Source organism: Pristiophorus japonicus, chromosome 17, assembly GCF_044704955.1.
Source record: "Pristiophorus japonicus isolate sPriJap1 chromosome 17, sPriJap1.hap1, whole genome shotgun sequence".
In the NCBI taxonomy this organism is placed as follows: domain Eukaryota; kingdom Metazoa; phylum Chordata; class Chondrichthyes; family Pristiophoridae; genus Pristiophorus; species Pristiophorus japonicus.
This window is the reverse complement of record NC_091993.1, coordinates 125289242-125433420: the sequence shown is the minus strand read 5'-3', so window position 1 is coordinate 125433420 and position 144179 is coordinate 125289242. Positions and strand designations below refer to the sequence as shown.

Below are 144179 nucleotides of genomic sequence, written 5' to 3'. Positions count from 1 at the left end.
TCACGGAGAGAAACATTCCAACACATTTAATCAGCATCTGAGCCAAGGAATAAATAATGCTTACATTTCTATAGCGCCTTTCACCACCTCAGGACGTCCCAGAACACTTGCCGGCCAAGTAAGTACTTTTGAAGCACTGTTATAATGTAGGGAAACGCGGCAGCCAATTTGCACACAGCAAAATCCCACGCACAGCTTAGCGATAAATGATAAGGAACTTGGGTACAAAAAAAATCCAGGCTGACACTCCCAGTGCAGTGCTGAGGGAGTGCTGCACTGTCAGAGGGGCTGTCTTTCGGATGAGACATTAAACCGAGGCCCCATCTGCCCTCTCAGGTGGACGTAAAAGATCCCATGGCACTATTTCGAAGAAGAGCAGGGAAGTACTCCCCGGTGTCCTGGGGCCAATATTTATCCCTCAATCAACATCACTAAAACAGATTATCTGGTCATTATCACATTGCTGGTTGTGGGAGCTTGCTGTGCAGCAAAATGGCTGCTGCGTTTCCCTGCATTACAACAGTGACTACACTTCAAAAAGCATTTAATTGGCTGTAAAGCGCTTTGTGACATCCTGAGGTGTTGTGAAAGGCGCTATATAAATGCAAGTCTTTTTTGTACGAGTTCCATGACGTTTCTGGTCATTTCACGTACAATGGGTGTGGATAAGAAAGACTTGCATTTATATACGCATTTCACAACCTCAGGATGTCCCAAAACGCTTTACAGCGAATGAAGTACTTTGTTTTTAAAGTGTAGTCACTGTTGTCATGTGGGAAACGCAGCAGCCAATTTGCACAGCACGATCCCACAAACAACAATGTGATAATGATTATCTGTTTTAGTGATATTGATTGAGCGATAAATATTGGCCAGATCACCGGGGATAACTCTCCGAAATAGTGCCATGGGATCTTTTAGTCCACCTGAGAGAGCAGACGGGATCTCGGTTTAACGTCTCGTGCAAAAGACGGCACCTCTGACAGTGTAGCGCTCCCGGCCTGGATTTTTGAGTTCACGCCTGCTGGAGTAGGACTCGAATCCACAACCGTCTGACTCAGAGGTGAGAGTGCTACCCACTGAGCCACAGCTAACACCCTTTAGCAATATGTCAAATTCCAATCTTCCTTTATACATTTTTAACAAACAGTTAAAAGAAATGATCTGAGAGATTGATTCGGAAGAGTTTTATAGAATACAGACAACGTTGTTTTCTGAGTCAATACATTACAAGCCTGTAATGTATTTGCTTCATGGGTTCTTTGCTTAAGAATTCATTGCAACACATTGCTATTAAGAACTAGTTGGTTTATTAGCAAAGGTTTAACAATCACCAGTTCATCCACCAGGCTCACAACCGCCTGCCCCATCGTGGATCCCCCGAACCCAACTGGCTGGGGTTTTATTGAGTCTTGTGAACATCACATGACTGGCTAAGCCACTCCCAACTCAACAGCTCTGCAACTATTTTGGTATAACTTTAAATCAAGTGCCCCTTTTTTAAGGTCACCAAAACCCACAATTTAACAATTAAACATTAAAGGGAACCGTGTCAAATCAAATTAAAATTATGTTCCCTCTTGAAATGATGCACTCCAGTCCCTCCGGCGTCCACCTCTCACCGCGTGCCAGTGGACACCGTGTTCCATCTCCAGGGATACCGTGGCTCAAACGTAACCGTGGAAGAGAGGCAGGCAGTCGGGCTGAACAACCGCCCGCTGCCTGGACCGGCTGATGGCCCCCTTGGCCATGCCCAGGAGCAGTCCTACGAGGAGGCCTTCCGACCTGCCCGCTCCCCTCCGCACAAAGATCAGGAGCGTGGGACTGAGGTGCAACCAGAATTTGAGGAGCAGCCCCTTCAAATAATGAAAGAGGGGCTGCAACCTCTCACATTCAACATAAACATGGAACACGGACTCCTCCAGACCGCAGAAGTTGCAACAGCCCTACAGACCTGTGAGCATGCGCACAGGTACATACATTACAAAGCCCGATTAGAAAAGGTGCAATACGGAGCTCATTTGTCCATAATCTACTAGATCGACAAGTCAGCAACATGAAGGGAGGAGAAAAATAAGTTGTTAAGCAATAACATCATGTTGAATGACAAAAACAGTCAAAATCGAAGTTGATTGATTGGAGAGCATCAAACTATTTAGAGAGATGAAAGAAGATTCAACTTGGATCAATTTTGAGGGAAAAGTAAATATATCTCACGATTGATCTGGCGGTATGAAACTGGACCATCGATGGATTGTTCTTTGCCAATGAAGAACAGAAGGGGCGAGGGCCGTGGTTCCAAGATGCCCAGTCAGGGAATGCTGAACATTAAAGCTAGAAACAGGAAGCATAAAACAAAGACAGAGGCCGCTACTCAAGGGAGTGTTGTGACCAATAAGCTAACCTGCAAGTAGGAACACACATAGAACACAGGAGACCCAGAGGAAGTATGGGAAGACTCTGTAGCCAATGCAAAGAAACATAGAAGCAGGAGTTGGCCATTCGGTCCTTCGAGGCTGCTCGAACATTCAATGGCTGATCATCGACCTCAACTCCACCTTCCTGCACTATCCCCATATCCCTTGAGTACCTTAATATCCAAAAATCTATTGCTTTCTAAACTCAACGAATGAGCATCCACAGCCGTCTGGGGTAGAGAATTCCAAAGGTTCACCACCCTCTCTCTGGGTGAAGAAATCAGTCCTTAATGGCCAACCCCTTATTCTGAGACAGTGACCCCGTGATCCAGACTCTTTGAGATGTTTTGCTGCATCAGTGGTTGTCAATCTTTTTCTGTCAGCCCCTCGATCCTGTTCCACTTTTCAGTTGGATCTTGGCCGATCTGTATCTCAACTCCGTTGACCCGACTTTGCTCCATAACCCTTGATACACTTACCATACAATAATCCATCCACCTTAGTCTTCAAAGCTCCAATTGACTCCCAGCACCCACAGCTTCTTGAGGGAGAGAATTCCAGACTTCCCCAGCCCTTTTGGGAAAAAGTGCTTCCCAATTTCACTCTTGAAATGCCTAGCTCTAATTTTAAGGTGCTGTCCCAAAATAGCAAAGGTTTTGTAAACGTTTTCAGATAAAGGACGATTGAGGAGGCAACTGGGTCACTCAGAAATGAGCATGGTGTGATTGTCAGGCAGATAAGGAAATGAAAGAATTGCTGAATGAATTCTTTGCTTCAGTATTTACAGATGAGCGTGAACAAAGTCTTCAAAGACTTGAGGATGAGGAAATAGAAGTGCAACCAACAGGTATACGCATCCGGGAAGGCGGCGAACATTCAGCGGCAGTACGCGGAAGCCAAGTACAAACAGCGGAAGGAGTGTACAACAAACCAAGCAGCCCACCCACCCGTCCCTTGAACCACCGTCTGCCCCAACTGTGACAGAGTCTGTGGATCCCGCATTGGTCGCATCAGTCACCTTCGCACTCATATCAGTGTGGAAGCAACGTACGCTCGACCCCAGGGGACTGCCTAAGAAGAAGATGCGTATTAATCAGGAAAATGTTCTCGGGGACCGAATGTGCTCCAGATTTATAAGCACCCAAGACCAGATGCTCATCGTCATCTTCATCATCACAGGCAGTCCCTCGGAACATCTTCATCATCACAGGCAGTCCCTCGGAACATCTTCATCATCACAGGCAGTCCCTCGGAACATCTTCATCATCACAGGCAGTCTCTCGGAACATCTTCATCATCACAGGCAGTCCCTCGGAACATCTTCATCATCACAGGCAGTCCCTCGGAACATCTTCATCATCACAGGCAGTCCCTCGGAACATCTTCATCATCACAGGCAGTCCCTCGGAACATCTTCATCATCACAGGCAGTCCCTCGGAACATCTTCATCATCATAGGCAGTCCCTCGGAATCGAGGAAGACTTGCTTCCACTCTTAGCATGAGTTCTTAGGTGGCTGAACAGTCCAATATGAGAACCACAGTCTCTGTCACAGGTGGGACAGACAGTGGTTGAAGGAAAGGGTGGGTGGTGAGTCTGGTTTGCCGCACGCTCCTTCCGCTGCCTGCGCTTGATTTCTGCATGCTCTCGGCGACGAGACTCGAGGTGCTCAGCGCCCTCCCGGATGCACTTCCTCCACTTAGGGCGGTCTTTGACCAGGGACTCCCAGGTGTCGGTGGGGATGTTGCACTTTTTCAGGGAGGCTTTGAGGGTGTCCTTGTAACGTTTCCGCTGCCCACCTTTGGCTCGTTTGCCCGTGGACGAGTTCTGAGTAGAGCGCTTGCTTTGGGAGTCTCGTGTCTGGCATGCAAACGATGTGGCCCGCCCAGCGAAGCTGATCAAGTGTGGTCAGAGCTTCAATGTTTTAATCGTGGTTTGTCATAATTCATTAGAAACAGGAGCTGTGTTAGGAAACTAAAGGAAATGTTAGGGGGAAAGGGATGAGCTGGACAACAAGTAGCGAGTTAGCTTTTTGCCAGTAACAGGAGAATTACTAGAGATACCGGTGCTAAAGCGTTACATTCGAGGCTAGGTTGCACAGACTAGGCTTGTATTCCCTTGAGTATAGAAGATTAAGAGGTCATCTAATTGAGGTGTTGTTAGGGTAGGTAGGGAGAAACTATTCCCTCTGGCGAGGGGAGTCCAGAATAAGGAGGCATATCGTTAAAATTAGAGCCAGGCCGTTCAGGGGTGATGTCTGGAAGCACTTCTTCACACAAAGGGCGATGGAAATCTGTAACTCTCTCTCCCAAAAAAACTGTTGAGGCCAGGGGTCAATTGGAGCTTTCAAGACTGAGATAGATAGGTTTTTATTCGGCAAGGGTACTTAGGGTTACGGAACCACGGCGGGTTGATGGAGTTAAGATACAGATCAGCCAAATTATCGAATTGAATGGCGGAACAGGCTCGAGTGGCTGAATGGCCTCTTCCTGCTCCTAATGTTTCTAAATAAGTGGCAGATGCAGTTTAATGCAGGAACATGTTAGTGTGAGGAGAAGGAATAAAGATTGCAAATAGACATCTGGGTATACCTCGCCAGGCAGCGGGTGAGAACAGGATGTAGATGTACAGACACTGAAAACAGAAGCGGCTGGAGAGATAAAGAAAACACGTTAAAAAGAGAAATAGGATTTTATAGCGTTCATACGAAGAGAAGGGAAATCAAGGGGTATGGAGATAGGGTGTGAAAGTGGAGTTGAGGTCGAAGATCAGCCATGACCTTATTGAATGGCGGAGCAGGCTCGAGGGGCCATATGGCCGACTCCTGCTCCTATTTCTTATGTTCTTATAAAATTGAATAGCAAAGCAGACAGGTCATAATGACCCTTTACAAAAACACAGTTAGGTCACATCTGGCGTATTGTGAGCAGTTTTGGGTCCCTCACTATAGAAAGGATAGAACATGGTTCCAGGGATGAGGGACTTCAGTGACGTGGATAGACTGGAGAAGCTGGGGTTGTTCTCCTTGGAGCAGAGAAGGCTGAGAGGTGATTTGATCGAGGTGTTCAAAATCATGATGTATCTGGACAGAGTAGATAGAGAGAGACTGTTCCCATTGGTGGAAGGGCCGAGGACCAGAGGACACAGATTTAAGGCGACTGGCAGAAAAACCAAAGGCGACATGAGGAAAAACATTTTGACGCAGCGAGTGGTTAGGATCTGGAATGCGCTGCCTGAGAGGGTGGTGGAGGCAGACTCAATCGTGGCTTTCGAAAGGGAATTGGATAAGAACATAAGAACATAAGAAATAGGAGCAGGAGTAGGCCATAAGGCCCGTCGAGCCTGCTCCGCCATTTAATAAGATCATGGCTGATTTAATCATGGACTCAGCTCCACTTCCCCGCCCGCTCCCCATAACCCCTCATCCCTTATGGCTAAAGGGATCAAGGGGTTTGGAGAGAAAGCAGGAAAGGGGTACCGAGGTGAATGATCAGCCATGATCTTATTGAATGGCGGTGCAGGCTCGAAGGGCCGAATGGCCTACTCCTGCACCTATTTTCTATGTTTCTATGTTTCTATCTTCCCATCGCTCAAGAAACTATCTATTTCGTTCTTAAATTTATTTAATGACCCAGCTTCCACAGCTCTCTGAGGCAGCAAATTCCACAGATTCACAAACCTCTGAGAGAAGAAATTTCTCCTCATTTCAGTTCTAAATGGGCGGCCCCTTATTCTAAGATCATGCCCTCTAGTTCTAGTCTCCCCCACCAGTGGCAACATCCTCCCTGCATCCACCTTGTCAAGCCCCCCTCATAATCTTATATGTTTCTATAAGATCACCTCTATTCTTCTGAATTCCAATGAGTAGAGGTCCAACCTACTCAACCTTTCCTCATAAGTCAACCCCCTCATCCCCTGGATCAACCTAGTGAACCTTCTCTGAAATGCCTCCAAAGCAAGTATATCCTTTCGTAAATATGGAAACCAAAACTGCACGCAGTACTCCAGGTGTGGCCTCACCAATACCCTGTACAGCTGTAACAAGACTTTCCTGCTTTTATACTCCATCCCCTTTGCAATAAAGGCCAAGATTCAGTTGGCCTTCCTGATCACTTGCTGTACCTGCATACTATCCTTTTGTGTTTCATGCACAAGTACCCCCAGGTCCCACTGTACTGCAGCACTTTGGAATCTTTCTTCATTTAAATAATAACTTGCTCTTTGATTTTTTCTGCCAAAGTGCATGACCTCACACTTTCCAACATTATACTCCATCTGCCAAATTCTTGCCCACTCACTCAGCCTGTCTATGTCCTCCTCCTGCAGTCTCTTTATGTCCTCCTCACACATTGCCCTTCCTCCCATCTTTGTATCGTCAGCAAACCTGGCTACGTTACACTCAGTCCCTTCTTCTAAGTCGTTAATATAGATTGTAAATAGTTGGGGTCCCAGCACTGATCCCTGCGGCACCCCATTCGTTACTGATTTCCAACCAGAGAATGAACCATTTATCCCGACTCTCTGTTTTCTGTTTGTTAGCCAATCCTCTATCCACCCCGTGAACTTTTATCTTGTGCAGTAACCTTTTGTGTGGCACGTTGTCAAATGTCTTCTGGAAGTCCAAATACACCACATCTACTGGTTCCCCTTTATCTACCCTGTTCATTATATCCTCAAAGAATTCCAGCAAATTTGTCAAACATGACTTCCCCTTCATAAATCCATGCTGACTTTGCCTGACCAAATTTTGCTTTTCCAAATGTCCTGTTACTGCTTAAAGGCTCCAACATTTTCCCAACCACAGATGATAGGCTAACTGGTCTATAAGTACCTGAAGAAAAAGGCATTTGCAGGACTACGGGGAAAGGGCGGGGGAGTGGGACTGGCTGAGGTGCTCTTGCAGAGAGCGGCACAGGCTCGACGGGCCGAATGGCCTCCTTCTGTGCTGTAACCGTTCTGTGATTCTGTATCCCTGGAGAGATCGAGGGCACCAGACATTTATCAGGATGTTACCGGGTATCAGGAGGGGTCAAATCCCCGAGGAAAGGCTAGAGCAACTATTCCCTCAAAATGAGAAGGCGGGGGTGGGGGGCTGGGGTTAGGGGGGGTGAATTAGATAGAGGTGTTCACAATAATACTAGTCATACACAAGCTAAATGTAGATGGAGCAGCAAGGACAAGAGGCTGTGACTTCGCGATAATCAGCGGATTAGGAGAGACCTTTTCACGCAAAGGGTTAGTGAAATGCGGAAAGCTCTGTCATAAATTGAGGAGTCACTGATTAGAGGATTGAAAAGCAAGTCCTGGATAATTATTTAAAGAAGAATATGTAAGAATCTGGGGAGAAAACAGGACAATGGGACCGTGTTAAATTAGCCCCCCCAACTCCTCCGAGAGAGGCTGACATTTGACGCAGTCAAGAGGGGCTGAATGGCCTCCTCCTGTTGTAAAGATTTGTAAGATTCTTCAAGCTTCATGCAGAAAAAACATTTCAAATGTGTTTCTTTGTGCCAAGTTGTGTGGCCGTTTGTCAAAAAAGTAATTTTTCGAACTGTGGAATTTTCAGGAGATACTGAGTGTCCATTAGCCTGTTCCATGAGACTCATTGAGATTGAATTTACTGCTGTCCCGCTGTGAGGGGAGGTTTTTCACGGGCCGGGGGGAGGAAGCTTCTACATCAATTAACAGGCTGAGGCCTCCCCACTGGGGCACAGTTCATATCCAAGCCGTCTTTAGTATTTATCGCATAAAAATGATTAGGAACAAGAAAGAGACCATTGGGCCCAACAAGGCCATCCCTATTTTTTTGATGGATGTGCATCAGCAGACACTTCTCCCTCTGTTAAACCTCACACAGAGATCTCTGAAGCTTACACATCCCCATAAATCTGGTCACTCGGGCAGCTGCAGCATTTCCTGGTGTTTGATTTGTCTGTCTCGGTCCTAAGCTCTGGAATTCCCGGTCTAAACCTCTCCACCTCTCTCTCTCCCCTCCTTCAAGACGCACCTCAAAACCTACCTCTCTGACCGAGCTTTTGGTCGCATGTCCTGATAGCTGCTTAGCTGGCTCGGTGTCAAATCTTGCTTGATATTTGCTCCTGTGAAGCGACCTTGCGACCTTTTAGCTACCGCAAAGGCGCTACAGAAATGCAATATTATTGTTCGGTCTACACGTTTACACACACACACACACAATATACAGCACAGAAACAGGCCATTCGGCCCAACTAGTCTGTGTTTGGTGAGGTGGGGATATTGTGTACGTAACCAGGCAGTTCCGCATTGGCAAAACCGGGCAGTCTACGCTCTTGTGTAATTGCGGCGGAGGTTTGGCGGTGGAGCGGCGAGAGATCGTGGCGGAGATGCGGCAAATGTTTGTGGCGGAGGAGCGGTGAGAGATTGTGGCGGAGGTGCGGTGAATGAGGGTACGGGGCCCAGGAGAGGCGAGGGCCCAGGGGCAGCACGGGCCCAGCCCACACTGCGATATGTGTGTGCGCTCGGTCCGTGCAGCAGAGCTGGTCTCCACTCGTCGTGGGTAACCCTTGCCACTGGACCAAGGCCTAGCTCTGTCAAGCCCGTGTGGTGGCTGGTGTGTAACGGTCACCACACGTTAAAAAAATCCACCCACAGGCACCTTCCACCCTCTCAATTGGAGTTCAGGACCTGGAACATCGGGTTCCTTCATTGAAACACCTGTGAACACGTGGAAGCAAGTCATCCTCATTCGAGGGACCGCCTATGATGGTAATCCGAAAAATGCATTCCCCTCCTTGTCTCTTGTTCCAGGACTAGGTTGGCTAATTACAGTTCGCCCAAATACACCAGTAACTACACCCAGAGGCTGGCAGCAAGATATTTAGTGAATAATTTGCTGTGCACACCATTTGTTTCCCCCCGTTGCTCCGAAGCATGTACTGGAGAATTTTACATGCTTCAGTTTGATTGCAAATGAAGATTTTCGGGTTTTGGAAATGTAAATCGTTTTATACTGTCGCTGGGTATTTATTTGGGGGGGAGGGGGGAGCGCTCTGTGCAGTTCAGCAGATTGCATTTGATTCCACGAGTCATGAAGTGGACGACGCAAAAGGAGGTCCTGTAACTGACAACCGTTTGTGCAAAGTGTTTCGGATCGAATGGAACGGGTTACGAGATTCTCACATGGTGGAGATATTCGCTTCAAACTTTCAGGCTTGTGCACGTTTGCTACTTTGGGATTTTCTTACAGTCCCACTCCTGCAATAATCTCCCGATGGAATGTTTTATTTTCCTTCTCTCTGCCTTGTTTGCGTTGATCGCAGTGAGGAATGTCAGCGGTGGGAGGGAGGGAGGGAGGGGTGAGGATGGGAAACGGAGGGGCGGGGGGGCTGGTGGGAGGAGGGGAGCTGGGAAATGGAAAATTTTCCGCTTTGCAAACGTCTGTGAACCCGGCGCTCTTCCCCCAGCTCCCCCCCGGCATGTCTCAGAGGTCAAGACGCAGGCAAGAGCTCGGATTGGTCGGCCTGCCCTGCGATGCTGTACGGCGATGTGCACAGACAGGAGAAGCATCTATTGGGCAACAGCTGAGGCCAGGGGGGGCCGTCTGGGGAGTGCGTCTGGCCTGCTCTGGTTGGCTCCAGCCATCACCGTCTGGCTACAGAGTCTACTTGTTCAGTCACATCCACCAGGGCTCCAATTAATGTTGACCCAAGCTGCTGGGTGTACTATGGCGCCTTCTGTGTGTTTTTATAGAGGGATAATCTTTATTCCAGATCGCACACAACACACTGCACTGCAACAACGAAAGGAGTTCTTCTGCATCACCAACTGGCAATAGAATCAGCTGCTGAGCAGCTGTGAGCTTTCTCCTGCCAATGGTCTCACAGTTCCGAACTCCATTCTCGGGCGAGTGATCCCGACGGCAACACGATGACCCCTTTCCCATTCCCCCATTGCTGCCACCTTCACAGCCCGTGTAGGATTGGCAACCTGGAGCACTTTGTGTGTGGTCTCCCCTGGATGGAGACCAGGGGGCGCCTCCTCAAAGTTGGGTGTAGACTTGGAGGTCTCATGGCAAAGCAAGAAGGAAAGAAATATGTGAATTTACATAGTGCCTTTCATGACCACAAGATGTCCCGAAGCGCTTTACAGCCACTGAAGTTCTTTGGGAGTGTCGTCACTGTTGTAATGTGGGAAACGCGGCAGTCACTTTGTGCACGGCAAGCTCCCACAAACAGCAATGTGATGATGACCAGATCATCTGGTTTTTTTTGTTATGTTGAATGAGGGATAAATATTAGCTCGGGCACCAGGGAGAACTCCCCTGCTCTTCTTCGAAATAGTGCCGCAGGATCATTTATGCCCACCCGAGAGATGACGGGGCCTCAGTTTCATCCAAAAGTCTTGACCACCTGCTTCCCAGCACCCCACCTAGGCTCTCCTGTCATTGGTTGCTTGGCACCCACCAATCTCAGCGCCAGTTGGAACGTTAACAGATTCTTGGTTACCCGATTGGAGATGTGGGACTGTCAGTTCAACATCTGCAATAACAGTTCAAGGAAAAAAAACACCATCATATTTGAATGCTCCTGTGATTTTTCGCCAGGCTTACTTTCAGCACTGCCCAGGAGAGTCACCTTTAATTCTTGGAACAAGAAAGGCTTGCATTTATATAGCGCCTTTCATGACCACTGGACGTCTCAAAACACTTTACAGCCGATGAAGCACTTTTTGGAGTGCAGTCACTGTGGTCATGTAGGAAAGGCGGCAACCAATTTGCACACAGCAAGCTCCCACACACAGCAATGTGATAATAACCAGATAATCTGTTTTTATTATGTTGATTGAGGGATAAATATTGGCCCAGGACACCGGGGAGAACTCCCCCTGCTCTTCTTCGGAATAGTGTCATGGGATCTTTTACATCCGCCTGAGAGAGTAGTCGGGGCCTCGGTTTAAGATCTCATCTAAAAGACAGCACCTTCGACAGAGCAGTACTCCCTCAGCACTGCCCCTCCGACAGTGCAGCACTCCCTCAGCACTGCCCCTCCGACAGTGCAGCACTCCCTCAGCACTGCCCCTCCGACAGTGCAGCACTCCCTCAGCACTGCCCCTCCGACAGTGCAGCACTCCCCCTCCGACAGTGCAGCACTCCCTCAGCACTGCACTGGAGTGTCAGCCGAGATTTTTGTGCTCAAGTCCCTGGAGTAGGATTTGAACCCACGACCATCCGATTACAGAGGTGAATGTGCTGCCCACTGAGCCACAGCTGACACTTGACACATTTAAGTTATATATAGTACTATAATTTAGATGGGAACGGAGTCCGTGATTACTAATCCTTTTGAAAAGGGGTCCTTCAACCAATAAAGTTTGAGAACCACTGGTCTAACCAACTAGGCCCTCCAGTGCTATTGGTCAGTGAGAAATTCGAAAATGATTAACAGAACCAACAAAGCTGAGAGAGAATGAAAATCAGATGGATTTGCTTGTGCGCCGTGAGCAAGCTGTCATTGTGTTGTGTTACATAACATAAGAACATAAGAAATAGGAGCAGGAGTAGGTCATACGGCCCCTCGAGCCTGCTCCGCCATTTAATAAGATCATGGCTGATCCGATCATGGACTCAGTTCCACTTCCCCGCCCGCTCCCCATAACCCCTTATTTCCTTATCGGTTAAGAAACTATCTCTGTCTTAAATTTATTCAATGTCCCAGCCTCCACAGCTCTCTGAGGCAGCGAATTGCACAGATTTACAACCCTCTGAGAGAAGAAATTCCTCCTCATCTCAGTTGGGGACTGAGGCAAAGTGTGAGGGAGAGCAGTTTGGGGTACAGGGTTGGGGTTGTCATGGTAGCACAGGGATGACGTGCTCCATTTAACGCCCTGAGCTGGAGCGGAGAGACTGGAAACTCTGGGATTGTTCTCCTTCGAGCAAAGAAGGCTCAGGAGAGACCTAACGGAGGTGTTGAAAATGATCAGGGGTTTTGTTAGAGTGAATAAGGAGAAAATGTTTCCTCTGGCGGAAGGGTCGGTAACCAAAGGCCACAGATTTGAAATAATTGGCAAAAGAGCCAGAGGCGAGATGATGATAAATTTCTGCACACAGAAATTGCAGAATTCGTTACAGCCCGTTTTGAGCCGGTTTCACCGCCTGGGCGCTAACTTTAGCACTGGGCGATTTTTACCGCCTCCAACCGGGATATTCACTATTAGTGCCTCAAGAGGGCAGTGGAGCAGTATGGGAAGCGTTCCACGCTACTCTTAGGGCGCTACGGGGCGGGAGTGGTGCGGGAATAATGAAGGTCTGCCGCTAGGTAACCGGCATCCCAGCGCCTAACAGGGGAGGTCAGCTGGACCACCCGAGAAATGAGAGAGGGTTGAAGGGAGCATTGGAAAAATCAGCAGCCGTATGTCCGACCTCACAAAATCATCATCATCATAGGCAGTCCCTCGGAATCGAGGAAGACTTGCTTCCACTCTTAAAATGAGCTCTCAGGTGACTGAACAGTCCAATACGGGAATTACAGGTGGGACAGACAGTCGTTGAGGGAAAGGGAGGGTGGGACTGGTTTGCCGCACGCTCCTTCCGCTGCCTGCGCTTGATTTCTGCATGCTCTCGGCGACGAGACTCGAGGTGCTCAGCGCCCTCCCGGATGCACTTCCTCCACTTAGGGCGGTTTTGGGCCAGGAACTCCCAGGTGTCGGTGGGAATGTTGCATTTTATCAGGGAGGCTTTGAGGGTGTCCTTGAAACGTTTCCTCTGCCCGCCTGGGGCTCTCTGGCCGTGAAGGAGTTCTGAGTAGAGCGCTTGCTTTGGGAGTCTGGTGTCAGGCATGCGGACAACGTGGCCTGCCCTGTCGAGTGTGGTCAGTGCTCCGATGCTGGGGATGTTGGCCTGGTCGAGGACGCTAACGTTGGTGCGTCTGTCCGCTCAGGGGATTTGTAGGATCTTGCGCAGACAGCGTTGGTGGTATTTCTCCAGCGACTTGCGGTGTCTGCTAAAATCACAGCGCTGTTAAAGGTTTTACACTGAACACCCGCCTGCTCCGGCTATATGACATTGCCCCGGGAGCTCGCACGGAATGCCTGCTCTCCCTGTCGGTGATGGCATCGGGCACCATGCCAGGCGGAAGGAGCAAAGTTCGGGATTGCGGTACTAATGTGGCATTGCACGCTCATGACGTCACCAAGTAGGCGGGGCTAGAGTGCGCAGCGCCACGGCGAAAGCACCAATGACGTTAGCTGGAGGCACTGACAGCGCAGCGCTCGGGTAGTAAGCGTGTAGCGGCCGGCTAGTGTATCTCTGGGCGCTAACAGATGGCACGAAGCAAACACATTTTTAGCCCAGAGAGTTCTTAAGATCTTGAGCGCACGAACTTAAAGAATGGTGCAATCAGATTCCACAGGAATTTTCAAAAGGCAATTGGACATGTACTTGAAGAGGAATAAAATGCAGGGTCCTGGGGAAAGAGCTGGCAACGTGCAGGGTCCATCGGTCTTGATACTTAAGGTAGACTTATGGACACAAACCTGTGTATGTAATGGAACAACACCACCAGTAACCATAGCCCACGGACCCGGGGACTAGGTTGATGCTGTGAAGTATGAGACAGGAATGTCTTTAGATTGTGGGAGGGAGATGGGGAGCTTGACTGGTTCAAGATTTCGGGAGGGAATGAACTCCGGGATTCTTCAGGAATGAAAAATTAATCTCCAGCACACCGGTGCGAGCCACCCAAGGAGAAACGTGTTAGGAGTATTAAAAATATCTGTTTTCTTTTCCATTTTCTTTGAACACTTTCATTTATTATTGTGTCAGCTGTGGCTCAGTGGGTAGCACACTCGTCTCTGAGTTGTGGAAGTCATGGGTTCAAGTCCCACTCCAGGGACTTGAGCACATAATCTAAGCTGACACTCCAGTGCAGTACTGAGGGAGCGCCGCACTGTCGGAGGGGCAGTACTGAGGGAGCTCTGCACTGTCGGAAGGGCAGTACTGAGGGAGCTCTGCACTGTCGGAGGGGCAGTACTGAGGGAGCGCCGCACTGTCGGAGGGGCAGTACTGAGGGAGCACCGCACTGTCGGAGGGGCAGTGCTGAGGGAGCGCTGCACTGTCGGAGGGGCAGTACTGAGGGAGTGCTGCACTGTCGGAAGGGCAGTACTGAGGGAGCGCTGCACTGTCGGAGGGGCAGTACTGAGTGAGCACCGCACTGTCGGAGGTGTTGTCTTTCAGATGAGGCCCTATCTGCTCTCTCAGGTGGGCATAAAAAATCCCATGGCACTATTTTGAAGAAGAGCAGGGGAGGTGTCCTGGGGCCAATATTTATCCCTCAATCAACATCACTAAAACAGATCATCTGGGTCATTATCACATTGCTGTGTGTGGGAGCTTGCTGTGCGCAAGTTGGCTGCCACGTTTCCCACATTACAGCAGTGACTACACTCCACCAAATACTTCATTGGCTGTAAAGTGCTTTGAGACGTCCGGTGGTCATAAAAGGTGCTATATAAATGCAAGTCTTTCTCTTATTAATTATAAAAATATTGGGTGTGGGAATTGCTGCAATGACTAATGGTCCAGAATCATCCAGTTGGTAGTGCAGAGTCTCTTCACTTGCCGAGGGAAGGCGCTAAGCCCTGAGGGTGGACATGTCGCGTGACCAATGGCGGGACCAAGGGGGCAGTGGTGGTCAGATGGCAAAACCGCCTGGAATGCTTGCAACCAGAGTTGGCAACCCAAACCAGATTTGGAGAGGATATGAGGAGCCTTGGTTTGAACATGGTGAGAGGTCGGGAAGGGAGACATCATTTCAAATAAAAAGTTTTGCATTTATATAGCACCTGTCACAACCTCAGGACGTCCAAAAGCAATTTACAGCCAGTGAAGTACTTTTTGGAGTTAGTCACTATTACACTGTAGGAAACACGGCAGCCAATTTGCACACAGCAAATAACGACCAGATCATCTGTTTTTGTGATGTTGATTGAGGGATAAATATTGGCCTCAGGACACCAGGTAACTCTCCTGTCTCTTCTCCGAAATAATACCATGGGATCTTTTACACCCAACCTAAGAGAGCAGGCAGGGGCCTCAGTTTAACGTCACATCCGAAAGATGGCACCTCCGGCAGTGCGGCACTCCCTCAGCACTGCACTGGGAGTGTCAGCCTGGATTTTGTGCTCAAGTCCCTGGAGTGGGACTTGCACCCACAACCTTCTGACTCAGAGGGGAGACTGTGCTGCACACTGAGACACAATCACACTTCAGTTAAAGCTGCCTGCTCCACAGGCATGATAAATATCCAGTATCCGGGCCTGTGGTGGGTGATCAAAAAACAGCTGATCATCGAATCATAGAATGCTGCAGCACAGAAGGAGGCCATTCGGACCATCGAGCCTGAGCCGACTCTGTGACAGAGCGATCCAATCAGTCCCACTCCCCCCTCGCTCTTTCCCCACAGCTCTGCAAATTGCCCCCCCCCCCCCCTTACCCTCAGCACTTCAAGTATTTATCTAATTCCCTTTTTGAAAGTTACTATTGAATCTGCTTACAGATCACAGCAAGTGGCTGGTGGAATAAGCTGAGGGGGGTTCGGACAATCTGTGTTTATGTTTGCTTTTGCCCTGGCTGAAAACTAAACCTGGGAGAGAGAATGCAATTAATGGATTTCTGGCAGGTAGATGGCGGGGGGGTGGGGGGGAAGGCGGACGCAGCAGGGGATCCGGTTTCAACCCCCCCTGGTGGGCATGGTCATCAGCGGAGACCTGCCTCGCCAGCAGTAAGGGTCTGCTCACTTATCATCATTAACTCGCTGCCTGCCAGCCATTTACTGCCCTGTTTACAAGTGGACGGGGCATGGAGAAATGCTTTAAAACAGAACGGGTTACCTTTGTGCCTCTGGGTGATCACACACACGCACGCACTTTTTTTTAATTGAAAACACTTTTGTTCTCCAGGCAAGGCATGCAATGAGTTCTGCTGCTGACATCTCACGTCGAGCCCCCCCCTCCCCGCTCCCGCCCCTCCCCAGATGTCCTCTGGCAGAAATACTGAACAGATTTCGGCACAAGTTGATGAATGAAGGCCCCCTCTTTCACAAACCCAGTCATCAATCTTTATCTGAGGGGTGATTGCCTGAAGCCTTCTCTTTCAGTAAATGATGAGCTGAGGGAACGTTATAAAGGCATTGGGTTGCACTTTTTTCTCTCTTTCTCCTTCAGGTTTCATGCCGCGTTTCTCCATTCCTCTCTCGAAGGGGTTGTCTCCTGCTGGTCAGGTTTATTGGTATCGGCTCCCCTCCAGTACCCAACACACATTGGCCTGTTGGACCATGTGTGAAACCCACTCGCTGACCACCATTGGCTCCCGGTCCGGCAACACCTTGATTTTAAAATTCTCATCCTTGCGTTCAAATCCCCCCCATTGCCTTGCCCCTGTAACCTCCGACCCTCCAAGATCGCTCCAATCCTGGCCTCTTGCGCAGCCGTGCCTTTAGCTGCCTGGGCCCTAGCTCTGGAACTCCCTCCATAAACCTCTCTACCTCTCTCGCCCGCCTCCTTTAAGACGCTCCATCTGCTCTTCCGATGCTGCCCTACAACCCTCCGAGATCTCTGCGCTCCTCCAATTCTGGCCTCTTGTGCAACCCCCATTCTAATCACCACCATTGGCAGCCTTGCATTCAACTGCCCAGGTCCTAAGCTCTGGAATTCCCTCCCTAAACCCCTCCGTCTCTCTCGCCTCTTTTAAGGCACTCCTTAAAACCCACCTCTTTGACCAAGCTTTTGGCCACCATTCCTTGTATGGCTTGGTGTCAGATATTGTTTGATAATCGCTCCTATGAAGCACCTTGAGATGATTTACGACATTAACTGCCTCTCAATTAGAGTCCAGCCTGTATCTCACTCCCTGTTACTCTGTACATAAGCCATGTGAACCCCTGGATTAGATTATGATCCATTTGTATGCTGTTTATGCCTGCTCCAATCTTTCTGCATGGATGCCACCCCTCTTAGTTGAAAGTTACTTAATTTAGATTATCTACTAATTCAATTTTGTCGTACAAATTCCCACTTAATTCAGATTATTTGGTAATTCAAACTTTCTGGCAAAACAAATGACTTTGAATGATCAAGAGTTGACCAGTCCAGATGCTGTGCTGACAATGTGACTCTGGCTGCACACTGCCACTGATTTTGCTCGTATGATAAGAGAAGTACTGATTTCTTTGCTTATTCCAGGTGCCATCCTCCATTGGCTTTCCCGACCACCAACACCCCCATTCAGTGTGTCAGCTGTGGTTCAGTGGGCAGCACCCTCGCCTCTGGGTCAGAATGTTGTGGGCTGACACTATAGTGCAGTGCTGAGGGAGTGCTGCACTGTCGAAGGTGCCGTCTTTCAGCTGAGATGTTAAACTGCTCTCTCAGGTGGTGTAAAAGATCCCATGGCATTATTTGGAAGAAGAATTATCCCTGCTGTCCAGGCCAATATTTATCCCTCAACCAACATAACAAAAAAACAGATTATCTGGTCATGATCACATTGTTGTTTGTGGGGTGAAGTGTTTATATAACGGGGTTATGTATTGCGGTGACACTGTTTATTTACAATGTTCTGTGTTGAGGTGAAGCTCTTTACATAAGGGTTTTTTAGAGGTAGGTGGCTCTCTATTGGTGTTGTCTACAATGGGTCTCTGCTTTTGGGGGGAGCTGTTTATATAAAGGGTTCTGGAAGGTCGTGGGTTCAAAGTCCCACTCCAGGGGCTTGAGCACAAAAATCTAGGCTGACCCTCCCAGTGCAGTGCTGAGGGAGCGCTGCTCTGTCGGAGGTGCCGTCTTTTGGTTGAGACATTAAACCAAGGCCCCGTCTTCCCTCTCGGGTGGATGTAAAAGATCCCACGGCACTACATCAAAGAGCAGGGGAGTTAGAACATAAGAACATAAGAAATAAGAGCAGGAGTCGGCCATTTGGCCCCTCGAGCCTGCTCCACCATTCAATAAGATCATGGCTGATCTGATCATGGACTCAGCTCCACTTCCCCGCCCGCTCCCCATAACCCTTTACTCCCTTATCGCTCAAAAATCTGTCTATCTCCTCCTTAAATACATTCAATGACCCAGCCTCCACAGCTCTCTGGGGCAGAGAATTCCACAGATTTACAACCCTCTGAGAGAAGAAATTTCTCCTCATCTCAGTTTTAAACGGGAGGCCCCTTATTCTAAGCCGATGTCCCCTAGTTTTAATTTCCCCTATGAATGGAAATATCCTCTCTGCATCCACCTTGTTGAGCCTCCTCATTATCTTATAAGTTTCATTAAGATCACCTCTCATTCTTCTGAACGCCAATGTGTATAGGCCCAACCTACTCAACCTATCCTCATAAGTCAACCCACTCATCTCCGGAATCAACCTCGTGAACCTTCTCTGAACAGCCTCCAATGTAAGTATATCCTTCCTTAAATACGGAGACCAAAACTGTACGCAGTACTCCAGGTGTGGCCTCACCAATACCCTGTACAGTTGTAGCAGGACTTCTCTGCTTTTATACTTATCCCCCTTGCAATAAAGGCCAACATTCCATTTGCCTTCCTGATCACTTGCTGTACCTGCATACTCTGTACTGCAGCACTTTACCATTTTTCTCCATAAATTATAATTTTCTTTTCTATTATTTCTACCAAAGTGGATAACCTCACATTTTTCCACATTGTACTCCATCTGCCAGATGTTTATCCACTCATTTAGCCTGTCTATATCCCTTTGCAGATTCTTTGTGTACTTATCACAGTTCGGTTTCCCACCCATCTTTGTATCATCAGCAAACTAGGCTACATTACACCTAAGAACTCATGTTAAGAGTGGAAGCAAATCTTCCTTGATTCCGAGGGACTGCCTATGATGATGATGGTGACACTTGGTCCCTTCATCCAAGTCATTAATATAAAGTTCTCTCTGGTGTCCTGGGGCCAATATTTATCCCTCAACCAACATCACCAAAACAGATTATCTGGTCATCATCACATTGCTGTTTGTGGGAGCATGCTGTGTGCAAATTGGCTGCCGCGTTTCCCACATTACAACACAGTGACGACACTCCAAAAGTACTTCATTTGGGAATTCCTGAGGTCGTGAAAGGCGCTATATAAATGCAAGTCTTTCTTTCATTCTAAAATCGTCAACCATCCATGGCCCTCGCCCCTCCCTATCTCTGAAACCTCCTCCAGCTCTACAACCCTCCGAGATGTCTGCGCTCCTCCAATTCTGAGCATCTCTGATTGTAATCGCTCAACCATTGGTGGCCGTGCCTTCTGTTGCCTGGGCCCCAAGCTCTGGAACTCCCTCCCTAAACCTCTCCGCCTCTCTCTCCTCTTTCAAGACGCTCCTTAAAACCGACCTCTTTGACCAAGCTTTTGGTCACCTGCGCTAATATCTCCTACCTGGCTTGGTGTCAAATTCTTGTCTGACAACACTCCTGTGAAGCACCTTGGGACGTTTTATTGCGTTAAGTAATCACAACATATAATTACAAATTGTTGGTGAGCTGAATTTATCTTTTCCTGGTTCACGTTTCCTGATATTCTGATTCCAGGTACAGTGCACCGAGATTACTGGGATCTGTGGAATAACAGCCCTCCAGCCCCAGCTCCAGCTCCCCCACCAACAGCAGAAACTTGCGTTTATATAGCTCCTTTAGTGCAGTAAAACGGCCCAAGCTCGCCAAGCCAGCTCCTTGCATCACATAAAATCTCCATGGTCATAAACTCCTCCTGACGTATCGCGGCTCTGGAGCGCAGTGAGTACTCTCAGGAAAAACTGCCGAGAAGGGGAAGGTCGGTGAGATTTTTCTTCGGTCCTCGTGAGTATTCTGGTGAGGGTCTAGAATTGTCAATCGCTCATTACAATCTGTATTATTCAACGTTTAACATTTATCCAGGAGCACCTCACCTGCAATATGGTATTTTGTAAACTGCGTCTGTACTTCTAACATTCAAACCCTTTTTATCACCAGCCGTTAATCCAGCTCCCACTTAAAGAAAGACTTGCATTTATACAGCGCCTTTCACGACCAACAGACGCCCCAAATGAAGTACTTTTGGCGTGCAGTCACTGTTGTAATGTTGGGAACGTGGCAGCCAATTTGCGCACAGCAAGCTCCCACACACAGCAATGTGATAATGACCAGATAATCTATTTTAGTGATGTTGATTGAGGGATAAATATTGGCCAGGACACCGGGGATAACTCCCCTGCTCTTCTTCAAAATAGTGCCATGGGATCTTTTACATCCACCTGAGAGAGCAGACGGGGCCTTAGTTTGATGTCTCGTCTGAAAGACAGCACCTTTGACAGTGCAGCACTCCCGCAGTAATACACTGGGAGCATCAGTCTAGATTTTTGTGCTTAAGTCTCTGGAGTGGGATTTGAAACCACAACCTTCGGATTCTGAGGCGAGAGTGCTACCCACTGAGCCACGGTTTACACTGTGACGCTGTTCCAATAAACCCCGCCAACGCAGTCCAACATTCATTTGGTCTTGGTGTGAGTCCGTTCATTTAATGGTGAGATAAACATTCTCCTGATCCGCATTTTTAAAAATACCTGACCAGGTACCCTGACAATCGGACGTCTATCTGTACTTGGAACTGTTTAATATCTGCTCTGTAGATATGATGGAAGCTTTCAGTTGTGTTAAAGCCCTTTATACAGTTCTTCTTATCTCCAGTTGCGATGACATTAATCGGTCGGATAGCTAAGCTAGATGCTGCTCTTTTGTTGACCTGCCGCACCACAAGCTTTTCTGAGAGAGGAGTGGATCGTCTGTCCTGGGAGCCTGGTTCCCCTCCCACAGGTATGGGTGATGAAACCGGCCAAGTAGAACAACCCCAACGATGGACCTCACTCAATGCTGGGTCTTGTATTTGAGAACACAAGGTGTTGGTTTCGATTGAAGCGCTATGTCCTGTCCAATTAAAGTGCTTGGTGGGTGTTTGGAATTAGAAATGCAGTTAGGCGTGAGGATGTTACGGCGGAGAGGCTGATGTGATCAGGCCTGCTGCTGCTGCTTGTGGTGCAACGGACATCTGATATCCAGGATGTTAATTCTGGAGTCACTCTGGACTGGTTCAGGTACTGCAGCCTCGCCTAAAGTGACGACTAGTTAGATGGTCATTTCCCATCTCCTCCCTCCCCATCTCCTCCCTCCCCATCTCCTCCCTCCCCATCTCCTCCCTCCCCATCTCCTCATTTCCCCACCTCCTCCCTCCCCATCTCCTCCCTCCCCATCTCCTCCCTCCCCATCTCCTCCCTCCCCATCTCCTCCCTCCCCATCTCCTCCCTTCCCATCTCCTCCCTCCCCATCTCCTCCCTCCCCATCTCCTCCCTCCCCATCTCCTCCCTCCCCATCTCCTCCCTCCCCATCTCCTCATTTCCCCACCTCCTCCCTTCCCATCTCCTCATTTCCCATCTTGCCATTCCCCATGCCGGCCCCACTATGAGCGGAGCAACACTCCCAATCAACATTAGCTTTGCCTGCAACATCAAATTAAGCCTTGAAAGATCTCATTTTAATAACGAATGGCCTTCTCTGGAATGTAACTTAAACAGGAGCTGCCATCGCAGATTGGAGATGGTCAGTAGATGGGCTGAAAGGCTTCCTTATCTCTACTTACCTATGTGATAAATCTGGTTTCAGTTCATTGGGACGTACTTTTCATAGGAGACTTTTTAAAAATATGAGCTTTTGTTAAAGGAAACAGTTAAATAAATGGGAGAATTCTAGGGGTATGTGGTTATGTTACGGCACCAGTAACTAGAGGGCTGGACAAATAATCCAGAGACCATCAGGCTAAAATCCTCCCATTTAAATTCAATTTAAAAAAAAATTGTCATAAAAATCCAAGTGGTTCATTAAAGTTCTTTAGGGAAAGAAAGCTGCCATCTTTACCTGGTCTGGCCTATATGTGACTCCAGTCTTGGACAGCACCTCCAAAACCTCCGATCTCTACCACCTAGAAGGACAAGGGCAGCAGGTGCATGGGAACACCACCACCTCCAAGTTCCCCTCCCAGTCACACACCATCCTGACTGGGAAATATATCGGCCGTTCCTTCATCGTCGCTGGGTCACAATCCTGGAACTCCCTCCCTAACAGCACTGTGGGAGCACCTTCTCCACACGGACTGCAGCGGTTCAAGAAGGCGGCTCACCACCACCTTCTCAAGGGGCAATTAGGGATGGGCAATAAATGCCGGGCTTAACCCTTAACCTGCCAAAGGAAAGCTTGGGTACTGAGGCCAGTGGAAAAACTTTGGGGCACTAATTTTTAAACGTTTGAAATGTTAGCTCCAGGCGCTAACGATTTGAAACTTTTAAAATATTCGCCATTTGCGCTCCAAGAAGGAAGTGCTCCACTCGCCAGCAGGGGGCGGCGGGGGTTGGGGGCGGAGACTTTAGCAGCGCGGCACACTGGGACATGCAGCGCTGCCGTGTTCAATGGCCCCTTCCCTCCGTTAAAGGGAAGGGCCATCGCTGTCGGCCCAGCAAGTTAAAAAAAAAGACCAACTCGACCACCGAGGCAGTGATGGTCCCGACACGATTAGCTCAGTGCTCGAGCAGAGCGCCAGGCTGAACGATCGCGGGTTCCACAGCAACAACAAAGGTAAGTTTTTTTTTTTAAACTGACCTCGGCCACCTCGCCTTTAACCGTCGCCCAATCCGCGCCTCCTTTAACTGTTGGTGTTTGCGCCCGGCGCTGCTGCCAGAAGCGGAAGTGAATTTCGGGTCCGGGACGCTAACGTGGCGATGACGTCACAATCTCCGGGCGCAGGAGATCGGGGCGTAACGCCTTAGCGCCGTCGCTAAACTCCCGCCCAATATGACGGGAGTCGATGTCAGCGCCACACCCGGGCGCTAAGCCATTTACGCCTCATTAGCAGCCCCAACGGGAAGCGTAAAGGCATCCAATTTCTCCCCCGAAGTATCAGAAATTGTGATGAAAGGATAAGGACATTTAAAAAAAAAAAGAGGAAAAAGATAAGAGTCTATAAAGTTTCTCTCTGTTAGGGACCTAAATATCTGGGCCATTATTGTTTGTAGATTATCTTCCCCTGTGCTCGCTAGACTGACCATTAGTGAATACCCGCAATTCAGTCATTTGAAGTGTTTCAGGACTAAAGCTTTGAGCTGCCGATAGCGCAATACCTGATAGAGACAGTGTTGCCACAAGGGGTAGCAGAACCCAGAACGCAGATGATACAAGACATCTGTGAAAAAATATTTCATGGAATGACGAGACAACCAGACTCAACATCCTGAGGCCTGGCTTGAGGCGGGCGGGGGAGATCTAATGGATGAAGATAAACCTGGTTGAGGGGGCAGGAAGTGTTTACAGATGAGGAAGACAACTTTTCAGTCACCACAATCCCCATCTCTGCTCAGAGGTTGATGGAGGGAGGAATTTACCCCGAGGCAGCAGAGAATGGAAGGCCCGATACGCGCTAGGTGGTCGTAAACAATGCAAATACCTCCTCGCTGTGACCCCACCACCAACAGGCAATCCCTCAGCAATGACTGAGTATGCCCATAGGCTCCGTCTATCTCCAGCTGGATACCAGTCACATCAGCCAGCTTCTATCACCCTGTTCAGATTGAGTCTGTGCTACACTGTTCACTCGTGCAACACAGAATTACAGAAGAAACCATCATCCCTTTGCCAGCCGTGGCTCAGTGGGCAGCACACTCACCTCAGAGTCAGAAGGTTGTGGGTTCTAGTCCCACTCCAGAGACTTGAGCACACAACCTAGGCTGGCACTCCCAGTGCAGTGCTGAGGGAGCACCGTGCTGTCGGAGAGTCAGTACTGAGGGAGCGCCGCACTGTCGGAGGGGCAGTGCTGAGGGAGCGCCGCACTGTCGGAGGGGCAGTGCTGAGGGAGCGCCGCAGTGTCGGAGGGGTGGTACTGAGGGAGTGCCGCAGTGTCGGAGGGGCGGTACTGAGGGAGTGCCGCACTGTTGGAGAGTCAGTACCGAGGGAGCGCCGTACTGTCGGAGAGTCAGTGCTGAGGAAGTGCCACACTGTCAGAGGGGCAGTACTGAGGGAGTGCCGCACTGTTGGAGAGTCAGTACCGAGGGAGCGCCGTACTGTCGGAGAGTCAGTACTGAGGGAGCACCGCAATGTCGGAGGGGCGGCACTGAGGGGGGAGCGTTGCATTGTCGGAGGTGCTGTCTTTTGAATGAGACGTTAAACCGAGGCCCCGTCTGCTCTCTCGGGTGGCCATCAAAAAACCCACAGCACTATTTCGAAGAAGAGCAGGGGAGTGATCCCCGGTGTCCTGGGGCCAATATTTATCCCTCAACCAACATAACAAAAACAGATTATCTGGACATTATCACAATGCTGTTTGTGGGAGCTTGCTGTGCGCAAATTGGATGCTGTGTTTCCCACATTACAACAGTGACTACACTCCAAAAGTACTTCATTCACTGTGAAGCACTTTGTGACGTCCGGTGGTTGTGAAAGGTGCTGTATAAATGCAAGTCTTTCTTTTTATTGTCATTTCATCTCTCCTGCCCTCCACCCTATCACAGACCTTCCCTTTTGTTCTTTCATTCCCTCCCCCTTTCCCTGCCCCAACACTTGCTTAAACCCTGTTACATCTCCAACCGTTTCCGGTTCTGACGACCTCAAACGTTCGCTCTGTTTCTCTCCCCACAGATGCTGAGAGTTTACAGCATTTTTCTGTTTTTATTATAGAACTGAGAGGCCATTTGGCCCAACTGATCCATGCCAGCGTTTATATTCCACATGGGCCTCCTCCCACTCTCATTACCTCTTACCGCCCACTCAGTATCCCCCTATTCCCTAATCGCTCATGAATACATCTATGCCTCTCCTTAACTGCATCAACGCTCTCTGTGGTAGCAAGTTCCTCATTCTCACCACTCTCTGTGTAAAGAAGTTCCTCCTAAATTCCCCCTTTATTTGATCAGTCAGCAACTATCTTATATTTATGCCCCCTTGTTCTGGAGCAGCCTCAAGTGGAAACAATTCCTGCACATCTGCCCTATTGAACTCCTTCATAATTTTTAACTCCTTTATTAGGTCAACTCTCAATCTTCCACCTGCTCAACCTTTCCTGATATTTGCACCCTCTCAATTCTAGTACTTAAAGACATAAGAATTAGGAGCAGGAGTCGGCCATTCGGCCCCTCGAGCCTGCTCCGCCATTCAATGAGATCATGGCTGATCTTCGACCTCAACTCCACTTTCCCGCCCGATCCCCATAATCCCTCGATTCCCTTAATATCCAAAAATCTATCGATCTCAGCCTCGAATATACTCAAAGACTGAGCCTCCACTGTCCTCTGAGGCAGAGAATTCCAAAGATTCACCACCCTCTGAGTGAAGAAATTCCTCCTCATCTCAGTCTTAAATGGCCGACCCCTTATCCTGAGACTGTGACCCCTGGTTCTAGACTCCCCAGCCCGGGGGAAACATCCTCCCTGCATCTAGCCTGTGAAGCCCTGTAAGAATTTTGTATGTTTCAATGAGATCACCTCTCATTCTTCTAAACTCTAGAGAATATAGGCCTAGTCTACTCAATTTCTCTTCATAGGACAATCCCCCCATCCCAGGAATCAGTCTGGTGAACCTTCGTTGCACTCTCTCAATGGCAAGTGTATTCTTCCTTAGGTAAGGATACCAAAACTGTACACAATACTCCAGGTGTGGTCTCACCAGGGCCCGCTATAATTGCAGTCAGACATTTTTACTCTTATACTCAAATCCTTTTGTAATAAAGGCCAACATACCATTTGCTTTCTTAATTGCTTGCTGTAGTAACATCTTTGTAAATATTTTATGCATTTTGTCCAGTGTTTGCCTATCATTTTTGTTGTAGTATGGAGACAAATTATGGTACAAGGGATCATAGTGATGTGGATACTGTAATTTCTCTCTGGAACCGAGGTTGCAACCCAGCGTTGAATGTTGGGATGGAGTCTCTTTTGTCTGCTGGCTGTAGAGTCGTCCATGAGATGAGTTTGGGGAAGTCTGAGTTAGTGGCGAGAAGCCGACAAAGAAAAACTGTTAGCTTGGCTCAGTGGCAGTGAGAAGATTGTGGGTACAAAATCCGGGTTAGCTTTCAGTGCAGTACTAAATGAGTGCCGCACTGTCGGAGGGACAGTACTGAGGGAGTGCAGCACTGTCGGAGGGGCAGTACTGAGGGAGTGCCGCACTGTCAGAGGGGCAGTACTGAGGGAGTGCAGCACTGTCGGAGGGGCAGTACTGAGGGAGTGCCGTACTGTCGGAGGGGCAATACTGAGGGAGTGCAGCACTGTCGGAGGGGCAGTACTGACGGAGTGCCGCACTGTCAGAGGGGGAGTACTAAGGGAGTGGGGCAATTCTGAGGGGGTGCCGCACTGTCGGAGGGGAAATGCTGAGGGACTGCTGCACTGTTGGAGGTGCTATCTGTCCCTCTGACAGTACAGCGCTCCTTCAGTACTACACTGGCAGTGTCACCCTAGATTTTTGTACTCAAGTCTCTGGACTGGGACATGAACCCACAATGTTGCAGAACCCCTTTATATACACACTGCACCCCGATATAGAACCCTTTATATACACACTGCACCCCGATATAGAACCCTTTATATACACACTGCACCCCGATATAGAACCCTTTATATACACACTGCACCCCGATATAGAACCCTTTATATACACACTGCACCCCGATATAGAACCCTTTATATAAAGAGCTTCATCCAAAAGCAGAGACCCATTGTAGACAGCTCCGTCCCAGTAGAGAGTCACTTATATTAACAACTCTACCTCGAAAAACCCTTATGTAAAAAGCTTCACCTCAACACAGAAGACTGTAAATAAACAGCGTCATCGCATTACGTAACCCCGTTATATAAACATCTTTACCCATTCAGAACCCCTTAAATAAACAGCATCACCCCAACACAGACCCCTCGAGGTATCCATGCCATCCTGACAAAGATCCCAGGATATAAACAGCAACACCCCAATACGGAACCCCTTATATAACAGCACAAATAAAAGGAAAAAAAGCTGGATACACAGCATTGTGAAGCTTCTACAGAAAATGCTGTCAACGGGAACAGGCGAGTCAGTAAACTGGACGATGAGACGAGTTAATGTTACTAACAGGGCCGTTTACCAGAACTACTTCTTCATGTGTGAACCTGGGTGTTGGGTGTCAGTACGTCAGTCAGCAAAATACTGCGGATGCTGGAATCCAAAATAAAAACAGAAATCGCTGGAAATCTCAGCGGGTCAGGCAGCATCTGTGGAGAGAGAAACCGAGTTAACTTTTCGGGTCTGTGACCCTTCGACCTGAAACGTTAACTCTGTTTCTCTACACATCATCATAGGCAGTCCCTCGAAATCGAGGAAGACTTGCTTCCACTCTAAAAGTGAGTTCTCAGGTGACTGAACAGTCCAATACGGGAATTACAGTCTCTGTCACAGGTGGGGCAGTCATTGAGGGAAAGGGTGGGTGGGACTGGTTTGCCGCACACTCCTTCCGCTGCCCGCGCTTGTTTTCTGCACGCTCTCGGCGACAAGACTCGAGGTGCTCAGCGCCCTCCTGAACATTCTGACGAAGGGTCGCCGACCTGAAACGTGAACTCTGTTTCTCTCCGCAGATGCTGCCTGATCCTCTCCTCTCCTTCCATGTGCAGAGTCCGGCAGCAGTCACTGGAGAGGAATCGGGCGCACACTAACCCTGGCTGGGTTTCCCCCTCTCTAATCCGGGGGCGCTGAGCTCAATTGTAGCACCATCTTGGCTGAGGGTCAGCTAACTCCGCGCAGACCAGGGACTGAAGCTGGGGCTGTAGGCGATCGGATTCAGTGCCATACCAGTCACAGCCACAGGGGTGGGCCATTTGGCCCTCTCAGGCCTGTTGCACCATTCTATGGCTGGCCTGTACCTCAACTCCATTGACCCACCATTGCTCCATATCCCTCGATACCCTTACTGATCTCAGGCGTGAAAATTTCAATTGACCCCCACCGCCCCAGCAGAGTTCCTACTAAGGTGCACCTATACGCAGTGGTCTGAGCGATCCCATGCAGACCGCTCACTGGCTTTAAAGACATCTTCCTGCAATTATAACGGGCCTTGGTGAGACCGCACCTGGAGTATTGTGTACAGTTTTGGTCTCCTTACCCAAGGAAGGATGCACTTGACATACTTGCAACTTGCTATACAAATACGTTATTGTTGTTGTTGAAGGTTTACCAGACTGATTCCTGGGAGGGGGGGATTGTCCTATGAGGAGAGATTGAGTAGACTAGGCCTACATTCTCTAGCGTTTAGAAGAATTCTTACAGGCTTGATAGGGTAGATGCAGGGAAGATGTTTCCCCCGGGCTGGGGAGTCTAGAACCAGGGGTCACAGTCTCAGAATAAGGGGTTGGCCATTTAGGACTGAGATGAGGAGAAACCTCTTCACTCAGAGGGTGGTGAATCTTTGGAATTCTCTACCCCAGGGGGCTGTGGAGGCTCAGCAAAAAAAAGGGAGGCACTGTGGCATAGTGGTTATGTTAATCCAGAGGCCCGGATTAATGATCCAGAGACATGAGTTCAAATCCCACCATGGCAGCTGGGGAATTTAAATTCAGTTAAGTAAATATTATCTGGAATAAAACGCTCGTACAGTTGGACCTCTCTGGTCCGGCACCCTTGGGACCTGACCGGTGCTGGACCAGAGAATTTCCCACACCATGGGAGGTCAACTGGTGACAACGTGTTCTGCGCGGGGACAGAGAGAGCTGAGCCGCAAGATGCCGGGCCCTGAGACTCCAACCGGGCGCTGAGCTGCGGCGGGCAAAGAGCGGTGGCGGGGAAAAGAGAGAGAGCGCCTGGAGTCAGGCCCAGCTTCGGCGCCTCAGTCAGTCAGTCAGTCAGCCGCCTGCCCTTCCCTTTCCTTGCCTGGCCCGCTTGCCTCAATCAACAACGGGGGAAGCCACCCATGCCTGACCAGGGATGTTTCCGGACTAAAGAATCCCGGATTGGAGAGGTACAAACTGTATCAGTAAAGTTGACCATGAAACTACCGGTTTGTTGTAAAAACTCATCTGCTTCACTAATGTTCTTCAGAGAATGGCAATCTGCTGGCCTGGCCTATATGTGACTCCAGACCCACAGCAATGTGGTTGATTCTTAATTGCCTCACAAACCACTCAGTTGCAGAAGGCGGCTCACCACCACCTTCTTGAGGGCAATTCGGGATGGGCAATAAATGCCGGCCTTGCCAGCGACGCCCACATCCAGTGAACGAATAACTAAAAATAACAAATTTGAATGGGCCGCGCATTGGGGAAGGCAGTGTGGCTGATGGGGGGACATGGTCCCCCGAGCTTCCACAACTATTTGGGGCGTGGGATGGAGAGATTCCCAGATTTCCATTAACCCTTGGTGTGAAAAGGTGCACCCTGATTGCGTTGGTTAACGGCCTGGCTCTAACTCTAAGACTGTGCTCCCTCCTTGCTCTTCCGACTGGGCGACCACGGGGGACGGAACCTGGAACACACAGCACATGATCTTTTGTTTCTCCTTTTTAATTAGAAAAAAGTTTGTCTGTGAAATTACAAACCAAGTACTGGGGTGGGCTGCCATCAAACTACAGTACAGTGTATAATGCATCGTTTTTGCATCAGCTTATGACTGCAGGAACAGCACTTGAAGACTGCCAAACATTAACATACCGATAGCAGTGTAAGAATTATTACAATATTTAAAAAAAAAACATTCTTAAACCATTTTTAAAAAAAAGTACAGGTGAGTTGCACTATTGAAATAAGCAGCAGCAAACCAGAGCTCCAACATATTCCCTAAAGTCTTCACAGACATTCTGTTACGGTTTGAAGGCTCTTGACGTGGATTTAACTCAACGGATAGATTAGTCATAGCCGGACAAGTCTCTCTCACTCTCCCTCTCTCTTTCTCTTTCTCTCTCTCTCTCTTGCTCTCACACTCTCCGCTATCCTCTCGTAGCTAATGTCCATAGTGCAGGTTGTCTTGTTAATAACAGATTTACACAACAAGCCTTCAGAAAGTGCAGGCCCTTGTTTCCCTGTCACAGAATGCAGCTCCACGTCCGTTGTGAATGGTCGCCAGGAGCAGTCAGCAGCTTTTCCACGGATTAATAAGGCATTGACGTACCAATACAAAATAAAAAGAGTAAATAACAGACTGGAGAAATTAGTCACATGCAGCTTGTGCCACAGGAAGGTCCTCGTCACTTGACAACTAGAGAAGCTGTGGGCTTCACGTTAAAAAAAGTCCCTTGCTCGAATGGGCAGCCGGACTGTGCCATTCGGAAAAACAAAATAACAATTGCAAACGGTAAGGTTCAGGGTTTACGCTTTATATTGCAATTCCCCCTTATCGATAAGGAATATGCGATGATTTACTGAGCATGGCCAGTCGCTCACCATGGTCCCCTGGGAGGTGCGGTGCACTCTTGAGTGCTTCGCAGGGTATTAATTAAAAAAGAAAAGCCATGCAGCTAAACTACAGCTCCCCCAAAAAAAAAACGCCACGCGCCTTCACGCACAATTCCCCGGGTCGAGGCGACGGCGCAGGCTGGGGATCATGTCTGGTCGAGCCAGTCGGCGTGCTTGGGAGCCTTGCAGGTGTGGAAGTCGATCGTCTCTGGGCACTCCCGGCACCTGACGGCGCAGCACCAGTGGAACTTGCACTCGCATTTGGTCACCCGGGCCACTCGGGTGGTGTCATAGCCTCGCCCGCAGCACATCACTTCGCACCCATCCGTGCCCCGTGACGACTTGTTGCACATTCTGCCCGCGGTGCCCAGCGATCCTGCAAGAGAGAGAGAGAGAGAGAAAAAAAACAAAGAATGAATTGTTGGGGAGCGGACGTGTCAAAGGATGTTGAGGTGCATCGACTTTTGGAGTGTAGTCACTGTTGTAACGCAGGAGACGCGGCATCTTTCGGGGCGAAGGAGCGGCGAGAGTTCGTGGAGGGACGCGAGTTCGGGGCCCACCAGAGCCGAGGGCCCAGGGGCAGCACGGGCCCAGCCCACACTGTGCGATATGTGCGCACACTAGGTCCATGCAGCAGAGCTGGTCTCCAGTCGTCCTGGTTAACCCTTGCCCCTGGACCAAGACCTCGCTCTGTCAAGCCCCGTGTGGTGGCTGGTGTGCAACGGTCACCCCACGTTAAAAAAATCCACCCACAGGCATCTTCCACCCTTCAACATGTAGTTCGGGATCTGGAATATCAGGTCCCTCATTGAAACACCTGTGAACTCATCCTTTTTTGGCCTGGAAACAAGTCATCCTCGTTTCGAGGGACTGCCTGTGATGTAGGAAACGCGGCATACAATTTGTACACAGCAAGCTCCCACAAACAGTAACTATAGAAGAAACATATACAGTGCAGAAGGAAGCCATTTCGGCCCATCGTATCCACGTCGGCCAACAAAGAGCCACACGGCCCTCGGTCAGCAGCCCTGAAGGTTACATATAAACCTATGAACAATGAACAATGGCGGAAAGGTAAAGAGCACCCGCCCAACCAATCCGCCCCACACAACTGCGACACCCCTTACACTGAAATATTCTATACTCCACCCCAACCGGAGCCATGTGATCTCCTGGGAGAGGCAAAAACCAGATAAAAACCCAGGCCAATTGGGGAAAAAATCTGGCAAAGTTCCTCTCCGACCCATCCAGGCGATCAAAACTAGTCCAGGAGATCACCCAGGCCATATTCGATTCCCTGCAGTACTTTCCATCGTATCTGCGCCGGCCAACAAGAGGTTATCCAGTCTAATCCCAATTACAAGCTCTAGGTCCGTAACCCTTCAGGTTACGGCACTTTAAGTGCCCATCCAACCATCTTTTAAATATGGTGAGGGTTTCTGCATCCACCACCAACCAGGTAGTGAGTTCCAGACCCCCACAACTCTCTGTGTGAAGAACCCCCCCGTCCCCTTTAAATCCCCTCTGAATCTTCCACCAACCACCTTAAAACTATGCCCCTTTGTAATAGACCCCTCCACCAATGGAAATAGGCCCTTTGAGGGACCTGGATATAGTGCTATCCACTATATCCAGGCCCCTCAAAATTTTGTACACCTCAATGAGGTCTCCTCTCAACCTCCTCTGTTCCAATGATAACAAACCCAGCCTATCCAATCTGTCCTCATAGCTAAGATTCTCATTCCAGACAGCATTCTCGTAAATCTCCTCTGCATCCTCTCTAGTTCAATCATGTCCTTCCTATAATACGGTGACCAGAACTGCACGCAGTACTCCAGCTGTGGCCTAACCAGAGCATTATAAAACTTAAGCATAACCTCCCCCCTGCTCTTTTATTCTATGCCTTGGCCAATAAAGGCAAGCATTCCGTATGCCTTCTTAACCACCTTATCCACCTGGCCTGCTACTTTCAGGGATCTGTGGACAAGCTCTCCAAGGTCCCTTTGTTCATCTACACTATTAAGTGGCCTAACGCTTAATGTATATACCCTTTCCTTATTAGCCCTCCCAAAGTGCATCACCTCACACTTCTCCAAATTAAATTCCATTTGCCACTGCTCTGCCCACCTGACCAGTAGATTGATATCCTCCTGCAGCCCGTGACTTTCCTCTTCATTATCAACCACACAGTAATGTGATAATGATTTTTACTGATATAGGCTGAGAGATAAATATTGCCCAGGACACCGAAAGAATGAAAAACTTGCATTTATATAGCGCCTTTCACGACCACTGGATGTCTCAAAGCGCATTACAGCTAATGACATACTTTTGGAGTGTAGTCACTGTTGTAATGTGGGAAACTGAGGAGAACACCCCTGCTCTTCTTCAAAAGCTGTTCACCTGAGAGCTGTGGCTCAGTGGGCAGCACTCTCACCTCTGAGTCAGAAGGTTGTGGGTTCAAGTCCCACTCCAGAGACCTGAGTGGAAAAGTCTAGGCTGACACTCCAGTGCAGTGCTGTGGGAATGCTGCACTGTTGGAGGTGCTCTCATTCAGATGAGACCTTAACCCAAGGCCCTGTCTGCTCCCTTTGGTGAACAAAAAAGATCCTGTGGCACTATTTCAAAAAAGAGCAGTGGAGGATGCCTGGCCAATATTTATCCCTCAATCAACATCACAAAAACAGATTATCTGGTCTTTAACACAATGTGGTTTGTGGGAGCTTGCTGTGCGCAAATTGGCTGCCACATTACAACAGTGACTACACTCCAAAAGCATTTCAGTGTTTGTAAAGCACTTGGAGATGTCTGGTGGTTGTAAAAGGCACTATATAAATGCAAGTCTTTCTTTCTTTCTTTCAGATGGGACCTTGAATTTACGTCTCATGCAAAAGACGGCACCTCCAGACAGTGCAGCACTCTCTCAGTACTGCACTGGGTCTTGAATTTGTGTTCAGGTTGCTGGAGTGGGACCTGAATCTGACTCAGAGATGAGAGTGCTACCCACTGAGCCACAGCCGACTGGAGAATGCAAAGCTTACTAAACTGGGACATTGATTTGAGGTGTCCATGGTTTATATACTGTACGGTATAGAGATGGAACGTCTAGAGATGGAAGGACAAAGTTTCTGTGGAATACGAGCGCTCCTTTTCCATTCGAACCATGGGAGTGTCAGGCTGAATAATAGATTGTTAAACAATTTCCTGGTATTTAAATGTAATCAGAACATTAAAACGTGAACCGTAAGCGTGACCCCCCGAGCTTGTCACTTTAATTCACCTCTCCACTCCCACTTGGAGCTCTCCGTCCTCGGCCTCCTACACTGTTCCAACGAAGCCCAACGCAAGCTCGAGGAACAGCACCTCATCTTTCGTTTAGGCACTTTACAGCCTTCTGGACTCAACATCGAGTTCAACAATTTCAGACCATAACATCTGCCCATATTTTTTCCCACGGCAACTGTTGATTATTCTGCCATTCCCATTTACACCCTCTCTAGACCCATCTTCTGTTTCTTCACTTGTCCCATTGCCATCTCCATTTGCCTCACACCATCATCCCTTTTCTCTCTAATCTCTCCTGCCTTCCACCCTATCACAGACCTTCCCTTTTGTTCTTTCCTCCCTCCCCCCTTTCCCTGCCCCGACACTCGCTTAAAACCTGTTACATCTCTAACTTTTTCCATTTCTGACGAAGGGTCATCGACCTGAAACATTAACTCTGTTTCTCTCTCGACAGATGCTGCCTGACCCGCTGAGTATTTCCAGCGTTTTCAGTTTTTATTAAAATGTAAGAAATGGCAAGGATCAGAAAAAGCTATCTGGCTCATCAAAATTCATCCCTCTAATTCTTTGATTACAGCACCCAGCTCCATTCAAAACATCCTTCATGTATTTGTATCCTGACTATCAGATTATTTTAAATCTGTCTTTTGGATGAGACATTAAACCGAGGCCCCGTCTTCTCTCTTAGGTAAAAGATCCCACAGCACAATTTCAAAGAAGAGCAGGGGAGTTCTGCTTGATGTCCTGTGTCTCTCAACCTACATCAGTAAAAATCATTATCACATTGCTGTTTGTGGGAGCTTGCTGTGCGCAAATTGTTTGCTGCGTTTCCTACATTACAACAGTGACTCTCGGTCCTAAATGGCTTACCCTTTATCCTTAGACTGTGACCCCTGGTTCTGGACTTCCCCAGCATCAGGAACATTCTTCCTACCTCTAACCTGTCCAATCCCGTCAGAATTTTATATGTTTCTATGAGATCCCCTCTCATTCTTCTAAATTCTAGTGAATATAAGCCCAGTCGAGCCAGTCTCTCCTCATATGTCAGTCCTGCCATCCTGGGAATCAGTCTGGTGAACCTTCGCTGCACTCCCTCAATAGCAAGAACGTCCTTTCTCAGATTAGGAGACCAAAACGGAACACAATATTCAAGGTGAGGCCTCACCAAGGCCCTGTACAACTGTAGTAAGACTTCCCTGCTCCTATATTCAAATCCCCTCGCTATGAAGGCCAACATGCCATTTGCCTTCTTCACCGCCTGCTGTACCTGTAGATACAGAGAAACTATTTCCTCTGGTGGAGTGGGCGGGGGGGCGGGGGGGGATGCAGAACAAGAGGGCATAACCTTGGTCATTCAAGGGTGGAATCAGGAAGCACCTTTTCACACAAAGGCTGGTGGAAATCTTGGATTCTCTCCCCAAAAAGGCTGTGGATGCTGAGGGTCAATTGGACCTTTCAAGACCGAGGTCAATAGGTGTTTGGGTGTTTGTTAGATAAAGGTTTCAAGAGATATGGTTCAAAGGCAGGTAAATCAGCCATAATCTGATTGAATGGTGGACCAGGCTCAAGGGGCTGAATGGCCTCCTCCTATTCCACATGATATATGTTCCATATGACATCACTCTGTCTATTTTAACAGAGGCACAAATTTAAGTTGTATAAGACTAGATCGAGGTTAGACATCAGGAGATGGGTTCTTTTCCCAGAGAACAGTAAACCTCTGGAACAAGCTGTCATTTCATGTGATGGATGCAGACTCATAGAAACATAGAAAATAGGTGCAGGAGTAGGCCATTCGGCCCTTCGAGCCTGCACCACCATTCAATAAGATCATGGCTGATCATTCCCTCAGTACCCCTTTCCTGCTTTCTCTCAAAACCCTTGATCTCTTTAGCCGTAAGGACCATATCTAACTCCCTCTTGAATATATCCAATGAACTGGCATCAACAACTCTCTGTGGTAGAGAATTCCACAGGTTAACAACTCTCTGAGTGAAGAAATTTCTCCTCATCTCAGTCCTAAATGGCTTACCCCTTATCCTTAGACTATGTCCCCTGGTTCTGGACTTCCCCAACATCGAGAACATTCTTCCTGCATCTAACCTGTCCAGTCCCGTCAGAATTTTATATGTTTCTATGAGATCCCCTCTCAACCTTCTAAACTCCAGTGAATACAGGCCCAGTCGATTCAGTCTCTCGCTGAATTCCTTCAAACGAAAGCTGGATTTGATTCTGGCTGTGGCGGAGATGAACTCTTACATAAGGTAGGTACTGCCGGGAATTTAATGGCCAGAGTGATCTCCTGGAGTAGTTTCGGTCGCCTAGATGAATCGGAGAGGAATTTCCCAGATTTTATTTTTCCCAAATTGGTCTCCGTTTTTTAATGTTTTTTCCCCCCTCTCCCAGGCGATCACATAGTTTGGGGTAGGGTGAAGTGTATATGTTGTGGTACGCAAGGTATCGCACTTGTGTGGGACAGGTCTTTACCTGTCCGTCATTGTTCGTATGTTATTGCCTGCGTTACAGAGGACTGATATATGAACAAGTTGAGAAATATTCCACCAGCAGTCAATTCTAGAACCAAGAAAAGAACCCAAAACAGCTAATTTCTTTCCATCCATCAATCCTACCTACTCACCATTATCTTCATCTAATTGACTCTTGAATCAAATTGTCCTAACTCGCACCAAGTCCCGCTCACCCATTCCTCATCATAGGCAGTCCCTCGAATCGAGGATGACTTGCTTCCACGTCAAAAAGTTCACAGGTCAAGGAAGGACCTAAAATTCCAGGTCCTGAACTACATGTTGAAGGGCGGAAGATGCCTGTGCGTGGATTTTGTTAACGTGTGGTGACCGCTGCACACCAGCCACCCATTACCCTGTGCTCGCTGACCTACATTCTTGTTTACAAATTCCTCCATGGCCTCACCCCTCCCAATTCTCTGTAATCTCAACCCTCTCGAGATCTCTGCGCTCCTCTAATTCTGCCCTCTTGAGCATCCATGATATTAATCGCGCAACCATTGGTGTCTGTGCTTTTCGTTGCCTGGGCCCCAAGCTCTGGAACTCCCTCCCTAAACCTCTCCGCCTCTCAACCTCTCTTTCCTCCATCAAGCCGTTCCTTAAAACCAACTCTTTGACCAAGCTTTTGGTCACATGTCGTAATTTCTTCTTATGTGGCTCGGTGTCAAATTTATTTGTTTTGTTTTTCTAACACTCCCGTGAAGCGCCTTGGGACGTTTTGCGACGTTAAAGGCGCTATATAAATGCAAGTTGTTGTTGTTGAATGCAAAACTAGAGAACACAAGATCAAAACTGAGAAGAATGAAGGACGAGTACAAATTGGATTATTGTTTCTCCTCCACAGGATGATGTTGTGTTGAGCTGGTTAAATATCTGATTGGAAATGGGATCTAGGTTATAGGGATAGTTGCTGGCTGAGGTGCTCAATCCACATACTGTGCAAGGGTTCCACCTTATTACTGAAATCGTGAGCATCTCGGCCAAGGAACGCAACCGGCTTGGGTTGGACAATTGAGATTCTGAGGTGGGATAAATATTCTGCAGCTGGCGAAATCGAATCGTCAGAAAATCATGGAGGGGGCGTAAATCATAAAATCATAGAAATTTACAGCATGGAAGGAGGCCATTTGGCCCATCGTGTCCGCGCCGGCCAACCAAGAGCTACCCAGCCTAATCCCACTTTCCAGCTTTCAAGTGCACATCCAAGTACTTTTTAAAAGTGGTGAGGGTTTCTGCCTCTACCACCCTTTCAGGCCGTGAGTTCCAGACCCCCACCACCCTCTGGGTGAAAATATTTCCCCTCATATCTCCTCTAAACCTTCGACCAATTACTTTAAATCTATGCCCCCTGGTTCTTGACCCCTCTGCTAAGGGAAATAGGTCCTTCCTAGCCACTCTATCTAGGCCCCTCATAATTTTATACACTTCAATAAGGTCTCCCCTCAGTCTCCTCTGTTCCAAGGAAAACAACCCCAGCCTATCCAATCTTTCCTCATCACTAAAATTCTCCCGTCCCGGCAACGTCCTCGTAAATCTCCTCTGTATCCTCTCTAGTGCAATCACACCTTTCCTGTAATGTGGTGACCAGAACTGCACACAGTTCTCCAGCTGCGGCCTAACTAGTGTTTTATACAGTTTAAGCATAACCTCCCTGCTCTTGTATTCTATGCCTCGGCTAATAAAGGCAAGCATTCCGTTTACCTTCTTAACCACTTTATCCACCTGGTAAAACGGGTTACCGACTCGCACTTGGCTGTTTCACCCTCCGCCCCATAACCTATTTCACCTTCTGACAAATCTGAGCAGAGTCCTTGATAGTGCAGATGGCACAGGGTCTCGAAGGGTCTTTGATGGGAGTCATGGCTCTTGTCTCGGAACATACTTCACTTTTTTCAATATCCTCATTTTCTGAAGGTTCATTTCCCAAGTAGAAACAAACATGTGTTAAAGTTTAAACATTAAAGAATGTCAACATCTGGAGCGGACTGCTTTTTCTGTGTGATGTAAAATCTTTGATCTAACAACTTGGAGTGAGCGGCTGTCATTGTACGGGCTGCTCGTTGGAAGGTGCATTAGACGGTAGACCCTGATGGGACTGGCTGATATGCCAGACCCTCCTCAACGTGGTCCTGTCAACATCACGAGTTCAATTCTTGCTTTTGTGCCAATTTATCATAAGGACCAGTAAATTACGCAGGTTACACACCAGAAGCAGTGCACTGTACTGACCAAGATAGATGTGTACTGGTCACAATAATGCCAGCAAAAGCCCCTCCAAGGCGCGGTGCAGATATACTGATCTAGGGGGATAGATATACTGACCTTTACAAAAGGAGGCAGACAAAAATCAGGAAACTATAGACTAGTTAGCTTAACATCTGTCATTGGGAAAATGCTGGAAGTTAAGGAAGCAGTAGCGGGACATTTGGAAAAGCATAATTCAATCAAGCAGAGTCAGCATGGTTTTAGGAAAGGGAAATCATGTTTGACAAATTTTCTGGAGTTCTTTGAGGATGTAACGAGCAGGGTGGATAAGGGGGAACCAGTGGATGTGGTATATTTTGTTTTCCAGAAGGCATTCGATAAGATGGCACATAAAAGATTACTGCACAAGATAAAAGTTCATGGGGCTGGGGGTAATATTTAAGGAAGGATAGAGCATTGGCTCACTAACAGAAAACAGAGTCGGGATAAATGGGTCATTTTCTGGTTGGCAAACGGTGACTAGTGGGGTGCCACAGGGATCGGTGCTGGGGCCTCAACTATTTACAATCTATATTAATGACTTGGATGAAGGGACCGAGTGTATTGTAGCCAAGTTTGCTGATGATACAAAGATGGGTGGGAAAGCAAATTGTGAGGAGGACACAAAAAATCTACAAAGTGATATAGACAGGCTAAGTGAGTGGGCAAACATTTGGCAGATGGCGTATAATGTGGGAAATGTGAGATTATCCACTTTGGCAGAAAAAATAGAAAAGCAAATGATTATTTAAATGGAGAAAAATTGCAAAGTGCTGCAGTACAGAGGGACCTGGGGGTCCTTGTTCATGAAACACAAAAAGTTAGTATGCAGGTACAGCAAGTGATCAGGAAGGCAAATGGAATGTTGGCCTTTATTGCAAGGGGGATTGAGTATAAAAGCAGAGAAGTCCTGCTACAACTGTACAGAGTATTGGTGAGGCCACACCTGGAGTACTGCATACAATTTTGTCTCCGTATTTAAGGAAGGATATACTTGCATTGGAGGCTGTTCAGAGAAGGTTCACTCGGTTGATTCCGGAGATGAAAGGTTTGACTTATGAAGATAGGTTGAGTAGGTTGGGCCTATACTCATTGGAGTTCAGAAGAATGAGAGGTGATCTTATCAAAACATGTAAGATAATGAGGGGGCTCGACAAGGTGGATACAGAGATGATGATTCCGCTCATAGGGGAAACTAAAACTCGGGGACATGGGGCTAGACTTTCCACTTTTTTAGCATCAACACTGCCACTTAACATCCATTTTAACACTGAGATGAGGCATAACGCCCAGATATCACCATTTAGCAACAACATAGAAACTAACGCCCATGTATCGCTCACTTATTGCCCAGCGTTACTTTCGGCATGTAATTAACGCCGAGAATTAATAATACAGCCCGCTCACTTTTTCTTGCCATAAAGATCAGAATGGGCGAAACTAACGGCCATAATATCACTGACCGTTACTTTCGGCACCTCGGCCACATATTGCCGAAAATATCGCTCGTCGATAAACCCGCTGAAAAAAAGTTGCTCTCACCTGAATGAAACCCAATGGTATGTAAATCGGAGGTTGGTTCATATAAACGGCCGCTTCAATTTCTGGGGAGTTTTGATGTATTGTGGAGTTCTTTTAAGGTGATTTGAACATCTGAACAAACATCTTATCATAGTGTGGACGATTTAAATTTATTTTAGGTGTTTTATTAGGTAAATTTATTGTGTGAACAATAGGTATAGTACTGATTGTTATTGAGGTGGCAGACTGCTGAGGAGGACGAGAACTTACACCTCACGCGCTTACAGGGAGAAGCGGCCTTATCTGAGACAATGCGCAACAAGGTTATGTGAAATAAAAAACATTTAATGGGAACATTTGTATAAAATCATAATAGTAACTGTGAAAAACACCCCACCCCACCCCACAACAAATTGATAACATTTATATCATTTCAAACAAAACGTCATAATCATAGAACACAAATGCAAAAAAACAAGGTTACCCCCCCCCCCCACTCCCCCAAAATAGCAACCACAACATAACAATACTGTGACCAATACAACTCCTGCGGCCATGCACCTCACTTTCCTTCCCCCCCCCCCACCCCTTTGCTTCTCCTCCCCACCTCTACCCCTTCCCCTTCCCCTTCCCCTCCCGACTCCAAGCTGCCGTGCCGAGGAGCTCCACAGACGCTGCTTCATTGGTGGGGATGACGGCAGATCCGCTGGTTGGACGGATACCGGAGAGGGCAGTCCCGAGGAGGGAACGTCGTCTGAGCCAGAAGCAAGACCTTCCTCCTGGCTCGCATGAGTCGTTGCCAATGGGGGTGCAGCACCTTGGGGTGCAGTGCCGCGCTCCGGGACCACTGGGAGCCCTCTGCCATCAGTGTTCCTGGCTATCACCTCCAGAGCCTCTGCCATCCGCGGCATGTACTTGGTCATGGTGGCGGACATGCTGGCCAGCTGTTGGGATACCCCCCCCCCATTGTCTGGAGGATATGCTGACCTATTTCAACACTCGTCCTGGACAAGTGTACCATGTCCCCGCTCAGATCTGCCGCTCGTGGAGCAGTCCTGCTGCGTCGAACCAACCTCCGCGGGGTCGGCGCCGTCATGGAGACACTTGGGGTGCCCTGCGGCAAGGTGCTTGGGCCCGCTACCTCCACGGTGGAGGAGGGCATGGCCGCAGGAGCACTAGATGTCATCAGTGTCGCATAGATTATGGAGCTTGTTGATGTCGGCACTGTCATGCGTGGAGAAGGCACCCTGCTGTTCCACGGGCGAGATTCGGGGCTCTTCAGCACCAGATTGACGATCGTCCAACGACTCCGGCCCCAGACTCACAGCTTCTTGGCTCGGTGGTGTTGAATGGGGCCCTGCTGCTGGCTGAGCTACAAAACATAAATGAGGCTATTAGAGGAGAAGAGGGTGCTAGGGTCACAAGGTGATTCAAACGCTACACACAGCATATGCACGACAAAAGCACTAGCGCTATCAAAATCATCACAGACATCACATTTCATGACCGTGATCAAATTCTGCATTACAATGATTTTCATGAGGCCACCATTATTTAGGTGATACTTTTATCAATCATCTTATCATATATGATTGTTCGGATATGAGTGGATGTGACATCTATTGACTTAGCATCACGCAACGGTGTATACTTTACTCACGTAGCATCAAATCAGAGTCTGCTGCTGCTTGCGTGGCCGAGGGTGGCTTTTCACTCGTGTTAGCACCCACTCCTCGATGTCGGTGAGCTCAATGATGACTAGTGGCCCCCCACCCGTTCGCCCTGCTCGGTCCTATTCTTCGAAAGCTTCTTCTGTAAAAGGTAACACCAGCACGACATGGCATAAGATCATTGTGTGAGATCATTGCTAGGTACTGTCACAGAGACAATACAACACATAACCAACAGATGTAATCATGATTATTATGAAAATTATCATTCTTTACCTAAAGACGTACACCGTCAACGCAGGCTTTGAGTAAATCATTCCCGGTATAAAGTGCAAGACATCACATCTGATTTTAATCACTCATTACACTTAAAATTCAAATTATATAAATATATAAGTACATGTAAATAAATGTAATACTTACTCTGGTGGATCCGACAAGGTCATTCCAGCATTTGCGGCACTTGCTCACGCACCTCGTTCATCGCCAACGAGACCGCCTCGGCTATGTCGGCCCAAATCTTCTGGTAAACCTTTGGGGTGGGCTTCCCACACCCACCTTGGGTCAATTGACCCCAGCGTGACTCCACCTCCTGCAGGAGGGAGGCATTTGCCCCGTCGGAGAATCTCCGAGCTCGTTTTCTTCCTCCTGCTAATTCCTCTCCCACTTCACTGCTTTTGCCAGCGTCCTGAGCCTCCACAGCATACTGTATCGCCTCCTCCATCCCTTCCATTTTAATCATATTTTTTTTCCCCAAAGCTCCGTGCAAACAACGTTATTTATGCACTCAATTATTTTTGCTGCAGTTAAATCTGCCTCCTACCTACTACAGCCAAACAACCACACAACACACCCACACACGCTTTCAGTTCCTCTCTGCTCCCTCTCTCTCTCTCTCTCTCCTGCGCATGTATTGATGACCCCTGACCTCTTGAAACGCAGGAAACGACCATTGCCATGGCATTGCTATGGACGCTGATATTTTACGGCAGAAGGGCAAAACTTTTACCGCTAATGGCCATTTCACATCGCTCGCGGTAACGCCCATTTTATAAAGTAGAAAGTTGGGGTTTTGAAAATGGGCGATAATCCGTCGATCTCAAAACCCATAATAAACGGAAATAACGCCCATTTTTGGGCGATCTGCACAATAATGGAAAGTCTAGCCCATGGTCTCAGAATAAGGGGCCGCCCATTTAAAACTGAGATGAGGAGGAATTTCTTCTCTCAGCGGGTTGTAAATCTGTGGAATTTTCTGCAGATTGGGTCATTGAATATATTTAAGGCGGAGATAGACAGATTTATGAGCGATAAAGGAATACCGGGCTATGGAGAGCGGGCAGGGACGTGGAGCTGAGTCTATGATCAGATCAGCCATGATATTAAATGGCGGAGCAGGCTCGAGGGGCCAAATGGCCGACCCTGCTCCTATTTCTTATGTTCTTATGTTCTTATCTAGGGACAGATACTCTGATCTAGGGAGAGATACACTGATCTAGGGAGAGATACACTGATCTAGGGAGAGATACACTGATCTAGGGACAGATACACTGATCTAGAGACAGATACACTGATCTAGGGAGAGATACACTGATCTAGGGAGAGATACACTGATCTAGGGAGAGATACACTGATCTAGGGACAGATACACTGATCTAGAGACAGATACACTGATCTAGGGACAGATACTCCGATCTAAGGACAGATACACTGATCTAGAGGAGATACACTGATCTAGGGTCAGATACACTGATCTAGAGGAGATACACTGATCTAGGGACAGATACACTGATCTAGAGACAGATACACTGATCTAGGGACAGATGCACTGATCTAGAGACAGATACACTGATCTAGAGACAGATAGAGACATGTGGAGGCAGAAGATGTTGGTAAGGTTCTTAACGAATACTTTGCATCTGTTTTCACAAAGGAAAGGAGCAATGCAGATACTGCTATCGAGGAGGAGTGTGATATTCTGGATGAAATAAATATAGTGAGAGAGGAAGTATTAAGGGGTTTAGCAGCTTTGAAAGTAGATAAGTCCCCAGGCCCAGATGAAATGCATCCCAGGTTGTTGAGCGAAGTAAAAGAGGAAATAGCAGAGGCCTTGACCATCATTTTCCAGTCCTCTTTGGATTTGGGCATGGTGCCGGAGGATTGGAGGACTGCAAATGTAGTACCCTTGTTTAAGAAGGGAGAAAGAGATAGGTTGAGTAATTACAGGCCTGTCAGCCTAACCTCAGTGGTGGGAAAATTATTGGAAAAAATCCTGAAACACAGGATAAATCTACATTTGGAAAGGCAAGGACTAATTAGAAACAGTCAGCACGGATTTGTTAAGGGAAGATCGTGTTTGACTAACCTGATTGAATTTTTTGAAGAGGTAACAAAGAGGGCCGATGAGGGTAGTGCATACGATGTAGTGTATATGGACTTTAGCAAAGCTTTTGATGAGGTCCCACATGGTAGACTGGTCAGAAAGGTTAAAGTCTGTGGGATCCAGCGCAAAGTGGCAAGTTGGATCCAAAATTGGCTTGGAGGTAGGAAGCAAAGGATAATGGTTAATGGTGTTTTTGTGACTGGAAGGATGTTTCCAGTGGGGTTCCACAGGGCTCAGTACTGGGTCCCTTGTTTTTTGTGGTATATATCAATGATTTAGATTTGAATATAGGGAGATGATTAAGAAGTTGGCAGACGACACTTGGCTGTGTGATTGATAATGAAGAGGAAAGTCATGGGCTGCAGGAGGATATCAATCCACTGGTCAGGTAGGCAGAGCGGTGGCAAATGGAATTTAATTCAGAGAGGGATGAGGTAATGCACTTTGGGTCGGGCGAATAAGGAAAGGGTATACACATTAAGCGGTAGGCCATTTAGAAGTATAGATGAACAAAAGGATCTTGGAGTGCTTGTCCACAGATCCCTGAAAGTACCAGGCCAGGTGGATAAGGTGGTTAAGAAGGCATACGGAATGCTTGCCTTTATTGGCCAAGGCATAGAATATAAGAGCAGGGAGATTATGCTTAAATTATATAATACTTTGGTTAGGCCACAGCTGGAGTACTGCGTGCAGTTCTGGTCACCGTATTATAGGAAGAATGTGATTGCACTAGAGAGGGTACAGAGGAGATTTACTCGGATGCTGCCTGGAACGGAGAATCTTAGTTATGTGGACAGATTGGATAGGCTGGGTTTGTTCTCATTGGAACAGAGGAGGTTGAGAGGAGACCTCATTGAGGTGCACAAAACTTTGAAAGGCCTGGACATAGTGGATAGCAAGGTCCTATTTCCATTGGTGCAGGGGTCAATTACAAGAGGGCATAATTTTAAGGTGGTTGGTGGAAGGTTTAGAGGGGATTTGAAGGGGGGGGGGTTCTTTACGCAGAGGGTTGTGGGGGTCTCGAACTCGCTGCCTATAAGAGTGGTGGATGCAGAAACCCTCACCACTTTTAAGAGATGGTTGGATGGGCACTTAAAGTGCCGTAACCTGCAGAGTTACGGACCTAGAGCTGGTAATTGGGATTAGACTGGATAAACTTTTGTTGGACGGAGCAGATATAATGGTAAGTACAGCAGGGAATTGCATACAGCCAGGGTGATCTCCTGGACTAAATTCGATCACTTGGATGGGTCGGAGAGGAATTTTCCCAGATTAATTTTCCCTAAATTGGCTTGGGTTTTTATCTGGTTTTTGCCTCTCCCAGGAGATCACATGGCTCCGGTTGGAGTGGAGTGTAGAATGTTTCGGTGTAAGGGGTGTCACAGTTGTGTGGGGCGGACTGGTTGGACTGGGTGCTCTTTACCTTTCCGCCATTGTTCATTGTTCATAGGTTTATATGTAGCCTTCAGGGCTGCTGACTGAGGGCCGTGTGGCTCTTTGTCGGCCGGCGCGGAAACGATGGGCCGAAATAGCCTCCTTCTGCGCTATAAATTTCGATGTTTCTATACACTGATCAAGAGAAAGATAAACTGATCAAGGGGGAGATACTCAGTTATAGGGACAGATACACTGATTTAGGGGAACAGAAACATTGATCTCGGGAAGATACACTAATCTAGGGACAGGTATGCTGATCTAGAGACAGATACATTGATCTAGGGACAGATACACTGATCTAGGGACAGATACACTGATCTAGGGACAGGTACACTGATCTAGAGACAGATACACTGATCGAGGGACAGATACACTGATCAAGGGTCAGATACACTGATCGAGGGACAGATACACTGATCTAGGGACTGGTACACTGATCTAGAGACAGATACACTGATCTAGGGACAGATACACTGATCTAGGGACAGGTACACTGATCTAGGGACAGATACACTGATCTAGGGACAGATACACTGATCTAGAGACAGAAACACTGATCTAGAGACAAATATACTGATCTAGACAGATACACTGATCGAGGATACATACACTGATCGAGGGACAGATACACTAATATAGGGGCAGATACATTGATCTAGGGACAGGTACACTGATCTAGAGACAGATACACTGATCTAGGGACAGATACACTGATCTAGAGACAGATACACTGATCTAGGGACAGATACACTGATCGAGAGGAGATACACTGATCTAGAGACAGAAACACTGATCTAGAGACAGAAACACTGATCCAGAGACAGATATACTGATCTAGGGACAGATACACTGATCTAGAGACAGAAACACTTATCTAGAGACAGATACACTGATCTAGGGACAGATACACTGATCTAGAGACAGATACACTGATCTAGAGTCACTGATCTAGGAACAGATACACTGATCTAGGATAGATACACTGATCTAGGGTCAGATACACTGATCGAGGGACAGATACACTGATCTAGGGACAGGTACACTGATCTAGAGACAGATACACTGATCGAGGGACAGATACACTGATCAAGGATCAGATACACTGATCGAGGGACAGATACACTGATCTAGGGACAGGTACACTGATCTAGAGACAGATACACTGATCTAGGGACAGATACACTGATCTAGGGACAGGTACACTGATCTAGGGACAGATACACTGATCTAGGGACAGATACACTGATCTAGAGGCAGAAACACTGATCTAGAGACAGATACACTGATCTAGGGACAGATACACTGATCTAGAGGAGATACACTGATCTCGGGACAGATACACTGATCTAGAGACAGATACACTGATCTAGGGACAGATACAATGATCGAGAGGAGATACACTGATCTAGAGACAGAAACACTGATCTAGAGACAGAAACACTGATTCAGAGACAGATACACTGATCTAGGGACAGATACACTGATCTAGAGACAGAAACACTTATCTAGAGACAGATACACTGATCTAGGGACAGATACACTGATCTAGGGACAGATACACTGATCTAGAGTGACTGATCTAGGGACAGATACACTGATCTAGGATAGATACACTGATCTAGGGTCAGATACACTGATCGAGGGACAGATACACTAATATAGGGGCAGATACATTGATCTAGGGACAGGTACACTGATCTAGAGACAGATACACTGATCTAGGGACAGATACACTGATCTAGAGACAGATACACTGATCTAGGGACAGATACACTGATCGAGAGGAGATGCACTGATCTAGAGATAGAAATACTGATCTAGAGACAGAAACACTGATCCAGAGACAGATACACTGATCTAGGGACAGATACACTGATCTAGAGACAGAAACACTTATCTAGAGACAGATACACTGATCTAGGGACAGATACACTGATCTAGGGACAGATACACTGATCTAGAGTCACTGATCTAGGGACAGATACACTGATCTAGGATAGATACACTGATCTAGGGTCAGATACACTGATCGAGGGACAGATACACTGATCTAGGGACAGGTACACTGATCTAGAGACAGATACACTGATCGAGGGACAGATACACTGATCAAGGGTCAGATACACTGATCGAGGGACAGATACACTGATCTAGGGACAGGTACACTGATCTAGGGACAGATACACTGATCTAGGGACAGATACACTGATCTAGGGACAGGTACACTGATCTAGGGACAGATACACTGATCTAGAGACAGAAACACTGATCTAGAGACAAATATACTGATCTAGACAGATACACTGATCGAGGATACATACACTGATCGAGGGACAGATACACTAATATAGGGGCAGATACATTGATCTAGGGACAGGTACACTGATCTAGAGACAGATACACTGATCTAGGGACAGATACACTGATCTAGAGACAGATACACTGATCTAGGGACAGATACACTGATCGAGAGGAGATACACTGATCTAGAGACAGAAACACTGATCTAGAGACAGAAACACTGATCCAGAGACAGATATACTGATCTAGGGACAGATACACTGATCTAGAGACAGAAACACTTATCTAGAGACAGATACACTGATCTAGGGACAGATACACTGATCTAGGGACAGATACACTGATCTAGAGTCACTGATCTAGGGACAGATACACTGATCTAGGATAGATACATTGATCTAGGGTCAGATACACTGATCGAGGGACAGATACACTGATCTAGGGACAGGTACACTGATCTAGAGACAGATACACTGATCGAGGGACAGATACACTGATCAAGGATCAGATACACTGATCTAGGGACAGATACACTGATCTAGGGACAGGTACACTGATCTAGAGACAGATACACTGATCTAGGGACAGATACACTGATCTAGGGACAGGTACACTGATCTAGGGACGGATACACTGATCTAGGGACAGATACACTGATCTAGAGACAGAAACACTGATCTAGAGACAGATACACTGATCTCGGGACAGATACACTGATCTAGAGGAGATTCACTGATGAAGAGACAGATACACTGATCTAGAGACAGATACTCTGATCTAGAGACAGATACACTGATTTAGGGACAGATACACTGATCTAGAGACAGATACACTGATCGAGGGACAGATACACTGATCAAGGATCAGATACACTGATCTAGGGACAGATACACTGATCTAGGGACAGGTACACTGATCTAGAGACAGATACACTGATCTAGGGACAGATACACTGATCTAGGGACAGGTACACTGATCTAGGGACGGATACACTGATCTAGGGACAGATACACTGATCTAGAGACAGAAACACTGATCTAGAGACAGATACACTGATCTCGGGACAGATACACTGATCTAGAGGAGATACACTGATCTAGAGACAGATACACTGATCTAGAGACAGATACACTGATCTAGGGGCAGATGCACTAACCTAGGGACAGATACACTGATGAAGAGACAGATACACTGATCTAGAGACAGATACACTGATCCAGGGACAGATACACTGATCTAGAGGAGATACACTGATCTCGGGACAGATACACTGATCTCGGGACATTTACGCTGATCGAAGGTCAGATACTCTGATCTAGAGACAGATACACTGATTTAGGGACAGATACACTGATCTAGGGACAGATATACTGATCTAGGGACATATACACTGATCCAGGGACAGATACACTGATCTAGGGACAGATACACTGATCTAGGGACAGATACTCTGATCTAGAGACAGACACACTGATCTAGGGACAGACACACTGATCTAGGGACAGATACACTGATCTAGGGTAAGATTCACTGATCTAGAGACAGATACACTGATCGAGGGACAGATACACTGATCTAGAGACAGATACACTGATCCAGGGACAGATACACTGATCTAGGGACAGATACACTGATCTAGGGACAGATACACTGATCTAGAGTCAGACACACTGATCTAGAGAAAGACACACTGATCTAGGGACAGATACACTGATCTAGGGTAAGACTCACTGATCTAGAGACAGATACACTGATCGAGGGACAGATACACTGATCTAGAGACAGATACACTGATCCAGGGACAGATACACTGATCTAGGGACAGATACACTGATCTAGGGACAGATACACTTGTCACGAGACAGATACACTAATCTAGGGACAAGTACACTGATCTCGAGACAGATACACTGATCTAGAGACAGACACACTGATCTAGGGGCAGATACACTGATCTCGAGACAGATACACTGATCTAGCGGCAGATACACTGACGTAGAGACAGATACACTGATCTAGAGACAGATACACTGATCGAGGGACAGATACACTGATCTCGGGACAGATACACTGATCTAGAGACAGATACACTGATCTAGAGACAGATACACTGATCTAGAGACAGATACGCTAATCTAGGGACAGATACACTGATCTAGGGACCGATACACTGATCTTAGGACAGATACACTGATCTCGAGACAGATACACTGATCTAGGGACAGATACACAGATCTCGTGACAGATACACTGATCTCAAGACAGGTACATAGAAACATAGAAAATAGGTGCAAGAGTAGGCCATTCGGCCCTTCTAGCCTGCACCACCATTCAATGAGTTCATGGCTGAACATGCAACTTCAGTACCCCATTCCTGCTTTCTTGCCATACCCCTTGATCCCCCTAGTAGTAAGGACTACATCTAACTCCTTTTTGACTATATTTAGTGAATTGGCCTCAACAACTTTCTGTGGTAGAGAATTCCACAGGTTCACCACTCTCTGGGTGAAGAAGTTTCTCCTCATCTCGGTCCTAAATGGCATACCCTTTATCCTTAGATTGTGACCCCTGGTTCTGGACTTCCCCAACATTGGGAACATTCTTCCTGCATCCAACCTGTCCAAACCCGTCAGAATTTTAAACGTTTCTATGAGGTCCCCTCTCATTCTTCTGAACTCCAGTGAATACAAGCCCAGTTGATTTAGTCTTTCTTGATAGGTCAGTCCCGCCATCCCGTGAATCAGTCTGGTGAACCTTCGCTGCACTCCCTCAATAACAAGAATGTACTTCCTCAGGTTAGGAGACCAAAACTGTACACAATACTCCAGGTGTGGCCTCACCAAGGCCCTGTACAACTGTAGCAACACCTCCCTGCCCCTGTACTCAAATCCCCTCTCTATGAAGGCCAACATGCCATTTGCTTTCTTAACCGCCTGCTGTACCTGCATGCCAACCTTCAATGACTGATGTACCATGACACCCAGGTCTCGTTGCACCTCCCCTTTTCCTAATCTGTCACCATTCAGATAATAGTCTGTCTCTCTGTTTTTACCACCAAAGTGGACAACCTCACATTTATCCACATTATACTTCATCTGCCATGCATTTGCCCACTCACCTAACCTATCCAAGTCACTCTGCAGCCTCATAGCATCCTCCTCGCAGCTCACACTGCCACCCAACTTAGTGTCATCCGCAAATTTGGAGATACTACATTTAATCCCCTCGTCTAAATCATTAATGTACTGTGTAGACAGCTGGGGCCCCAGCACAGAACCTTGCGGTACCCCACTACTCACCGCCTGCCATTCTGAAAAGTACCCATTTACTCCTACTCTTTGCTTCCTGTCTGACAACCAGTTCTCAATCCATGTCAGCACACTACCCCCAATCCCATGTGCTTTAACTTTGCACATTAATCTCTTGTGTGGAACCTTGTCGAAAGCCTTCTGAAAGTCCAAATATACCACATCAACTGGTTCTCCCTTGTCTACTCTACTGGAAACATCCTCAAAAAATTCCAGAAGATTTGTCAAGCATGATTTCCCTTTCACAAATCCATGCTGACTTGGACCTATCATGTCACCTCTTTCCAAATGCGCTGCTATGACATCCTTAATAATTGATTCCATCATTTTACCCACTACTGAGGTCAGGCTGACCGGTCTATAATTCCCTGTTTTCTCTCTCCCTACTTTTTTAAAAAGTGGGATTACATTGGCTACCCTCCACTCGATAGGAACTGATCCAGAGTCAATGGAAATTTGGAAAATGACTGTCAATGCATCCGCTATTCCCAAGGCCACCTCCTTAAGTACTCTGGGATGCAGTCCATCATGCCCTGGAGATTTATCGGCCTTCAATCCCATCAATTTCCCCAACACAATTTCCCGACTAATAAGGATTTCCCTCAGTTCCTCCTTCTTACTAGACCCTCTGACCCTTCTTATATCCGGAAGGTTGTTAGTGTTCTCCTTAGTGAATACCGAACCAAAGTACTTGTTCAATTGGTCCGCCATTTCTTTGTTCCCCGTTATGACTTCCCATGATTCTGACTGCAGGGGACCTACGTTTGTCTTTACTAACCTTTTTCTCTTTACATATCTATAGAAACTTTTGCAATCCGTCTTAATGTTCCCTGCAAGCTTCTTCTCGTACTCCATTTTCCCTGCCCTAATCAAACCCTTTGTCCTCCTCTGCTGAGTTCTAAATTTCTCCCAGTCTCCGGGTTCGCTGCTATTTCTGGCCAATTTGTATGCCACTTCCTTGGCTTTAATACTATCCCTGATTTCCCTTGATAGCCACGGTTGACCCACCTTTGCTTTTTTATTTTTATGCCAGACAGGAATGTACAATTGTTGTAGTTCATTCATGCGGTCTCTAAATGTCTGCCATTGCCCATCAACCCCTCAATTATCATTCGCCAATCTATCCTAGCCAATTCACGCCTCATACCTTCAAAGTTACCCTTCTTTAAGTTCTGGACCATGGTCTCTAAATTAACTGTTTCATTCTCCATCCTAATGCAGAATTCCACCATATTATGGGCACTCTTCCCCAAGGGGCCTCGCACAACGAGATTGCTCATTAATCCTCTCTCATTACACAACACCCAGTCTAAGATGATCTAGCGACAGATACACTGATCTAGGGACAGATACTCTGATCTAGAGACAGACACACTGATCTGGGACAGTTACACTGATCTAGGGACAGATACACTGATCTAGGGACAGTTACACTGATCTAGAGACAGATACACTGATCTAGGGGCAGATACACTGATCTAGGGACAGATACACTGATCTTGGGGCAGATACACTGATCTAGGGACAGATACATTGATCTCGAGCCAGATACACTGATCTAGAGACAGATACACTGATCTAGGGACAGATACACTGATCTGGGGACAGATACACTGATCTAGAGACAGATACACTGATCTAGAGACAGATACACTGATCTAGGGGGACACTATTCTAGCAGGACAGCTGTTTTGAAAATGCCATAAAAAGGCCAATTCGATTCCACGTTTTGTAGCAGGTTTTGTTAAAGGTTTTGGGTCTTGCCTTGATTATTCTCTTAGGATAGTGATTTTCGTAAGCCTTCTGTTACCTTATATTTAGTTGTGTCCCTACTGCCCAATATCTAACTATATGTGATAAAGTAACGCAGATGGTAGTAAAAATACTATCCCATCGTGATCTGAACTGGATATTTGTGCCTTTTTCATGTGCATTTCTTAAATTCTACCTCATCACCACATCTCTCAACCCCTGAACTGTCTCTAACTTTTCAGACTGCTTGGCCGTCATCCAGTACTGGATGAGCAGAAATTTCCTCCAACTAAATATTGGGAAGTCCGAATACAATGTCTTCAGTCCCTGCCACAAACTCCATTCCCTGGCTACTGACTGCATGCCTCTCCCTAGCATCTGTCTGAGGCTGGACCAGACTGTTCGCAATCTTGGTGTCATATTTGACCCTGAAATGACCTACCGACCACATATCTGTAGCATAACTATTTCCACCTCTGTAACATCGTGCAACTCTGCCCCTTGCCTCAGCTCATCCGCTGCTGAAACCCTCATCCACACCTTTGTTTCCTCTAGCCTTGACTATTCCAATGCATTCCTGGCTGGCCTCCCACATTCTACCCTACGTATACTTGAGATCATCCAAAAACTCTGCTAACTTGCACCAAGTCCCGTTCACCCATCACCCCTGTGTTCGCTGACCTTCATTGGCTCCCGGTTAAGCAATGCCTCGGTTTTAAAATTCTCATTTTTTTCTCAAATCCCTCCATGGCCTCGCCCCTTTCTATCTCTGTAATCTCCTCTAGCCCCACAACCCCCCGAGATGTCCGCATTCCTCTAATTCTGCCCTCTTGAGCATCCCTGATTATAATCACTCAACCATTGGTGGCCGTGCCTTCTGTTGCCTGGGCTCCAAGCTCTAGAACTCCCTCCCTAAACCTCTCCGCCTCTCTACCTCGCTTTCCTCCTCGAAGACCCTCCTTAAAACCCACCTCTTTGACCTTCCCTAATTTCTCCTTTTGTGGCTCAGTGTCAAATTTTGTTTTATAACACTGTTTTATAACATGTGAAGGGCCTTGGGTACTTTTAGAATGTTAAACGCACTATATAAACGCAGGTTGTTGTTGTTTTGAAAGGCGATCTGAGAAAGCACTTAGTAGACAAGACCAGATATGAATTATTGCGTGGTTTTATTTCACAGCAAGTTAAAATGCAGAGCAACAGTTATCATCAAATTTACTAAATTAAATCAGTACAGCTTGTCTTTGTGTAATAATAGAAAATAATGAACGCTTCCTCACATCAGCCTTACCTGACTGAAACAAAATGATTCTTCGCTAACCTCTTAAATTCTCCTTTCAAGCCTGGCCAAATCTTGCCCTTGCAGCTTTTCATTTGAAAACCTGACTGATTTTGTTGTATCTGCTTATGTCTATCTCTGTTCTTTACCTCCCCCTGTTCATAGTCAAAAAGGACCAGAGACCTCCCGGCACAATGGGCGTGAGATGTTTCGCAATTGCTCAGACTGGCTAACAAGCGGCTTATTATTTAGTCTGTGGTGAAACACCATTGAAGCTTAGCTCATTAGCCCTTTAACCATCTAACATCATACTCTCTTCCTTAAACTCTTGCGTGGAGACACCTTCCTTTAAAAACCCCATGTTTAAACGTAACTCTGCAAATCATTTCTGTGGAGAAAATGGTCATAATATCCTGATGTGTGACAGAAGCACTGAATACAAAAGCTGGAAGTGAATATGAATCTGTACAAGACATTGGTTAGGCCACAGTTGGAGAATTGTGTGCAGCTTTGGGTATTCCACTTTGATAATGGACCCATAGGAATGAAGCATTGGGGATTCACTGGGATGATACCAGGGATGAGATGATATGCTTATAATGAGAGACCTGAAAAAAACTACGGCTGTGTTCACTGGATCAGATAATGCTACGGGTGAATCTTAAGATGAGTGTTCAAAATTATGAAAGGGTTTGAAAAGACTTGCATTTCTATAGCGCCTTTCATGACCATCATCATCATAGGCAGTCCCTTGAAATCGAGGAAGACTTGCTTCCACTCTAAAAGTGAGTTCTCAGGTGACTGTACAGTCCAATACGGGAATTACAGTCTCTGTCACAGGTGGGGCAGACAGTGGTTGAGGGAAAGGGTGGGAGGGGAGTCTGGTTTGCCGCACGCTCCTTCCGCTGCCTGCGCTTGTTTTCTGCATGCTCTCGGCGATGAAACTCGAGGTGCTTAGCGCCCTCCCGGATGCTCTTCCTCCACTGAGGGCGATATTTGGCCAGGGACTGACAGGTGTCGGTGGGGATGTTGCATTTTATCAGGAAGGCTTTGAGGGTGTCCTTGTAACGTTTCGTCTGCCCACCTGGGGATCGCTTGCCGTGTAAGTGTTCTGAGTAGAGTGCTTGCTTTGGGAGTCTTGTGTCAGGCATGCGAACAATGTGGCCCGCCCTACGGAGCTGGTCGCATGTGGTCAGTGATTCGATGCTGGAGATGTTGACCAGGTCGAGGACACTAACGTTGGTGTGTCTGTCCTCCTAGGGGATTTGCAGGATCTTGCGGTGTCTACTGTACATGGGCCACGTCTCTGAGCCATATAGGAGGGAGGGTATCACTGCAGCCCTGTAGACCATGACTTTAGTGGCAGATTTGAGGGCCTGGTCTTCGAAAACTCTCTTCCTCAGGCAGCTGAAGGCTGCGCTGGTGCGTTGGAGGCGGTGTTGAATCTCGTCGTCGCTGTCTGCCCTTGCTGATAATGTGGGAAACGCGGCAGCCAATTTGCACAAAGCAAGCTCTCACAAACAGCATTGTGATAATGACCAGATAATCTGTTTTTGTTATGGTGATTGAGAGAGGGTAAATACTTTAATCATTACATCATACAGCACAGAAGGAGGCCATTCGGTCCATCGTGCCTGTGTTGGCTCTTTGACAGAGCGATCCAATTAGTCCCACCCCCACTCTGCTCGCTTCCTGTAACCCTGCAATTTTTTCATTTTCAAATATTTATCCAATTTCCTTTTGAAGATTACTATTGGAACTGCTTCCACTGCAGTGCAGTGCATTCCCAATAATAACTTGCTGGGTAAAAGAAATTCTGCTCATCTCCCCCTCAGGTTCCTTTGCCGATTATCTTAAACCTGTGTCCTATTGTTACTGACCCTTCCGCCACTGGAAACAGTCCCTCTCTGTTTATTCTATCAAAACCCCTCTTAAGCATGTATTTCTTTTGATGCATGAGATGAATTACGATAATATTAATACTGAAAGATTATTTGCACTGATTCGTGAACGAGTTACAAAGAGGCCCCCAACTCTGGATTAGTACTGGAAACATAAAGCTTGGGGAATTCTCCTCACTGCTGCAAGTTCGATGAGTAATTAGCATTGAAAACCGATCCCAGCTTCTGTACACATGACCTGATCAAATAAAGGCAAAAAACATACGAACATAGGAAATAGGAGCAGGAGTCGGCCATTCGGCCCCTTGAGCCTGCTCCGCCATTTAATAAGATCATGGCTGATCTTCGACCTTAACCCCACTTTCCCGCCTATTCCCCATATCCCTTGATTCTGCTCGAGTCCAAAAATCTATTGATCTCAGCCGTGAATACACTCAAAGACTGAGCATCCACAGCCCTTTGGGGGAGAGAATTCCAAAGATTCACAGCCCTCTGAGTGAAGAAATTCCTCCTCATCTCAGTCTTAAATGGCCGACCCCTTATCCTGAGACTATGCCCCCTAGTTCTAGACACGCAAGCCAGGGGAAAACATTCCCTCAACATCTACCCTGTCAATCTACCCTCAGAATCTGATATGTTTTGACAAGATCACCTCTGATTCTTTTAAACTCCAGAGAGTATTGGCCCATTCTACACAATCCGGGACAGATCCATAGAGTGTGCAGTGATCAATGGCACCCCGGTGTGACTGTAACCATGTTGATCCATCTCGGGCAGAAATCGTCTAGCCGCATTCCAAGATATCGATCACTCTGAGATGGAAAAGGAGTCTAGAAGAGTATTTTCCAATTGCAGGTGCCTCTCTGACTTCTCTCTATTTTATCGCCAATACTCCTCCGAACTCTCCTATTTCCTCCAAGTCTTCAAATAATTCGTCCCACATAACCTTGTGCCTGGATTGAAATCGTGGCTCACTGCACTGTCTCCTTCTCCAACTCATTCCCTCCCAGGACCTCAAAACTGACAAGCTCTTTATCTCCCTTCGTCCTCACATCCTCCAAGCTACATGCTTTAAGAAAGAAAGAACTTGCATTTATATAGCACCTTTCACAACCACATGATGTCCCAAAGTGCTTTTGCAGTCAATTAAGTGTAATACTTAATAATTAATTGTTTCCAGCAACCATAAATGTCATTATTTCAATAATTGCTTTTCCATCAAAATCTAACACCTTTAAATCAATTATCAATGATATATCAATAACTAATGATCTTCAATAACTAATACCTTTATATCAATAGTTAATATCTTACCCTAAACAAGAAACACTTGCATTTCTATAGCGCCTTTCACAACCACAGGATGTCCCCAAAGCCCTTTACAGCCAATGAAGTACTTTTGGAGTGTAGTCACTGTTGTAATGTGGGGAACACGGCAGCCAATTTGCGCACAGCAAGCTCCCACACACAGTAATGTGATAATGACTAGATAGTCTGTTTTAGTGATGTTGCTTGAGGGATAAATATTGAACAGGACACTGGAGAGAACTCTCCTGCTCGTCTTCGAAATAGGGATCTTTTACATGCACCAGAGACGGCAGATAGAGCCTCGGTCTCAACTGATTGACAGCATCTTCTACAGTGCAGCACTCCATCAGTAATGCACTGGGAGTGGGACTTGAACAAACGACTTTCTGTCTCAGAAGCGAGAGTGCTACCTGTAATGTATGCCCCTGTGAGCATGCTCACGGGTTTGCAGAGCTGTTGAGTTGGGAGTGGCTTAGCCAGTCACCTGATGTTCACAAGACTCAATAAAACCCCAGCCAGTTGGGTTCGGGGGAGTCCGAGATGAGGCAGGTGGTTGTGAGCCTGGTGGACGAACTGGTAACGCGTAGTGTGATTGTTAAACCTTTTGCTAATAAACCAATTAGTTCTTATTAACAATGAATTCTTAAGCAAAGAAGCCATGAAGTAAATACATGACACTGATGTCCTGCAATCTAGGCCTTGGCCTTTCACTTGGGGGGTAGGGGCAAATTTCTCGTTTTAATAAAATGCTTTTAATCCTGCAGTCAGGTGCAAAATGTAAAGTGACTCTCATAAGATTGTCTTGTTGCGAGTTTTGTTTGGCCTCTGTGGAAGTTGAGCTTAAGTTGACAGAGTCCAATGATGGGCTCTGACATACGCTGTTGCTATGCCATGTTGCTAGGATTTATTAAGGTCCTGGAGATGTATCAGAGCAGCTGCAAGGTCACTGTCATTGTATAACACGTCCTATCTTGCCACGGAAATGTAATCATGCTGCGTGCATTGGGAAATTCAGTTAATTTTGCATTTGGAAAGAAAGAAAGACTTGCATTTATATAGCACCTTTCACGACCACCGGGCGTCTCAAAGCGCTTTACAGTCAATGAAGTACTTTTGGAGTGTAGTCACTTATGCAATGTGGAAAAAGCGGCAGCCAATTTGCGCACAGCAAGCTCCCGCAAAAAGCAATGTGATAATGAGCAGATAATCTGTTTTTTTGTTATGTTGATTGAGGGATAAATATTGGCCCCAGCTCTTCTTTGAAATAGTGCCATGGGATCTTTTATGTCCACATGAGAGAGCAGACGGGGCCTTGGTTTGACATCTCATCCGAAAGACGGCACCTCTGACAGTGCGGCGCTCCTTCAGCACTGCACTGCGAGTGTCAGCCTAGATTTTTGTGCTCAAGTCTCTGGAGTGGGACTTGAACCCACAACCTTCATGACTTAGAGGTGAGAGTGTGCTGCCCACTAAGCCACAGCTGACACTGGAGAGGGAAAAGGGAGACGTATTTAATTTATGGCAGGATCTGTGTTGTTTTCCAAATTATATTCAATATTTTCAGCAAATTTTAATTCGAATCTTAGAGTCATAGAACGATTACAGCACGGGAGGAGGCCATTCGGCCCGTCGAGCCCGTGCCGGCTCTCTGCAAGAGCACCTCAGCCAGTCCCACTCCCTCGGCCTTTCCCCGTAGCCCTGCTAGTTCTTCTCCTTCCAGTACTTATCTAATTCCCCAAGTCTGCCTCCACCACCCTCTCAGGCAGCGCATTCCAGATCCTAACCACTCGCTGCCTGAAAAAATTTTTCCTCATGTCGCCTTTGGTTCTTCTGCCAATCGCCTTAAATCTGTGTCATAAGAACATAAGAAATAGGAGCAGGAGTAGGCCATTTGGCCCCTCGAGCCTGCTCCTCTGGTTCTCGACCCTTCCACCAATGGGAACAGTTTCTCGCGATCTACTCTGTCCAGACCCCTCATGATTTTGAACACCTCGATCAAATCTCCTCTCAACCTTCTCTGCTCCAAGGAGAACAATCCCAGCTTCTCCAGTCTATCCATGTAACTAAAGTCCCTCATCCCTGGAAAACCATTCTTTTCTGCACCCTCTCTGAAGCCACCACATTGTTCCTAATGTGCGGTGCCCAGAATTAGACACAATACTCCAGTTCAGGCCAAACCATTGTCTTATACACATAGAAACATAGAAAATAGGTGCAGGAATAGGCTATTCGGCCCTTCGAGCCTGCACCACCATTCAATATGACCATGGCTGATCATGCAACTTCAGTACCCCATTCCTGTCTTCTCTCCATACCCCTTGATCCCTTTAGCTGTAAGGGCCACATCTAAATCCCTTTTTGAATATATCTAACGAACTGGCCTCAACAACTTTCTGTGCTAGAGAATTCCATAGGTTCACAATTTTCTGGCTGAAAAAGTTTCATCATAACGTCCTTGCTTTTGTATTCTATACCTCTATTTATAAAGCCCAGGATCCCATATGCTTTTTTAACCGCTTTCTCAACCTGCCCCGCCACCTTCGACGATTTGTGCACATATACCTCCAGGTTGCTCTGTTCCTGCATCCCCTTTTCCAGTTTATTAGTCCAGCACTCTGGATTAGCAGGCTAGGTAATGTAACTACTCATCATCATCATAGGCAGTCCCTCGTATCGAGGATGACTTGCTTCCACTCCAAAAAGGGATGAGTTCACAGGTGTTTCAATGAAGGACCTAATATTCCAGATCCCAAACTACATGTTGAAGGGTGGAAGATGCCTGTGGGTGGATTTTTTTAACGTGGGGTGGCCGTTGCACACCAGACACCACACGGGCTTGACAGAGCGAGGTCTTGGTCCAGTGGCAAGGGTTAACCAAGACGACTGGAGACCTGCTCTGCTGCATGGACCTAGTGTGCACACATATCTCAGTATGGGCTGGGCTCATGCTGCCCCTGGGCCCTCGCCTCTTCTGGGTCCCAAACTCGCGCCTCTCCCGGGCCCCAATCACGTCCCTCTACAATCTCTCGCCGCTCCTTCGCCCAGACCTCGCCGCTCCTGCTGTACCTGCCCACGCTCCAATCACCGACCTGGACCTTGATGACATCACTCTTCGCTGCCGTCGCCCTCCTGTACCAGCTCGTGCTGTACCTTGCCGTGGTACACCTCCACACTGCCCAGGGGCCGCCGCTCATAACCACTATGCTATCGTTGTCAGGAAGATTAGATGTGATCGTGTTGAGACCTTTCAACCCTCCCACCAGCACTTTGCACCAATTACCCCAACGAAAAGGTTTTATTCTGGAAGAGCACTAGTTGGAAATTGTGTTCAACTTCAACCTCATTACCACAGTGACTACACTTCAAAAGTACTCCATTGGCTGTAAAGTGCTTTGGGACCTTCTGCGTTTGTGAAAGGCGCTATATTTCATTTTTTCCAGTCCAGTTAGTCTCTGCTCTGACACTCATGGACTCGGTCCACTTGATGTACTTTCTATCAAAGAATCTGATTGCTAAATTTCGAGATATAAAGGACAATTGATCGGGTAGACAGAGCAAAACTATTTCCGCTGGTTGGGGAGTCTAGAACTGGGGGCGTTTAGTCTAAACATTAGTCTAAGTTAGGCAACGCATCTACAAGCATAGGGCGGTCAAAGTTTGGAACTCTCTTCTACAGCAGCAATTGATGCTACATCAATTGTTAATTTTAAATCTGAGATTTTTGTTAACCAAAGGTATTAATAGATATGGGTATATGGGGTTAGGTCGCAGGTCAGCCGCGATCTCACTGAATGGCAGAACAGGCTCAAGGGGCTGAATGGCCTCCTCCTGTTTCTGTGTTCTTTTGAGTTGGTGGCAGCGGGGTTTCTTGCCGTTTTATTCTGTGGGTTTCATGCCCACGGGAACATGGGCTCAGACTGCTGCGATCCTAGATCATAACCACTACTCCCGTTGTCTCGGACAGCAGCTGCTAGTACCTTCACCGATGAGGGAATAAGGGATTATGGGAAGCGGGCAAGAAAGTGGACCCGAGTCCATGATCGGATCAGCCATGATCGTATTAAATGGCGGAGCAGGCTCGAGGGGCCGTATGTTCTTATGTTTTTATGGAATGGAGGATGGCTGCACCTCTGGGAGTGCGGGCTGGTACTTGGGGAGGGGATCTCCTATCGACACACGGTAGCCGGGGTGATCTGCAGTTCTGGGGTCGACCTGCTTTTCTTCCGCTGTATTCCTGCATCACGGGAACCTCCTCTTTGCCAGGTTGTCCATGCCCCTCCCCACCGCCCCCCCCCCCAACTGATATCCTCCTTCAACCAGTTACACCTCCTCTGGACCCATCTTTTGTTTCTTGTCCCATCACCAGCACCTTTTGCCTTTCACCATCGTCCCTTTTGTCATCGAATCACTCCTGCCCATCATAGACCTCTTCATTTTGTTCTTTTCCCCCCCATCGCCCCTCCTCCTCTCTTCCCTGCCCCTGCACTAGCTTAAAAACAATTACATCTCTAACTTATTCCAGTTCCGATGAAAGTTCAGCGACCTGCAACGTTAACTCTGTTTCTCTCTCCACAGATGCTACCTGACCCGCTGAGTGTTTCCAGCATTTTGTTTTTATTTCAGCTCATACCCAGTTGTCACAGAGAAAAGACTTTCATCTCACCTCTCTCTCTCTCTCTCTGCATTGAACAGCAGCCCTGCCATTCTGAGCCCTCTCCTAGATCATCGCACAATGCCTGGCGTCCTTTCTCATGAACTCTTCCTCGACTGTTTGGCTGATGTCTCCAACAACCCTCCTTTAATCACGATAACATTTACTCCCTTTAAAGCATCCCCATCGCTCGCCCGCGGAGCTCCTAATCAGACCGGCACTGTGTCCACCGCACTTTAGGAAGGATGTGAAGGCCTTAGTGAGGGTGCAGAGGGAGATTTACGAGAATGGTTCCAGGAATGAGGGACTTCAGTGACGTGGATAGACTGGAGAAGCTGGGGTTGTTCTCCTTGGAGCAGAGAAGGTTGAGAGGAGATTTGATCGAGGTGTTCAAAATCATGAGGGGTAGATCGAGAGAAACTGTTCCCATTGGTGGAAGGGTCGAGAACCAGAGGACACAGATTTAAGGCGATTGGCAGAAGAACCAAAGGTGACATGAGGAAAAACGTTTTTACGCAGCGAGTGGTTAGGATCTGGAATGCGCTGCCTGAGAGGGTGGTGGAGGCAGACTCAATCGTGGCTTTCAAAGGGGAATTGGATTAGTCCCTGAAGGAAAAAATGAGCAGGGTTACGGGGAAAAGGGCGGGGGAGTGGGACTGGCTGAGGTGCTCTTGCAGAGAGTCGGCACGGGCTCGATGGATCGAATGGCCTCCTTCTGTGCTGTGACCATTCTGTGATTCCATGACCCTGGAGCACATCAGTGAACACTGCCCTCAGAGGAAATTCTACTTGGCAGCCTACTCCATACGAAAGAAGAAGAGATGTGCTCACTGTGGTGAAGATTTCAGATCCCAGGGCCACAAGTTAAAAATGAAGAAGTTAGAAGGGAAATCACAGAGGATTCTTTTACCCAAAGGGTGATAGAGCTGTGGTGCAAGTTACAGAGAGATTGCTGGAAGCGGACACAGGTCCCTCTAGTTCACCGTCTACCATCCTGGTAATCGCATGATACAATGCAAATGGAGTTATTGATGAATCAACAACAGCAGCAAGACCATCAGCAGGCCGGGGCCATTGGAGTGAGCAATGTGCGGTGGTATACCACTGCAGGGAGCAGCACGTGCTGCTGCTGGAGGGTGATGGCTATCAAGCCAGGTCGCTGATTGCAGTGCGGGCAGGCACAGCAGGAGGGGCGAAAGAGCGACAAGAGTTTTTAGGTGGAAGTGACTGGGGCCCAGAGAGGTGTGAGTTCGGGGCTCAGAAGAGGCGAGGGCCCAGGGGCAGCACGGGCCCAGCCCACACTGCGATATGTGCACGCACTAGGTCCGTGCAGCAGAGCTGGTCTCCAGTCACCTTGGGTAATCCTTGCCACTGGACCAAGACCTCGCTCTGTCAAGCCCGTGTGGTGGCTGGTGTGCAACGGCCACCCCACGTTAAAAAAATCCACGCACAGGCATCTTCCACCCTTCAGGATGTAGTTCGGGATCTGGAATATTCGTTTGGGATCTGGAACATTGAAACACTTGTGAACTCATCCCTTTTTGGCGTGGAAGCAAGTCATCCTCGCTTCGAGGGACTGCCTATGATGATGATATTTATATAGCACCTTTAACGTAGCCAAATGTTCCAAGGTGCTCAACAAGAGCAATATCAATAAAACTCATTTTGACACTGAGCCACAGAAGGAGATTTCAGCAGAGGTGACCAAAAGCTTGGACAAAGAGGTATCGTTTAAGGAGCATCTTAAAGGAGGAGAGAGAGGTAGAGAGGCGAAGAGGTTTATGGAGGGAATTCCAGAGCTTCATGCCCAGGCAGCTGAAAGCACGGCCACCTAAATAACAAAGTCATAGCAATCCATCTCTACCAATTAGTCTATCAGGAACGCACACCGAAGTGGGTCGTTCAAATGACATCAAGAAATAACCACATTCGAAAATGTGTGGACCATTGTGATGGACAACTGCTGCAATTTGCTGCCGTTTTGGGTAACGTCTTTCCCTCAATGAAGAACACCGAGAATGTCTCAGGTGAACGTAAAAGATCCCACGGCACTATTTCGAAGAAGAGCTGGGGAGTTCTCCCCGGTGCGTTGGGCCAATATTTATCCCTCAATCAACGTCACAAAAGCAGATTATCTGGTCATTATCACGTTGCTGTTCGTGGGAGCTTGCTGTGTGCAAATTGGCTGCCGCATTTCCTACATTACAACAGTGACTACACTTCAAAAAGTATGTCTCATCCGAAAGACGGCACCTCTGACAGTGCAGCACACCCTCAGCACTGCACTGGAGTGTCGGCCGGAGGGGTCACACCTAACAACCTTCTGACTCAGAGGCGACTGTGCTACCCACGACGGACACAAAGATTACGGTAGGTGCAGTGACACCGTCTGCCTTGGGCGACACACCCCAGATCTTACCTGCTGACTTATCCATGACGCAGTAATCGGGCGAGTTCTCGAAGTATACCAGCTCGTTTTTGATCAACCTGTCTGAGTGTCTGTTGGTGACGGTGAATCCAGTTCCATCCTGGTTCATGGTGACCTGGATCGCCAGGTTGTATTTTTTCCGCAGGTAATCTCCGGTCTTTCTAAAGTCCGACATTGCTAACCAACAAGTCCGTAATGTACACGATCCACTGACTCCGTGGCATTTACACTCCAGCTTCATGAACCTTTTCACAGCCTGTGGGGTGACAGAGAGAGACAGTCAGAGTTATCACAACAGACACAAACCTCCCATCACTGAGCTTAAAGGACTTTCAAAAAAGAGATGTCACTCTTAAGTGCTGCACCCGCCCTGGGAGTGTGTGATGGGACAGTGTAGAGGGAGCTTTACTCTGTATCTAACCCCATGCTGTACCTGCCCTGGGAGTATTTGATGGGATAGTGTAGAGGGAGCTTTACTCTGTATCTAACCTGTGATGTACCTGCCCCAGGAGTGTTTGATGGGATAGTGTACAGGGAGCTTTACTCTGTATCTAACCCCATGCTCTACCTGCCCTGGGAGTGTTTGATGGGACAGTGTAGAGGGAGCTTTACTCAGAGGGTTGTCAATCTTTGGAATTTTCTACTCAGAGGGCTGTGGATGCTCAGTCGTTGAGTATATTCAAGGCTGAGATCGCTAGATTTTTTGATATTACGGGAATCAAGGGATTTGGGGATCGGACGGGAAGTGGAGTTGAGGTCGAAGATCAGCCATGATCTCATTGAATGGCGGAGCAGGCTCGAGAGGCCGAATGGCCGACTCCTGCTCCTAGTTCTGATGTCCTTAAAGCAATGGCTAGTACCATGGACTGGTGAAAAGTTGAATCTAGCACATTTGTTGGAACTGATTGAGGAGGTAAGAGAGTTGGTTGATGATGGTATGAAAACAGATCCAAAATGTTATAAGTAGGGCTACTGAGTTCAAAAGCAAAGAGGTAACTCTACGACTGTACAAGTCATTGGAGTTAGACCATTGCTCTATTTTACTTTCAGAAGGATGTCAAGGCCAGGGACAGGGTGCAGAAAAAATGATCCCAGGGATGAAGGGCTTTAGTTATGTGGTTACTGTAATCCCTTTATCAGAAGGTTGTGGGTTCAAGTCCCACTCCAGAAACTTGAGCATAAAAATCTCGGCTGCCATGCAGTACTGAGGGAACGTTGCACTGTCGGAGGTGCCGTCTTTCAGATGAGATGTTAAACCGAGGCCCCGTCTGCTCTCTCGGGTGGATGTAAAATATCCTATGTCACTATTTTGAAGATGAGCAGGGGAGTTTTCCAATTGTGACCTGAGCCAATATTTATCCCTCAATCAACATCACGAATACAGATGATCTGGGTCATTATCACATTGCTGTTTGTGGGAGCTTGCTGTGCGCAAATTGGCTGCCGCGTTTCCCCACATTACGACAGTGATCACACTTCAAAAAGTACTTCATTTGCTGTAAAGCGCTTTGGGATGTCCGGTGATCGTGAAAGGCGCTATAGAAATGCAAGTCTTTTCTTTCCTTCTTTATTCTTCAGTCTCTTAAAACCTAAGTTGACGTCACTCACCCACTCTTCATTCAGCCCCATTTTCTCTCTCCGACCTCAGCCTGTGGTCCTGCACTTTGGGCCCCGGTCCTTCATCTTTGTTTCTCAATTAAAACGAGGCCGAAACTCCCTGTTCCAACAATGTGGCATGTATCCAACCCCCAGAGGACCAAACCCTTCTCTCCTCATGTACCCCACCGTGACAGCGCCACATTCGGACATTTGTTTAAAATTTACTGTGAGTTACGAAGGCAGCACGTTTCTGTTGAGGGCCAGACTGTGCCATAGTTCCTGTGCCATAATTCCTTCTCCACTCAGATCCAGGTTATTAACAATGGGGAGTGCAGTAACGAGGCCCTTCCATGTCCATTAGAGTCATATTTCACCACTAAGAATAATTATCTGAATATATTGCACGAAGTAATCTAACAGGGCAGCAGAATGAGAGAAATATTTCTTTATATCTCCTTAGGGACTTTCTTGAGTTTTTAAAAAAATGGTTTAAACTATAAAATTGATGATGAAATACCGTTCACTGTGATAACTGATGCAAATTGATTAAAAATATCATTAACCCCTTGAGGTTTGTGTTTCCTTTGCATGTTTTGAACATGTGTACATTGTCTGCTCTACATCTGATACCAATCTCACTCCTCTGGCACCTTGCCTGATGCAGAATGCAACAGATGTTTTTTTTTACATTTTGTTAAAGGCTATTTTTGTCTCTTGTTAAAAAGTAAGAGGGCTAGCAGAGTCACAGCAAAGCAGCGTAGAGTGATTGTAACATAGCAGCAAAAGGCGACCTTTCAGCCCCTCGAGCCCATTCCGCTATTCAATGGCTGATCTGTGACCTAACTCCATCCATCCGCCTTTGCCTCATATCCCTTAATACCTTTGCTTAACAAAAATCTATCAATCTCTGATTTAAAATTAACAATCGATCTAGCATCAATTGCTGTTTAACATAGAAACATCGAAAATAGGTGCAGGAGCAGGCCATTCGGCCCTTCGAGCCTGCACCACCATTCAATATGATCATGGCTGATCATGCAACTTCAGTACCCCATTCCTGCTTTCTCTCCATACCCCTTGATCCCTTTAGCCATAAGGGCCACATCTAACTCCCTTTTGAATATATCTAACGAACTGGCCTCAACAACTTTCTGTGGTAGAGAATTCCACAGTTTCACCACTCTCTGGGTGAAGAAGTTTCTCCTCATCTCGGTCCTAAATGGCTTACCCCTTATCCTTAGAGTGTGACCCCTGGTTCTGGACTTCTCCAACACCAGGAACATTCTTCCTGCATCTAACCTGTCCAATCACATCAGAATTTTATCTGTTTCTATGAGATTCCCTCTCATTCTTCTAAATTCCAGTGAATTTGCGGAAGAGACTTCCAAATGTCTACCATCCTTTGTGTGTAGAATTGTTTCCTAATTTCACTCCTGAAAGGCCTGGCTCTAATTTTTAGACTATGTCCCCCTGGTCCTAGATTCTCCAACCAGCAGGAATAGTTTCTCTCTATCCACCATATCTGCTCCCCTTAATATCCTGAAAAATTTGATCAGATCACCCCTTAACCTTCTAAATTGTAGGGAATACAACCAGAATATGTGTAAATCTCTCCTCGTAACTTAACCCTTGAAGTCCCGGTATCTTTCTGGTAAACCTACTCTGCACTCCCTCCAAGACCAATCTATCCTTCAAATGTAATACCTGTCCTTAATAATTCATGGTTTCCATCAACTATTAATGTCATTAATTCAATAATTGCTTTTCCATCAAAAACTAACACTTTAAATCAATTACTTATGGGATTATATCAATAACTAATGATCTTTAATAACTCTTTATATCAATAGTTAATATCTTAGCCCAAAAAAGAAAGACTTGCATTTCTATAGCGCCTTTCACGACCTCAGGGTGTCCCAAAGCGCTTTACAGCCAATGAAGTACTTTTGGAGTGTAGTCACTGTTGTAATGTGGGAAATGCGGCAGCCAATGTGTGCACAGCAAGCTCCCACAAACAGCAATGTGATAATAATGGGATAATCTGTTTTTAGTTATGCTGATTGAGGGATAAATATTTGCCAGGACACTGGGGATAACTCCCCTGCTCTTCTTCGAAATAATGCCATGGGATATTTTACATCCAACTGAGAGAGCAGACGGGGCCTCGGTTTAATGTCTCATCCGAAAGACGGATAATTAATACAGTACCTTCACATCAATAATTACTGCCTTTACATCAATAACTAATGACTTTACATCAATAACTCAGGCCTTGATATTAGTAACCGATAAATTCCTCTCAATAACTAATACCTTTATATCGATAGTTAATGACTTTTCTTCAATAATTAATGCATTTACTTAATAATTAGTGGTTTCCCTCAGTTATTAATCTTGTTACTTCAAGAATTGCTTTTCCACCAATAACTAACAAGACACAGAAATAAATGGTTATCACTTAAAGAAGAAAATAGAATTCCACTGTGTGGTTCACATCTTAGAAAGTCCTCGTTCGAACACTGGAATGGCTAGATGGCTGTCAGTTCTATTTTGTCTGTGGACATATGCAAAAATCAGGAATATTTGCAGCTTGGTCTTAATGAGAATGTGTTTCAAAAGCCTGGATGTGATTGTGGTGCGAGGCTTCACTGCAGCGGGTCTGCCTGCTATTTACTCACCGTCCTGCCACACCGGTTGTTGTGCAGGTTCATCAGTGCCCTCGCGTCCTTCTCCTTCTTCTCCTTGGCGTCCACGAAGGCTTTGGAGAACTTGATGCCGTAGTTGATGTTGTCACTGCAGCCTCCCCAATCGAACTCCCCTCTCAGGTCCCGGGCTTTGCCCCGTTTGCGCGGGTCACAGCTGCAGGTGTTGAGGTCCCCCTGGCTGCAGGCTCGCGTGATGGCGTACACCACTCCGGCGGAGGAGATCGCGTAGACGAAAGCAGCCTCTCGGCTACCTAAGCGGGTTGCGGGGGAGGGGGGGGGCAGTGACAGGAGGAAATAGAGGGAGGTACAGTTAGAAACACGGGGCAATTGGGCTATAACAAAAAAAACTGCGCTTTTCCACTGTAGAACTGGAGCGAGGAACAGTTAGTCCTAGTTTCGTTTTTATTTATTCATTCACAGATGTGGGCGTCGCTGACCAGACCTGCATTTATTGCCCATCCCCAGTTGCCCTTGAAGAAGGAGCCGCCTACTTGAACCACTGCAGTCCGTGTGGTGATCTGATTAGAGCTGCTTAAAATGTTAAAAGCATTTGATAGGGTCGATACAGAGAAGCTATTTCCTCTGCTGGGACAAATGAAGATCAAGGGGACATCATCTTAAAATTAGAGCTAGGCCATTTAGGAATGAAATCAGTAAGATGAAAGAATGAAAGACTTGCATTTATATAGCGCCTTTCACGACCACCGGCCGTCCCAAAGCGCTTTACAGCCAATGAAGTACTTTTGGAGTGTAGTCACTGTTGTAATGTGGGAAATGTGGCAGCCAATTTGTGCACAGCAAGCTCCCACAAACAGCAATGTGATAATGACCAGATCATCTATTTTAGTGATGTTGATTGAGGAAGAAATATTGGCCCCAGGTCACCGGGGATAACTCCCCTGATCGTCTTCAAAATAGTGCAATGGGATCATTTACATCTACTTGAGACGGCAGATGGGGCCTCGGTTTAATGCCTTATCCGAAAGACAGTGAGGGGTATTGCTAATCTGAAACTCTCTCCCCCAAAATGCTATGTGTGGTGTTTGCAGGCACTCTAGTAATGACGCTATGAGGTAAGGTATTACACTTGAACTGTTGTGACCTGAGTCCAGAGTCCATTTATTGCAGCTCCTGAATGAGGTTACAGTAAGGTGGTGTCCCTTTTATACCTGGTCACCTGCAGTGTACAGGTGACCTCTAGGTCTCCACCAGTTGCACCCTCTGGTGGTACAGGCATATTGTATACAGTGTGAAGATACATTCATTGGTCTTATGTCATTGTACTTTGAGTGTACAGGGTATATACATACACAACACTATGGATGCTGGGGGACTATTAGAACTTTCAAGGCTAAGATAGAGAGATTTTTTTTAGGTATGGGTATCAAGGGATATGGAGCAAAGACAGGAACATGATGGAGGTGCAGATCAGGCATTCTTTGAATGGTGGAGCTGGTTCAAGGGGCTAAATGTCCTCCTCCTGTTCCTAATGTTGCTACAATGCTCCCACAGTGCTGTTGGGAACTCCTACACGGCAAGTGTTCCCCAGGTGGGCAGAGGAAACATTTCAAGGACACCCTCAAAGCCTCCTTGATAAAGTGCCAACATCCCCACCGACACCTGGGAGTCCCTGGCCAAAGACCGCCCCAACTGGAGGAAGAGCATCCGGGAGGGCGCTGAGCACCTCGAGTCTCGTCGCCGAGAGCATGCAGAAAGCGAGCGCAGGCAGCGGAAGGAGCGTGCGGCAAACCAGACTCCCCACCCACCCTTTCCTTCAACCACTGTCTGTCCCACCTGTGACAGAGACTGTAATTCCCGTATTGGGCTGTTCAGTCACCTGAGAACTCACTTTTAGAGTGGAAGTAAGTCTTGCTCGATTTCCTATGATGAGGTGGTGGAGGCCATGGGTTTGGGAGGTGCTGCTGTAGAAGCCTTGGCGAATTGCCTCAATGCCGCCTGTAGATGGTCCACGCGGTGCACCAATGGTGGAGGGAACGGATGCTCAGACTAGTGGACGGGTAGGCCATTCAAGTGGACTGCTTTGCCCTGGATTAAGGAAATCTTCACTTTGACAGCTCAGTTACACGCCAGAGCTTTGATCAATGGGAAGCAGCTTTACCTTCATAATAACCAGAGCCATGTTGTGCAATTTGCGGAGTGGGTATGAGGGAACCGGTTCATTTGAAGTGAAGCAAAGGGAGAGGTGTGAGACCAGAGGCAGGGGTCCAGTCCTTTAGACTCAATTAAACTTGACGTGCAATATTTTGTTAAAGAACCCATGATCTCTTCTGCGCTCTAAAACCACGAAACATTAGTTAGCGTTCAGAAGCTGACAAACAGAGCTTTGAACACGCCGCCATTATTGCTGGGCAGTGTGCTGTCGCAGCCAGCAGTATAACTCATGTCTGCTGGGTTTGCATCATTAAGCACAGTCATAAAGACCTTTCAGCTTAGAATCAGCCAGACCGGCCTTTAGTATTTAATATTGGCACTGCAAACAAACAGGAAGAATTAACAGAATTAATTTTTTTAGCCAGCACAAATACTGGCGCGTCAGAGAAATGTATTTTCAATCCACGTCCCCCACACGCAGCCTTTTACTATTTATTTTCTCGTGAAGGGTGTCGTGTTGCATGCCCATAATTTATCGAAGGCATCTAACTGCTAACATCGCAGCGTAAACAGCAGTAAATCTGTGGCAGTCCTTCATCCTCTGAGAGACACACTACATCACGCCCTGATTCCACATCACATTCCGTCTGTCGCTGCTCTGTGCGAACACTGTCAGTTCAGCCAGCTCCACTCGCTAGGTGCTCCTGTCTCGTCCTCGCATCTTCCTTCCCTCCAACTTCCTCCCATTTGGCACTATCCTATGTGTCAGCCATGGCTGAGTGGGCAGCACTCTCGCCTCTGAGTCAGCAGGTTGTGGGTTCAAGTCCCACTCCAGGGACTTGAGCACATAAATCTAGGCTGACACTCCAGTGCAGTGCTGAGGGAGTGCTGCACTGTCGGAGGGACAGTACTGAGGGAGTGCCGCACTGTCGGAGGGACAGTACTGAGGGAGTGCCGCACTGTCGGAGGTGCCATCTTTTGGATGCGATGTTAAACTGAGGCCCCACCTGCTCTCTCAGCTGGACGTAAAAGATCCCATGGCACTATTTTGAAGAAGAATTATCTCAGGTGGCCTGGAGCCAATATTTATCTCTCAATCAACATAACAAAAACAGATTATCTGGTCATTATCACATTGCTGTTTGTGGGAGCTTGCTGTGCGCAAATTGGCTGCCACGTTTCCCACATTACAACAGTGACTGCACTCCAAAAAGTACTTCATTGGCTGTAAAGCACTTTGCGATGTCCTATGGTCGAGAAAGGCGCTATATAAATGCAAGTCTTTCTTTTATCTTATAGTCGACGACTCACATTTTGGCTACATTTCCACGGGTCAGTTAGCCATTCGGCAAAATTGTGCTGCCTCCCGCCCCTCTCTCGTTCTGTTTCAGTCAGCTCAACCAAGGGGCTATCCTGCATTCCGGATGTAAAAGCCTTACCCGAAACAGTAACCTGACTCTCCTCTTTCAGACGCTGCCTGACCTGCTGCATTACTTCCAGCAGTTTCTGTTTTTCAATTCAGATTTACAGCATTTGCAGATATTTCTTCCATAGTATCATAGAATAGTACAGCACAGAAGAAGGCCATTCGGCCCATCGAGTCTGCACTGGCTCGTTCGAAGAGCCATTATTAGTCCACTCCCCTGCTCTTTCTCCACATCCTTCCACAATTCTTTCCCCTTCCAGTATTTATCCAATTCCCCCTTTTGAACGCTATCATTGAATCTGTATCCACCACCCCAACAGGCAGTGCATTTCAGATCCTAACAACTTGTTGTGTAAAGAAGTAAAAAAGTGGAGCAGGCGCATGGGAACACCACCATCTCCACGTTCCCCTCCCAGTCCCACACCATCCTGACTGGGAAATATATCAGCCGTTCCTTCATCGCTGGGTCACAATCCTGGAACTCCCTCCCTAACAGCACTGTGGGAGCACCTTCACCACACGGACTGCAGCGGTTCAAGAAGGCGGCTCACTACCACCTTCGCAAGAGACAATTAGGGATGGGCAATAAATGCCGGCCTTGTCAGCGACACCCACATCCCAGGAGCGAATAATAAAAAGATAGACGCAGTCTGTATTGATTCATTTAAATGCAAATTAGATAGATTTCTTTCAGATATTAACATTTTGGGACACAGTATATGAGTAATGTGAGACACGGACCTAGTGCCCACACTGTGACATGTGTGTGCACTAGGTCCGTGCAGCAGGGCAGGTCTCCAGTCGTCATGGTTAACCCTTGCCACTGGACCAAGACCTAGCTCGGTCAAGCCCGTGTGGTGGCTGATGTGCAACGGTCACCACACGTTAAAAAAATCCACGCACAGGCATCTTCCACCCCCTCAACCGGAGTTCAGGACTGGAACATCGGGTCCTTCATTGAAACACCTGTGAACTCTCGTGGAAGCAAGTTATCCTCGTTCGAGGGACCGCCTATGATGATGAATGTGAGACATGACGTGTGGTGAGTGTAGTGAGCACAGGAGGCACAGGTTGTTGGACCTCTAGTTTCCCAAAGCTCTGCTCGACTCTTGTCTGGGTCTGTTGTAGATTCATTGATAGAGATTGATTGCTGTGATTAGTCAACAACTCCATTGTCATCATATTATGTGACTCCCAGGATAGTATAGAGCGAATGAGATGGACCTTGGTCTTTTTTCCTCTAACAATTCTGATGATCCTAGCTAGTGATCAGGAGCAGGAACTACAGCTGGATTATTCCTTGTCTATCCTAAGGGCGTTGAGCCAATTGCAGCCCCCTTATTACCTTGGTGGCCTGGGATAAGCTAACTCAGGACAGACTGGGGATTGAAGCTGGGATCCATTACTCCTTGCGATGCTCAGTCCCAAACTCAACTGTGTGTCAGGTTATAGGAACATAGAAAGAGCAGTAGGCCATTCAGCCCCTCCAGTCTGTCCCACCATTCAATTAGATCTAACACAAGACTCCCAAAGCAAGCGCTCTACTCGGAACTTCACACAACAAGCGATCCCCACATGGGCAGAGGAAACATTTCAAGGACACTCTCAAAGACTCCATGATAAAGTGCAACATTCCCATTGACACCTGGGAATCCCTGGCCAAAGACCGCCCTAAGTGGAGGAAGAGCATCCGGGAGGGCGCTGAGCACCTCGAGTCTCATCGCCGAGAGCATGCAGAAACCAAACGCAGGCAGCGGAAGGAGCGTGCGGCAAACCAGACTCCCCACCCACCCTTTCCCTCAACCTCTGTCTGTCCCACCTGTGACAGAGACTGCAATTCCCGTATTGGACTGTTCAGTCACCTGAGAACTCATTTTTAGAGTGGAAGCAAGTTTTCCTCGATTTCGAGGGACTGCCTATGACGATGATGAGATCTGGAGGTATCAAAGGTGTGGATGAGGGTTTAAGCAGCAGATGAACTGAGGCAGAGTCAGAGATGTGCGATGTTATGGAGGTGGAAGTAGGCGGTTATGGTGACGGAGCGAATATATGGTCGGCAGCTCATCTCAGGGTTAAATAGAATGCCAAGGTTGTGAACGGTCTGGTTCACTATTTTACCCGATTTTGCTCAATATCCCTTGATACCCTTACCCAACAAATATCTAGCGATCGCAGCCTTGAAAATTTTCAATTGACTCCCAGCATCCACAGCCTTTTGGGGGAGCGAGATCCAGATTTCTACTGCCCTTTGTGTGAAGAATTACTTCCTGATTTCACCCCTGAACGGCCTGGCTTTAATTTTAAGATTCTGGACTCCCCCCACCAGAGGAAACAGTTTCTCTCGATCTACCCTATCAAATCCTTTTAACATTTTAAACACCTCAATTAGATCTTCTGTCCTGAAGGGGGTACAAGCCAGGTTTATAAAACCTGCCAATATCTCCTCCCTGAGGGGTGGTGTCCATCAACGTGTTGCCCTCCATCATCATCAAAGGCAGTCCCTCGGAATCGAGGAAGACTTGCTCCCACTCTAAAAGTGAGTTCTCAGGTGACTGAACAGTCCAATACAGGAATTACAGTCTCTGTCACAGGTGGGACAGACAGTGGTTGAGGGAAAGGGTGGGTGGGGAGTCTGGTTTGCCGCACGCTCCTTCCGCTGCCTGCGCTTGGTTCCTGCACGCTCTCGGCGACGAGACTCGAGGTGCTCAGCGCCCTCCCGGAGCGCTTTTCTTCAGAAGCGAGCTTGATCGGCCAGCCGGCGGGTGGAAAACTTCGGTCGTCCAGCTCTGGCTGTCTGATGCGGCTGCGGCCGAAATGCGGATCTCTCCGCCGTCCCGTGCCGGACCGCTGTCGGCCATACCTCGTTGGAAAGCGGCAGCGACGCTGCATGCGGCGGCCGCAGCCCGCTCCCGATCCGACGAGGGACGGCGTGCTCTTCCTCCACTCAGGGCGGTCTTGGGCCAGGGACTCCCAGGTGTCGGTGGGGATGTTGCACTTTATCAGGGAGGCTTTGAGGGTGTCCCTGTAACGTTTCCTCTGCCCACCTGGGGATCGCCTGCCGTGTAGGAGCTCCGAGTAGAGCACTTGCTTTGAGAGTCTCCTGTCGGGCCATGCGGACAATGTGGCCCACCCGTCCTCATAATGTAACCCTTATAGCCCTGGTATCATTCTGGTGAATCTGAGCTGGTCCCCCTCCACGGCTAATATCTCCTTCCTGAGGGGTGGTGTCCATCAACATGTTGCCCTCCATCATCATCATAGGTGGTCTCTCAAATCAGGACTTGCTTCCACGAGAGTTCACAGGTGTTTCAATGAAGGACCTGATGTTCCAAGTCCTGAACTCCAGTTGAGGGGGTGGAAGATGCCTGTGCGTGGATTTTTTTAACGTATGGTGACCGTTGCACACCAGGCACCACACGGGCTTGACAGAGCTAGGCCTTTATCCAGCGGTAAGGGTTGACCAGGACAACTGGAGACCTGCTCTGCTGCACGGACCTAATGCGCGCACATATCGCAGTGTGGGCTGGCCCCGTGCTGCCCCTGGGCCCTCGGCTCTTCTGGGCCCCGTACCCTCATTCGGCGCACCTCCACCGCGAACTCTCGCCGCTCCTCCGCCACAAAAACACTCGCCGCACCTCCGCCATGATCTCTCGCCGCACCTTGAATGGGGCTGCCCTAGATGGGGTCTCACCTAGCTAACGATACCATCCCTCTCCATGACCACTGCTTGAGGCGGAACCAGACAATTCACAAACTTGGCATCCTATTTGACCCTGAGATGAACTTCCGACCACATATCCGCTCCATCAGCACCTCATGAGGATGAAACCCTCATCCATACCTTTGTTACCTCTACACTTCACTGACCTCCAATTTTCCATCCTCCATAAACTTGAGCTCATCCAAAATTCTGCTGCCCATGTCCTAACTCGCATCAAGTCCCGTTCGCCCATCACCCCTCTGCTATATTGGCTCCCGGTCCAGCAACGCATTGATTTTAAAATTCTCATCCTTGTATTCAAATCCCTCCATGGCCTCGCCCCCTCCCTATCTCTGTAACTTCCTCCAGCCCTACAACCCTCCAAGATGTCTACGCTCTTCCAATTCTGGCCTCTTGCTCATTCCCGATTTTCATCGCTCCACCATCGGTGGCCGTGCCTTCTGTTGCCTGGGCCCTAAGCTCTGGAACTCCCTCCCTAAACCTCTCCGCCTCTCTACCTCTCTCTCGACCTTTAACTCGCTCCTTTGACCAATCTTTTGGTCATCTGCCCTGATATCTCCTTGTGTGGCTCGGTGTCAAATTTTGTTTGATAATATTCCTGTGAAGCGCCTTGGGACTTTTTAACTATGTTATATACGGCGCTATATAAATACAAGTTGTTGCTATACAGTTGAGGAAAACTTCCTCTCCTTTGTATTCAAACTCCTTTGAGATGAAGGAAAATATTCCATTCGCCTTTTTGATTGCTTTTTGCACTTAGAATCATAGAATCAAAGAATCATAGAAAGGTTACAGCACAGAAGGAGGCCATTCGGCCCATCGAGCCCGTGCCGGCCCTCTGCAAGAGCACCTCAGCCAGTCCCACTCCCCTGCACATTTTTTTCCTTCAGGTACTTATTCAATTCCCCTTTGAAAGCCACGACTGAGTCTGCCTCCACCACCCTCTCAGGCAGCGCATTCCAGATCCTAACCCCTCGCTGCATAAAAACATTTTTTCTTTTGCCAATCACCTTAAATCTGTGTCCTCTGGTTCTCGACACATTTCGCCAATGGAAACAATTTCTCTCGATCTACTCTGTCCAGACCCTTCATGAGTTTGAACATCTCGATCAAATCTCCTCTCAATCTTCTCTGCTCCAAGGAGAACAACCCAGCTTCTCCAGTCTATCCACGTCACTGAAGTCCCTCATAAATCTTTCTCGTAAATCTTTTCTGCACCTTCTCTCAGGCCTTCACATCCTTCCTAAAGTGTGGTGCCCAGAGTTGGACACAGTTTTTAGTGAGTTGTGTACAAGGACACCCAAATCCCTTTGCGCTTCCGCAGTTCCTAATTTCTCACCATTTAGCAAATACTCCAATTGATCTTTCTTGGATACTTCATTGCCATCGCTTGGCTCACTCACTGAAGTCTGTCTATGTCTCTTTGTAACTTCCTGCTCCTATCTACACAACTCACTACCCCTCCGAACTTAGTGTCATCTGCAAAACTTGGGTGGACAACTCTATTATTGAGAAATATGGTGAAAAGCAGAGGGCCCAGAACAGATCCCTGGAGAACACAACTTGCCAATTAGAGACCCTTTATCCCTTCTCTCTGTCTCCTACCTCCCAACCAATTACCCAACCATATCACAAGGTTACCTGCAACTCTGTGCACTTTTATTTTTGCCAATAATTGCTTGTGCGGTAACCTCCACCATGTAAGTGACCTCCTCGAGAAATTCAACCAGATTAGTCAGACGTGAACTCTTCACAAATCTATGCCGACTCTCTTTAATCTACTGATACCTGTCCAAGTCCTCAGTTGCCTCTGTCCCTAATGCCCGATTCTTGCGATTTCCCAATAACTGACGTTAGATTATTTCTGCGATGGCCTGCTCATTGCCCTCGGATCCCCTGAAAAATACACCTTCATTCACATCAAAGGGGAAACGCGGAGAAAATGCAGACTTAAATAGTCCGCAGGTGTGACCCCGAGCTTTAATTCCCCGCTCCACTCCCACTCCGACCTCTCCGTCCTCGGCCTCCGACACTGTTCCAATGAAGCTCAACGCAAGCTCGAGGAACAGCACCTCATCTTTCGTTTAGGCACTTTACAGCCTTCTGGACTCAACATCAAGTTCAACAATTTCAGAGCGTAACTGCTGCCAATCTTTGCTCCACTCCCCTCCCAGAGCCTATTTCTATTTCTCTCCTTGTCTCTAATGGCAGCTGGTTATTATCCCGCCATTCACACCCTATGTTTTTCTAACTCATGGCATTACCATTTCAATTTGGGCCATCATCCCTTTTGTCTCTCTAATTTCTCCTGCCTTCCACCCTATCACCGACCTTCCCTTTTGTTCTTTCTTCCCCTTCCCCTTTCACTGCTGGTTAAGAATCTGTTCATTCCGAACACTCTCCAGTTCTGACAAAGGGTCATCGACCCGAAACGTTAACTCTGCTTCCTCTTCACAGATGCTACCTGACCCGCTGAGATTTCCAACATTTTCTGTTTTTATTCCAGGCTTAAATATTGCTGTTAGGATCGGGTAATGATAGTTGGATTGCAGCATGTAGTTAGAGCAGACACAAGCAACTCCTCATCATCAGAGGCAGTCCCTCAGAATCGAGGAGGTCTTGCTTCCACTCCCAAAGTGAGTTCTTTGATGGCTAAACAGTCCGATACGAGAGCCACAGACCCGGTTACAGATGGGACAGACATTCGTCGAGGGAAGGGGTGGGTGGGGCTGATTTGCCGCGCACTCCTTCCTCTGCCTGCGCTTGGCACCTTCACGCTCTTTGCGTTGAGACTTGAGGCGCTCAGCGCCCTCCCGGATGCACTTTCTCCACCTCGGGCGGTCTGCGGCCGAGGTGGCTTTGAGGGTGTCCTATAAAACAGTGTGTGTTACAACCAACTCACTGCATGTAACACACATTGTTTTATAGCACGGTGTCCCATTACATAGGAGTGTGTAACATTACATAGGAGTCCGTCTTTCGGATGAGACGTTAAACCGAGGCCCTGTCTGCTCTCTCAGATAAAAGATCCCATGACACTATTTCGAAGAAGAGCAGGGGAGTTCTCCCTGGTGTCATGTGGCCAATATTTAACCTTCAATCAACATCACTGAAAAAACAGATGATCTGGCCATTATCGCATTGCTGTTTGTGGGAGCTTGCTGTGTGCAAATTGACCGCCGCGTTTCCTACATGACAAAAGTGACTACATCTCATTGGCTGTAAAGCGCTTTGGGACGTCCTGTGGTCGTGAAGCATTGAAGCACTGCAGCATTGAAGCACTGACCACACTCGATCAGCTCCACTGGGCAGGCCACATAGTTCGCATGCCAGACACGAGGCTCCCTAAGCAATTGCTTGATGCGGAGCTCCTTCATGGCAAACGAGCCAAATGTGGGCAGCGGAAACGTTACAGGGACACCCTTAAAGCCTCCCTGATAAAGTGCGACGTCACCACTGACACCTGGGAGTCCCTGGTCGAAGACCGCCCGAGGTGGAGAAAGTGCATCCGGGAGGGCGTTGAGCTCTTCGAATCTCAACGGCGCGAACGTGAAGAGGTCAGACGCAGGCAGTGGAAGGAGCGCGTGGCAAACCAGTCCCACCCCTCCTTTCCCTCGACGCATATCAGTCCCACCTGTAACAGGGTCTGTGGCTCTCGAATTGGACTGTTCAGCCACCAAAGGACTCACTTTGGGAGTGGAAGCAAGTCTTCCTCGATCCCGAGGGACTGCCTATGATGATGATGATAATGGTCCTGAAAGGAGCTATAGAAATGCACGTCCTTTTTATTAAATGAACACCGTTTCATAGCATTGTTCCATTAAACAGGAGTGTGTAACATAAGAACATAAGAATTAGGAACAGGAGTAGGCCATCTAGCCCCTCGAGCCTGCTCCGCCATTCAATAAGATCATGGCTGATCTGGCCATGGACTCAGCTCCACTTACCCGCCCTCTCCCCGTTACCCTTAATTCCCTTATTGGTTAAAAATCTATCTATCTGTAACGCACGCCTGTTTCTAGCACTGCTACATTACACTGAAGGAGCAGTTTTCATATTGAAGCAACAATGTTTGATGTTGCTTGAAGGATATAGAAAGTATTATATTGATGTAACCTGCTCACTTTCCTCAGAAATATCTCAAAGCGCTTCATATATAATGAATTATTCGAATAGTTGCAGACAATGCAGCCATTCTGCAGTTAGTAATGTTGCACAAATAGTACTTGTATTATTGACCAGTATATTTGTTTTTTTTGCTGGTTTGGAGAGGACACCAGGTGAAATCCCTACTCTCCTCCGATTAGTGCCCTGGGTTCTTCAACAATCGGCAGAAGGAGCCTCAGTTCAACACATGAGGAGAGGGATGCAAAATACAGCGTGCGGTCATAGGAACATAGGAACCAGGGGAGGCCATTCAGCCCCTCCGGCCTGTCCCACCTTTCAATTAGATCATGGCTGATCTGCGACCTCCATCTACAAGATCAGCAAGAACTTGTATTTATATAGCAGCTTTAATGTAGTAAAACGTCCCAATGAGCTTCATAGGAGTGTTATCAAACAAAATTTTACGCTGAGCCACATAAGGAGATATTAGAACAGGAAAGAGATAGGTTTTGAATATAAGAACATAAGAAATAGGAGTAGGAGTCGGCCACTTGGCCACTCGAGCCTGCTCCACTATTTAATAAGATCATTGCTCATCTGATCATGGACTCAGCTCCACTTCCCTGCCCGCTCCCCATAACCCTTTACTCCCTTATCGCTCAAAAATCTGTCTATCTCCCCCTTAAATATATTCAATGACCTAGCCTCTAAAGCTCTCTGCGGCAGAGAATTCCACAGATTTACAAGCCGCCGAGAGAAGAAATTCCTCCTCATCTCTGTTTTAAATGGGCAGCCCCTTATTCTGAGACAACGTACACTAGTTTTAGTTTCCCCTATAAGTGGAAACATCCTCTCTGTATCCACCTTGTGTAGCCCCCTCATTATCTGATATGTTTCGATAAGATCACCTCTCATTCTTCTGAACTCCAATGAGCATAGGCCCATCCTACTCACCCTATCTTCGTAAGTCAACCCCCTCATCTCCGGAATCAACCTAGTGAACCTTCTCTGAACAGCCTCCAATGCAAGTATATCCTTCCTTAAATACAGAGACCAAAACTGCACACAGTACTCCAGCTGTGGCCTCATCAATACCCTGTACAGTTATAGCAGGACTTAGAAACATAGAAAATAGGTGCAGGAGTAGGCCATTCGGCCCTTCTAGCCTGCACCGCCATTCAATGAGTTCATGGCTGAACATGCAACTTCAGTACCCCATTCCTGCTTTCTCATCATACCCCTTGATCTCCATGGTAGTAAGAACTTCATCTAACACCTTTTTGAATATATTTAGTGAATTGGCCTCAACAACTTTCTGTGGTAGAGAATTCCACAGGTTCACCACTCTCTGGGTGAAGAAGTTTCTCCTCATCTCGGTCCTAAATGGCTTACTCCTTATCCTTAGACTGTGACCCCTGGTTCTGGACTTCCCCAACATTGGGAACATTCTTCCTGCATCTAACCTGTCTAAACCCATCAGAATTTTAAACGTTTCTATGAGGTCCCCTCTCATTCTTCTGAACTCCAGTGAATACAAGCCCAGTTGATCCAGTCTTTCTTGATAGGTCAGTCCCGCCATCCCGGGAATCAATCTGGTGAACCTTCGCTGCACTCCATCAATAGCAAGAATGTCCTTCCTTAGGTTAGGAGACCAAAACTGTGCACAATACTCCAGGTGTGGCCTCACCAAGGCCCTGTACAACTGTAGCAACACCTCCCTGCCCCTGTACTCAAATCCCCTCGCTATGAAGGCCAACATGCCATTTGCTTTCTTAACCGCCTGCTGTACCTGCATGCCAACCTTCAATGACTGATGTACCATGACACCCAGGTCTCGTTGCACCTCCCCTTTTCCTAATCTGTCACCATTCAGATAATAGTCTGTCTCTCTGTTTTTACCACCAAAGTGGATAACCTCACATTTATCCACATTATACTTCATCTGCCATGCATTTGCCCACTCACCTAACCTATCCAAGTCGCTCTGCAGCCTCATAGCATCCTCCTCGCAGCTCACACCGCCACCCAACTTAGTGTCATCCGCAAATTTGGAGATACTACATTTAATCCCCTCGTCTAAATCATTAATGTACAATGTAAACAGCTGGGGACCCAGCACAGAACCTTGCGGTACCCCACTAGTCACTGCCTGCCATTCTGAAAAATCCCCATTTACTCCTACTCTTTGCTTCCTGTCTGACAACCAGTTCTCAATCTATGTCAGCACACTACCCCCAATCCCATGTGCTTTAACTTTGCACATTAATCTCTTGTGTGGGACCTTGTCGAAAGCCTTCTGAAAGTCCAAATATACCACATCAACTGGTTCTCCCTTGTCCACTCTACTGGAAACATCCTCAAAAAATTCCAGAAGATTTGTCAAGCATGATTTCCCTTTCACAAATCCATGCTGACTTGGACCTATCATGTCACCTCTTTCCAAATGCGCTGCTATAACATCCTCAATAATTGATTCCATCATTTTACCCACTACCGATGTCAGGCTGACTGGTCTATAATTCCCTGTTTTCTCTTTCTCTCCTTTTTTAAAAAGTGGGGTTACATTGGCTACCCTCCACTCGATAGGAACTGATCCAGAGTCAATGGAATGTTGGAAAATGACTGTCAATGCATCCGCTATTTCCAAGGCCACCTCCTTAAGTACTCTGGGATGCAGGCCATCAGGCCCTGTGGATTTATCGGCCTTCAATCCCATCAATTTCCCCAACACAATTTCCCGACCAATAAGGATTTCCCTCAGTTCCTCCTCCTTACTAGACCCTCTGACCCCTTTTATATCCTGAAGGTTGTTTGCGTCCTCCTTAGTGAATACCGAACCTAAGTACTTGTTCAATTGGTCCGCCATTTCTTTGTTCCCCGTTATGACTTCCCCTGATTCTGACTGCAGGGGACCTACGTTTGTCTTTACTAACCTTTTTCTCTTTACATATCTATAGAAACTTTTGCAATCCGTCTTAATGTTCCCTGCAAGCTTCTTCTCATACTCCATTTTCCCTGCCCTAATCAAACCCTTTGTCCTCCTCTGCTGAGTTCTAAATTTCTCCCAGTCCCCGGGTTCGCTGCTATTTCTGGCCAATTTGTATGCCACTTCCTTGGCTTTAATACTATCCCTGATTTCCCTTGATAGCCACGGTTGAGCCACCTTCCCTTTTTTATTTTTACGCCAGACAGGAATGTACACTTGTTGTAGTTCATCCATGCGGTCTCTAAATGTCTGCCATTGCCCATCCACAGTCAACCCCTTAAGTATCATTCGCCAATCTATCCTAGCCAATTCATGCCTCATACCTTCAAAGTTACCCTTCTTTAAGTTCTGGACCATGGTCTCTGAATTAACTGTTTCATTCTCCATCCTAATGCAGAATTCCACCATATTATGGTCACTCTTCCCCAAGGGGCCTCGCACAACGAGATTGCTAATTAATCCTCTCTCATTACACAACACCCAGTCTAAGATGGTCTCCCCCCTAGTTGGTTCCTTGACATATTGATCTAGAAAACCATCCCTTATGCACTCCAGGAAATCCTCCTCCACCGTATTGCTTCCAGTTTGGTTAGCCCAATCTATGTGCATATTAAAGTCACCCATTATAACTGCTGCACCTTTATTGCATGCATCCCTAATTTCCTGTTTGATGCCCTCCCGAACATCACTACTACTGTTTGGAGGTCTGTACACAACTCCCACTAACGTTTTTTGCCCTTTGGTGTTCTGCAGCTCTACCCATATAGATTCCACATCATCCAAGCTAATGTCCTTCCTAACTATTGCATTAATCTCCTCCTTAACCAGCAATGCTACCCCACCTCCTTTTCCTTTTATTTTATCCTTCCTGAATGTTGAATACCCCTGGATGTTGAGTTCCCAGCCCTGATCATCCTGGAGCCACGTCTCTGTAATCCCAATCACATCATATTTGTTAACATCTATTTGCACAATTAATTCATCCACCTTATTATGTATACTCCTTGCATTAAGACACAAAGCCTTCAGGCTTGTTTTTTTAACACCCTTTTTCCTTTTAGAATTTTGCTGTACAGTGGCCCTTTTTGTTCTTTGCCTTGGGTTTCTCTGCCCTCCACTTTTCCTCATCTCCTTTCTGTCTTTTGCTTTTGCCTCCTTTTTGTTTCCCTCTGTCTCCCTGCATTGGTTTCCATCCCCCTGCCATATCAGTTTAACTCCTCCCCAACAGCACTAGCAAACACTCCCCCTAGGACATTGGTTCCAGTCCTGCCCAGGTCCAGACCGTCCGGTTTGTACTGGTCCCACCTCCCCCAGAACCGGTTCCAATGCCCCTCCCTGCTGCACCACTGCTCAAGCCACATATTCATCTGCGCTATTCTGCGATTCCTACTCTGACTAGCACGTGGCACTGGTAGCAATCCCAAGATTACTACTTTTGTGGTCCTACTTTTTAATTTAGCTCCTAGCTCCTTAAATTCGCTGCTTCTCTGCTTTTATACTCTATCCCCCTTGCAATAAAGGCCAACATTCCATTTGCCTTTCTGATCACTTGCTGTACCTGCATACTAACTTTTTGTGTTTCATGCACAAGGATCCCCAGGTCCCTCTGTACTGCAACACTTTGCAATTTTTCGCCATTTAAATTATAATTTGCTTTTCTATTTTTTCTGCCAAAGTAGATAACCTCACATTTTCCCACATTATACTCTATCTGCCAAACTTTTGCCCACTCACTTAGCCTGTCTATGTCCCTTTGCAGATTTTTTGTGTCCTCCTCACAATTTGCTTTCCCACCCATCTTTGTATCATCAGCAAACTTGGCTACATTACACTCGGTCCCGTCATCCAAGTCATTAATATAGATTGTAAATAGTTGAGGCCCCAATATCGACCCCACTTGTTAATGTTTCCCAACTGAAAAATGACCCATTTATCCTGACTCTCTGTTTTCTGTTAGTTAGCCAATCATCTATCCATGCTAATATATTAGCCCCAACCCTGTGAACATTTATCTTGTGCAGTAACCTTTTATGAGGCACCTTATCGAATGCCTTCTGGAAAACCAAATACACCACATCCACTGGTTCCCCTTTATCCACCCTGCTCGTTACATCCTCAAAGAACTCCAGCAAATTTGTCAAACATGATTTCCCTTTCATAAAACCATGCTGACTCTGCTTGATTGAATTATGCTTTTCCAAATGTCCCGCTACTGCTTCCTTAATAATGGACTCCAGCTTTTTCCCAACGACAGATGTTAGGCTAACTGGTCTATAGTTTCCTGCTTTTTGTCTGCCTCCTTTTTTAAATAGGGGCGTTAAATTTGCGGTTTCCCAATCCGCTGGGACCGCCCCAGAATCCAGGGAATTTTGGTAAATTACAACCAATGCATCCACTATCTCTGCAGCCACTTCTCTTAAGACCCTAGGATGTAAGGCATCAGGTCCAGGGGACTTGTCCGCCTATAGTCCCATTATTTTACTGAGAGGTAGCGATGTAGAGAGGTTCAGGGAGGGAATTCCAGAACTTAGGGTCCAGGCAGCTGAAGGCACGGCCGCCGATGGTGGAGCGATTAAAATGGGCAGATTTGAAGGTGCGCAGAGATCTCGACGGGTTGTAGGGTTGGAGGAGATTACAGAGCGAGGGAGGGGGTGAGGCCCATGTAGGGATTTGAAAATAAGCATGAGAATTTTAAAACTTTACCCGCTTGTGCTCCATATCCCCCGATACCCTTCCCTAACAAAAATCCATTGATCTCAGTCTTGAAAGCTCCAATTGTTCCCCCAGCACCCACAGCCTTTTTGGGGGAGTGAGTTCCAGATTTCCACTACCCATTGTGTGAAAAGTGCGTCCCAGCTTCACTGCTGAACGGCCTGGCTTTAATTTTATTATGCCCCCTTGATTTGGTTTCTCCCACCAGAACAAAGTTTCTCTCTATTGACACCATTGAACCCCTTTACAATCTCAATTAGATCACCCCTGAACCTTCATGGCGTGAAGTGTTTGGTCGTGGCTCACTCTTGGGCTACAGAGCACGACAGCCCGATAAAAAAGTATAAAGCGGACGGGCTGGGCAGGAGCGGGGGTGGTGGGGGGCGCAGAGGGATCTGCAGTAACCTTTGGTAGCAGTAAAAGCCTTTACCATACCAAGATTCTGAGGGGGATTGACAGGGTAGATGCTGAGAGGTTGTTTCCCCTGGCTCAAGTGTCTAGAACTAGGGGGCACAGTCTCAGGATGAGCGGTCGGCCATTTAAGACGGAGACAAGGAGGAATGTCTTCACTCAGAGGGTGGTGGATGCTGAGTCTCGAATATATTCATGGCCGAGATGGATAGATTTTTGGACCCTCGGGGAAATCAAGGGATATGGGGATCGGGTGAGAAAGTGGAGTTGAGGTCGAAGATCAGCCATGATCTTCTTGAATGGCAGAGCAGGCTCGAGGGGCCGTATGGCCTACTCCTGCTCCAAGTTCTTATGTTCTTATGTATTCACGGTTACTGACTGGGGCTGTGCAGATCGATCCAACCAGTTAATCCCTGAATTATTTCTGTTTGACTTTTCACCAGTTCGCCTGTGGAAATATTTACATCTCTTATTACTGTTTACACGTCTCAGCACAAAGACATGCTCCAACCAGCTACTTTAGGAGAGCAACCCGCTGCCTGAACTCTCGTAAAACGCGTGCTCTCTCTCTCCCTGCTGGGATCTGTTTACGCAGCCAGGCAAACGCAAATGTTGATCAAAACAACATTGTCGCAACGTTTATGGTGTTTTCTTCACTGAAAGCCCGAACCAACGGCAGCTATTTTGTGTGTGTGTGTGTATGTATGTACCACTTAAAAACAATACAACGCTGCTAAGGTGTAGTTATTAAATAAATACTTGCATTTCTATAGCATCTTTCACAACCTCTAGACGTCCCAAAGCGCTTTACAACCAATGAAGTACTTTTTGGAGTGTAGTCACTGATGTAATGTAGCAGCCAATTTGTGCACAGCAAGCTCCCACAAAGAATAATATGTTAACGACCAGATAATCTGTTTCAGTGATGTTGATTGAGGGATAAATATTGGCCCCAGGACACCGGGGATAACTCCCCTGCTCTTCCTCGAAATAGTGCCATGGGATCTTATACATCCACCTGAGAGAGCAGATGGGGCCTCGGTTTAACGTCTGATCTGAAAGACGGCACCTCCAACAGTGCGGCACTCCCTCAGCACTGCCCCTCCGACAGTGCGGCACTCTCTCAGCACTGCCCCTCCAACAGTGCGGCACTCCCTCAGTACTGCCCCTCCGACAGTGCAGCGCTCCCTCAATACTGCCCCTCCGACAGTGCGGCACTCCCTCAGTACTGCCCCTCCGACAGTGTGGCGCTACCTCAACACTGCCCTCCGACAGTGCGTCGCTCCCTCAGTATTGCCCCTCCGACAGTGCGACGCTCCCTCAGCACTGCCCCTCCGACAGTGCAGCACTCCCTCAGTACTGCCCCTCCGACAGTGCAGTGCTCCCTCAGTACTGCCCCTCCGACAGTGCAGTGCTCCCTCAGCACTGCCCCTCCGACAGTGCAGTGCTCCCTCTGTACTGCACTGGAGTATCAGGCTAGATTTATGTGCTCAAGTCTCTGGAGTGGGACTTGTACTCACAACCTTTTGACTCAGAGGCAACCCACTGAGCCACAGCTGACACTGATAGATTAAATACTGCAGGATATTCCTCAATCACCAGGCCCTGACAGATCCTGAATAATTTCTGCAGGATAACATAGAATTACACAGAACGTACAGCACAGAAACAGGCCGTTCGGCCCATCGGGCCCGTGCCGGTGTTTATACTCCACACCAGCCCCCTCCCACCCCTCTTCATCTCACCCCATCACCATATCCTTCTATTCCTTTCCCCCCTCATGCGTTTATCCAACTTCCCCTTAAATGCATCGATACTATTCACCTCAACCCTTCCCTGTGGCAGCGAGTTCCATATTCTCACCACTCTCTGGGTAAAGAAGTTACTCCTGATTTCCTTATTGGATTTTTTAGTCACTGTCTTATATTTATGGTCCCTAGTTTTGTTTTCCCACACAAGTGGAAACATCTTCTCTACATCTACGCTATCGAACCCCTTCATAATCCTAAAGACCTCTATTGGGTCATCCATGAGCCTTCTCGTTTCGAGAGAAGTGAGCCCCAGTGCCTGTCCAATCTTTCAGGCATTGTTGGAGGTGCTGTCCTTCACATGAGATGTTATACTCAGGCACCATCTGCTAGTGGTAGGACAGATTCCGTGATGTTCGCCTCAACCACTCCGTGCGGTAGTACGTTCCATGTTCTAACCACTCTCTGATAAAAGCACACTCTGCTGAAACTATCCTCCAGATATTCCTCCACTCACCAAGCTGTGTGAGGGACCCTGAATAAATACTCCAGGAGATTACCCCACTTCTCAGATCATAGAATCACAGAATTCTAGAAGTTTACAGCATAGAATGAGGCCATTTCGGTCCAACGACCCATGCCGGCCGACCAAGAGCTACCCAGCCTAATCCCACTGTCCAGCTCTTGGTCCGTAGCCCTGTAGGTTACGGCACTTCAGGCGCACATCCAAGTATTTTTTAAATGTGGTGAGGGTTTCTGCCTCTACCACCCTTTCAGGCCGTGAATTCCAGACCCCCACCACCCTCTGGATGAAGACATTTCCCCTCAAATCCCCTCTAAACCTCCTACCAATTACTTTAAATCTATGCCTCCTGGTTGTTGACCCCTCTGCTAAGGGAAATAGGTCCTTCCCATCCACTCAATCCAGGCCCCTCATAATTTTATACACCTCAATAAGGTCTCCCCTCAGCCTCCTCTGTTCCAAAGAAAACAAACCCAGCCTATCCAATCCAGCTAAAATTCTCCAGTCCCGGCAACATCCTCGTAAATCTCCTCTGTACCCTATCTCGTGCAATCACCACCTTTCCTGTAATGTGGTGACCAGAACTGCACGCAGTACTCCAGCTGTGGCCTAACCGGTGTTTTATACTGAAGGTCCCGAATCAGGATCGTCACTTTGTTCCGAAAACGGATATATTTTGTGTGGCGTCCCCTTTAATTCGAGACGTTGCCTTTTCAGAAGTAATTTCCAGGAAATGGTGTGCTGGCCAAAACTCAGCACCCAACAGCTAATCATGGCCATTGACATTCTGCAGGCTGTTGGCTCAGCACTGACACACTTAAAATGCACAGCCAGCAACGCTCGCCAAGGATCTGTGCGCTGGTGATTTGCCTTTAATTGCAGGAGATCTGCATGCACAGCGCAGAATAACAATGCACGGCTGGCTTACAACCTATGGCCTCGCCGCTGGACTCAAATCTCCCTAGCTACAACAACACACAACTTGTATTTATATAGTGCCTTTAACGTAGTGAAACATCCCAAGACGCTTCACAGGAGTGTTATAAGACAAAAAACAAAATATGGCACCGAGCTGCATAAGAAGAAATTACGGCATAACAAAAAGCTGGGTCAAAGAGGTCGGTTTTAAGGAGCGTCTTGAAGGAGGAAAGAGAGGTAGAGAGACGGAGATGTTTAGGCAGGGAGTTCCAGAGCTTGGGGCCCAGGCAACAGAAGGCACGGCCACGGATGGTGGAGCGATTATAATCAGGGATGCTCAAGAGGGCAGAATTAGAGGAGCGCAGAGATCTCGGGGGGAAGGTGGCCAGGGGGGTTGTGAGACTGGAGCAGGTTACAGAGATAGGGAAGGATGAGGCCAGACAGTAGAAAAGGGAGAACTAGCTGGAAGACAATCTAATATTTAATAGGAAGAAAGAAAGATAAAGAAAGAAATGATTTATATTTATATAGCACCTTTCACATCCTCAGGACATCACATCGTGCTTCACAACTAATGAATTACTTTTTCAGTGTAGTCCCTGGTTCCACCGCTTTAAGAACATAAGTATTAGGAGCAGGGGTCGGCCATTCGGCCCCTCGAACCTGCTCCGTCATTCAATGAGATCATGGCTGATCTTCGACCTCAACTCCACTTTCCCACCCAATTCCCATATCCCTTGATTCCCCGAGACTCCAAAAATCTAGTGATCTCAGTCTTCAATATACTCAACGACTGAGCATTCATAGCATAGAAACATAGAAAATAGGAGCAGTAGTAGGCCATTCGGCCCTTCGAGCCTGCACCGCCATTCAATATGATCATGGCTGATCCTCTATCTCAACACCATATTCCCGCTATAGAAGCACTGCTTCATTGCTGCCCTGAGGTATAAAATATATCAAAGGTCCCTGGTACACTGCTAAGGACTGCTAAGAATCCAATCAGAATCTTATTAAAAATCACAAATTTCTTGAAACAACAATTTGCCATGAAATTGACGTCACTCCCATTAGGAAATGAATCGATCCCTGTTACTATTTGGGTTGGCAACTCTGATTGGACATATTTCTGGAGGTTTCATCACATGACCTGCTGCCTTCTTACACCGGTTGCAAAGTGAACAGACTCTTTATCATAGAATCATAGAACGGTTACGGCACAGCAGGAGGGCATTTGGCCCATCGAGCCCGTGCCGGCTCTCTGCAAGAGCACCTCAGCCAGTCTCACTCCCCCGCCCTTTCCCCGTAGCCCTGCAATATTCTTTCCTTCAGGGACTTATCCAATTCCCTTTTGAAAGCCACGATTGAGTCTGCCTCCACCACCCTCTCAGGCAGCGCATTCCAGATCCTAACCACTCGCTGCGTAAAAACGTTTTTCCTCGTGTCGCCTTTGGTTCTTCAGCCAATCGCCTTAAATCTGTGTCCTCTGGTTCTCGACCCTTCCACCAATGGGAACAGTTTCTCTCGATCTACTCTGTCCAGACCCCTCATGATTTTGAACACCTCGATCAAGTCTCCTCTCAACCTTCTCTGTTCCAAGGAGAACAACCCCAGCTTCTCCAATCTATCCACATAACTGAAGTCCCTCATCCCTGGAACCATTCTCGTAAATTTTTTCTGCGCCCTTTCTAAGGCCTTCACATCCTTCCTAAAGTGCGGTGCCCAGAATTGGACACAATACTCCAGTTGGGTCTGAACGCGTGTTTTATAAAGGTTGGATCATTCTTGACTGTCACTCAATTAGTTTTTAACCCCCCAACTGAAATATTTTTATAATATTGTTCAAAATCATGAGGGGTCTGGACAGAGTAGATCGAGAGAAACTGTTCCCATTGGCGGAAGGGTCGAGAACCAGAGGACACAGATTTAAGGCGATTGGCTGAAGAACCAAAGGCGACATGAGGAAAAAACGTTTTTACGCAGCGAGTGGTGAGGATCTGGAATGTGCTGCCTGAGAGGGTGGTGGAGGCAGACTCAATCGTGGCTTTCGAAAGGGAGTTGGATAAGTCCCTGAAGGAAAAAATGAGCAGGGCTCCGGGGAAAGGGCGGGGGAGTGGGACTGGCTGAGGTGCTCTTGCAGAGAGCCGGAACAGGCTTGACGGGCCGAATGGCCTCCTTCCGTGCTGTAACCGTTCTATGATTCTAACTACTATTAAGATTGAAAGTGTTGAAAGAAAATTACAAACACAATTGTTTTTTAATGAGCCTATGATTTCTCACAGCGGTTCCCTGGAGATGAATCGTCAGTCCCTGGAGAATCCTGGACAATCTATTTAACTATTAAAGTTGAGGTTTACAATTGAATATATCATAGAACGAATCATAGAAAGTTACAGCACGGAAGGAGGCCATTACGCCCCATCGTGTCCGCGCCGGCCGACCAAGAGCTATCCAGCATAATCCCACTCTCCAGCTCTCGGTCCATAGCCCTGTGGGTTACGGCACTTCAAGTGCACATCCAGTACTTTTTAAATGGGGTGAGGGTTTCTGCCTCTACCGCCCTTTCAGGCCGTGAGTTCCAGACCCCCACCACCCTCTGGGACAAAAAAGTTCTCCTCAACTCCCCTCTAAACCGCCTACCAATTATTTTATAGTGAAACTGCTCACAACCTCATTCAATGTGAATCTTTGGAATTCTCTGCCATCAGAGGGCTGTGGATGCTCAGTCATTGAATATATTCAAGACTGAGATCGATAGATGTTTGGACTCGAGGGGAATCAAGGGATATGGAGATTGGGCGGGAAAGTGGAGTTGAGGTTGAAGATCAGCCATGATCTTATTGAATGGTGGAGCAGGCTCAAGGGGCCGAATGGCCGACCCCTATAAATGAGGCTGTGTTGGAGTGGGGCATACATTAAAATGGGGGACATTTGAACACCAGCCTTCGCCTCCTTTCACACTCCAGCTATCGGACACTTGCCCATCTTTGCTTGCTTACCAATTTAAAACTAGAAAGTTTTCTTTTGAAAGAAAAACTTACTACGCAACATTACTTTGCCAAATACAGTGTGGTCCCGGGCCAGGGTGCTACAGTTCCACCTGTGGTGTCGGAATTGGTGTTGGCACTCTCGGATCCATTCCTTGGCTCCTTCCCCGATCGACTGCATGATGTCGGGGTGCTTCTGGCACAGTTGCCGCTGCTTGTTGACCAGTCCCGGGATGTTGTCACAGATCACGCGGGCTCCCAGAGCCCCAATGTACCTGCGGGAGAGACCAGTGCCGTTAGATCACACCGCCACCTTCCAACATCCCCACTACAATTTCACTTTACACTCACTCCCTCCACCACCGGCGCCCCCTGGCTGCAGTGTGCACCATCTACAAGATGCACTGCAGCAACTCGCCAAGGCTTCTTCGGCAGCACCTCCCAAACCCGCGACCTCCACCACCTAGAAGGACAAGGGCAGCAGGCGCATGGGAACGCCACCATCTCAAAATTCCCCTCCAGGTCACACACCATCCTTGTTATGGTTTCGGTACGACCTCACAAACACACAGGCTTTAAGATGGCTGATAACTTCAGGAACCAGTCAGGTAACTTGTTGTAAACTGCAATGGCCGCAATGCCACAGTACTCCACTGGGTGGAGCTATATATATTATACTAGTCCCTCCTTAATGAAGAAGTAATTATAACAAACAATCATCATACATAACTTGCATGGTTATACATAACAAAAGATATGGACTTATTTTGCCAAATTTATAAATCAAGCTTAACCACTTGTTTTCTGTTTTGAAGAGGATACCTTCACTCTTGAACAGAACCTTCCAAACATGGTGTCAAACTTAGACTCATCCTAGGCTGATCCTGAGGAAAGTTTTCCTCCAAGGGTTGCCCTTGATTGAGAACATTATCTCTAAGATAGATCGATGGAATTGGGCTACACCCATTGTTGTTGTACCTCAGGTCGATGGTAAGGTAAGGTTGTGTGGTGATTATAAAGTAACCATAAACAAAGTTCTAGAGGGTAATCTCCCCGCAACCTTACCTTACCATCAGACTTAGGTATAACTACAATGGGTGTAGCCCAATTACATAGATCTATCTCAGAGATAATGTTCACAAACTTCAGGAGGTGACTTGTTCCCTTTTTATTGTTGTAAACAGCACTGGCTGCAATGCCACAGTACTCCACTGGGTGGAGCTATATATATTAGAATCCTGACTGGGAAATATATCGGCCGTTCCTTCATCGTCGCTGGGTCACAATCCTGGAACTCCCTCCCTAACAGCACTGTGGGAGCACCTTCACCACACGGGACTGCAGCGGTTCAAGAAGGCGGCTCACCACCACCTTCTCAAGGGGCGATTAGGGATGGGCAATAAATGCCGGCCTTGCCAGCGACGCCCACATCCCAGGAACGAATAACAAAAAAAAATTATTGGCTTAGAATCAGACAAGTATACAGCAGAGAAGGAAACCATTCGGCCCATTGCGTCTCTCTGAAAGGGCTATCCAATTACTCCACGCCCCCTGCTCTCTCCCCCATAGTCCTGCAAATGTTTCCTTTTCAAATATTTATCCAATTCTCTTTTGAAAGTTACGATTGAACCTGCTTCCCACCACCTTTTCAGGCAGCGCGTTCCAGATCACAACTCACCGCATTAAAACAATTTCTCTTCATCTCCCGCCCTGGTTTTTGTTTTGTTAATTATCTTCAATTTGTGTCCTCTGGTTCCTGACCCTCCTGCCAGCGGAAATAGTTTCTCTTTATTTACTCTGTCAAAATCCTTCATCATTTCCAACACCTCGATTAAATCTTCCCTTGACCTTCTGCTTAATTCACTTTTTTTTTGGAGAAAATTATGACAAAATAAAAATAAGGATAAATTTTCACTTTAGGCAGTGGTGGAAAGCAGTCGGTAGCTGATTGGCCGTTCTCTACACACCCCACCCAGTCCTTGGGGGGAGGGGTGTATACCGGGCGGCTAATCCACTATCGCCCGTTTACTTCCACTGCTGAAAGGGAACATCTATCCCCCTAATGCTCATGTGATTTTCCACTCTCAATTCCCTTGTCTCCATTCAGAACGGGAGCTGCTTAGGTAATCGATATCAGGCTGCAATCAAACCCTCCTACCAGTAGAGGTGCTGCAGCAGGAGGGTGACACGTTAACATAGGCTATTTCTATTATAACGATAATAGAACCAGGTGTGCAGAGGAAACGTTTCAGGGACATCCTCAGAGCCTCCTTGATAAAATGCAACATCCCCACCGACACCTGGGAGTCCCTGGCCAAAGACCACCCTAAGTGGAGGAAGTGCATCCGGGAGGGCGCTGAGCACCTCGAGTCTCGTCACTGAGAGCATGTAGAAACCAAGCGCAGGCAGCGGAAGGAGCGTGCGGCAAACCAGACTCCCCAACCACCCTTTCCTTCAACCACTGTCTGTCCCACCTGTGACAGAGACTGTAGTCTCAGGACCTGGCCTGTTCTGGATAAGGGATTTTTCCGGACGAGGGGTGGTCACATTAAATTGGATGGCACAGGTACTGAGCAATGGGATATCGGGGCTGGCTGGCTTGGGGCAGGGAGTGCGGCAGAGAGATCATGGTGGGGGAGGGGGCAGTGGATCGTGGGGTCAGGCCAGCGACAGCGAGAAAGGACTTCAATTTGTTCAATTTGTTCATGTCAGAGCTCTGCGCATGCGCCACCTGGTGGCCAGAAATGGTTCTGGACGAGGGGTGGTTCCGGATAAGGGAGTTCTGGATAAGGGAGGTTTAACATGTAGTTCTTAATAGCAATGTGTTGCTATGAATTCTTAAGCAAAGAACCCTTGAAGCAAATACATTACAGCGACCTGGTCCGATTATCGCTCACCCTCCAACTCTGCTACACCTGATGTCCATCCACAGTGCAATGCCATGAGCAATCAACTAGTTATATCTAATGCAAGCATTAAACAACAGACTTTAACCCTCCTCCTTTACACTAGATTACAAGTATAATTTCTGTAACTCCACCCTGTGGATGTATTGTGTTACTGCTACTAAAGGTGAATAAATGAGTCAGCTGACCAGAAGCTTCCGGAACTTCTGAGATGCTGTCTGCCATTATAGAAAGCTGTGTGTGCTGTGCTCTGTGAATATATCACAACAGGCACCTTTTAAAAGCTTTTAAATATTAAAAAAAATATTTAATTTACTAGGAAATTGACTGCTGCACACCAATGAAACTAGTCATTTGCAGTTATTTAAAACCGTGTTACTCACAGGTGGTGGACGAGAAACTCTGAATAAACAAAAAGCTTTTTTTTTGTGAGGAATCCATTTTCAGTTGCATGAATCAAACTGCACCAGGTTATCGCTCTTAACAATAGCAAGGAATGTTTTGTAATGCAAGAATAGAATCCAATCACATTCTAAAACGCTGCCCGATCGCGCGGGTTCGTGGACAATTCTACGTTCGGTGATGTGCAAATGAGGTTGAGCAGAAACTTGAGCAAATAATTCAATATGAGACAGATAGATTTCTAGACACAAAAGACATTAAGGGGTATGGGGAGAAAGCGGGAATATGGTGTTGAGATAGAGGATCAGCCATGATCATATTGAATGGCGGTGCAGGCTCGAAGGGCCGAATGGCCTACTACTGCTCCTATTTTCTATATTTCTAAAGTTAGCACAGTTTTTGAGCGCAGTTTGTGCCTGGATTGCCAAAGTCGAAACTCCAGCCCGTAATGTGTAATGAACATCCGAAACACAGCAGCCTACGCTTCCTACATTGTGAAAATCTCGGCTGACATTCCAGTGAGGTACTGAGGGAGTGCCATATTGTCGGAGGTGCCGTCTTTCGGATGAGATGCTAAACTTTCAGGTGGACCATGGCGCTCTCTCTCTCTCGAAGAAGAAGAGCAGGGGAGTTATCCCCGGTGCCTTGGGGCCAATATTTATCCCTCAATCAACATAACAAAAAAACAGATTATCTGGTCATTATCATATTGCTGTGTGTGGGAGCTTGCTGTGCGTAAATTGGCGTTTCCCACATTACAACAGTGACTACACACCAAAAAGTATTTCATTGGCTGTAAAGCGCTTTGGGGCATCCTGAGGTCGTGAAAGGCGCTATATAAATGCAAGTCTTACTTTTCTCCCCCCTATTTGATCATGCCTGAAGCTGCCTCACAGCGTTTCTTCATACCTTGTTCTCTATTTCCCTTCTTACCCTAAAAACACTGCATGACAAACTGCACAGGATTATATTGGATATACGGCACAGAAACAGGCCATTCGGCCCAACCCGTCCATGCCGACGTCCATACCTGTGTAAAAAAATGTTCCCTCATCTCGCCTCTGGTTATTTTGCCAATCATCTTCAATCTGTGTCCCTCTGGTTACCGGGCCTCCTGCCACTGGAAACAGTGTCTCCTTATTTACTCCATCAAAACCCGTCTGCTCTCTCAGCTGGACGCAAACGATCCCATGGCAATATTTTGAAGACGAGCAAGGGGAGTTACACAGGATTACACGGGATATACGGCACAGACACAGGCCATTCGGCCCAACCAGTCCATGCCGGCGTTTATGCTCCACTCGAGCCTCCTCCCGTCTTTCCTCATCTAACTCTATCAGCATAACCCTTTATTCCCTTCTCCCCCATATGCTTGTCCAGCCTCCCCTTAAATACATCGATACTATTCGCCTCAACCCCTCCCTGTGGCAGTGAGTTCCACATTCTCACCGCTCTCTGGGTAAAGAAGTCTCTCCTGAACTCCCCATTGGATTTATTAGTGACTATCTTATATTGATGGCCTCTAGTTATGCTCTTTTCCACAAGTGGAAACATTCTCTCTGTATCCACTCTATCAAAACCTTTCATCATTTTAAAAACCTCTATTAGGTCACCCCTCAGCCTTCTTTTTTCAAGAGAAAAGAGATCCAGCCTGTTCATCATTTTCATAAGAACATAAGAAATAGGAGCAGGAGTCGGCCATTCGGACCCTGGAGCCTGCTCCACCATTTAATACGATCATGGCTGATCTGATCATGGACTCAGCTCCACTTCCCCGCCCGCTCCCCATGACCCTTCACTCCCTTTTCGTTCAATAATCTGTGTATCTCCGCCTTAAATATATTCACTGACCCAGCCTCCACAGCTCTCTGGGGCCGAGAATTCCAAAGATTCATGACCCTCTGAGAGAAGAAATTAATCCTCATCTCAGTTTTAAATGGGCGACCCCTTATTCCGGCTGTTATCACCAGCCACTCCTCTCTCTCTGCTGTCCCTTCACACTAACACCTAACCCACAGCTGCTGAAAATGTCGCGGTCCCTTGTGCCACACCAGGAAGAGGAGAGCAGCCTCTCTCGATCTGACCCTCGCAAGCACCGTCTCCGAGACTGGCATCACACGTACTTTAGAGGCTAGGCTGGGTGATGGGGGGTCTTCACGTGGTGAATCACCGGCCACAAGTGTGCAACAACAACAACACCAACTTGTATTTATATAGCGCCTGTAATGTAGTGAAACGTCCCAAGGCGCGTCGCAGGAGTGTTATGAGATTAAAAAAATTTGGCACTGAGCCGCATAAGGAGAAACCAGCACAGGTGACCAAAAGGTGGGGGTGAAGACTCAGGCTTAGTCGCTAAGACCCCTTTAAACCCCCACGCCCCACCCCAACAACCCCCCCCCCCCAACCCCACTAGAAAAACCCAGTGCTGGGAGTGGATACCAGGAACATTGATCCAGCCTCCCTGCACAGTTTAACCATTCAGACGCTCTCAGAAAAGACCAGCAGAGAGTCAGAAGCAAAACACTGTGAATGCTGGCATTCAAAATAAAAACAGATAAAGCTGGAAATCTCAGCAGTTGTTGCGGAGGGTCATCGACCTGGAGCATTAACTCTGTTTCTCTCCATTGCTGCCGCCTGACCCGGTGAGATTTCCAGCATTTTCTGTTTTTATGTTAGTCAGAAGCACCTCACTTTCCGTGCCTCTCCGAAGGTGCTGTGGGATCTATCAGCCCTTGCCCTCATCTGCTCTCCTCTGGCGAGTGGACAGAGAGCGTGGCACAAGGAGGCGATTACTGTTCCGTCCAGCCGATCCACAAGTGCCAGATTTTGCCCGTCCACCATTAGAGGTTTGCAGCACAGAAGGAGGCCGTTCAGTCCATCGTATGTGCACAGGGTCTATGCTGGGCAAGTGTCCTCACCTTGGGAGAATCCTACACGAGGAATACTGGGAAGATGTATCAGCACAGGCTATGCAGTCAATGGGTGTGTGCATCATCATCACAGGCAGTCCCTCGGAATCGAGGAAGACTTGCTTCCACTCTAAAAATGAGTCCTTAAGTGGCTGAACAGTCCAATACGAGAACCACAGTCCCTGTCACAGGTGGGGCAGATAGTCGTTGAGGGAAAGGGTGGGTAGGGAGTCTGGTTTGCCGCACTCTCCTTCCGCTGCCTGCGCTTAATTTCTGCATGCTCTCGGCGTTGAGACTCGAGGTACTCAGTGCCCTCCCGGATGCACTTTCTCCACTTAGGGCGGTCTTTGGCCAGGGTCTCCCAGGTGTCGGTGGGGATGTTGCACTTTATCAGCGAGGATTTGAGGGTGTCCTTGTAACGTTTCCTCTGCCCACCTTTGGCTCGTTTGCCGTGAAGGAGTTCCAAATAGAGTGCTTGCTTTGGGTGTCTCGTGTCAGGCACGTGAACAATGTGGCCTGCCCAGCGGAGCTGGTCGAGTGTGGTCAGTGCTTCAATGCTGGGGACGTTGGCCTGGTCGAGGACGCTAACGTTGGTGCGTCTGTCCTCCCTGGGGATTGGCAAGATCTTGCGGAGACATCGTTGGTGGTATTTCTCCAGCGACTTGAGGTGCCTCCTGTACATGGTCCATGTCTCTGAGCCATACAGGAGGGAGGATATTACTACAACCCTGTAGACCATGAGCTTGGTGGTAGATTTGAGGTCCTGGTCTTCAAACACTCTTTTCCTTAGGCGGCCGAAGGCTGCGCTGGCGCACTGGAGGTGGTGTTGAATCTCGTCGCCAATGTCTGCTCTTGTTGATAGGAAGCTCCCGAGGTCTGGGAAATGGTCCACATTGTCCAAGGCCGCGCCGTGCACCTTGATGACTAGGGGGCAGTGCTGTGCGGTGGGGACAGGTTGGTGGAGGACCTTTGTCTTACGGATATTTATTGTAAGGTTCATGCTTTCGTATGCCTCAGTGACTATGACTTGGAGTTCAACCAATGGGTGCGTGCACAGTAGCAAGGGCCTCAGTGCTGCCTTGGAACAGAAGGGCAGAATTAAGCTGTTTGTTGCTCACTGATTGAAAGTTAGGTGCAGGCAAAAAAAGAGGAATTTAAAGTGAGGTCTTTCCTACTCTGAGCTCGGCCCGACAATGGTGGTCACGGGTTCGGCCGGGCCGCCAACAGGCAGGCCCTCTTGGGTGCTAGGCCGCTGGCCTGGCCCAAACCAGGTGGGCTTAACTGTCCTCGGGGCCTGCTTCAGTCAAGAAAATAGCCCAACACCACCTGGTTACAGTTTTCATCATCGGGGATTTCGATGATACTATTCGCAGTGAAAAACATTTCCAGCCGCTCCACACATGCTCCGAAAGTCTCACGGTTGCGATGAAATTCACCCAAGCGCCCTGTCATTCCCACAGGCGCAGCCATCTGGATTCTGCCAGTTCAGCCAAGTGAGCTTGTAATTTAACTTGGATTTTTATCTGTGCTGCAAGCAAAGGTCCTCTCTGGTCTCTCTGTTCATTGGCTGGAATCATCCACCAACAAAAATTTCAGCTTGGGTATCCAGAAATCCTATCCTTCATCGCCAATGTGATATATTCTTTACACGCTCACAAACATGCAGACTTTAAGATGGCTGTTAACTCCAAGAACTTGTCAGGCGACTTGTCACCTGATGGTTTATTGTGAATGCAATGCAATGGCTGCATTACCACAGTAGTCCACTAGGTGGAGCAATTGTCCACTAGGTGGCGCTACATTGCACTAACTAAACCCCATGCAGAGTTCTCCCTTTAACTGAAGGGGAGGGATGTTGTGACGTGAGCTGTACTGATGACACTGCTCGACTTCCACCCTGCTCCTGACCGACTCCCACCTCAGTCTGCATAGTCTACATAGTCTGCATTACAACAGTGACTGCACTTCCAACAGTACTTCATTGGCTATAAAGCACTTTGGGACATCCTCAGGTCATATAAGGGGCTACAGAAATGCAAGTCTTTCTTTCTTTCTGTACGTGGGAGTAATTATATATTCCATGTTTTGGGGGGTTAATTATATATTCCATCTTCCATAGAATCTTAGTTAACCCTTACCACTGGACCAAGACCTAGCTCTGTCAAGCCCGTGTGGTGACTGGTGTGCAACGGCCACCCCACGTTAAAAAAATCCACCCACAGGCATCTTCCACCCTTCGGGACCTGGAATATTGAAACATAGAAACATAGAAAATAGGTGCAGGAGTAGGCCATTCGGCCCTTCGAGCCTGCACCGCCATTCAATATGATCATGGCTGATCATGCAACTTCAGTACCCCATTCCTGCTTTCTCTCCATACCCCTTTGATCCCTTTAGCTGTAAGGGCCACATCTAACTCCCTCTTGAATATATCTAACAAACTGGCACCAACAACTTTCTGCGGTAGAGAATTCCACAGGCTCACAATTCTCCGAGTGAAGAAGTTTCTCCTCATCTCGGTCCTAAATGGCTTACCCCTTATCCTGAGACTGTGACCCCTGTTTCTGGACTTCCCCAACATCGGGAACATTCTTCCTGCATCTAACCTGTCCAATCCCGTCAGAATTTTAGATGTTTCTATGAGATCCTCTCTCATTCTTCTAAATTCCTGTTAACTTATCCGTTTTTGGCGTGGAAGCAAGTCATCTTCGATACGAGGGACTGCCTAAGAAGAGAAGAAACCTGCAGCACAGAAGGAGGCTATTTGGCCCAAACACTGTCCGGAGGGAAACAAAAGTTCAAAGATCTCAATTTCGCTCTGCTCTCCTCCCCTTGGATTGGGGCGGAGAAAAGTGTTTTACAACGGCCGGTGAGTCCACTTTCAGTCGGGGGGTGCAATTACAGCCCCGGAATATACAACTAACCTTCCAAATCCTTTTGCTCAGAGAGTTGTGGAGATGTGCAACGCTCTACCTGAAAAGGTGGTGGCAGCTGATTTCATCAATAATTTTCAGAGGGAGTTGGACGGGTCCTTGAGCATAAGGAGAATTACAGGGTGACGGTCAAAAACTGGGGATGTGGGACTGAGCACAACTGCTCTTTCAAAGAGCTGGCACAGGCATGATGGGCCGAATGGCATCCTTCTGTGCTGTCGGTTTCTAAGATTCTACGGAATATGGAATATATAATTAACCTCCCAAAACATGGAATATATAATTAAGTCTCCAAAACATGAAATATATAATTACCCCCCAAAACATGGAATATATAATTACCCCCATGTACAGAAAGAAAGACTTGTATTTCTGTAGCCCCTTACATGATCTCAGGACGTCCCAAAGCGCTTTACAATCAATGAAGTACTTTTGGAGTGTAGTCACTGTTGTAACGCAGACTATGTAATCACCCCATCAATGCCTAAAATATAACAAAGACTCCCACACACAGAATATATAATGAACACCCTGACGCAAAATATATCGGAAAAGTCTCCTGAAAGTAGATATAGGATACCTCCCATTGAAGAATATATTATAAATGCTCCCAAACGCAGAATACATTATGAACACCTCCTAAAGCAGAACGCATCATAAATCTTCAGATCATGGAATAATGTCCCAAACACAACATTTATAATAAATACTCCAAAAGTAGAAAGTATGTTAAATGCCCAAGCACAGAGGGTTGGAGATTTGGTTGGAGGCTAATTCGGGCACCAATGCCAGTGCTGGTGGCTCTGAGTCCTTTATCGCCCCTGGTCCGTGCTTTCCAGGGGCGATAAGCGATTGAATTTCTACCCCAGAATGTATAATAAAATCCTGAAACACCGCCTACATAGTCCCTCAAAGACAGAAAATATATTCAGCCCCAAGCACAGAATGTATAATAAACAGCCTAAATGCAGGATATATAAGAACATAAGAAATAGGAGCAGGAGTCGGCCATATGGCCCCTTGAGCCTGCTCCGCCATTCAATAAGATCGTGGCTGATCTGATCATGGACTCAGCTCCACTTACCTGCCTGCTCTCCATAACCCTTTATTCCCTTATCACTCAAAAAATCTGTCTATCTCCGCCTTAAATATATTCAATGACACAGTTCTCTGGGACAGAGAATTCTATACATTTACAACCCTTTAAGAGAATAAATTTCTCCTCATCTCAGTTTTAAATGGTTGGCCCCTTTTATGTAATAAATGTCCCAAAGTGAACATAAGAACATAAAGATTAAGAGTAGGAGTAGGTCATTTCATCCCTCGAGCCTGCGCTGCCATTCAGCAAGATCATGGCTGATCCTCTACCTCAACTTCAATTTCCCGCTCGATCCCCATATCCCTTGATTCCCCGAGAGTCCAAAAATCTATCTCTCTCAGCCATGAATATACTTAACGACTCAGCAATCACAGCCCTCTGGGGTAGAGAATTCCAAAGATTCACTACCTTCTGCATGAAGAAATTCCTCCTCATCTCAATGCTAAACAGCCGGCCCCTTATCCTGAGACTGTGACCCCTGGTTCTGGATTCTTCAGACAAGGGATATAATCTCACAGCATCTACCCTGTCAATCCCCCTCAGAATCTTGTATACTTCAAATGAGATCACCTCTCATTCTTCTAAACTCCAGAGAGTATAGGCCCAATCTACTCAATTACCCATTCTACTGAAATGTAACATATCCCCAAACACAGAATTTATAACAAGCCTGCAAAAAGCAGAATATACGGGATATATATTGAACTGGCCAAACGCTAGATGTATAATGATAGATAATGAATTACAAATACAGTATTTTTTTTATTCATTCATGGGATATTGACGTCACTGGCAAGGCCGGCAGTTATTGCCCCCGAGAAGGTGGTGGTGAATACAACTGAGTGTCTCGCTGGGCCACTTCAGAGGGCAGTTAAGAGCCAACAACATCGCAGTGGGTCTGGAGTCACATATAGGCCCAGACCGGGTAAGGACGGCAGATTTCCTTCCCTAAAGGACATTAGTGACCCAGACGGGTTTTTAACGACAATCCGATAGTTTCATGGTCACCATCACTGCCGCCAGGGGCTAAAACTTAATTGTCGCTTCGTTTGGTGGGGGAGGGAGGGGGGGGGGGGGTGAAGGGCGGTAACATCCTGGAGGCGGGACATTTTGCGGCAGGCGCGGAAGCCCCCCGCCCGCTAACTTTGGGTTGCTGTCCCCGGAAGGAAGGAAGTGGAGCGCTTCTTCCCGCTGCAGTGACGGAGCGCTCGCCTCAGCAGCGCCACGCACTGGGCCGCGTTGCGCTGCCGCGTACGAGGGGCTCGTCCCTCATTTAAAGGGAAGGGCCCAAGCTGCGTACCCTGCCGATGAAGAAGCCACATACCGGGGAGCGGAGGGTGCCGAGCGATCGCGACACACGAACCCGCCAACAATCCGCGACCAGAGCAGCGACGGAAACAGCACGTTTATTTTCCTCAGCCGCCTCGCCGTTAAACCTCTCTCCCCCCCGGTAGCGGCCGGCCTCCAGGTACGCCCCCATGCCCCCCCCCCCCCACCCCCGACAAATCTGTCACTGTCGTTGCCCGGCGCTGCTTCAGGGGGAGGAACCCAATTTCAAGTCCGGGGCGTTAATGGGGCGACGCGCACGCCAATGACATCTCGATTACCGTAGCGCCGCCGCTGAACCCCGCCCAATCTAACGGCTGCCATTAGCAGTGCCGTGCCCAGACGCAAAGCCATTTGGGCGTCAATGCACCCAAATTCTCCCCCTCGCTTTTATAATTCCAGATTTATTTAATTCGCTGAATTTAAACTCCCCAGTGCCCGTGGTGGGAAATGAACTCTTGTCTCAAGCATTATTAGTCCAGGCCTCTGGACTACGAGTCCAGTTATATAACCGCTATGCCACCGTACCCTATACAAAATACACCCCTAAGTACAGAATATAATTAAACCCCAACACAAACATAACATATATAAGAAACCGCTTGAAACGTTGAGGGCTGGAGATTGGTCCCAGGCGGTGGCACAGATCAGCGGGATCGGAGCTGCACCATCGCGGCCACAGGCACCAAATGTCGGGCACTGCGTCCAACGGGCAGCCGATCCCATGCCGCTCATCCTGAATCACTGCCCAAACTCCACCCCTGAATATATAGTAAACCTCCCCGAAACAGAAATTGTTATGAGGCCCCAAACACAATGAATAAACTCTCAAAACACAGAAGGTAATAAAACCTCTGTTACTAACTCAAGTGTGCTGTTTCGGGTTCAGTGACATCAGTTATTCCCATAAGTGGTCTGACTGTCCTTATTAATGGAGTTGACCCATAATGGAGGTGAGGGGGTTGACTTATAAGGAAAGGTTGAGTAGTTTGGGCCTCTACTCATTGGAATTCAGAAGAATGAGAGGTGATCTTATCTAAACGTATAAGATTATGAGGGGGCTTGACAAGGTGGATGCAGAGAGGATGTTTCCACTGATGGGGGAGACTAGAACTAGGGGGCAAAATCTTAGAATAAGGGGACGCCCATTTAAAACTGAGATGAGGAGGAATTTCTTCTCTCAGAGGGTTGTAAATCTGTGGAATTTGCTGTCTCAGAGAGCTGTGGAAGCTGGGACATTGAATAAATTTAAGACAGATGGACAGCTTCTTAACCGATAAGGGATTAAGGGGTTATGGGGAGCGGGCGGGGAAGTGGACCTGAGTTCACGATCGGATCAGCCATGATCGTATTAAATGGCGGAGCAGGCTCGAGGGCCATATGGCCTACTCCTGCTCCTATTTCTTATGTTCTTATATTCTTATCTTGACATTCAACGGCATTACCATCACCGAATCCCTCACCATCAACATCCTGGGTGTCACCTTTGACCAGAAACTTAACTGGACCAGCCACATAAATACTGTGGCTACAAGAGCGGGTCAGAGGCTGGGTATTCTGCGGCGAGTGTCTCTCCTCCTGACTCCCCAAAGCCTTTCCGCCATCTACAAGGCACAGAAGAGCTGTCACACAAGCATGCTTCCATGCCTCTTGCCGTTCAAACTAGATTCCTGCCAAACTCAGTCGGAATGGATTAGATGGAGTAGATTGGAATGGACATTCCATTTCCCTATGGTGTGAAAGTTTGTTGGGAGATCCGGGAGGAGATACCTCGTCCGCTGCTGATCCCGATGACCCTGGATAACAATGTTAATGTCTGGTTTTAACACACACTCTGAGCCTTTCTTTTTACACCAGTCCAAATCCATCAAACCCAGCAATTTAAAGTCACTCTTTTTTCTAAATCTTTTCTGTATAAAAATGGTCAAAAAAATCCCAAATCGTGACTACACCAGAATGTGTAATACGCCCCCAGCACAAGATCTCTAATAAGCCTCCCATTAAGATTATGCATTAAACCCCAAACACAGAATTTATAATAAACCTGAAACATAGAATGACTCTCCAACAGAGACTGCAAATACCCCCACATACCAAGTGCGTACACACACACGCGACCACACTCACACACACTCATTCACAATCACATACTCACTCACTCACATACACACACACACACACACACACTCACTCACTCTCACTCACTCACACATTCACACACACACGCTCACACACTCTCACACACACAAACTCACACACTCACTCACTCACTCACATACACACACACTCACACACCCACTCATTCACAATCACACACTCACTCACTCACTCACATACACACACACACACACACACGCTCACACACACACACACACTCACTCACTCTCACTCACACATTCACACACACACGCTCACGCACTCTCACACACACAAACTCACACACTCACTCACTCACTCACATACACACACACACACACACACACTCACTCTCACTCACACACTCACTCACACATTCAGACACACACGCTCACACACTCTCACACACACAAACTCACACACTCACTCACTCACTCACTCACATACACACACACACACACTCACTCACTCTCACTCACACACTCACTCACACATTCAGACACACACGCTCACACACTCTCACACACACACTCAAACACTCACTTACTCATACTCACACAAACACACATACTCACTCACTCACTCACACACACTCAGTCACACATTCACACACACACGCTCACACACACAAACTCACACACTCAAACACTCACTCATACTCACACAAACACACTCACACACATATACACACACATACATATATATGCAAACACACTCACACATATACACTCACAGTCACACACACACACACATACAGAGTCACATTACAGCAGTATCAACACTTCAAAAATACCTAATTGGCTGTGAAGCACTTTGGGATGTCCTGAGGTCATGAAAGGCGCTATAGAAATGCAGGAACTTTGTTCTTTCTTCTTTTACACACACAGTCACACATACGCATGTGCAGGTATATGCAAGTACGCAGACACACGCACACACACACACACACACACACAGAGTCTTCTCCATGAGCATAAAGGATTGCCTCTAATTGAAAGTGTTGAGGTTACTCAATCAGATATGATGGAGCAGTAGCACGATTTGAGTAGATTCTGCTTAAAGGGATTCCAAGGGGGAGAAATTGACTGTCGGCCCTTGGGACGGTAACTTTTGAATGGCGGGAAACTTAGCTCGAGGCGCTAATGTTTACCCCCTCAAAAAATTGGGTTCAGGAAGGAAGTGGAGTGTTAAATCAAATGCTCCCCTTCCTTCTTGGCACGCTAGCGGGACGTATGCTGCACCCTGGGCTGTGCGCTGCCGTGTACAAAGGGCCCTTCCCTCCCTTAAAGCGAAGGGCCATCACTGCAGGTTCTGCGATTAAAGATTCACCGACCCGGACCACCCAGGGAGCGGGGGGACCCGCGTGATCAGCCCAGCACTCGAGCACAGCGCTGCGCTGAGCGATCGCGGGCAGGAACCCGCGAAGAAAACGGATCGAAACAGCGAAAACCACGGTAAGTTTTTTTTTACTGACCTCGGCCACTTCGCCGTTAACCATCGCCCCCGGTAACGGCTGGCCGCCCGATCCGTGCCTCCTGCCGGTGTCGGTGTTTGCGCCCGGCGCTGCTCCTGGGGGCGGAAGTGAATTTCGGGTCCGATGGCACTAACCGGGCAATGCGCGCGGCGATGATGTCACGATCTCCGGGCGCAAGAAATCGGGGCTTAACGCCGTAGCGATTTGAGGAGGGGCGAGTGAGGGGAAGTGAGGGGGTGAGAGGGTGAGGGGGTGAGGAGGTGAGGGGGTGAGGGGGAGTGAGGGGCTGGAGGGGAGTGAGGGGGACTGGGGGGATGAGGGGTACGGGGGGGAGTGAGGGGAGGGTGAGGGGGAGTGAGGGGATCAAGGGGAGCGAGGAGGAGTGTGGGGAGTGAGAGGGTGAGGGGGTGAGAGGAGTGAGGGGGATGGGGGGGTGGGGGGGAGTGAGGGGGACTGGGGGGGGTGGTTGAGAGGTACAGGGGCAGTGAGGGGGTGAGGGGGAGTGAGAGAGTGAGGGGGAGTGAGAGGGTGAGGGGGAGTGAGGGGAGTGAGAGGGCGAGGGGCAGTGAGAGGGTGAGGGGGACAGGGGGAGTGAGGAGGGCGGGGGGGAGCGGAGGGAGTGAGGGGGGCAGGGGGGGGTGAGGGGGACTGGGGGGGGTTGAGAGGTACGGGGGAGTGAGGGGGTGAGGGGGAGTGAGAGGGTGAGGGGAGTGAGAAGGCGAGGGGGAGTGAGAGGGTGAGGGGGACAGGGGGAGTGAGGAGGGCGGGGGGGGAGCGGAGGGAGTGAGGGGGGGCCGGGGGGGGATGAGGGGGATGGGAGGGATTGAGGGGGCAGGAGGGGGGTGGGGTGGTGAGGGGAAGGAGAACTTTAGAAAAATTAAATCCAGAGGCGACAAAGGCGTAGATAATGGTTTGAGCAATGGAGGGGCTGGGATAGGGACTGAGGCAAGTGAGTTACAGAGGTGGCAATATGGGGTCTTGCTGTTGGACAAGGCGTGAGGTGTGAAGCTGGGCTGTGATTTCACACGATGTGGTTCAGCTGAACAAGTGGTGGGGAAAGGGGGTCAGAGTCGGCGGTCAGTGAGTTGACGGGGGCCATTCTCCTAATCCTCGGTTGGAAGAGATTTCGAGTCACCCACAGCTTTCTGTCAGAGTCCGACAACACAGAGCTGGTCATGTGGGTTACATAGATACACAGGAACGGGAGGAGGCCATTCAGCCCCTCCAGCCCGTTCTATCAATCAATGAGATCGTGGCTGATCTGCATCTTAACTGTATCTACCCGCCTTGGCTCCGCAACCCTTAATACACTTACCCAACAAAAATCTATCTATCTCAATTTTGACATTTTCAATTGACCCACTCAGCCCCAACAGCGTTTTGGGGGAGAGAGGTCCAGGTTCCCACTGCTCTTTGTGTGAAGAAGTGCTCCCTGATATCACCCCCCTGAATGGCCTGGCTCTCAATGTAGGACTAGGTGTCTGTCACCGTGGATATACAAGCTGACTCCATGCCTACAAATGATGGAGAAGGAAATGACGAGGAAGTGGAAGGGTTGGGGGGGGAGAGGGGATGGTGCAGAGGGAGCAGCCGTTACTGGATATGCTCGATCTGTGTTTGCATGGGTAGGAGCGGAACCGTTAAGGGCTATAGCCGGTCAGCGGGGAAGACACGTTCTGGAGATTGACATGGTCACTGGACACTGCAGAAGGAAGGCAAAGAACCTGCATTTCTATAGCGCCTTTCGCTACCTTAGGATGTTCCAACGTACCTTACAGCCAATGAAGTACTTTTGGAGTGTAGTCACTGTTGTAATGTAGGAAACGCGGCAGCCAATTTGTGCACAGCAAGCTCCCACAAACAGCAATGTGACAATGACCCGGATAATCTGTTTTAGTGAATGTTGTTTGAGGGCTAAATATTGGCCCCAAGACACCAGAGAGAACTCCCTTGCTCTTTTTCGGAATAGTGCCATGGGATCTTCTACGTCCACCTGAGAGAGCAGGCGGGGCCTCGGTTTAACGTCTCATCCGAAAGACGGCATCTCCGACAGTGCAGCACTCCCTCAGCACTGTACTGGGAGTGTCAGCCTCGATTTTGTGCTCAAGTCTCTGGAGTGGGACTTGAACCCACGACCTTCTGACTCAGAGGGCAACTGAGGTACGGCTGACAGCAGAAAGGTCGGGAGGATTAGGAAGGATCAGGCACCACTGTTCCAGTCACAGAGCATGCTCTTTATGACATTGTCCAGGGAGCTCATGGTGCTGTGAGCAGGGTGGAAAGGGGATTGAAAGAGGTTCATAGAACGAGTTAGAAGCATTACATAGCATTTCATAGTATTTACAACACAGAATCAGGCCATTCAGCCCAACGGATCTGTGTTGGTGTTTATGCTCCACACCAGCCCCTTCCCACCCCTCTCCATCTCACCCCATCACCATATCCTTCTATTCCTTTCTCCCTCATGTGCTTAGCGATCTTCCCCTTAGCGATCTTCCTCTGCTATTCATCTCAACTACCAACTAGCAAGTTCCACATTATCACCACTCTCTGGGTAAAGAAGTTCCTCATGAATTCCCTATTGGATTTGTTAGTGACTACCTTATATTGATGGCCTCTCATTTTAGTCTGCCCCACACCCGAATGTGGAAACGTTCTCTCTACATCTACCCTATCGAACCCTTTCATAATCTTAAAGACCTCTACCAGGTCACCCCCCCCCCCCCCCCCCTCCACCACAGGCTTCTCTTTTCTTGAGAAGAGAGCCCCAGCTGGTTCAGACATTCCCGATAGGTGTAACTTCTCAGGTCCTTGTAAACCTTTGCTTGCACCCTCTCCAGTGCCTCGATATCCTTTCTTGTAATGGGGAGACCACCTCAAAATAAAGCAGGACTCCCCCCCCCCCCCCCCCCGCCCCGCCCCACGCCACAAACCAGTCGCCAATAATCAAGTGGAAAAGGATATTTTGGGTGACGATTTTTGAATGGGTCGGACTTACCACCAGGAAGATTCCACCCGCGGTGTCAGCGTGAGCAGTATTAATATAAAGGCGAGATAGAATCGGGAGCAGGTATTAGTCCCATCACCGCTGGCTGTCCTATTAATCGGTCTCACACCTTCTGCCCCTGAGGTGTGGGACACTTTCCAATGTAGTCTGGACTCCTCCGATCCGGTCCGTCCAGGCATTGCGTTTTTACAACAAAAAGAACCACAATCTTGCAGAAGATTGTCAAGGCTTACACACAAACAATTCTTGCCAGGTGTCTTCAAGTTGTTAACAGTTGTGTCTTTGTGTTTTTTTTTAAAAAGAAGAGATTTTAACACGTTAAATCCATCCTCTGATTTGGCCGGATTTTCATCCTCAGCACTGACATCTCAAATTAATCTGTAAAATTCTCCCTTTTGTAAAGTCGGGCGATCGTGGCTTTTTTTGACAGAATGCTTTCTCTTTCTCTTCCCCCTCTCTCGCTCTCTCTTTCTCTCTCTTCCTCTGTGGCTTTTCTCGCTGGCTGGGACTGGGGAGACCACCTCGTTCCGGGGGTCTGCAGTGAAGGACTGGCAGGCTTGTGAGTGTCTCCGTCGCTCCCTTATTGGACCGAGCCAGTAACAGTGCTGTGTGTGCGAGAGCGAAGAGCTCTAGCACTCTTGTCTCTCGACTGGCTATCCACTTGCTGACACCAGGGCTAGATCCAGAGACGCAGCTTCCAAAAGGCACCACATCTCCACCTGCTGGAGCAGAAATACACACACACACATACACATACACACACACAGAGTTCAGGAGATGTGCAAAGGCTTAAAGCGATTAAATAACTAGCACTAAACTGCTGCACCTGGGTCCTAGAGCCCTAGGCATTTGTTGGCTGTGTTGCTCTCACACGTTACATTCACCAGTGACGCATATTTAGAAGGTGGCAACTGTCTTTTAATAGCTACATTTAAAGATTTGCATGACCTCAGGACATAAGAACATAAGAAATAAGAACAGGAGTTGGCCATACGGCCCCTCGAGCCTGCTCCGCCATTTAATACGATCATGGCTGATCTGATCATGGACTCAGCTCCACTTCCCTGCCTGCTCCCCATAACCCTTTACTCCCTTATCGGTTAAGAAACTGTCTATCTCCACCTTAAGCATATTCAATGACCCAGCTTCCACAGCTCTCTCAGGCAGCGAATTCCACAGATTTACAACCCTCTGAGAGAAGAAATTCCTCCTCATCTCAGTTTTAAATGGGCGTCCCCTTATTCTACGATTATGCCCCCTAGTTCTAGTCTCCCCCATCAGTAGAAACATCCTCTCTGCATCCACCCTGTCAAGCCCCCTCATAATCTTATATGCTTCGATAAGATCAACTCTCATTCTTCTGAATTCCAATGAGTAGAGGCCCAAACTACTCAACCTTTCCTCATAAGTCAACCCCCTCATCCCCGGAATCAACCGAGTGAACCTTCTCTGAACTGTCTCCCAAAGCGCTTCACAGACACATGAAGTATTTTTGACGTATAGTCATTGTTGTACTCGAGGAAACCCGGCAGCCAAACTTGCGCACAGCAAGCTCCCACAAACAGCAATAAGACAGAATAATCTATTTTTTTAGTGGTGTTCATTGAGGGATAATTATTGGCCAGGACCCCAGAGGATAATTCCCCTGCTCTTCTTCCAAATAGTGCCGTGGGATCTTTCACATCCACCCGAGAGGGCAGACGGCAGTCTTGGTTTAACGTCACGCCTAAAAGACGGCACCTCCGGCAGTGCAGCGCTCCCTCAGTACTGCACCAGGAGTCTTAGCCTAGATTAGGGGCTCGTATGGAGTGGGGCTTGAAACTTATGACTCAGAGGAAAGAGCACTACTCACTGAGCCACGGCTGACACTAGATATAATTTTTTGGCATCTGCAAATACAAAGCTCCCAATTTAAATTTCGAAATGACTGAGAGTCGCAAAGGTGGAAAGGCTTGAATTTACACAGTCCCGCAGCCTCTCAGTAACATCTCAGGGCACTTTCCGTGCAATGTGCCATTCTGGAGTTTACTGACTGTTGCTATGTGGAAAATAGAATATATATGCTGTCAAAGCTGTTGGCTCCAGGCTGGATAAGCCAAACACTATGAATGCATTACAACAACAGCTTGCATTTATCTAGTGCCTTTAATGTAGTGAAACATCCCAAGGCACATCACAGGAGTATTATGAGATAAGAAATTTGACATTGAGCCGCATAAGTAGAAATTAGGGCAGATGACCAAAAGCTTGGTCAAAGAGGTAGGTTTTAAGGAGCGTCTTGAAGGAGGAAAGAGAAGTAGAGAGGCGGAGAGGTTTAGGGAGGGAGTTCCAGAGCTTGGGGCCCAGGCAACAGAAGGCACGGCCACCGATGGTGGAGCGATTATAATCAGGGATGCTCAAGAGGGCAGAATTAGAGGAGCGCAGACATCTCGGGGGGTGGGGGGTGGGGGGGGGGGGGAGCGGGAGGAGATTACAGAGATAGGGAGGGGGCGAGGCCATGGAGGGATTTGAAAACAAAGATGAGAATTTTGAAATCGAGGTGTTACTTAATTAGAAGCCAATGTAGGTCAGTGAGCACAGGGGGTGATGGGTGAGCGGGACTTGGTGCGAGTTAGGACTTGGGGCAGCGAGCACAGGGGGTGATGGGTGAGCGGGATTGGGTGCGAGTTGTGACACGGGTCAGCGAGCACAGGGGTGATGGGTGAGCGGGACTCGGTGCAAGTTAGGACACGGGGCAGCGAGCACAGTGGATGATGGGTGAGCGGGACTTGGTGCGAGTTAGGACACGGGGCAGCGAGCACAGTGGACGATGGGTGAGCAGGACTTGGTGCGAGTTAGGACATGGGGCAGCGAGCACAGGGGGTGATGGGTGAGCGGGACTCGGTGCGAGTTAGGACACGGGGCAGCGAGCACAGTGGATGATGGGTGAGCGGGACTGGGTGCGAGTTAGGACACGGGGCAGCCCAGTTTTGGATCACCTCTAGTTTACATTGGGTAGAATTACCCTAGGCAAATATCTGACATTTGAAAAATAAATGTTTTTGTTGCTTTCATCTCTGATATAATAATTAAAAAAAGAAAGCGCTTGTATTTATGTAGTGCCTTTCACAACCTCAGGACGTCCCAACGCGCTTTACAGCCAATGAAGTACTTTTTGAAGTCGCTGTTGAAATGTAGGAATGTCAGTTATCCAGTTTTTAAGCGGGGATACTCAATGATTTAATGGGTCTTAACTAAAAGTAGCCTGTTTATTGTAACGTGACGGATAATAATAACAACTTGCATTTATATAGCGCCTTTAATGTCATATAAAGCGCCCCAAGGTGTTTCACAGGAGCGACTATCAAAACACAAAATAGACACCGAGCCAGAGAGGGAGATATTAGGAGAGGTGACTAACGGCGTGGTCAAAGGAGTGGGTTTTAAAGGAGGGAGAGAAAGGTGGAGAGAGAAGTGGAGAGGTTTAGAGTGGGAATTCCAGAGCTTAGACGGCTGAAGGCAGGGCTGTCAATGATGGGGCGAAGGGAGTGGGGGAGGTACAAGAGGCCAGAGGTGGCGAATGAGTCAAACTCTTGCAGGCAAAGGAATGTAAACTGTTTCGCACGAAAAAAAAATCTAATTCTCCTTATTTGTAACTTTATTAGAAAGTTGACCCCACAGTGTTGGAGAGACATAGTTTCTGGATATTTGAGGAAGACAGCCAAATCTGGAGACAGTCTGAGGGGCGAATGATGCACAGGGTGGCTCAGTCTTCAAGTTTATGCTATGGGACATAATTGGCTGCTTGACGTATACAGACGATTGAGGCACTGAAGACAAAGTATCAGCATACAACTGATAGATTATGTGTAGGAATGGGCCCAGCCAAAACAGACAGCTGCTGCCTGAATTGTAGCCGAGTTGTATGAGGTCCCAAGCTTAGAATACAAATAAAGAGACATAGTTATTCTCTGGTTGGCCAAGGCTGATGGGAATAGAACTGAAACGAGACCTGCCCTTTTAAACTTTTGGTCTGACTGCAGTGTATCCCTCCGAACACCAGGGGGTGGAACACTAGCACTCTATTTCTGTATAACTTGCACCGTTCCCTGAAGTTATATTAAAAATAGTTTTCCCCGATCCGCCTGATCAAACGCTCTTGCAGTTTTGAAAAGCTCAATCAGATTTCTGAACTGCTCCTGCTCTAAGGAAAAGAGCTCTAGTTTTTGTTATCCTTCCTAATTGTGGTCAAAGCAATTATTTACATCGTTCAAGTATTACCTCAACTTTTTTATTTGATGCCCTACTTATAAAAACTAGGATTGATTGTTCTATTTAAATACCAATGTATTGTCTAGCTCATCTTCCTCCATCTATATTCCATCTATGTTTGTAATTATTTATTTCATCCATCTATCTATCTATCTATCTATCTATCTATCTATCTATCTATCTATCTATCTATCTATCTATCTATCTATCTATCTATCCATCCATCCATCCATCCATCCATCCATCCATCCATCCATCCATCCATCCATCCATCCATCCATCCATCCATCCATCCATCCATCCATCCATCCATCCATCCATCTATCTATCTATCTATCCATCTATCTATCTATCTATCTACCGATCTATCTATCTAATTGTATTCCTATTATCTGTCATTGGTCTATGTAATGATCTATTTATGTATGTACCTTTTGACTATTTGTCTATTATCTATCATTTATTTATCTCTCTGGTAGCTATCTAGTGTTGATTTATTATCTGTCGATTGGTTGACCTATTTTCTATCTCTTCATTTGTCGCTATCCCTATCTTTACACCTATCCATCCATTCTGCGCAGGGGGGCAGCTTGATAAAGATGCATTAAATAATATGCTTGGTGTACTGTAGGACTATCTTGTCTCAGTAAGCATTTCTCTACTTCTACCTCTCCTAACTTTAATTTTTGTCTTTTTATTAACCATACTTTGTCACTTCCAGATCGAAAGATAGATATTTGTGTGATGTGTTTTGGGAGGTTTATGTACATAGATAGATAGGCCATAGGTGGGTGTCAGTATCCATGTAATTTTTTGTGTACCTTTCTCAGTCTGTTACGCAAAGACAGGATTTTTTTTATTTTTTAAATTTAAAAACATTTATATAGCATCTTTAACATGGTAAATATAGACATAGACATAAAAAATAGGTGCGGGAGTAGGCCATTCGGCCCTTCGAGCTTGCACCACCACTCAATATGATCATGGCTGATCATTCAACCTCAGTACCCCACCCCAGCCTTCTCTCCATACCCTCTGATCCCTTTAGCCATAAGGGCCACATCTAACTCCCTTTTGAACTGGACTCAACAACTTTCTGTGGCAGAGAATTCCACAGGTTCACAACTCTCTGGGTGAAAAAGTTTCTCCTCATCTCGGTCCTATATGGCTTACCCCTTATCCTTACACTGTGACCCCTGGTCCTGGACTTCCCCAACATGGGAACATTCTTCCTGCATCTAACCTGACCAATCCCGTCAGAAGTTTTTATGTTTCTATGAGATTCCCTCTCATTCTTCTAAATTCCAGTGAGTATAAGCCTAGCCGATCCAATCTTTCCTCATATATCAGTCCTGCCATCCCAGGAATCAGTCTGGTGAACCTTCGCTGCACTCCCTCAATAGCAAGAATGTCCTTCCTCAGATTAGGAGACCAAAACTGCACACAATACTCAAGGTGTGGTCTCACCAAAGCCCTGTACAACTACAGCAAGACCTCCTTGCTCCTATACTCAAATCCCCACGCTATGAAGGCCAGCATGCCATTTGCTTTCTTTACTGCCTGCTGTACCTGCATACCTACTACCTTCAATAACTGATGGGCCACATTACAGCAAAATTCGAAAGGGTCAAAGTGTGTTAGAAAGACAAGCCTGAAGGCTCTGTGCCTCAATGTGAGGAGTATTCGGAATAAGGTGGACGAATTAACTGCGCAGATAGCAGTTAACGGGTATGATGTAATTGGGATTACGGAGTCATGGCTCCAGGGTGACCAAGGCTGGGAACTCAACATCCAGGGGTATTCAACATTTAGGAAGGATAGACAGAAAGGAAAAGGAGATGGAGCGGCATTGCTGGTTAAAGAGGAAATTAATGCAATAGTAAGAAAGGACATTAGCTTGGATGATGTGGAATCGGTATGGGTGGAGTTGCGGAATACCAAGGGGCAGAAAACGCTAGTGGGAGTTGTGTACAGACCACCAAACAGTAGTAGTAAGGTTGGGGACAGCATCAAACAAGAAATTAGAGATGCATGCAATAAAGGTACAGCAGTTATCACGGGTGACTTTAATCTACATATTGATTGGGCTAACCAAACTGGTAGCAATGCGATGGAGGAGGATTTCCTGGAGTGTATTAAGGATGGTTTTCTAGACCAATATGTCGAGGAACCAACTAGGGAGCTGGCCATCCTAGACTGGGTGATGTGTAATGAGAAAGAACTAATTAGCAATCTTGTTGTGCGAGGCCACTTGGGGAAGAGTGACCATAACATGGTAGAATTCTTTATTAAGATGGAGAGTGACACAGTTAATTCAGGGTCCTGAACTTAAGGAAAGGTAACTTCGATGGTTTGAAGTGTGAATTGACTAGAATAGACTGGCAAATGATACTTAAAGGGTTGACGGTGGATAGGCAATGGCAAACATTTAAAGATCACATGGATGAACTTCAGCAATTGTACATCCCTGTCTGGAGTAAAAATAAAACAGGGAAGGTGGCTCAACCGCGGCTAACAAGGGAAATTAAGGATAGTGTTAAATCCAAGGAAGAGGCATGTAAATTGGCCAGAAAAAGCAGCAAACCTGAGGACTAGGAGAAATTTAGAACTCAGCAGAGGAGGACAAAGGGTTTAATTAAGAGGGGGAAAATAGAGTACGAGAAGAAGCTTGCTGGGAACATAAAAACTGACTGCAAAAGCTTCTATAGATATGTGAAGAGAAAAAGATTAGTGAAGACAAACATAGGTCCCTTGCAGTCGGATTCAGGTGAATTTATAATGGGGAACAAAGAAATGGCAGACCAATTGAACAAATACTTTGGTTCTGTCTTCACGAAGGAAGACACAAATAATTTTCCAGAAGTACGAGGGGACCGAGGGTCTAGTGAGAAGGAGGAACTGAAGGAAATCCTTATTAGGCGGGAAATTGTGTTAGGGAAATTGATGGGATTGAAGGCTGATAAATCCCTGGGGCCTGATAGTCTGCATCCTAGAGTACTTAAAGAAGTGGCCCTAGAAATAGTGGTAGCATTGGTGATCATTTTCCAACAGTCTATCGACTCTGGATCAGTTCCTATGGACTGGAGGGTAGCTAATGTAACACCACTTTTTAAAAAGGGAGGGAGAGAGAAAGCAGGTAATTATAGACTGGTTAGCCTGGCATCAGTAGTGGGGAAAATGTTGGAATCAATTATTAAGGATGAAATAGCAGCACATTTGGAAAGCAGTGACAAGATCGGACCAAGTCAGCATGGATTTATGAAGGGGAAATTATGCTTGACAAATCTTCTGGAATTTTTTGAGGATGTAACTAATAGAGTGGACAAGGGAGAACCAGTGAATGTGGTGTATTTGCACTTTCAAAAGGATTTGACAAGGTCTCACACAAGAGATTGGTGTGCAAAATCAAAGCACATGGTATTGGGGGTAATATACTGATGTGGGTAGAGAACTGGTTGGCAGACAGGAAGCAGAGAGTTGGGATAAACGGGTCCTTTTCAGGATGGCAGGCAGTGACTAGTGGAGTGCCGCAGGGCTCAGTGCTGGGACCCCGGCTCTTTACAATAAACATCAATGATTGAGTGTAATATCTCCAAGTTTGCAGATGACACTAAACTGGGTGGCGGTGTGAGCTGTGAGAGGGACGTTAAGAGGCTGCAGAGTGACTTAGACAGGTTAGGTGAGTGGGCAAATGCATGGCAGATGCAGTATAATATGGATAAATGTGAGATTATCCACTTTGGGGGCAAAAACACGAAGAAAGAATATTATATGAATGGCGGCAGATTAGGAAAAGTGGAGATGCAACGAGACCTGGGTGTCATGGTTCATCAGTCATTGAAAGTTGGCATGCAGGTACAGCAGGCGGTGAAGAAGGCAAATGGTATGTTGGCCTTCATAGCTAGGGGATTTGAGTATAGGAGCATGGAGGTCTTACTGCAGTTGTACAGGGCCTTGGTGAGGCCTCACCTGGAATATTGTGTTCAGTTTTGGTCTCCTAATCTGAGGAAGGATGTTCTTGCTATTGAGGGAGTGCAGCGAAGGTTCACGAGACTGATTCCCGTGATGGCTGGACTGACATATGAGGAGAGATTGGATCAACTGGGTCTTTATACATTGGAGTTTAGAAGGATGAGAGGGGATCTCATAGAAACATATAAGATTCTGACGGGACTGGACAGGTTAGATGCGGGTAGAATGTTTCTGATGTTGGGGAAGTCCAGAACCAGTGGACACAGGCTTAGGATAAGTGGTAGGCCATTTAGGACTGAGATGAGGAGAAACTTCTTCACTCAGAGAGTTGTTAACCTGTGGAATTCCCTGCCGCAGAGAGTTGTTGATGCCAGTTCATTGGATATATTCAAGAGGGAGTTAGATATGGCCCTTACGGCTAAGGGGATCAAGCAGTATGGAGAGAAAGCAGGAAAAGGGTATTGAGGGAATGATCAGCTATGATCTTATCGAATGGTGGTGCAGGCTCGAAGGGCCGAATGGCCTACTCCTGCACCTATTTTCTATGTTTCTATGCTTCTATGACACCCAGGTCTCGTTGCACTGCCCCTTTTACTAACCTGTCACCATTCAGATATTAATCTGCCTTCCTGTTTTTGCCACCAAAGTGGATAACCTCACATTTATCCACATTATACTGCATCTGCCATGCATTTGCCCATTCACCTAACCTGTCCAAGTCCCCCTGCATCCTCTTAGCATTCTGCTCGCAGCTCACACTGCCACCCAGCTTAATGTCATCTGCAAACTTGGAGATATTACATTCAATTCCTTCGTCTAAATCATTAATGTATATTGTAAATAGCTGGGGTCCCAGCACTGAGCCCTGCGGCACGCCACAAGTCACTGCCTGCCATTCTGAAAAGGACCCGTTTATTCCCACTCTTTGTTTCCTGTCTGCCAACCATTTCTCTATCCACGTCAATACATTACCCCCAATACCATGTTCTTCATTTTGCACAATAATCTCTTGTGTGGGATCTTGTCAAAAGCCTTTTGAAAGTCCAAATACACCACATCTACTAGTTCTCCCTTATCCACTCTACTAGTTACTTCCTCAAAAAACTCTAGAAGATTTGTCAAGCCTGATTTCACTTTCATAAATCCATGCTGATTTGGACCGATCCTGTCACTGCTCTCCAAATGCGCTGCTATTTCGTCTTTAATAATTGATTCCAGCATTTTCCCCTCCACCGATGTCAGGCTAACCGGTCTATAATTCCCTGTTTTCTCTCTCCCTCCTTTTTTAAAAAGTGGGGTTACATTAGTTACCATCCAATCCATGGAATGTTGGAAAATGACCACCAATGCATCTACTATTTCTAGGGCCACTTTCTTAAATACTCTGGGATGCAGATTATCAGGCCCTGGTGATTTATTGGCCTTCAGTGCCTTCAATTTCCCTAACACCATTTCCTGACTAATAAGGATTTCCCTCTGTTCCTCCTTCTCGCTAGACCCTCGGTCCCCTAATATTTTCGGGAGGTTATTCGTGTCTTCCTTAGTGAAGACAGAACCAAAGTATTTGTTCAATTGGTCTGCCATTTTCTTGTTCCCCATTATGAATTCACCTGATTCTGACTGCAAGGGACCTACATTAGTCTTCACTAATCTTTTTCTCTTCACATATTTGGAGAAGCTTTTGCAGTCAGTTGTTATGTTTCCTGCAAGCTTGCTCTCCTCCTCTATTTTTCCCCTCCTAATTAAACTCTTAGTCCTGTTCTTCTGAATGCTAAATTTCTCCCAGTCCTCAGGTTTGCTGCTTTTTCTGGCCAATTTATATGCCTCTTCCTTGGATTTAACACTTTCCCTAATTTCCCTTGTGATCTTTAAATGTCTGCCATTGCCTATCCACCATCAACCCTTTAAGTATCATTCTCCAGTCTATCCTAGCCAATTCACGTTTCATACCTTCGAAGTTTCCTTTCTTTAAGTTCAGGACCCTAGTCTCTGAATTAACTGTGTCACTCTCCATCTTAATGACGAATTCTACCATGTTATGGTCACTCTTCCCCAAGGTGCCTCGCATGAACAGATTGCTATTTAATCTTCTCTCGTTTCACAAGACCCAGTCTAGGATGGCCTGTTCTCTAGTTGGTTCCTCGACATATTGGTCTAGAAAACCTTATACACTCCAGAAATTCCTCCTCCATAGTATTGCTACCAGTTTGGTTGGCCCAATCAATATGTAGATTAAAGTCACCCATGTTAACTGCTGTACCATTATTGCACGCATCCCTAATTTCCTGTTTGATGCTGTCGTCGACCTCCCTACTTCTGTTTGGTGGTCTGTACACAACTCCTACTAACGTTTTCTGCCCTTTGGTATTTCACATCATCCACGCTAATGTCCTTCCTTACTATTGCGTTAATCTCCTCTTTAACCAGTAATGTTACCCCACCTCCTTTTCCTTCCTGTCTATCCTTCCTGAATACTGAATACCTCTGGATGTTGAGTTCCCAGCCTTGGTTACCCTGGAGCCATGTCTCCGTAATCCCAATTACATCATTTCCGTTAACAGCTATCTGCGCAGTTAATTCATTAATCTTATTCCGAATGCTCCTCGCATTGAGACTCAGAGCCTTCAGGTTTGTTTTTTTAACACTCTTTGTCCTTTTAGAATTATGTTGTAATGTGGCCCTTTTTGATTTTTGCCCTTGATTTCTCTGCTCTCCACTCTTGTTTTTCTCCTTCCTACCTTTTGCTTCTGCCCCCTTTTTACTTTCCTCTGTCTCCCTGCATAGATTCCCATCCCCCTGCCATTTTAGTTTAAACCCTCCCCAACAGCGCTAGCAAGCACTCCGCCTAGGACATCGGTTCCGGTCCTGCCCAGGTGCAGACCGTCTAGTTTGTACTGGTCCCACCTCCCCCAGAACCAGTTCCAAAGCCCCAGGAATTTGAATCCCTCCCCCTTGCACCATTTCTCAAGCCACGTATTCATCTGAGCTATCCTGCCATTCCTACTCTGACTAGCACATGGCACTGGTAGCAATCCTGAGATTACTACCTTTGAGGTCCTACTTTTTAATTTAACTCTTAGTTCCCTAAATTTGTCTTGTAGGACCTCATCCTGTTTTTTACCTATGTCGTTGGCACCTATATGCACCACCACAGCTGGCTGTTCACCCTCCCCCTCCAGAATGTGCTGCAGCTGCACCGAGACATCCTTGACCCTTGCACCAGGGAGGCAACATACCATCCTGGAGTCTCGGTTGTGGCCGCAGAAACGCCTTTCTATTCCACTTACAATAGAATCCTCTATTACTTTAGCTCTCCCACTCTTTTTCCTGACCTCCTGTGCAGCAGAGCCACCCATGGTGCCATGGACTTGGCTGCTGCTGCCTTCCCCTGATGAGCCACCTCCCTCAACAGTACCCAAAACGGTGCATCTGTTTTGGAGGAAGGTGACCGCAGGGGACCCCTGCACTACCTGCCTTTCATTGCTCTTCCTGATGGTCACCCATTCCCTATCTGGTTGTGTAACCTTTACCTGCAGTGTGACCAACTCACGAAACATGATATTCACGACATCCTCAGCATCGTGGATGCTCCAGAGTGAATCCATCCGCAGCTCCAGTCCCGCAATGTGGTCTGTCAGGAGCTGCAGCTGGATAGACTTCCGCACACGTAGTAGTCAGGGACACTGGCAGTGTCCCTGATTTCTCACATTTTTGCCCCTGTGTGCAAAGGTGGTTGTGAATCTGGGGTAGCAGAGGTTACTCCGTTTCCGACTGTAATGTACGCCCCTGTGAGTATTCTCAGAGGTTTGTTGAGCTGTTGAGTTGGGAGTGGCTTAGCCAGTCACGTGATGTTCACAAGACTCAATAAAACCCCAGCCAGTTGGGTTCGGGGGATCCACGATGAGGCAGGTGGTTGTGAGCCTGGTGGATGAACTGGTAATGTGTCGTGTGATTGTTAAACCTTTTGCTAATAAACCAACTAGTTCTTAATAGCAATATGTTGCTATGAATTCTTAAGTAAAGAACCCAGGAAGCAAATACATTGCAAGCATTAACCACTCCCAGCCTCAGAATTAGTTAGATGAGATGTTTCTGATATTCTAATGTTTCTTACGTTTACCATTGCTTCTTTATATTTGTACCCAATACACTCACAGGGCCATAGAAATTTACAGCACGGAAGGAGGCCATTCGGCCCATCATGTCCGTGCCGGCCGACAAAGAGCTATCCAGCCTCATTCCTACTTTCCAGCTCTTGGTCCGTAGCCCTGCAGGTTACGGCGCTCCAAGTGCACATCCAAGTATTTTTTAAATGTGGTGAGGGGTTGCGCCTCTACCACCCTTTCAGGCCGTGAGTTCCAGACCCCCACCACCCTCTGGGGGAAAAAAGTTCTCCTCAACTCCCCTCTAATCCTTTTCCCAATTACTTTAAGTCTGTGCTCCCTGGTCAGCGACCTCTCTACCAAGGGGCTCAGGGAACGATAAAGAATGTCAGAGATGGTGACAGGCAGAGAGATGGAAATAAAAAGAGAGAGAGGTGAAAATATAGGATTGGAGATAGTGAGGGAAAGACACAGCGAGAAAGAGATGGAGATAAGGACAGAGCAATAGAAACAGCAAGGTGATGAGAGGGAGAGAGATAAAGTGAGAGAGACAGAGTGATCGATAGGGAGAGAGCAGGAAATGAAAGATCTGATGCGAGGATAAGATAGGCATGGGCAACATTTGAATAGATGGAGTTCTGTGAAGAGAAATGAACGTTTCCGAAGAAATTGTGTAAATGAAAAAGGGAGAGCTTGTTGTATCATTTCTATTGTAGCAGTTACAATTCACCCTGGATCATATAAAGAGGCGTAACATTGCATTTATATAGTGTCTTTCACGACCACTGGACGTCCCAAAGCGCTTTACAGCCAATTAAGTACTTTTTGAAATGTAGTCACTGTTGTAATGTGAGCATCACAGCAGCCAGTTTGCGCACAGCAAGCTCCCACAAACAGCAATGTGATAATGATCAGTTTTTTGCTATGTTGATTGAGGGATAAATATTGGCCAGGGCTCCAGGGAAAACTCCCCTGCTCTTCTTCAAAATAATGCCATGGGATCTTTTACATCCACCTGAGAGGGCAGACAGGGCCTCGGTTTAACATCTCATCTGAAAGACGGCACCTCCGACAGTGCGGCGCTCCCTCAGTACTGCCCCTCTGACAATGCGGCGCTCCCTCAGTACTGCCCCTCCAACAGTGCAGTGCTCCCTCAGTACTGCCCCTCCGACAGTGCAGCGCTCCCTTAATCCTGCCCCTCCGACAGTGCGGCGCTCCCTCAGTACTACCCCTCCGACAGTGCAGTGCTCCCTCAGTACTGCCCCTCCGGCAGTGTAGTGCTCCTTCAGTACTGCCCCTCCAACAGTTCAGTGCTCCCTCAGTACTGCCCCTCCGGCAGTCTAGCGCTCCTTCAGTACTGCCCCTCCAACAGTGCAGTGCTCCCTCAGTACTGCCCCTCCGGCAGTGTAACGCTCCTTCAGTACTGCCCCTCCAACAGTGCAGTGCTCCCTCAGTACTGCCCCTCCGGCAGTGTAGCGCTCCTTCAGTACTGCCCCTCCAACAGTGCAGTGCTCCCTCAGTACTGCCCCTCCGGCAGTGCGGCGCTCCCTCAGTACTGCCCCTCCGACAGTGCAGCGCTCCCTCAGTACTGCCCCTCCGACAGTGCAGTGCTCCCTCAGTACTGCCCCTCCGGCAGTGTAGCGCTCCTTCAGTACTGCCCCTCCAACAGTGCAGTGCTCCCTCAGTACTGCCCCTCCGACAGTGCAGTGCTCCCGCAGTACTGCCCCTCTGACAGTGCGGCGCTCCCTTAGTACTGCCCCTCTGACAGTGCGGCACTCCCTCAGTACTGCCCCTCCAACAGTGCAGTGCTCCCTCAGTACTGCCCCTCCGGCAGTGCGGCGCTCCCTCAGTACTGCCCCTCCGACAGTGCAGCGCTCCCTCAGTACTGCCCCTCCGACAGTGCAGCGCTCCCTTAGTACTGCCCCTCCGACAGTGCAGCGCTCCCTCAGTACTGCCCCTCCGACAGTGCAGCGCTCCCTCAGTACTGCCCCTCCGACAGTGCAGCACTCCCTCAGTACTGCCCCTCCGACAGTGCAGCACTCCCTCAGTACTGCCCCTCCGACAGTGCTGCACTTCCTCAGTACTGCCCCTTCGACAGTGCGGCGCTCCCTTAGTACTGCACTGGGAGTGTCAGCCTCGAGAGACAGGGTGTTGGATGCGGAGAGAGTATGAAAGGAACGAGCTGAGGCGAGGGGGAGATAGACATCGGCAGCAGTTGAACAAGAGAAAGTTCTGTGAAGGGGGATGAAACATTTACGAAGAGATTGTGTAAATGAGATGAGAGCGAGCCCTCGTTGTTTCATTGCGGTTGTGGCTGAGAATCCGAGCTCGCTCCAGCCCAGGAGCATGTGGTGACTTGCAGAGCCCATTGTCGGCTGGGACTCCGCATCTCTCTCCCGTGTAGCACTACAGTCGGCTGTCACCTCACAGAACTCAAACTGGATTGTTGCAAAATAGCCCGAAGTCCGAGTGCCTCCTGCTACTTGCAATGTAATCCCAGCTATTGCCTGCTCTGGCTCACGGGCAAAGGGGAGTAGAAATAGTTCGCACTTCATACGCACCAAACTCAATCCCCAGTGACCGTGGGGTGTTACTGACATAACAGCAAACAGAACATATGGGAAGAGGGAGAGATAGAATGGCACAGGGAGATACAAAGAGAGCGAGGGAGATAAAAGATGACCAGGGCTGGATTCAGGGCCTGATGGGCCTGGGGCAAACTGATCCACATAGGCCTTTCATTATGTTCATGTTCATTACATTCTGTATATGATTCTGATTCTGAGAATGAAAACACAGGACGGTATATTCAACAATGAAAGCATATATTCTGTATCAAGTTGGTATCTATTCTGGTTCTGGTAACATTGCAAAACCAGATTCCTATACATGTATGCAAACTTCTCTCAATAAGGTGAAATAAAACAGGCCAGTACATATTCTGTTCTGTATATAGGTACATTCATGTGTATAGGTACTTCTGATATAGGTACATTCGTGTATATAGGTACTTCTGTATATAGATACATAGGTTATATAGGTACACCCGTGACCATCTTTAAAAAAGGGGACAAGTCCCACTGCGGCAGCTACAGGAGAACTACTGGGAAAGTCATCGCTAGAGTCCTCCTCAACCATCTTCTTCCCGTGGCCGAGGAGCTCCTCTCGGAGTCACAGTGCGGATTTCGTCCCCTACGGGGCACAACGGACATGATCTTTGCAGCGCGACAGCTACAGTAAAAATGCAGGGAGCAGTGCCAGCCCTTATACATGGCCTTCTTCGACCTTACAAAGGCCTTTGACACGAGGGTCTATGGAGCGTCCTCCTCCGTTTCGGATGCCCCCAAAAGTTCGTCACCATCCTCCACCTGCTCCACAACGTGATCCTTACCAACGGATCCATCACAGACCCAATCCACGTCCGGACCGGGGTCAAACAGGGCTGCGTCATCGCTCCAACCCTCTTCTCAATCTTTCTCGCCGCCATGCTCCACCTCACAGTCAACAAGCTCCCCGCTGGAGTGGAACTAAACTACAGAACCAGTGGGAAACTGTTCAACCTTCGTCGTCTCCAGGCCAGGTCCAAGACCTCTGTTGTCGAGCTACAGTATGCGGATGACGCCTGTGTCTGCGCACATACAGATGTTGCACTCCAGGACATAGTTGACGTATTTACTGAGGCGTACTAAAGCATGGGCCTTACACTAAACACTAAACATCTGTAAAGGTCCTCCTCACCGCACAGCACTGTCCCCCAAGTCATCAAGATCCATGGCGCGGCCCTGGACACCGTGAACCACTTCCCCTATCTCGGGAGCATCCTATCAACAAAAGCAGGCATCGATGACGAGATCCAATACCGCCTCCAGTGTGCCAGTGCAGCCTTCGGCCACCTGAGCAAAACTGCCATCAAGCTCATGGTCTACAGGGCTGTAGTAATACCCGCCCTCCTGATTGGATCAGGGACATGAACCATGTACAGGAGACACCTCAAGTCGCTGGAGAAATACCACCAACGATGTCTCCGCAAGATCCTACAAATCCCCTGGGAGGACAGGCGCACTAACGTCAGCGTCCTCGACCGGGCCAACATCCCCAGCATTGAAGCACTGGCCACACTCAACCAGCTCTGTTTGAAAGGCCACATCATTCGCATGCCAGACGCAAGACTCTCAAAGCAAGCGCTCTACTTGGAACTCCTTCACGCCAACGAGCCAAAGGTGGGCAGCGGAAACGCTACAAGGACACCTTCAAAGCCTCCCTGATAAAGTGTAACATCCCCACTGACTCCTGGGAATCCCTGGCCCAAGTCCGCCCTAAGTGGAGGAAGTGCATCCGGGAGGGCGCTGAGCACCTCGAGTCTCATCACCGAGAGCATGCAGAAACCAAGCGCAGGCAGCAGAAGGAGCGTGCGGCAAACCAGACTCCCCACCCACCCTTTCCTTCAACCACTGTCTGTCCCACCTGTGACAGAGACTGTGGCTCTTGTATTGGACTGTTCAGCCACCTAAGGACTCAGTTTAAGAGTGGAAGCAAGTCTCCCTCGATTCCGAGGGACTGCCGATGATGATGATGCTGCCATGCCTCCCACGATCCCATCCGTCCAGGTAGCGAGCCGAGGCCGGCTGCGTAAATATTGGCCGCCGTTTCCCGGAATGGTCGGCGCCATTTTAAGCATTTCGCAGTGGGTTTCCACGTCTCCGTGAACAGGAAGATCGGTGATCCTCGTGATATTTTTCCATCTCACGGACGTTACATTCACGCACCGTGTTGAACTATTCGGGTGTATTTGCGGGGGATTACAGCATTTCACCATGATCTCACTGTCCATCCCCACCCACACCCCCAGGAGTCAGCATTCGAAGGCAAGCTCGATTTAATTCAGTTCAGTATTTCCTCTGTACAGCGAGTATTTCACACGCCTCTCTTCTCACCCTTTGAAAAAAAATGATTTTTTCTAAATTTGTTTAAATCCAACAGAGCAATACTTCATTATTCAGTGACTGTGGGTGTCAAAGCAACGATTGACTCGAGCATCGGTTAATCCATCTGCACTCTCAGTTTTATTACAACAGCAACTTGCATTTATATAGATGTGAGATGTTCCAGGGTCTGGGACCTACAGATCTCAGTGGGCCGGTCGATGTGAGGTGTTCCAGGGTCTGGGACCCACAGATCTCAGTGAGCTGATCGATGTGAGGTGTTCCAGGGTCTGTGACCCACAGATCTCAGTGAGCCGATCAATGTGAGGTGTTCCAGGGTCTGTGACCCACAGATCTCAGTGGGCCGGTCGATGTGAGATGTTCCAGAGTCTGTGACCCACAAGTCTCAGTGGGCCGATCGATGTGAGATGTTGCAGGGTCTAGGACCATAGATCTCAGTGGGCCGGTCGATGTGAGATGTTCCAGGGTCTGGGACCCACAGATCTCAGTGAGCCGATCGATGTGAGGTGTTCCAGGGTCTTGGACCCACAGATCTCAGTGAGCCGATCGATGTGAGATGTTCCAGGGTCTAGGACCACAGATCTCAGTGGGCCGGTCGATGTGAGGTGTTAGGGTCTGGGACTCAGGGCCAGAGTCACACTTCGGGCCGTCCCTCACCGTCCAAGGGTGGAGCAGGTGGGCGCAGCATCCATGCCCCGTGCCGATTGGGCCGAGCGCTCGCTGCCCGCTGTCTGAGAGAGGGTGAGGCCCGGGACCTCCGCTGTGGGGTCAGTGATGAGCTGTTGGTTCTTTATGCTGCCTGTAGTGATACCCGCCCTCCTGTATGGCCCAGAGACATGGACCATGTACAGTAGACACCTCAAGTCGCTGGAGAAATACCACCAACGATGTCTCCGCAAGATCCTGCAAATCCCCTGGGAGGACAGAAGCACCAACGATAGCGTCCTCGACCAGGCCAACATCCCCAGCATCGAAGCACTGACCACACTCGACCAGGTCTGCTGGGCAGGCCACATCGTTTGCATGCCAAACACGAGACTCCCAAAGCAAGCACTCTACTTGGAACTCCTTCATGGCAAACAAGCCAAAGGTGGGCAGAGGAAACGTTACAAGGACACCCTCAAAGCCTCCCTGATAAAGTGCAACATCCCCACCGACACCTGGGAGTCCCTGGCCAAAGATCGCCCTAAGTGGAGGAAGTGCATCCGGGAGGGTGCTGAGCACCTCAAGTCTCGTCGCCGAGAGCATGCAGAAACCAAGCGCAGGCAGCGGAAGGAGCGTGCGGCAAACCAGGCTTCCCACCCACCCTTTCCCTCAACCACTGTCTGTCCCACCTGTGACAGAGACTGTGGCTCACATTTTGGACTGTTCAGCCACCAAAGAACTCACTTCAGGAGTGGAAGCAAGTCTTCCTCGATTCCGAGGGACTGCCTATGATGATGATGATGACATTAGTGTATATAGCTACTTCTGTATACAGGTACATTAATGTATATAGGTACTTCTGTATATCGGTACATTAGTGTATATAGCTACTTCTGTATACAGGTACATTAATGTATATAGGTACTTCTGTATATCGGTACATTAGTGTAGATAGCTACTTCTGTATACAGGTACATTAATGTATATAGGTACTTCTGTATATCGGTACATTAGTGTATATAGCTACTTCTGTATACAGGTACATTAATGTATATAGGTACTTCTGTATATTGGTACATTAGTGTATATAGCTACTTCTGTATACAGGTACATTAATGTATATAGGTACTTCTGTATATCAGTACATTAGTGTTTATAGGTACTTCTGTATATAGGTACATTAATGTATATAGGTACTTCTGTATATAGGTACATTAATGTATATAGGTACTTCTGTATATCGGTACATTAGTGTATATAAATACTTCTGTATATCGGTATAAACAAGTGAATCTATTTTCCTTCGTCTTGTTTTTCCTCTCTTATTGTCTATTCTATTCAGCCTATTTGGGAGGCCTTATATTTTTTTTCCTACATTTACTTGGTGGGCCTGTGTTCTTTGGTAGGCCTGGGGCTGCAGGCCCATCCGGCCCATGGTCAATCCACCCCTGAAGGTGGAAGAGGCAGAGAGAAATAGAGAGAGAGAGATTGAGAACCAGGGGAGAGGAAAAAGAGAGATACTCATAAATGAATGGACAGTGATAGAGGCAGAAAGGGATAAGAGAGAGACAGACAGACACAGCAAGCTACATTGGCACCCCTTCCAACAACACCTCGATTTTAAAGTTCTCATCCGTGTTTTCAAATCCCTCTAAGGCCTTGCCCTGTCTCTGTAACCTCTTCCAATCCTACAATCCTCCGAAATCTCTGCTTTCCTCCAACTCTTCCGCACCCCCCCCGATTTCCTTTGCCCCACCACCGACGGCCGTCCCTTCGACTGCCTGGGCCCCAAGCTCTGTAATTCGCCCCCTGAACCTCTCTACCACTCTCTCTCCTCCTTTAAGTTGCTCCTTAAAAGTTAGCTCTTTGGCCAAGCTTTTGGTTGCCTGTCCTTATGTGGCTCGATGTCAAAGTTTGATTGCGCTCCTGTGAAGCGCGTTGAGGCATTTTGCTACATGGAAGGTGCTACAGAAATGCAAGGTGTTGTGGGTCACGCCCCCACATAACTGATCAGGTAATCTATCTGAGCGTCTCTATGACAGCGGGATCTTGGACTGATGATGCCTTTGGATCTGGATATCATCCCACTAACTTAGGGTTTGGACAACCTGATTAAGTCAGCGGTTTGATTCAAAGCATTGTCCCAAAAGCAGATCTACATTCGGAACGCAGAATAACGTGTTTGTGAAGATTTCCTCTTTTTTTTAGCAAGGTAGCAAACACTTTCTGAATTTGGGAATTTTCAATTGGAATCTTCCATCAATTATCTGGTTGCTCATTTGATTATTGTTCCAGTCCTGCGGGGATAAGACAGGGTATAAACTGCAGATGTCAACAGACAAAGTTAGTCAGCAGGAATTTCTTGCTCAATGTCTTGGCTTGTGAGTAGGACATTCCTGACTAAAGACAGCGTTTATAGTTTATACATTACACTGGGTGAGCTGTCAGAAGCTGATAATGATTCTCTAGCCCATCTCCAACCAGTCACATCCAACACTGGGCTGGCAATATGAAATGTTTATATTCAGTTCGGATTTCGCATGAGGCGTTAAACCGAGGCCCCGTCTGCTCTCCCAGGTGGATGTAAAAGATCCCATGGCACTATTTCGAAGAAGAGCTATCCCCGGTGTCCTGGGCCAATATTTATCCTTCAATCAACATCACTAAAACAGATTATATGGTTACAATCACGTTCCTGTTTGTGGGAGCTTGCTGTGCGCATATTGGCTGCCGCGTTTCCCACATTACAACAGTGACTACACTCCAAAATTACTTCATTGGCTGTAAAGAGTGTTGGGACGTTCGGTGGTCGTGAAAGGTGCTATAGAAATTCCAATATTTCTTTTTTATCTGTGATTATAAAGGCTGAACCTTGAATGGGTGGCTTAGCATCCCTCCAGCTGTTTATCGTTGAGCTTGCTGTGCGCAAAGGGGCTGCTGCGTTTCATAGAAACATAGAAAATAGATGCAGGAGTAGGCCATTCGGCCCTTTGAGCCTGCACCACCATTGAACAAGATCATGGTTGATCATTCCTTCAGTACCCCTTTCCTGCTTTCTCTCCATACCCCTTGATCCCTTTAGCCATAAGGGCCATATCTAACTCCCTCTTGAATATATCCAATGAACTGGCATCAACAACTCTCTGCGGTAGAGAATTCCACAGGTTAACAACTCTCTGTGAAGAAGTTTCTCCTCATCTTGGTCCTAAATGGCTTAGCCCTTATCCTTAGAATGTGACCCCTGGTTCTAGACTTCCCCAACATCGGGAACATTCTTCCTGCATCTAACCTGTCCAGTCCCGTCAGAACTTTATATGTTTCTATGAGATCCCCTCTCATTCTTCTAAACTCCAGTGAATACAGGCCCAGTCGATCCAGTCTCTCCTCATATGTCAGTCCTGCCATCCCGGGAATCAGTCTGGTGAACCTTTGCTGCACTCCCTCAATAGCAAGAACGTCCTTCCTTAGATTAGGAGACCAAAACTGTACACAATATTCCAGGTGAGGCCTCACCAAGGCTCTGTACAACTGCAGTAAGACCTCCCTGCTCCTATATTCAAATCCCTTAGCTATGAAGGCCAACATACCATTTGCCTTCTTCACCGCCTGCTGTACCTGCATGCCAATTTTCAATGACTGATGTACCATGACACCCAGGTCTTGTTGCACCTCCCCTTTTCCTAATCTGCCACCATTCAGATAATATTCTGCCTTAACGTTTTTGCCACCAAAGTGGATAACCTCACATTTATCCACATTATCCTGTATCTGCCATGCATTTGCCCACTCACCTAACCTGTCCAAGTCACTCTGCAGCCTCTTAGCATCCTCCTCACAGCTCACACCTCCACCCAGCTTAGTGTCGTCAGCAAACTTGGAGATAGTACACTCAATCCCTTCATCTAAAACATTGATGTATATTGTAAATAGCTGGGGTTCCAGCACTGAGCACCCCACTAGTCCTACATTACAACAGTGACTACACTCCAAAAGTACTTTATTGAGGTGTCCGGTGCTCATGAAAGATACTGTATCTCTCTCCTTCCTTCCTTCCTCCCTCCCTCCCTTCTTTCCTCCCTCCTTCCCTCGCTCCTTCTCTCCCTTCCTCCCTCCCTCCTTTCCTTCCTTTCAAGCTGTTGGGACCTATGGTTCCGTTTCAATGTATTTAATGAAAGAATTTCTGATCCATTGTCCAATTTCTGGTTTTCTACCCGATGTAGTTAACTGTACGGATCGTAGATTCAACAGAAGTTCCACGTTGCAAAAATCTTAGACTGGGATGTCCTCTTTATTACACCCTTGCTGGATGCCTTGAATTTTAAGCTGTGTGGTGAGTGTTTCTGAAAACGATGTGCAGTGTTTGGAAGCTTTCTCTGTGCTGTAATACTGGACTCAAATGGCCCCGATTTTAACTGCAGGTGGATTCCCCGCTCAGGCCTGAGTTAAAATTACAGTCGGGCCACAACATGCATCGGGAGAGCAGATTAAAATTGCAGATATTGCGATCATGGTGGTTTTCGGACGGATAAGAGCCAGGGCGATTTTAACTGCCCACCCACCAAGTTTCTGCTGAGTGAGCCGGGTTAAAATAACCCGAGTCCGAATTTGCTCTGCCATTCTAATGATCTTCCGCCATAACTATGGTGGAACGGCCGGACTCTCCGCTGTGCCATGGAGACCCTGAGCCCTGGCCTTACACGGGAGTTTCCCGTGGGCATTGTTTAGAGATGGAGGCTTTTCCCAGCTCAAGCAAGTCCACTGTCACTGAGACAGCCAGTCAGGGGCGGGTGTAATGTGTGCCCCTGTGAGTATGCTCACAGGTTTGTAGAAACATAGAAACATAGAAAATAGGTGCAGGAGTAGGCCATCCGGCCCTTCGAGCCTGCACCGCCATTCAATAAGATCATGACTGATCATGCAACTTCAGTACCCTATTCCTGCTTTCTCTCCATACCCTTTGATCCTTTTAGCTGTAAGGGCCACAAAGGGAGTTCCCTTTTGAATATATCTAATGAACTGGCCTCAACAACTTTCTGTGGTAGAGAATTCCACAGGTTCACATTCTCTGAGTGAAGAAGTTTCTCCTCATCTAGGTCCTAAATGGCTTATCCCTTATCCTTAGACTGTGACCCCTGTTTCTGGACTTCCCCAATATTGGGAACATTCTTCCTGCATCTAACCTGTCCAAACCCGTCAGAATTTTATATGTTTCTATGAGATCCCCTCTCATTCTTCTAAATTCCAGTGAATATAAGCCTAGCCTTTCCTCATATGTCAGTCCTGCCATCCCGGGAATCAGTCTGGTGAACCTTCACTGCACTCCCTCAATAGCAAGAATGTCCTTCCTGAGATTAGGAGACCAAAGCTGTACACAATATTCAAGGTGTGGTCTCACCAAGGGCCTGTACAACTGCCGTAAGACCTCCCTGCTCCTATACTCAAATCCTCACACTATGAAGGCCAACATGCCATTTGTCTTCTTCACCGCCTGCTGTACCTGAATGCCAACTTTCAATGACTGTTGCATTGTGAGTGGCTTAGCCAGTCATGTGATGTTCACAAGACTCAATAAAACCTCAGCCAGTTGGGTCTGGGTCATCCACGATGAGGCATGAAGTTGTGAGCCTGGTGGATGAACTGGTAATGTGATTGTTAAACCTTTGTTAATAAACCAACTAGTTCTTAATATCAATGTATTGCTACGAATTCTTAAGCAAAGAACCCAGGAAGCAAATACATCACAGGGGGGACTCCCTACACGCCTGCTCCCACTTCCTCAACCCTGGCGTAGCCTGTGTTTGGAGGCCAGTATGGCCAGTGAAGTGAGGGGTGTTGGCCTTCAGAGGGGTGTGAGTGGGATGATCCAGGGACAATCCAGGGACTAGGCAAGTGGCTGAAGTTCAAGGTGAAAAAATAAAATAACTTGTAGCATTGGTAGCCTTGGTAAGGGGGCTGAAGGGGGTGACTACACCCCTTCCTCCGGATGGCAGGCGAGCTCGGAAAGGATGGGGGCACCTGAGAAACACCTGTACTGGCACAGGCAGCTACTGACCCCATCCAGTGGAAGTCTCAGGAAGGAAGGAAGGAAGAAAGGGAGGAAGGGAGGAAGGGAGGAAGGAAGGAACGAAGAAAATAGCATTTATATAGCGTCTTTCACGATCTCAGGATGTCCCGAAGCGCTTTACAGCCAATGACGTACATTTGGGGTGTAGTCACTGTTGTAATGTGGGAAATGCGGAAGCCAATTTGCGCACAGCAAGCTCCCACAAATAACAATGCGATAATCTGTTTTTAGTTATGTTGGTTGAGGGACAAATATTTGTCCCAGGTCACTGGGGAGAACTCCCCTTATCCTCTTCAAAATAGTGCCATGGGATCTTTTACATCTCTGAGAGGTTTAACTTCTCTTCTGAAGACGGCCCCTCCGACAGCACAGCACTCCCTCAGCACTGCACTGGGAGTGTCAGCTTAGATTTTGGTGCTCAAGTCTCTGGAGTGGGATTTGAACCCACAACCTTCGGACTACAGAGGCGAGAGCGCTGCCCACTGAACCACAGCTGATGCTGAGCTTGAATGTTCCAGTGGTGTCAGTACTGCAGGGCACTGTCACTGCAGCCAAGGATTTTCAGGGCCCTTAACCCAATCACTTATTATTGAGATCTCAACGGTAATCCTTGGATCATATTTTAAAATGAAATTGAACTCTTCAGTCGCACTGGAGCCCAACAATGGCCTATTTTAATTAGAGCAAGGGGTAGCTCTGTAGGCACACACTATCACACCTGAGTCATCGCTCCAGGTAGTGTCTTCCTTCCTCGAATGACAGGGGTAGATTTTTGGCTTTACAACTTGGGCTATAAATCATCCACTGGGTGGAGGGCAGGAGACTCGCGTGCTTATAGCAGAATAGCCTCTGATTTTCCTTTCATTGAAATGAACAGGTGGTAAACAACAACAAAAGCAACAACAACTTGTATTTATATAGTGCCTTTAACATAGTAAAACGTCCCAAGGCGCGTCACAGGAGCGATTATTAAATTATCAAATTTGACACCGAGCCACCTAAAGAGATATTAGGGCAGATGACCAAAACGCTTGTTTAAAGAGGTAGGTTTTAAGGAGCGTCTTAAAGGAGAAAGAAAGGTAGAGAGGTGGAGAGGCTTAGGCAAGGAGTTCCAGAGCTTAGGGCCCAGGCAACAGAAGGCACGGCCACCAATGGCGGAGCGATTATAATCAGGGATGCTCAAGGTGCCAGAATTAGATGAGCACAGACATGTCAGAGCATTGTGGGACTGGGGTAGGGGAGGGGTGAGGCCATGGAGGGAATTAAAAACAAGGATCAGAATTTTAAAATCTAGGCGTTGCTTAACCAGGAGACAATGTAGGTCAGCGAGCACAGGCCACGATGGGTGAGTGGGACTTGGTGCGAGTTAGGACACGGGCAGCCGAGATTTGGATGCCCTCAAGTTTACGTAGGGTAGAATGTGGGAGGCCGGCCCGGAGTGCGCTGGAATAAACAAGTCTGGAGGTAACAAAGGCATGGATGAGGGTTTCAGTAGTGGATAAGCTGAGGCAGGGGTAGTGTTGTGTGATGTTCCGGAGATGAAAATCGACGGTCTTAGTTTTGGCGTGGATATGTGGCCGGAAGCTCACCTTGGTGTGAAATACGACACCAAGGTTGCGAACAGATTGGTTCTCCCTCAGTCAGTTGCCAGTTAAACTGAAAGCCCCAAAACCTCCCGCGGGAGCCGGCACCTCACAACTTGAGCCTCCTCCGGGAAATCCCCTCCGTGCCTTTCAGTTCTGTGCCGAGGGGATTCCTATACAGCCTGCTCCTGCACACTCTCCACCTTGCCATCCTCGTCTGCCGTCTGGACATGCCATGGCGCACCACCTTGCTGTCCGGAGGAGGCGGGGGTCCCCAGTGGAGGGCTCTCTACGCGGGAGTCCTCCCTTTATTTATTGGGGACTTGGCCTGGAGGGTGTTGCATGGGGCAGTCCCATGCAATCGATTTTTAAATCGTTTCACGGACCCCAAGGCCGCCTGTAATTTCTGCGGTCTGGAGGGGTCCGTGTTCCACGTGTATATTGTATGTGCGAGGTTGCAGCCCCTGTTCCATTATTTGAAGGGGCTGCTCCTCAAATTCTGGTTGCACTTCAGTCCCACGCTCCTGATCTTTGGGCACCCTGTGCGGAGGGGAACGGGTAGGTCCGAGGGCCTCCTCGTAGGACTGCTCCTGGGCACGGCCAAGGGGGCCATCAGCCGGTCCAGGCAGCGGGCGGTCGAGGGGGTCATTCAGCCCGACTGCCTGCCTCTCTTCCGCGGTTACATCCGAGCCAGGGTATCCCTGGAGATGGAGCACGCGGTCTCCACCGGTACGCTCGCGGCCTTCCGCGAGAGGTGGGCGCCGGAGGGACTGGAGTGCATCATCACCCCCGGCAACCAAATTTTAATTTGAACCATTATTGTTAAAAGTACATTTGTTTAATTTGTCGGTTTTAGTGCTCCTTGAATAAGGGGGCATTTGATCTTTTGTTTTACTAAAATAGTTGCCAGTTAAGCTGAGGCGCTGTCTGTCAGATCGATTGGGTGTTTCAAAAAGAGCAGGCGAGGCCCCCTAGTGTCCAGGATGACACTGTTCTCTCAATCAACACCATCACAAATCTGGTCATTTGTCTCATTGGTAAAATCTTGCTGTGCACCAATTGGCTGCTGTGTTCACCAACAAAGCAACGGGGGCTACTCTTCAAAATTGTTTCATTAGCTGTGAAGCACTTTGGGATGTTCCGAAGGTGTGAAAGGTGGTGTACAGATGCAAATTCTTCCATTCATTCAGATGCCACAAGCAGTGCGAGAGAGTGCAGCACCAGCAGTATAACTTGGGTCTGCTGGCACTGCGTGATTCTCAAACTGGTCCCTGTAGAAAATTTACACAGTACTCTAATAGGGAAACAATGAATTATTCTGATGTTAAATTGAGATTAAACTCATCAATAGCATCAAACATTTAAAGCCACAAAACATGTTTTTCTTTTTGGTAAATCAGAATTGATTTTGTAATCAGTACAATTATTTCCCTGAATAATGAAAGACTGCAGCAGAAAAAATATTTATCTGGTCATTGTCACATTGCTGTTTGTGGGAGCTTGCTGTGCGCAAATTGGCTGCCGCGTTCCCCACATTACAACAGTGACTACACATCATTAAGTACTTCATTGGCTGTGAAGCGCTTTGGGCCATCCGGTGGAGGTGAAAGGCGCTATATAAATGCAAGTCCTTTCTTTGTTCTTGTACATCGAACAGTAATAAGTGCACAAAATGACAGATAATTAAAAAGTACCAGAAGCAAATTGAACAGTAACATTTGAGGGATTAGAAGCGGCAGACATTTTCTCTGAACCTCCATTTTGAGCCGTAAACTTACAATAACAGAGGGACCGGGATCTTTCGCAGTATTGATCAGATTATGATAACTCCTACATAATAGAATCCAATACATGTTGAATTACATCGAAAATGTTTGCACAAAATGTTTTAGTAACATGGCTCAGGAGCTTGGGAGGGATTCCAAAGTGTTATTATTTTATTCCTAAGGCGCGCCTCAGCTGATGCACTCTTTGGGATTCTGGCGATCGCTGTACTTTAACATTCCCGACAGTCAGTCTTTGTGGTCGCTGATCCCTCACTTTCTGCCGAAGGTGGGGGTGAGGGCTAGTGTGGGTATGGGACCATTGCTCCGGGCCCGAGAGACTCAGTCGCCTTCTGCCCCTGACCTGAGATTGCCACCACACTTTCGCCCGGGCCTTTGCCGATTCGGGTACTCACCGCGCTCTCAGCACAAGTCTGGAGTCTGCAGAGGGTTCGATGTGCCGTCACCGTGAAATTGGGCGAAGCTGCCAGTGACACATGACTGAACTGATTCACGTTAATCGTCGCAAAGTCCACAAGCATTAGTCATAAACTCAACAAAAGGGCCAGTAACAATGCAACACCCTAAAAATAACCCCCAGTCCCATCGGCCCGCAAGAATTGGTCTCCAGTTTCTGCTCTTAGCCCCCTCCCCCCCCCCCCCCCACCTCACTGCTCTCCCCCCAACCCCCCGGCCTGTCCCAGCTTAGTTTACCGAGAAGGAAACCAAAAAGTAATCCCCCCCAAAAAATTGCCAAGTGTTTGTCTGAAAACTTATCCAACTCCTGACCTTTCCCAGAACAAAGCCTGTGCAGCCCAGGCCCCCCAGCTATTTAGTGTGTCTGTCATCGGAGACACTGCCTGCGAAATGCAGAGCCCTACGAAAACACTGCACACATACAGTCGGCACTGCTGATTCCCCGGGATGCTGCTGGCTGTTTTACTTACGGACATGCACGCGATACCGATTTGCTGCACAGCGAAAGCTCGCAGTCCGACGGATTCCCGCAGGAGACGTGGGAGGTCAGGCTTTGCTGCCCAAAACGATGGGGAGGTCAGCGTGTAAATCGGGCAGCAACCTGTGGCGAGGAGGCGATGTCCCACAATTGTGAATCGCCACAGGTTGCCGCATGATTCACGCCGCTCCGCCGTTAGCCTCGCGATAATGGCGGCCCGCCCTCAGCCTCCCTGCCAGTTTCGTGAAATTGCTGCATTTGCGCCTTAATTACCCAGTAACCTCGCCACAGAACGTTAGGGCTGGAACTTAACAGCGTAAGGAACCTTTTTAATGAAAGAAAGAAAAGCTTGCATTTCTATAGCGCCTTTCACGACCACCGGGCATCTAAAGCGCTTTACAGCCAATTAAGTACTTTTTGAAGTGTGGTCACTGTTGTAATGTGGGAAACGCGGCAGCCAATTTGCGCACAGCAAGCTCCCACAGACAGCAATGTGATAATGACCAGATCATCTGTTTTTTGTGATGTTGATTGTGTTATGATTGATTATGTTAATGAGGAGAGTTATGTTCTGACCATAACTCTCAACCTCTCTGGCCCAGAAAGGGAACAATTGAAACTGTGGAGACTCATACCTACAGGTAGTAAATTGTTCTCAGAGATTTTTAAAAAATTTTAAATTAAAAAAAAAAATCTTATTTTTTCTTTCTGTCTCTCTTTTTTCTCTCTCTTCATCCAGTCTTTCTTTCCTTCTCTTTATTTCCCTCTCTAATTCCCTTCACCGCCGTTCCTCTGTTTCGTTCTCAATCCTTAATTCTCACGGGTTAAGGAGATGGACCATTGGTCCCAGATGCCCCATTGCCCTCACTGTCCCTTCCAACTTACACAACGAAACATTCTGAGCTGTCGGGTGAGGAAAAACTCTAGCTAATGGGGCAGGCTCTGATATTCCCCATTGTTTAGCCCCATTCCCCCCTGCTTTCCCTGAAAATATTTTTTCAAAAAGAGGTTTCTCCTCTGCAAGCAGTTCCGGTATTGGAATTGTTCAACTAATCATAGCAATCAATCTTGATCAGTTCGACTTCCAGCCAATCACAAACCTTCCCTTTTGTTATAAGTTGTCATGCAAGTACAGCAGGCGGTGAAGAAGGAAAATGGTATGTTGGCCTTCATAGTGAGGGGATTTGAGTACAGGGGCAGGGAGGTCTTACTGCAGTTGTACAGGGCCTTGGTGAGGCCTCACCTGGAGTATTGTGTTCAGTTTTGGTCTCCTAATCTGAGGAAGGACGTTCTTGCTATTGAGGGAGTGCAGCGAGGGTTCACCAGACTGATTCCCGGGATGGCAGGACTGACATATGAGGAGAGACTGAATCGACTGGGCCTGTATTCACTGGAGTTTAGAAGGATTAGAGGGGATCTTATAGAAACATATAAAGTTCTGACGGGACTGGACAAGTTAGATGCAGGAAGAATGTTCTCGATGTTGGGGAAGTCCAGAACCAGGGGACACAGTCTAAGGATAAGAGATAAGCCATTTAGGACTGAGATGGGGAGAAACCTCTTCACCCAGAGAGTGGTGAACCTGTGGAATTCCCTGTCGCAGAGAGTTGTTGAGGCCAGTTCATTGGATATATTCAAGAGGGAGTTAGATGTGGCCCTTATGGCTAAAGGGATCAAGGGGTATGGAGAGAAAGCAGGAAAGGGGTACTGAGGGAATGATCAGCCATGATCTTATTGAATGGTGGTGCAGGCTCGAGGGGCCGAATGGCCTACTCCTGCACCTATTTTCCAAGTTATTTCCTCCCTGCCCCCTTGCCCTGCCCCTGCACTTGCTGAAAAACCTGTTACATCTCTAACTATTTCCAGTTCTGACGAAAGGTTACCAACCTGAAACATTAACTCTGTTTCTCTCTCCACAGATGCTGCCTGTCCCGCTGAGTATTTCCAGCACTTTCTGTTTTTATTTCAGATTTTAAAAAAGATTTGTTCCTGGGATGTGGGCGTCGCTGGCATTTATTGCCCATCCCTAATTGCCCCTTGAGAAGGTGGTGGTGAGCCGCCTTCTTGAACCGCTGCAGTCCGTGCGGTGAAGGTGCTCCCACAGTGCTGTTAGGGAGGGAGTTCCAGGATTTTGACCCAGCGGCGATGAAGGAACGGCTGATATATATAACTCAGGATGGTATAATGTATGCACCTGTGAGTATGCTCACAGGTTTGTAGAGCTGTTGCTCCCACACTCCTGGTCTTTGGGCACCCGGTGCGGAGGGGAGCGGGCAGGTCGGAAGGCCTCCTCATAGGACTGCTCCTGGGCATGGCCAAAGGGGCCATCAGCCGGTCCAGGCAGCGGGCGGTCGAGGGGGTTGTTCAGCCCGACTGCCTGTTTCTCTTCCGCGGTTACATCCGAACCAGGGTGTCCCTGGAGATGGAGCACGCGGTGTCCACCGGTACGCTCGTAGCCTTCTGCGAGAGGTGGGCACCGAGGGGACTGGAGTGCATCATCACCCCCGGCAACCAAATTTTAATTTGAACCATGTCCAAAGTTTAATCTGCCTATACTTGCCGGTTTTAATGCCTCCCCCGCCCCCTCCTTTTAATCAGGGGGCACTCGTATAATTTATATTTTTAGTGTCCTCAACAAAAAAAAAATCAAGGGGGCACTTGTTTGAAAATGTTTGGAGTATGCCCTCCCCCCTTTAACCAGGGGGCACTTGATTAAAGTGCACAACTAAAATAGTTGTGGAGCTGTTGCATTGTGAGTGGCTTAGCCAGTCACGTGATGTTCACAAGACTCAATAAAACCCCAGCCAGTTGGGTCCGGGGGATCCCCGATGAGGTATGCAGTTGTGAGCCTGGTGGATGAACCAGTAATGTGTAGAGTGATTGTTAAACCTTTGTTAATAAACCAACTGGTTCTTAATAGCAATGTGTTGCTATGAATTCTTAAGCAAAGAACCCACGAAGCAAATACATTACAGCTGGTGTGTGTCACCTGTTCCTCTCGAGCTCGCTGCACTCACCACAGGCCATGTCTCAAAATTACTCATATACTGTATCCCAAAATGTTACTTTCTGAAAGAAATCTAATTTGCACCGGAATGAATCAATTCCATTAATTGACCGCTCGCTCACTGAAATATTGTTTCTGCAGATTAGTTTTGAATTAACTCCCTTTTCAAGCGCAGGCCGTATCCTCTGGTTCTACTGTTCTGGATGGTGAATCTTTGGAATTCTCTACCCAGAGGACTGTTTAGGCTCAGTCTTTGACTATATTTAGGACAGAGATTGATAGATTTTTTTTTGATATTTAGGGAATCAAGGGATGTACACATTGTAGGAAAGTGTTGAGATGGAAGATCAGCCATGATCTCATTGAATGGCGGAGCAGGCTCGAGGGGCCGAATGGCCTACACTGCTCCTTATTCTTATGTTCTTATGGACAAGGTGAGACAGCTGGTCACAGTAGACATTATCGGATCTCTTTAGAATCCTATGAACAGCAATCACATCTCTGCTCAACTATCTCTCTTCCAGCGAGAACATGCCCGATAGACTTGGTCATCTATTGCCTCGCCTCATTGTCATTGCGTGAACTCCCAGGAATTCTCGACTTCACAGCACTGCGAGAGCACCATCATCATAGGCGGTCCCTTGAACGAGGATGACTTGCTTCCACATGAGTTCACGGGTGTTTCAATGAAGGACCCGATATTCCAGTCCTGAACTCCAATTGAGGGGGTGGAAGATGCCTGTGCGTGGATTTTTTTAACGTGTGGTGGCCGTTGCACACCAGCCACCACACGGGCTTGACAGAGCTAGGTCTTGGTTCAGTGGCAAGGATTACCCAATACTAACTGGAGACCAGCTCTGCTGCACGGACCTAGTGCGCACACATATATCGCAGTGTGGGCTGGGCCCGTGCTGCCCCTGGGCCCTCACCTCTTCTGGGCCCCAGACTCACGCCTCTCCTGGGCCCTCGGTTACGTCTCTACAAACTCTTGCCGCCCCTTCGCCCCTCCTGCTGTGCCTGCCCGCACTGCAATCAGCGACCTGGCTTCGCAGCCGTCGCCCTCCTGCAGTGGCATGCCTCCGCACTCTGCTCCCTCTGATGGCCCCGACCTGCTGATGGTCTTGCAGGCCGGAACCGCACTGATCTCCGTGCAGGGTCACCGTACGCTGCTCCCTCTAATGCCACACTTTAGGAAGGATGTCAAGGCCTTGGAGAAGGTGCAGAGGAGATTTACTAGAATGTTACCAGGGATGAGCGAGAGACTGGAGAAACTGGGATTGTTCTCCTTCGAGCAATGAAGGATAAGAGGAGATTTATTAGAGGTGTTCAAAAGTATCAGGGGTTTTGATAGAGTAAATAGGGAGAAATCATATCCAGTGGTGAAAGGGTCAGTAACCAGCAGATCTAAGATTAAAAACAGGAAATGCTGGAAATACTCAGCGGGTCAGGCAACATCTGTAAAGAGAGAAACAGAGTTAACATTTCAGCTCGGTGACTTTTCATCAGAACAGATTTTTAGATGATTGATAACAAAGACAGGGGGCAAAATGAGGAAAAAAAATGTACGTAACGAGTTGTTATAATCTGGAATGCGCTGTCTGAAAGGGCGGTGGAAGCAGATTCAATCATAACTTTCAAAGGGGAAATGGATTGATAATTGAAAAGAAAAAAATTGCAGGGCTATGAGGTAGGGGAAGGGACTAAGTCTTTCAAAGAGACAGCACGATGGGCCGAATGCCCTCTTTCTGTGCTGAATTGTTCTATGAAGCTTTAGGGAGCCATTGTTAGGGTTTATTTCTAGAGGGATAGAATTGAAAAGTAGGGAAGTTATGCTAAACCTGTATCGAACCTTGGTTAGACCACACTTGGAGCACTGCGTACAGTTCTGG

General features: G+C 47.6%; 1 protein-coding gene across 1 annotated transcript; it reads right to left on the bottom strand.

Annotated features, from left to right (window-relative positions):
- Positions 1-29960: 29960 nt before the first annotated feature.
- Positions 29961-111640, bottom strand: wnt2bb (wingless-type MMTV integration site family, member 2Bb). The gene is made up of 5 exons (XM_070859244.1): positions 110996-111640; positions 92867-93087; positions 69135-69412; positions 64849-65113; positions 29961-31240 (listed from the first exon to the last, which is right to left on the bottom strand). Exons 1-5 carry the CDS (start codon positions 111181-111183, stop codon positions 31011-31013), a joined length of 1182 nt encoding a protein of 393 aa, XP_070715345.1. The 5' UTR covers positions 111184-111640; the 3' UTR covers positions 29961-31010.
- Positions 111641-144179: the final 32539 nt, after the last annotated feature.

Coding starts and splice junctions, on each gene's coding strand:
- wnt2bb (XM_070859244.1), bottom strand. CDS start 111,183: ATGCCTGGACGGACCGGATCGGAGGAGTCCAGACTACATTGGAAAGTG. Junction 93,088..110,995: donor CGGGTGGAATCTTCCTGGTG/GTAAGTCCGACC, acceptor TCTCTCCCGCAG/GTACATTGGGGCTCTGGGAG. Junction 31,241..64,848: donor CGTCATGGATAAGTCAGCAG/GTAAGATCTGGG, acceptor TCTCTCTTGCAG/GATCGCTGGGCACCGCGGGC.